Raw genomic sequence first — 144,179 nt, 5'->3', positions numbered from 1 at the left:
TCACTTGTTTTAAGTCGGCACTGATGAAAGAAGAGGTACTGGCCTACCCTGAATATGACCAACCGTTTGTGCTGTACACAGATGCCAGCAATGTGGGATTGGGAGCTGTGCTGTCCCAGGTCCAGAAGGGTAAGGAGAGGGTGATCACTTACGCCAGCAGGAAGCTCCATCCCACGGAAAGGAACCCTGACAATTACAGTTCCTTTAAACTGGAGTTCATTGCCATTGTCTGGGCAGTGACAGAGGTTCAAACACTACCTGGCCTCGGCGAAATTCACTGTCTTCACTGATAATAATCCGCTGACGCACTTGGATACAGCCAAACTCGGGGCCTTGGAGCAGCGTTGGATGGCCCGGCTGTCCAACTACGACTTCTGTTATGATCTCGAGGCCTAGGAGCGGCATGGGACGTACTCTGGAGAAGGTGGTATCTGTACTGACCGCAGACCCTGAACTTAACACCGCAAATAGAAGTAGCCGTGGGATGTACCTACCAATCCTAGACACCTCGACACAGCCGGAGGACTAGTTAACCCTATAGATAGAAAAGGGAAAACTATCTTGCCCACAAATATTGACTGGTAGAGGAGAGGACAAAACATACAGACTGAAAACAGGATTTAGCAAAGGAGGCCAATCTAGCTAAATAGGAAGGATAGGACAGAGAACTATGCGGTCAGTATTAAAATACTAGAAAATATCCACCACAGAAAATACAAAAACTCCACATCTAACTAAAGACATGGAGGGTATATCTGCCTCTTCAGAAATTCGAGCTTGGCTGCATAAATCCTTACACAGATTAAGCTGGACAAGAAAAAACATGAAATGCACTGAACAATAAGGCCCACAAAATGTGGGCTGCAAAAACAAGCAGAACTTATCTTTGTTGAAATGAACAGCAAGCAGGAGAGACCAGGAAGGGATGTGAATCCTCCAGAAACAATGAACAACTGGCACTGACTAAAGGGTGAAGCCAGACTAAATAGTCCAGTCCGAAGTGGACACACCTGATGACTGCTGTGAAGGACAGACAGCAGCGCTACCACTTATAACCACCGGAGGGAGCCCAAGAGCAGAATTCACAACAGTACCACCCCCTTGAGAAGGGGTCACCGAACCCTCACCAGAGCCCCCAGGCCGATCAGGACGAGCCAAATAGAAGGCAGGAACCAAATCGTCAGCATGAACATCGGAGGCAACAACCCAAGAATTATCCTCCTGGCCATAACCCTTCCACTTGACAAGATACTGAAGCCTCCGCCTTGAAAAACGAGAATACAAGATCTTCTCAGCAACATACTCCAACTCCCCATCAATCAACACCGGGGCAGGAGGATCAACAGTGGAAACAAAGGGCACCACATATTTCCGCAACAAAGATCTATGAAAAACTTTATGGATGGAAAAATAGGCTGGAAGGGCCAAACGAAAAGACAATGGATTGATAATCTCAGAAATCCTATAAGGACCAAGAAACCGAGGCTTGAACTTAGGGGAAGAAACCTTCATAGGAACATGATGGGAAGACAACCAGACCAAATCCCCAACCCGAAGCCGGGGAGCAACGCACCGACGGCGGTTAGCAAAACGTTGAGCCTTTTCCTGAGACAATGTTAAATTGTCCACCACATGAGTCTAAATCCGCTGCAACCTGTCCACCACAGAATCTACCCCAGGACAGTCCGAAGGCTTAACCTGCAATGAGGAAAAACGAGGATGAAAACCGAAGTTACAAAAAAAAGGCGAAACCAAAGTAGCCGAACTAGCCCGATTATTAAGGGCAAACTCGGCCAACAGCAAAAAATCAGCAGACACAAAGCATCTCAAATAGGTTTCCAAGGTCTTATTGGTTCGCTCCGTCTGTCCATTTGTCTGTGGGTGAAATGCCAAAGAAAAAGACAAATTAATGCCCATTCTAGGACAAAAGGACCGCCAAAACCTAGAAACAAATTGGGTACCTCTGTCAGACACAATATTCTCCGGAATACCATGCAAACGAACCACATGCTGAAAAAATAAAGGAACCAAATCAGAGGAGGAAGGCAACTTAGGCAAAGGTACCAAGTGGACCATTTTAGAAAACCGGTCACAAACCACCCAGATGACAGACATCTTCTGAGAGACAGGAAGATCAGAAATAAAATCCATGGAAATATGCGTCCAGGGCCTCTCAGGGATAGGCAAAGGCAAAAGCAACCCACTGGCATGAGAACAGCAGGGCTTAGCCCGGGCACAAATCCCACAGGACTGCACGAAGGAACGCACATCCCGTGACAAAGAAGGCCACCAAAAGGACCTGGCAACCAAATCTCTGGTACCAAAGATCCCAGGATGACCAGCCAATACAGAACAATGAATCTCAGAAATCACCTTACCAGTCCATCCATCAGGAACAAACAATTTCCCCGCAGGACAGCGGTCGGGTCTATCAGCCTGAAACTCCTGAAGCACCCGCCGCAAATCAGGGGAGATGGCAGAAAGAATCACCCCCTCCTTGAGAATACCAGCCGGCTCAAGGACTCCCGGAGTATCAGGCAAAAAGCTCCTAGACAGGGCATCAGCCTTAACATTCTTAGATTCCGGAAGATACGAGACCACAAAATCGAAACGGGAGAAAAACCACCGAGTCTGTCTAGGATTCAACCGCTTGGCAGACTCAAGGTAAATCAGATTCTTGTGATCGGTCAAGACCACAACACGATGCTTAGCTCCCTCAAGCCAATGTCGCCACTCCTCAAATGCCCACTTCATAGCCAACAACTCCCGATTGCCAACATCATAATTACGCTCAGCAGGCGAAAACTTTCTAGAAAAGAAAGCACACGGTTTCAATACAGAGCCATAAGAACTTCTCTGAGACAAAACAGCTCCTGCCCCAATCTCAGAAGCGTCAACCTCAACCTGAAAAGGGAGAGAGACATCTGGCTGACACAAGACAGGGGCAGAAGTAAAATGATGCTTAAGCTCCTGAAAGGCCTCCACAGCAGCAGAGGACCAATTCACCACATCAGCATCCTTCTTGGTCAAATCGGTCAGGGGTTTAACCACAGTAGAAAAATTAGCAATGAAGCGGCGATAAAAATTAGCAAAGCCCAAAAATTTCTGAAGGCTCTTCACAGATGTGGGCTGAGTCCAATCATAAATAGCCTGGACCTTAACAGGGTCCATTTCAATAGCCGAAGGGGAAAAAATGAACCCCAGAAAAGAAACCTTCTGAACTCCAAAAAGGCACTTAGACCCCTTCACAAACAGTGCATTAGCACGAAGAATCTGAAAAACCATCCTGACCTGCTTCACATGAGACTCCCAATCATCGGAAAAAAAACAAAATATCATCCAAATATACAATCATGAATTTATCCAGATACTCCCGGAAAATATCATGCATAAAGGACTGAAACACAGATGGAGCATTAGATAGCCCGAAAGACATCACAAGATATTCAAAATTGCCTTCGGGCGTATTAAATGCTGTTTTCTATTCATCACCCTGTTTGATGCGGACAAGATTATATGCCCCTCGAAGGTCAATCTTGGTAAACCAGCTAGCCCCTTTAATCCGAGCAAACAAATCAGAGAGGAAAGGCAAAGGGTACTGGAATTTGACCGTGATCTTATTGAGAAGGCGATAATCTATACAGGGCCTCAAGGAGCCATCCTTCTTGGCAACAAAAAAGAACCCCGCTCCCAACGGTGATGAAGACGGGCGAATATGCCCCTTCTCCAAGGACTCCTTTACATAACTCCGCATAGCGGCATGCTCTGGCACAGACAGATTGAAGAGTCGGCCCTTAGGGAACTTACAGCCAGGAATCAAATTAATGGCGCAATCACAGTCCCTATGAGGATGCAGGGGACTGGATTTGGGCTCTTCAAATATATCCTGGAAATCCGACAAAAACTCAGGAACTTCAGAAGGAGGGGACAAAGAAATTGACATCAGAGGAATATCACTATGTATCCCCTGGCAACCCCAACTAGTCACAGACATAGATTTCCAATCCAGCACAGGATTATGTACCTGTAACCATGAAAACCCCAGCACAACCACATCATGCAAATTATGCAACACCAAAAAGTGAAAGTTTTCCTGATGTGCCGGAGCCATGTTCATGGCTAACTGTGTCCAGTACTGAGGTTTATTCTTGGCCAATGGCGTAGCATCAATCCCCCTCAAGGGAATAGGGCTCTGCAAAGGCTCCAAGGAAAAACCACAGCACCTGGCAAACTTAAGGTCCATTAAGTTCAGGGCAGCGCCAGAATCCCCAAATGCCATTACAGAAAAGGATGACAATGAGCAAATCAGGGTAATAGACAAGAGAAATTTAGGCTGTACAGTACTGATGGCAACCGACCTAGCAGCCCTCCTAGTACGCTTCGGGCAGTCAGAGACAGCATGAGTAGCGTCACCCCAGTAAAAACACAGCCCATTCTGACGTCTGAACTCCTGTCGTTCTGCTCTCGTCAAAGTCCTATCACATTGCATAGGCTTAGGCCTCTGCTCAGCGGACACCGCCATATGGTGCACCACCTTACGTTCACGTAGACGCCGATCAATCTGAATGGCCAGAGACATTGATTCGTTCAAACCAGCAGGTGTGGGGAACCCCACCATAACATCTTTAAGGGCTTCAGAAAGACCCTTTCTGAAAATAGCCGCCAGAGCATCCTCATTCCATTTTGAAAGCACAGACCACTTTCTAAATTTCTGACAATATATCTCTACTGCTTCCTGCCCCTGACACAGGGCCAGCAAGATTTTTTCTGCCTGATCCACAGAATTAGGTTCATCATAAAGCAGTCCGAGTGCTTGAAAAAATGCATCTACATTGAGCAATGCAGGATTCCCTGGCTCAATGGAGAATGCCCAGTCTTGCGGGTCTCCCCGGAGCAGAGAAATAACAATCTTCACCTGCTGAATGGAGTCACCAGAGGAACGGGGTCTCAGAGCAAAAAACAATCTACAATTATTTTTGAAATTCAAAAATTTAGATCTATCCCCAGAAAACAAATCAGGAATAGGAATTCTTGGCTCAGAAACCGGAGTCTGGACAACATAATCTTGGATACTCTGTACCCTAGCAGCGAGATGATCAACACGCGCAGACAGACCCTGAACCTCCATCTCAGCACCCAAATTCTAAACCATCCAAAGATCAAGGGGAAAAAAAAAAGACAAAACAAGCAACACAAAAAAAAAAAACACTGACTCAGAACCTTTTTTTTTTTTTCTCTCTTTTGAGAAACATTCAACACATTGTGGGCCAGCTGTACTGTTATGACCTGATGGGTATGAAGCAGTGCTTGCTGAGATGACCTGGTGGGTAAAACCAATCATGTACAAGCTCTGAGGAGGTGGTAACTTTTACTGACCGCAAGCCCTACACCTAACACCAACACTAGAAATAGCCGTGGAGCGTTCCTATCTCTGCCTAGATGCCTCTTCACAGCCTAAGAGCTAACTACCCCTGAAGATGGAAATGGAAAACTATCTCGCCTCAGAGAAACCCCCCAAAGGAAATATAGCCCCCCACAAATATTGACGGTGAGTGGAGAGGGAAATGACAAACTCAGAAATGAAACTAGTTTTTAGCAAAGGAGGCCAAAACTATCTAAATAGACAGAGATAGAAAAGGCTACTGTGCGGTCAGTATTAAAAAACTAAATATCCACGCAGAGTTTACAAAAAATAACCTCCACACCGACTCACGGTGTGGAGGGGCAAACCTGCTACCCCAGAGCTGCCAACTAGCCGCAATAATTCATACTGGCAAGGCTGGACAAAAAGACATAACATTAACTTGAACTGAAGGTCATAAGCAGGGAAATACCCCAAAAACTAGCAGACTTATCTTAAGCTGAAATGAACTGGCCAACAGAGCACTTCCAGGAAAGGACTGAGTCCACAGGAGGAACATTGACAGCTGGCATTGACTACAGACAAGAGCCCAGTTAAATAACAAGACCAGGGAACCGATTAGTGAATGCAGCTGCTAAGTTCCACCAGAAACCACCAGAGGGAGCCCAAGAACGGAATTCACAACAATACCCCTAGAGTGTGCGTTGTATTAAATTTATTTTTAAAACCTAGAAACAAACTGGGAACCTCTATCGGACACAATATTCTCCGGAATGCCATGCAAACGAACCACATGCTGAAAAAACAACGGAACCAAATCAGAAGAGGACGGCAATTTAGACAAAGGTACCAAATGAACCATCTTAGAAAACCGGTCACAAATCACCCGGATAACCGACATCCTCTGGGAAACAGGAAGATCTGAAATAAAATCCATAGAAATATGCGTCCAAGGCCTCTCAGGGACTGGCAAAGGCAAGAGCAACCCACTAGCGTGGGAACAGCAAGGATTGGCCCGCGCACAAGTCCCACAGGACTGCACAAAAGAACGCACATCCCGTGACAAAGAAGGCCACCAAAAGGACCTACTAACCAAATCTCTGGTACCAAAAATCCCAGGATGGCCAGCCAACACAGAACAATGAACCTCAGAAATCACTTTGCTAGTCCATCTGTCAGGAACAAACAGTTTCCCCACTGGACAGCAGTCAGGTTTATCAGCCTGAAATTCCTGAAGAACCCGTCGTAAATCAGGGGAGATGGCAGAAAGAATCACCCCCTCCTTCAGAATGCCGACCGGCTCAAGGACCCCAGGGGAATCAGGCAAAAAGCTCCTAGAGAGGGCATCAGCCTTAACATTCTTAGAACCCGGAAGATACGAGACAACAAAATCAAAATGGGAGAAAAACAGGGACCATCGGGCCTGTCTAGGATTCAGCCGTTTGGCAGACTCGGGGTAAATCAGATTCTTATGATCGGTCAAGACCACAATACGGTGCTTGGCCCCCTCAAGCCAATGTCGCCACTCCTCAAATGCCCACTTCATAGCCAAAAACTCACGATTGCCGACATCATAATTGCGTTCCACAGGCGAAAACTTTCGAGAAAAGAAGGCACACGGTTTCATCAAGGAACCATCAGAATTCCTCTGAGACAAAATGGCCGCTGCCCCAATCTCAGAAGCATCAACCTCAACCTGAAAAGGAAGAGAAACATCCGGCTGATGTAACACAGGGGCAGAAGTAAATCGGCGTTTAAGCTCCTGAAAGGCAGAAACAGCCGCAGAGGACCAATTCGTCACATCAGCGCCTTTCTTCGTCAAATCGGTCAGGGGTTTAACCACACTGGAGAAGTTGGCAATGAAACGGCGATAAAAATTAGCAAAGCCCAAAAATTTCTGAAGGCTCTTCATGGATGTGGGATGGATCCAATCATGAATGGCCTGAACCTTAACCGGATCCATTTCTATAGATGAGGGAGAAAAAATGAAGCCCAAAAAAGAAACCTTCTGTACTCCAAAGAGGCACTTAGACCCCTTCACAAACAAGGCATTATCACGAAGGATCTGAAATACCATCCTGACTTGTTTCACATGAGACTCCCAATCATCTGAAAAAATCAAAATATCATCCAAATATACAATCATGAGTTTATCAAGATAATTCCTAAATATATCATGCATGAAGGACTGAAACACAGATGGAGCATTAGAGAGTACGAATGTCATCACAAGATATTCAAAATGGCCCTCGGGCGTATTAAACGCAGTTTTCCATTCATCACCCTGCTTAATACGAACAAGATTATATGCCCCTCGAAGGTCAATCTTAGTAAACCAACTAGCCCCCTTAATCCTGGCAAACAAATCAGAAAGCAAAGGCAAAGGGTATTGGAATTTGACCGTGATCTTATTCAAGAGGTGATAATCAATACAGGGTCTCAAGGAGCCATCGTTCTTGGCAACAAAAAAAAAACCTGCTCCCAATGGAGAAGAAGATGGCCGAATATGCCCCTTCTCCAAAGACTCCTTAACATACCTCCGCATGGTGGCATGTTCTGGCACAGACAGGTTGAAAAGTCGGCCCTTAGGGAACTTACAGCCTGGAATCAAGTCAATAGCACAATCACAGTCCCTATGCGGTGGAAGGGAACTGGATTTGGGCTCATCGAAAGCATCCTGGAAATCTGACAAAAACTCAGGAATTTCAGAAGAGGGGGAGGAGGAAATTTACATCAAAGAAAAGTCATCATGAACCCCCTGACAACCCCAACTAGTCACAGACATAGATTTCCAATCCAACACTGGATTATGCACCTGTAACCATGGAAACCCCAGCACAATAGCATCATGCAAATTATGCAACACCAGAAAACGACAATCTTCCTGATGAGTTGGCGCCATGCACATGGTTAGCTGTGTCCAAAACTGAGGTTTATTTTTAGCCAATTGTGTAGCATCAATGCCCCTCAAAGGGATAGGACTCTGCAAAGGCTGTAAGGGAAAACCACAATGTCTGGCAAATTCTAAGTCCATTCAATTTAAAGCGGCGCCTGAATCCACAAATGCCATGACAGAAAATGACGATAATGAGCAGATCAGGGTCACAGATAACAGAAATTTAGGTTGTACAGTACTGATGGTAACGGAATTAGCGATTCTCTTGGCACGCTTAGGGCAATCAGAAATAACATGAGCAGAATCGCCGCAGTAAAAACACAACCTTTTCTGACGTCTGAATCCTTGTCGTTCAGCTCTAGACACAATCCTATCACACTGCATAGGCTCAGGACTCCGCTCAGAAGACAACACCATAGTGTGCACAACTCTGCGCTCACGCAAGCGCCGATCAATTTGAATGGCCAGAGACATAGAATCACTCAGACCAGCAGGCGTGGGGAACCCCACCATAACATCTTTAACGGATTCAGAAAGACCCTTTCTGAAAATTGGCGCCAAAGCATCCTCATTCCATTTAGTCAGCACAGACCATTTTCTAAATTTCTGGCAATACGATTCTGCCACTTCTTGACCCTGACACAGGGCCAACAAGGTTTTCTCAGCATGATCCACAGAATTAGGTTCATCATACAATAACCCAAGCACCTGAAAAAAGGTGTCTACATTAAGCAAGGCCGGATTCCAAGATTCCAGGGAAAACGCCCAATCCTGAGGATCGCCACGCAACAGAGATATGACAATTTTAACCTGCTAGATGGAATCACCAGAGGAACGGGGTTTCAGAGCAAAAAACAATTTACAGTTATTTTTAAAGCTCAAAAATTTGGACCTGTCCCCAAAAAACAGATCAGGAGTTGGAATTCTAGGCTCTAAAACCGGAGTCTGAACGATATAATCAGAAATACCCTGTACTCTAGCAGCAAGTTGATCCACATGAGAAGCAAGTCCTTGAACATCCATGTCAGCACCAAACTCCTGAGCCACCTAGAGGTAAAGAGGGAAAAAAAAACACAACAGAGTACAGAAAAAAAAATGGCTCAGCACTTTCTTTCCCTTTTTCTGAGATGCGGTTAACTCATTGTTGGCCAGTTGTACTGTTATGATCTGGTGGCCTAGGAGCGGCATGGGACGTACTCTTGAGAAGGTGGTATCTGTACTGACCGCAGACCCTGAACTTAACACCACAGCTAGAAGTATCCGTGGGATGTACCTACCAGTCCTAGACACCTCGACACAGCCGGAGGACTAATTAACCCTATAGATAGAAAAGGGAAAACTATCTTGCCTCAGAGAAAATCCCCAAAGGATAGACAGCCCCCCACAAATACTGACTGTGAGAGGAGAGGAAAAAACATACAGACTGAAAACAGGATTTAGCAAAGGAGGCCAATCTAGCTAAATAGGAAGGATAGGACAGAGAACTATGCGGTCAGTATTAAAATACTAGAAAATATCCACCACAGAAAATACAAAAACTCCACATCTAACTAAAGACATGGAGGGTATATCTGCCTCTTCAGAGATTCGAGCTTGGCTGCATAAATCCTTACACAGATTAAGCTGGACAGGAAAAAACATGAAATGCACTGAACAATAAGGCCCACAAAATGTGGGCTGCAAAAACAAGCAGAACTTATCTTTGTTGAAATGAACAGCAAGCAGGAGAGACCAGGAAGGGATGTGAATCCTCCAGAAACAATGAACAACTGGCACTGACTAAAGGGTGAAGCCAGACTAAATAGTCCAGTCCGAAGTGGACACACCTGATGACTGCTGTGAAGGACAGACAGCAGCGCTACCACTTATAACCACCGGAGAGAGCCCAAGAGCAGAATTCACAACAGACTTCACCATCAAGTACCGGGCAGGACGCAAGAATGCGAACGCCGATGCCTTGCCCCGGATGCCCAACTTGCCAGAAACGGGGGAGTGCCCGGAGGCACTTGAAGAGGTAGAGTTGCCTGCGTTCCATCGCCCCAAAGCCGCTCAGTAATCCAATCATGTGAAGAACCGGTACAAGAATCAACAGGATGCCACGCTGAATCCCCTGCCCCATCATGGATGGGCGGAGACCCAGGATGGTGACCCCGCGGTCCGTCGGGTAAAAGAGCTCCTGACGCAGGCAGGGTTGCATCCCGGCCCATATGATCCACAGGAGACACGACAGCTGTGGAAGGGGAGAAGCAAACTGTTTATCCATGATGGCAAGCTGTGCCGGAGGAGCATCGACCCGCGTACTCATGAATTGGTATGGCAGATAATCGTGCCGAGGCGAGATGCGCCCATGGTTCTGGGAGCCTACCAAGATGGAGCCAGACACTTCGGATGGAAGAAGCTGGAGAGGCTACTCTGAGGGAGGTTCTATTGGATTGGCATGAAGAGAGCCATTGAGAAGTGGTGTCGGGAGTGCGGTCCATGTAGCAGAAGCAGGAAGGACCGTGACAGCCAACGGGCTCCCTTGCAGCCCATCATCACCAAACGGCCACTCGAACTGGTCGCGCTGGATCATGTGAAGCTGACACCTAGCCGGTCAGGCTATATCTACGCTCTTACCATCGTGGATCACTACTCCAGATTTTTGGTGGTTGTACCTGTCAAGGATCTAACAGCCAGGACGGCTGCCAAGGCCTTCCAGCAGTACTTTTGTAGGCCCCATTGGTACCCGGAGAAGGTACTGACCGATCAGGGACCAGCATTCGAAGCAGAGGTGTTCCAAGAGTTCTGCCATCTGTACGGGTGTAAGAAGATCAGAACCACACCGTACCATCCCCAAACCAACGGGATGTGTGAAAAGATGAACCAAGTGGTGATCGACTTACTGAAGACCTTGCTCGTAGAGGAGCGGAACCTGTGGCCAACAAAGTTGCCTGACTTGGTGGACATATACAATCATATCCCAGTAAATTCCACCAACTGCACTCCAGCGTACCTGATGCGAGGAAGATCTAGAAAGTTACCCGTTGACCTGGACATGGGGGTCCTAGTCCCCGAAGATACCTCGCCGGATGCAGATTGGGATGCAGAAAGGCAGCAAAGGTACCGCAAAGTACAGTAATGCATGGAAAGAAGTCTCGCCCAGGCTAGACAAAAACAAGAAAGAGACTACAACCAGCATGCTCCTCCGATTCCCTTGTCACCCGGTGAGCATGTACTCAAATGAAAGAGGAGGCTACACAAACTCGACGACCAATGGGAAGCGGAACCGTATACCATCCTGCCATCCGATTTCGACAACACGAAGGTTTGTCTCATCAGCAAGGATGGAGGGGAGACCTCAACGGCGATATCCAGGGACCACCTTAAAGTCTGCCCTGATAAGTTGAGAGAAAGGGAAACGGATCCAGGAACCTCCCCACCTGTAGAAAAGGAGAAGATGATACACACTGTTCTTGGTGATTTTCCCCAGTCCTGGACTCAGATAAATCAGGCCATCATGGTACCTGTTCTAGCGTTCCACCATCCGTACCCACCAGAACTAATTGTGGTGCCAGATCATCCAGGCCCGCAATCTCAGCAAGCCCTACCTGAAGATGCCATGCCAACCATTGAACCGGCAAATCCTCCCTCTGCTCTCGGCGAATCTGCCGTATCCACTGTTGGTAGCAGCAGCCCTGAGAGCTCCAGCCTGCCAGTGCTACCCAGACTCACTAGAAGCGTAGCTAGAAGACAGTGAACTACACCAGCGGTAGCAAGCATAGCATGCACTGTTAGGCCAATAGCAACCCCTGCACTGTGAAGGTCTACATGCAGCACCAAGAATCAAACTCCCCTCCGCTACAAAACTTGGAGGTATTAGTGAGGGCTGCTATTTAGTTGAAAATGTTTGTGTGCATATCTTTTGTTACAGGTTTTAAAATGGACAACTGAGTAATGGACAGTGAATTGCTCCAAAAACTTCTAAAAGGGGACCCCTTTGTTTACCCGGGGTCCCCGCTGTTTCAACCACTGAACTGAGAGTCATAAACTGTGCATGACCTAACTTTCGCAACGTTCAAGAGTCCTCACCTCCCATAAAGGGAAGCACTGTTATGTTTAATTGTTTATAATATTTCAAAATGTTGTGTGTTTTCTGTTAACATGTATTGTTGTTCTTACTTTCCCAGTCAGGGAGTACTGGATTTAACTGGGGGGGAGTGCAGCGCCCCAGAGTCCTGGTCGTTGCAGTACTGATGCTCCGCCGCTAAGGGGGGTGTTGGTACATCTGATTGCACTAAAGGAGTTCACCTGATCAGGTATCACGCACACTACACTTCACACTCCGGCCACCAGGGGGAGTGGTTCTATCTAGTAGGCCACTGCTCACACTTTGGTAAAACTGGGGGTTGGACAAGAAGAGGGAGAGAAGTAACTGGGAAGAGTTAGAGAGAGGACCTGTCAGGGATGGGATCCTGACAGATTCCTAAGAAAGGACAAAAAGTGAGGAAACGGGAATACAGCAAAGAGGCGAAAGGACCAGAAGGAGTCGTGCTGTAAGATCGAGGCAACATCCTTCTGAGGTGCAAACAGTCGGTGGCCGGAACACCGAGCAAGTAAGAGACTCTAAGCATTACTTCAAACCACGGCAGGACAGCCAATTATAGGTTGGCTGTCTCACCCAATTCATCTAAGCAGACAACGGAGGCAGCTGTGAGAGAGGGCCGACTCTAGGGTCCCGGAAGAACGCCAGGCCTACCCCATCATACGGGTGCGTCCTAACCATATCATCTGGGGGACGGAGAGAACGAACATCAGAGACAGACAGAATCAGTTGTGAGGACTATCCCGGGGTGCTCAGCAGGGAAGGACTACAACACACAGGCGCTAGAAGGTAGACACTGATTCCCACCTGTTAAGGGGACTCCTGATGTGCCTTCGGACCGGCCAGTCTCAGACAGCCCTGTTAACAGTGCTCTGGATTGAGTACCTCGAGACCTTCAGTAAGGAGGTAAAGAGACTGCAACTCTGTGTCCTCGTTATTCATCGCACCCCACACCCCAACATCATCACATTCTCTACTTTCACTGGACGCCCCTCAGCAGGGTCACGGACCGGGTCTAGCCACCGTGACAACCCCAGAACTGAGAAAAAGAGGCCCGGTACCGGGTACCCCTCGGCCCTGCGGCAGTGGGGGCGCTCCAAAATTATCTCCGCCCAGGGATTGGCTATGGATCCTGCCAAACTACAGGCTGTGATGGACTGGCAGGAACCCCATTCTCTTAAAGCAGTGCAGCGCTTTATGGTCTTCATGAATTACTATCGCCAGTTCATTCCACACTTCTCAACTTTGGTAGCCCCCTTGGTTGCCCTCACCAAGAAGGGAGCAAATCCCAAATTGTGGTCTGAGGAGGTCTCCAAGGCCTTTCACTCCATTAAGTCACACTTCGCTAGCGCTCCCATCCTACATCGCCCCGATGTGTATAAGCTATTTATAATGGAGGTGGATGCCTCATCCGTTGGTGCTGGAGCAGTCCTTTTCCAAAAGGATGCTCAAGGTCGAAAGCATCCTTGCTTCTTCTTTTTTAAGACCTTCTCACCAGCAGAGAGGAATTATTCAATCGGGGACAGGGAGTTGCTAGCCATGAAGTTGGCCTTCTCAGAGTGGAGACATCTCTTGGAGGGGGCTCGTTTTCCCTTCCAAGTCTTCACAGACCACAATAATTTGGTGTACCTGCAGACAGCCCAGCGGTTACATTCTCGCCAGGCCAGATGGTCCTTGTTCTTCTCCCGGTTTCATTTCACCCTCCATTTTCTTTCCGGGGAGAAGAACATTCGTGCCGATGCTCTCCCTCGCCCCGTTGTATCATCTGAGGAGGAGGAAGAGGAGCCTCGGCTTATTGTCCCCACCAAGAGCCTGAGAACTGTGGCCCCGGTTTCGCTAGAGTCTGTGCCTCCAGGCAAGACTTTTGTACCATCCAGCCTGCGTCCGGAGGTTCTCTCTTGTGCTCACTTGTCCAGGGTGGGTGGACATTTCAGGTCCAAAAGGACATCTGAGCTACTGGTGAGGACATACTGGTGGCCGCATATGGCTTGTGATGTTGCAGACTATGTTCGGGCGTGTGTCTCTTGCGCAAAGAACAAGTCTCCTCGGCAGCGGCCAGCTGGGTTGCTTTACCCACTGCCAGTGGCGGACAGGCCCTGGGAGATGGTGGGGATGGATTTTTTGCTGGCTTACCCAAGTCTCGTAGCTGCACCATTATCTGGGTGATCACCGACCATTTTTCCAAAATGGTGCACTTGGTGCCTCTTCCACTGCTACCTTCTGCACGGACTCTGGCAGCGTTGTTCATCAATCATATCTTTCGCCTCCACGGTATGCCGGACAAAATTGTCAGTGACCGGGGTCCCTAGTTTGCGTCTCGATTCTGGAGAGAGCTTTGTCGTCTACTCAGTATTGAGCTGAATCTCTCCTCGGCATATCATCCCGAGACAAATGGGTTGGTTGAGAGGACCAACCAGAACCTGGTCATATATTTACGACATTTTCTTTCTGCCAGGCAGGATGACTGGGCATCCTTGTGCAGCACCCCAGAGTCCTGGTCGTTGCAGTACTGATGCTCCGCCGCTAAGGGGAGTGAAGGTACGTCTGATGGCACTGAAGGAGTTCACCTGACCAGGTATCACAGACACCAATACACTTCATAGTCTGGCCTCCAGGGGGAGCTAAGGGCACTATGTATTAGGCCACTCCTCACAATCTGGTAAAACTGGGGGTTAGATAGAAAGTTAGTGAGAAAGCTGAATGGGTTGGAACCAGGCAACATCCTGTGGCAGAGGGTGTTGTGGGGGAAGATTCATGGGGGTCCCTGTCAGGGGTGGGATCCTGACAGAGGCCTAGCAAACAGGAAAGAACGTTAAGGAACCACGCCTGCACTACATCACGGCGGTATCTCAAGAAAGGACAAGAAGCGAGGTTTATTGTGAAGAGTGAGAAACGAGATCAAAGCAAAAAGGAGATAATAGCCAGTAGGAGTTGTGCTGTAAGATCGAGGCAACATCCTACTGAGGCACGTAGCCGGTGGCCGGGAACGCCGAGGAAGTATTGGGCTCCAAGCATTACTTCAAACCAATGGCAGGACAGTTAATTATAGGTTGGCTGTCTCACCTAAATCACCTAAGCAGACATAGGGGGCAACTGTGGGAGAGGGGCGTCACTAGGGTCCCGGAAGAACTCCAGGCCTACCCGTCATACGGGTGCATCCTATCCATATCATCTGGGGGACGGAGAAGAACATCAGAATAGACATAAGTTGTGAGGAAGAACATCAGGAACAGACACAACAGTTGTGAGGACTATCCCGTGGTGCTCTGCAGGGAAGTACTACAACACACAGGCGCTAGAAGGAAGGCACAGATTTCCACCTGCAAAGGGAACTCTGGAGGTGCCATCGGACCGGCCGGTCTCAGACAGCCCTGTTAATCGTACTCTGGATTGAGGATCTTGAAACCATCAGTAAAGAGGTAAAGAGACTGCAACCCTGTGTCCTTGTCATTTATTGCTACCTGCACCGCACACCACCATCTACATCTTTCATTGGATGCCCCTTAGCAGGGTCACGGACCGGGTCTAGCCACCGTGACAACCCCAGAACTGAGACAGAGAGGCCCGGTACTGAGTACCCCGCGGCCCTGCGTCTGGGGGCGCTCCAAACTTGGCGTCACGAACAGGATCTACTTAAGCCTGAAGAATCAGGTCATGTGTGCCCTGGAACTGTGATTTACTGAGCTTGAACTGTGACTTATTGCAAAGACTGTGTATTGCCACTTGGCGCCAAAAGTTCCCACCAAAACCGCTGCCATTGCATCGCCACGGGGAGCACAGAGGAAGAAAAAGGGCGTGCCATGGGAGGAGACTACCAAAGCGGCGCCAAAAGCGGCGACCGACCCATCCAACTACTGCTGCGAGATGATGACCTGCCCAGAAGCAGAGGAGAACCACCCCCTGATTTGCAGCTGCGGGAACGAGGTGAAGAGGGAGCTCCACCCCGGAGAAATGGCGAAGCCAGGTGCATGTGCAGCCATCGAATGCGGGACAACGAAGATGATCAGCGAGTGCCCGAGCGACGGTGAAGTGATCCCGGCCTGTCCTCGTCCACTGGAGACGGACACGAATCCACTGCAGCTGGAGGATCCGGACCTCTTGACGCCACAGGCGGCGGAGCCGAGCCAGCCCATCCCGAACATGGAGCCAGCCGATGCGAAGCAATGGGGGTCAGAGCTGCATCAGGAGACGGCCCTGGAGGAACCGCAGTCCGGGCTGCAGCCGATTCCAGTGTCCTTGTCAACGGAACAGATCGACATCGGTGGAATCACATCAGACGCAGGTATGGAAAGCGTCCTTGTTTCCCCGACTGATCCTGCTCTCCTAACCAACCCTGCTCCCGTGACCGCTCCCCAGCCCGACAATAACCGAGTGTTCACCGCTGAGCTAGTGATACTGACCCCAGGCACCATGGAGAAGCTGGTGCCTGCGCTACCAACCATGATGGGGGAACCGCTAGATGTGAGCTCAGAGGGGGTTACCTTCCAATGGGACACTCCACGGGTCGGGCCAGACGGGGCCAGGCAGGAGGGCCTCAGCATTGCTGCGCTCACCTGGGAACAGTATAAACAATGCTTAATTCGACAATGGCAAAACCGAAGGGAGACAGAACCAAATGACCCACCGAGAGTACAGAGATCAAAGACTGAACACAACAGGAGGAACTCGGTCAGGCAGGGGACTGTACTAGCCTTCCACCCGAAGCGGGGTTGGGGCTCTATACGGGAACCGGGACTGCCGACTGACATCTTCTTTACCAGCTACAATGTGGAAACTCCATCCCGCAATCGATATGACAATCAGCTACCATGTAAAGGGGACCAGGTGACCTACACCCGCCACTGGAGCGCGCAGGGGTGGTGCGCTCGAGACGTCCAATGGTGTGAGCTGGTAGTAGCGCCACCTGCTGTCCCGCTGACGACCAACCCTGATTTGACCAACACCACTACTATTGCTACGGTGGGTATTTTTGCTGCCACTGAACTTGCAACCACAGCCGATATTCGAATCCAGACACCGGGTGATCTGGCCGTGTCTGGGAGACCAACTAATCATACTGATACTGCATCTGCCGAGGACAGAGGACCACAACCTCCCCGGCCGGTGAGTGTCCGCCACCAATTGATGCAGTGTAATCTTCTATGAGGATAAACCTCGGAACCACGAGTATGTATATAGTTAACTGTTCATCTTTTTGTGTTTTCCTGCTGCTATAACCCGACCAGGGTTATCTCTTAAAGGGATCCCTTAGTTGACCCGGGATCCCTATTTTGGCTTTTGGTTTTGTTTACTACTGTTTTAAAGACTACCGAATCATGGACGGTGAATGATTCACAAACTGCTTTGTAAATAGTTTGCACCCTCTTAAGGGTGCCCTCTACTGGTTTTACAAAAAAGAGAACTCTTTGCAAAGAAACTGTTCCTGGAAACAGCATTGGAGTTCCTGCCTACATGGACTTGCAGCATGAGTAGCTGCACTACCTCAAAGAGACTTGGCTCCCTCTTAAAGGGAATGTTCGTTAGTTGTATTTACGATACAATGTCGCCTTGAAAGAGAATAAATAGAGATAAAGTTTTACATAGAAAAGTTATATGTAGTTAGTTAGTTAATTATAGAAAATGTTTAATAATGTGTTAGAGAATGAGGACAGGAAAGTGAACCCGTAGGGGTTAGTGAGTGAATCCTCCTACGAGCCATAAAGAGATGGCTCAGTGATCCTGTACTAAGAAAAGGGGCAGTAGGCCTGGGCAGACAGACAGGCAGTCCTGCATGAGACAATCAGAGAGTAAGAAGAGAATATTGCACTTAGGAAAGAAAGATGAAGAAATGTTAATTTATATTTTAGAAGTTTTATCATAGGCCTTTAGTGGATCCAGCTTATACGTCCTTAAAGGCAACATTAAATTATTGTTCAGAATTTGCACTCAGTAGAATACCCGGCTGGGTAATAGAAGTTATTTATAGACTGTTATTTAAAATATTAAACCATGTTTGCAACATTCAAGAGTCCTCACCTCCCATAAAGGGAAGCATTGTTACTTTTACTTGTTACAAATTTTGAAGTGCAGTAAACAAGTATGTCTTTTGCTGACATGTATTGTTGTTTTCTTCCCAGTCCGGGAGTACTGGATTTAACCGGGGGGAGTGCAGCGCCCCAGAGTCCTGGTTGTTGCAGTACTGATGCTCCGCCGCTAAGGGGCGTGATGGTACGTCTGATGGCACTGAAGGAGTTCACCTGACCAGGTATCACAGACACCAATACACTTCATAGTCTGGCCTCCAGGGGGAGCTAAGGGCGCTATGTATTAGGCCACTCCTCACAATCTGGTAAAACTGGGGGTTAGATAGAAAGTTAGTGAGAAAGCTGAATGGGTTGGAACCAGGCAACATCCTGTGGCAGAGGGTGTTGCGGGGGAAGATTCAGGGGGGTCCCTTTCAGGGGTGGGATCCTGACAGAGGCCTAGCAAACAGGAAAGAACGTTAAGGAACCGCGCCTGCACTACATCGCGGCGGTATCTCAAGAAAGGACAAGAAGCGAGGTTTATTGTGAAGAGTGAGAAACGAGATCAAAGCAAAAAGGAGATAAAAGCCAGTAGGAGTTGTGCTGTAAGATCGAGGCAACATCCTACTGAGGCGCGTAGCCGGTGGCCGGGAACGCCAAGGAAGTATTGGGCTCCAAGCATTACTTCAAACCAATGGCAGGCAGTTAATTATAGGTTGGCTGTCTCACCTAAATCACCTAAGCCTTCATAGGGGGCAACTGTGGGAGAGGGGCGTCACTAGGGTCCCAGAAGAACTCCAGGCCTACCCGTCATACGGGTGCGTCCTATCCATATCATCTGGGGGACGGAGAAGAACATCAGAATAGACATAAGTTGTGAGGAAGAACATCAGGAACAGACACAACAGTTGTGAGGACTATCCCGTGGTGCTCTGCAGGGAAGTACTACAACACACAGGCGCTAGAAGGAAGGCACAGATTTCCACCTGCAAAGGGAACTCTGGAGGTGCCATCGGACCGGCCGGTCTCAGACAGCCCTGTTAATCGTACTCTGGATTGAGGATCTTGAAGCCTTCAGTAAAGAGGTAAAGAGACTGCAACCCTGTCTCCTCGTCATTTAATGCTACCTGCACCGCACACCACCATCTACATCTTTCATTGGACGCCCCTTAGCAGGGTCACGGACCGGGTCTAGTCACCGTGACAACCCTAGAACTGAGACAGAGAGGCCCGGTACTGAATACCCCGCGGCCCTGCGTCTGGGGTCGCTCCACTTGCTATCGTTGTCGCAGTTTGCGCTTAACAATGCCGTAGCCGACTCCACCCGTCAGACTCCATCCCTCCTTAAATTACGGCCAGCATCCATGTGTCCCTGTGCCCATGCCCATGTCTTCAGTCGACTCCAGGGTGGCAGACTGGGCTGTGGAGCCACGGGACATTTGGGACCACACTCACGATGCCATTCGGGCCTCCTAGGAGAGAATGAGGACCTCCGCCGATGCACATTGGCGCCCCACTCCGATCTTTGCTCCTGGCGACTTGGTGTGGCTCTCCGCCCATAACATCAGGCTGCGTGTTGAGTCCACTAAGTTTGCACCTCGGTACTTTGGTCCCTTCAAGGTCCTCAAACAGGTTAACCCTGTAGTCTACCGTCTGGCCCTTCCTCCACGCCTAGGTTTCACCGACACCTTTCATGTGTCCCCCTTGAAGCTCGTATACATGTCCCGGTGTTCCGAGTCATCTGCCGGGACATCGGGTTTGTCTACGGACCATTACGAGGTGAACGCTATTTTGGGGTGCAAGGTGGTACGTGACAAAAAATTCTAATTGGTGGATTGGAAGGGTTATGGTCCAGAGGACAGGTCATGGGAGCCTGCTGCGCACATTTGAGCTCCACAGCTCATTGCTGCCTTTGACAGTAGCAAAGTCCAGGGAGGGGGGCCATGTTAGGTGTCAAGTTCCCGCCTCTGCACGGGGGAAATATTGAACCATCTCTGCTGTGGTCTCCCATTCTTCTCCAGCCGCAGTGGAGTCTGCTTGGCAGTGACGTTGGTCCCTACATCTTGCTCAGTCTGACTCTGTGCAAAGGGTTACTGCTGCCTTTCCAGCTTCTGCCATTGTAGCCAGTACTGGGCAGCGGCGAGCAGACATTTTTGGGACTAAGTCCTGCTTTTCCCCTTCTGAGCATGCCCAGGGCAAGATCTCTCGCTGGAGATCAAGGGTCACATGCTTATATACTGCAGCAAATCCCATTGGTCCTCTAGGAAGGTCCTGAAGGTGCTCAACTTCTGTGGCAGCCTCCCATTGGTCCTTCTGGGAAGGTCCTGTCCTTTCTGCAGCTATAAAAGGTTTGCATGGCCGCACGGACATGCGCTAGTGTACACTTGTAAACGTGTGTGTTGATGTGTGAATGTCGTTTATTAATTATCCCCTCCCTTGTGTATGACTGCTCGTGTAAGGTGGATGATTGCTATCTAGCACCCGACTTAGCCATCAGCACGTGACACACAATACAGCGTCAGATTGCTGTGACCGCCAGTGCGGCGCCATGCGCTTTCACAGCGTTTTCCTTACCCAAGCCTGGGTGGTTAGTGGCGTCTGCCAGAGTGGCACCGCACGTACTCCCGTGCATCTAAATTATCATTTTGGTTATGCTGACACCCCAGTTGTGGTGTCGAGCACAAGAGGTCTAGTTGTACTCTAATCCCGAGTCTAGGGGTAGAGTTCTGTGACTCCTTGCTTGCGCTCTTTGTGCTGTACCGTGGCCCTGAGACGCAACAGGGTTCGCTTTCTTCATACTGGGTGAAGTTAACCCGTGTGTGAATCCATATTGTACCACAATATAGTCTGTCATTACTCAGCAGCAGGTTCCATTTCTGCACGGTGGACCCCGGGCTGCGAGCGCACCTTACTCTATCCTTCTAATTATTTGGTGCGTTCCGCTAGCCCTAACATCAGGTTAATCCTTTTTTTATTGATAGATCAGGTGATTCTGAAAGCGGAGAAACTAAATATGTGTAGATTTGATTTTTTTTTATTTGTTTTTTTTGAATGGGGTGAAAGGGGGGTGATTTAAACTATTATATTTTTTATATCTTTTTAATACTTTTTAAACTTTTTTTTAACTTTTGCCATGCTTCAATAGCCTCCATGGGAGGCTAGAAGCTGGCACAACTCGATCGACTCAGCTACAGAGGAGCGATGCTCAGATCGCTCCTATGTAGCTGAATTATAGGCTTGCTATGAGCACCAACCACAGGGTGGGATGCCACATATGCCATCCGGACCCAGAGATTTATCTATTTTAATCTTATTAAGCCGGTTTCGCACCTCTTCTCGGGTTAGATTGGTGACCCTTAATATAGGGTTTTCTTTGTCTCTCGGCATTTTGCCTACCACTTTTCTTTCCACTGTGAATACCGTGGAGAAGAAGGTGTTTAATATATTAGCTTTTTCCTCATCATCTACAACCATTCTTTCCTCACAATTATTTAAGCATCCTACACTTTCACTTATGATTCTTTTACTATTGATATAGTTGAAGAACAGTTTAGGATTAGGTTTACTCTCCTTAGCAATGTGGTTCTCTGTTTCCTTTTTGGCAGCTTTAATTAGTTTTTAGATAAAGTATTTTTCTCCCTATAGTTTTTTAGAGCTTCATCGGTGCCTTTCTGCTTTAGTAATTTAAATGCTTTCTTTTTACTGATAATTGCCCCTCTTACTTCTTTGGTTAGCCACATTAGGTTTTTCCTATTTCTTATGCTTTTACTCCCACAATGTATTAAACGGCTTACAGTGCCTATTTAGGATGTTCTTAAACATTTCTCATTTATTATCTGTATTCTTATTTCTGAGGATATTGTCCCAGTCTACCAGATTAAGGCCATCTCTAAGCTGGTCAAACTTTGCCTTCTTAAAGTTCAGTGCTTTTGTGACTTCCTGGCAAGTCCCCCTAGCGAAAGACAAGTGAAACTGTACAATATTGTGGTCACCATTTCCTAGATGCCCGACCACCTGCAGATTTGTTATTCTGTCAGGTCTATTAGATGGTATTAGATCTAAAAGTGCTGCTCCTCTGGTTGGATTCTGCACTTGTGAAAGATAATGTTTCTTGGTTATTAACAGAACCCGTTGCCTTTATGGGTTTCGCATTTCTCTGTTTCCAGTTAATATCCAGGTAGTTAAAGTCCCCCATAACAAGGACCTCATTAAAGGTTTCAGCTTCATCTATCTGCCTTAGTAGTAGACTTTCCATGATTTCCGTTATATTTGGGGGTTTGCAACAGACCCCCATGAGCATTTTGTTACTATTTTTCTCTCCATGTATTTTGAGATGACCCATATGGACTAGACATCCTCATTCCCTTCGCTAATACCTCCCTTAAATTGGACTTTAGACAAGACTTTACATAAAGACAAACCCCTCCTCCTCTCCAATTTTTACAATCCTTTCTAAACAGACTGTAACCCTGTAAGTTAACTGCCCAGTCATAGCTTTCATCTAACCATGTCTCGGCAATTCCCACTATGTCATAGTTACCTGAAGATATTTCTGCTTCTAGTTCTTCCATCTTGTTTGTCAGACTTCTGGCATTTGCGAGCATGCAGTTTAGAGGATTTTGTTTTGCTCCAATCTCCTCTCTGTGGATTGTTTTAGAAATTTTCTTACCTACATTCTGAGTATGTTGTCTTGGGTCTTCTTTGTCGTACCTCATATCCTTCAACAGTATATTGTATCCTTCATCAGTATACTATAGTATATGGATTATTGAAGCTGTAGAAAATAATATTGAGCTGCACATACTGATCTCAAGTTTGCGAACAATAGATTGACAATAATTTGTATTACTTCAGGAAATTGGACAATGTATGCTTGAACTATGACATTCTTAAAGGGCCACTGTCACCCCCTCCAGCCGTTATAAACTAAAAGAGCCACCTTGTGCAGCAGTAATGCTGCAGTCTAACAAGGTGGCTCTTTTAGTTTTTGCTTCTGTTATTCCCTCAATAAAGCGTTTTATAATTTCCCCTAAATATCTGTCTTTGTACCTGGAGGCAGGTCTGAAGCCTCCTCTGTGAAGCGCCCAACTGCCGTCACTCATCTCTTCTGGGGCGATGGTCGCCGCCCCCTGCGCGCTGTTCTTCTTAAATCCGGTGCCTGCGCTGTGCGTGCCTGCCTGGGGCAGGCGCAGTGTTCATTGGCCGTCATAGCAACTGATGCCGGGTGCCTGACTGCGCCTGTGCGGGCAGTGCGACCACCCTGTTGCTGAATCCCCGCACTGTGTTATGCATTATGCACAGTGCGGGGCTGGGATTCCTGGGCATGCGCACTGCGCTGTCAAGACGCTCCCTGTTATGATCCCAGTGGTAGAGGATCTCTGGTATTCCGGCAAGGTCAACAAAAAACATAGGAACTGCTCTAGGGAGGTGGAAACTGGGCTAACCACATAACTGATCCTAACACAACAACTAGAAGTAGCCGGTGAACGTGCCTACGTTGATTCTAGACGTCTCGAGCCAGCCGGAGAACTGACTACCCCTAGAGGGAAAATAAGACCTCACTTGCCTCCAGAGAAATTGAACCCCAAAGATATAGAAAGCCCCCAACAAATAATAACGGTGAGGCAAGAGGAAAACACAAACGTAGAGATGAACTAGATTCAGCAAAGTGAGGCCCACTAGTCTAGATAGGCAGAAAATAGAAAGTGGACTATGCGGTCAGCAGAAAACCCTGCAAAAACATCCACGCTGAATATTACAAGAACCCCCACACCGACTGACGGTGCGGAGGGGGAATATCAGCACCCTAGAACTTCCAGCGAGCCAGAAAATCACATATCAAGCAAGCTGGACAAAATCACAGAAAAATGCAAATGATCCAAAGTATTCAAAACGGACTTAGCTTTTCTTGCATGAGACAGACGGAAAGGAATCAGGAGGAAACCTTATAGGACTGGATACAACAATGCTAGGTAAGAGACTGAGTCCAGAGGAGACCTAAATAGGGAACACCCGCTGCTTAATGACCCAGCTGGAGCCCAGGCCTGCAACAAGACATGCCTAACACAGTACCGTTAGTGACCACCAGAGGGAGTCCAGAAACACAGTTCACAACAGTACCCCCCCCTTGAGGAGGGGTCACCGAACCCTCACCAAGACCCCCAGGGCGATCAGGATGAGCAGCGTGAAAGGCGCGAACCAAATCAGTCGCATGAACATCAGAGGCGACAACCCAGGAATTATCCTCCTGACCATAGCCTTTCCACTTAACTAAATACTGAAGTCTCCATCTAGAGATACGAGAATCCAAAATCTTCTCCACCACGTACTCCAACTCGCCCTCAACCAAAACCAGGGCAGGAGGCTCAACAGCAGGAACCATAGGCACCACGTACCATCGCAACAAGGACCTATGGAACCCATTATGAATAGAAAATGACGCTGGAAGGTCCAAGCGAAAAGACACCGGGTTAAGGATTTCCAAAATCTTATAAGGACCGATAAAGCGAGGCTTAAACTTAGGAGAGGAGACCTTCAAAGGAACATGCCGAGAAGACAACCAAACCAAATCCCCAACACGAAGTCGGGGACCCACACCGCGGCGGCGGTTGGCAAAACGCTGGGCCTTCTCCTGTGACAATTTCAAATTGTCCACCACATGGTTCCAAATCCGCTGCAACCTATCCACCACAGAATCAACCCCAGGACAGTCAGAAGGTTCAACCTGACCCGAGGAGAAACGAGGATGAAAACCAGAGTTGCAGAAAAAGGGTGAAACCAAAGTGGCAGAACTAGCCCGATTATTAAGGGCAAACTCGGCCAGTGGCAAAAAGGTAACCCAGTCGTCCTGATCAGCAGAAACAAAACATCTTAAATAAGTCTCCAACGTCTGATTAGTTCGCTCGGTCTGGCCATTAGTCTGAGGATGAAAAGCCGACAAAAAAGACAAATCAACACCCATCCTAGCACAAAAGGATCGCCAGAATCTGGACACAAACTGGGATCCTCTGTCAGACACAATATTCTCAGGGATGCCGTGCAAACGAACCACATTCTGAAAGAACAAAGGCACCAAATCAGAGGAGAAAGGCAACTTAGGCAAGGGCACCAAATGGACCATTTTAGAAAAACGATTGCACACCACCCAGATGACAGACATCTTCCGAGATACCGGAAGATCCGAAATGAAATCCATGGAAATGTGCGTCCAAGGCCTCTTCGGCATAGGTAAGGGCAAAAGCAACCCGCTGGCACGAGAACAGCAAGGCTTAGCCCGAGCACAAATCCCACAGGACTGCACAAACGAACGCACATCTCGCGACAAGGAAGGCCACCAAAAGGACCTAGCCACCAAATCTCTGGTACCGAAAATCCCAGGATGCCCCACCAACACCGAGCAATGAACCTCAGAAATAACTCTGCTGGTCCATCTGTCAGGGACAAACAGTCTCTCCGGTGGGCAACGATCAGGCCTATCAGCCTGAAATTTCTGCAGCACTCGTCGCAAATCTGGGGAAATGCAGACAAAATCACTCCCTCTCTGAGAACACCAACCGGCTCCGAGACTCCAGGAGAGTCAGGCACAAAACTCCTAGAAAGTGCATCAGCCTTCACGTTCTTCGAACCAGGCAGGTACGAGACCACAAAGTCAAAACGGGAGAAAAACAATGACCAACGAGCCTGTCTAGGATTCAGGCGCTTGGCAGACTCGAGATAAATAAGATTTTTATGATCAGTCAAGACCACCACACGATGTTTAGCTCCCTCGAGCCAATGTCGCCACTCCTCAAATGCCCACTTCATAGCCAACAACTCCCGATTACCAACATCATAGTTCCGCTCAGCAGGCGAAAATTTTCTTGAAAAGAAGGCGCATGGCTTCATCACGGAGCCATCAGAACTTCTTTGCGACAAAACGGCCCCTGCACCAATCTCCGAAGCATCAACTTCAACCTGGAAGGGAAGAGAGACATCCGGCTGGCACAGGACTGGCGCTGAAGTAAACCGACGCTTCAGCTCCCGAAAGGCCTCCACGGCCGCAGGAGACCAATTAGCAACATCAGAACCCTTCTTGGTCATATCCGTCAAAGGTTTAACCACGCTAGAAAAATTAGCGATAAAACGACGGTAAAAATTTGCAAAGCCCAAGAACTTCTGCAGGCTCTTAACAGACGTGGGCTGAGTCAAGTCATGAATGGCACGGACCTTGATTGGGTCCATCTCCACAGTAGAAGGGGAAAAAATAAAACCCAAAAAAGAAACCTTCTGTACCCCAAAGATACATTTTGAACCCTTCACAAATAAAGCATTCTCACGCAGAACCTGAAACACCATCCTGACCTGGTTCACATGGGACTCCCAATCATCAGAAAAAACCAAAATATCATCCAGATAAATAATCATAAATTTATCCAGATATTTCCGGAAGATGTCATGCATGAAGGACTGAAACACAGAAGGAGCATTAGAGAGTCCAAAAGGCATCACCAGGTACTCAAAATGACCCTCGGGCGTATTAAATGCTGTTTTCCATTCATCTCCCTGCTTTATGCGCACAAGGTTATACGCACCGCGAAGATCTATCTTGGTGAACCAACTGGCACCCTTAATCCGAGCAAACAAATCAGACAACAATGGCAAAGGATACTGAAATTTCACCGTGATCTTATTCAGAAGACGATAATCTATACAAGGTCTCAAAGACCCGTCTTTCTTGCCCACAAAAAAGAATCCTGCACCAAGAGGAGAAGAGGATGGGCGAATATGTCCCTTCTCCAAAGACTCCTTTATATAACTCCGCATCGCGGCATGCTCTGGCACAGATAAATTAAAGAGTCGTCCCTTAGGAAATTTACTACCAGGAATCAAATCTATAGCACAATCACAGTCCCTATGAGGAGGAAGGGCACTGGACCTGGGTTCATCAAATACATCCTGATAGTGCGACAAAAACTCAGGGATCTCAGAAGGAGTAGAAGAAGCAATAGACACCAATGAAGAATCGCCATGAATCCCCTGACAACCCCAACTTGACACAGTCATGGCTTTCCAATCTAAAACTGGATTATGGGCCTGTAACCATGGCAGACCCAAAACAACAACATCATGCATTTTATGCAATACCAGAAAACGAATCACCTCCTGATGTACAGGAGTCATGCACATGGTCACTTGCATCCAATACTGAGGTTTATTCTCTGCCAATGGCGTAGCATCAATTCCTCTAAGAGGAATAGGATTTTCCAAAGGCTCCAGGACAAAACCACAGCGCCTGGCAAACGACAAATCCATCAGACTCAGAGCAGCACCAGAATCTACAAAAGCCATAGCTGAGTAAGAAGATAATGAACAAATTAAAGTCACAGACAAAATAAACTTAGGCTGAAAAGTACTAATGGCGACAGGATTAACAACAATTTTTTTTAAGCGCTTAGTGCATGCTGAGATAACATGTGTTGAATCACCACAGTAAAAACACAACCCATTTTGATGTCTATGATTTTGCTGCTCGGCACTGGTCAGAATTCTGTCACATTGCATAGAATCAGGTGACCGTTCAGACAGTACTGCCAAAGGATTAGCAGATTTGCGCTCCCGCAAACGTCGATCAATTTGAATGGCCAGAGCCATTGAATCATTCAGACCTGTAGGGATAGGAAACCCCACCATCACATTCTTAATGGCTTCAGAAAGACCATTTCTGAAATTTGCGGCCAGGGCACACTCATTCCATTGAGTAAGCACGGACAATTTCCGAAATTTTTGACAAAACACCTCAGCTTCGTCCTGGCCTTGAGAGATAGCCAGCAACATCTTTTCAGCCTGACTTTCAAGATTAGGCTCCTCATAAAGCAAACCAAGTGCTAGAAAAAACGCATCAACATTCACCAATGCAGGATCTCCTGGCGCCAGAGAGAAAGCCCAATCCTGAGGGTCGCCGCGCAAGAAGGAGATAACAATCTTAACTTGCTGAGCGGAATCACCAGAGGAACGAGGTTTCAGAGACAGAAACAATTTGCAATTATTCCTAAAATTCAGGAACTTAGATCTATCTCCAAAAAACGGCTCAGGAATAGGTATTTTTGGTTCAGACATAGGGCTATGGATAACAAAATCCTGAATGCTTTGCACCCTAGCAGCAAGCTGATCCACACTAGAAGTCAGAGTCTGGACATTCATATCTGCAGCAGAGCTCAAGCCACTCAGAGAAAAAGGGGATGGAAGAAGCTAGGCGAACTGCAGCAACACAAAAAAAAAAAAAACTCAGAACTTCTTTTTAATCCCGCTTCTGCGATGCAATAAACATTTTCTTTTGGCCTGGCATTCTGTTATGATCCCAGTGGTAGAGGATCTCTGGTATTCCGGCAAGGTCAACAAAAAACATAGGAACTGCTCTAGGGAGGTGGAAACTGGGCTAACCGCATAACTGATCCTAACACAACAACTAAAAGTAGCCGGTGAACGTGCCTACGTTGATTCTAGACGTCTCGAGCCAGCCGGAGAACTGACTACCCCTAGAGGGAAAATAAGACCTCACTTGCCTCCAGAGAAATTGAACCCCAAAGATATAGAAAGCCCCCAACAAATAATAACAGTGAGGCAAGAGGAAAACACAAATGTAGAGATGAACTAGATTCAGCAAAATGAGGCCCACTAGTCTAGATAGGCAGAAAATAGAAAGTGGACTATGCGGTCAGCAGAAAACCCTGCAAAAACATCCACGCTGAATATTACAAGAACCCCCACACCGACTGACGGTGCGGAGGGGGAATATCAGCACCCTAGAGCTTCCAGCGAGCCAGAAAATCACATATCAAGCAAGCTGGACAAAATCACAGAAAAATGCAAATGATCCAAAGTATTCAAAACGGACTTAGCTTTTCTTGCATGAGACAGACGGAAAGGAATCAGGAGGAAACCTTATAGGACTGGATACAACAATGCTAGGTAAGAGACTGAGTCCAGAGGAGACCTAAATAGGGAACACCCGCTGCTTAATGACCCAGCTGGAGCCCAGGCCTGCAACAAGACATGCCTAACACAGTACCGTTAGTGACCACCAGAGGGAGTCCAGAAACACAGTTCACAACAGTACCCCCCCCTTGAGGAGGGGTCACCGAACCCTCACCAAGACCCCCAGGGCGATCAGGATGAGCAGCGTGAAAGGCGCGAACCAAATCAGTCGCATGAACATCAGAGGCGACAACCCAGGAATTATCCTCCTGACCATAGCCTTTCCACTTAACTAAATACTGAAGTCTCCATCTAGAGATACGAGAATCCAAAATCTTCTCCACCACGTACTCCAACTCGCCCTCAACCAAAACCGGGGCAGGAGGCTCAACAGCAGGAACCATAGGCACCACGTACCATCGCAACAAGGACCTATGGAACCCATTATGAATAGAAAATGACGCTGGAAGGTCCAAGCGAAAAGACACCGGGTTAAGGATTTCCAAAATCTTATAAGGACCGATAAAGCGAGGCTTAAACTTAGGAGAGGAGACCTTCAAAGGAACATGCCGAGAAGACAACCAAACCAAATCCCCAACACGAAGTCGGGGACCCACACCGCGGCGGCGGTTGGCAAAACGCTGGGCCTTCTCCTGTGACAATTTCAAATTGTCCACCACATGGTTCCAAATCCGCTGCAACCTATCCACCACAGAATCAACCCCAGGACAGTCAGAAGGTTCAACCTGACCCGAGGAGAAACGAGGATGAAAACCAGAGTTGCAGAAAAAGGGTGAAACCAAAGTGGCAGAACTAGCCCGATTATTAAGGGCAAACTCGGCCAGTGGCAAAAAGGTAACCCAGTCGTCCTGATCAGCAGAAACAAAACATCTTAAATAAGTCTCCAACGTCTGATTAGTTCGCTCGGTCTGGCCATTAGTCTGAGGATGAAAAGCCGACAAAAAAGACAAATCAACACCCATCCTAGCACAAAAGGATCGCCAGAATCTGGACACAAACTGGGATCCTCTGTCAGACACAATATTCTCAGGGATGCCGTGCAAACGAACCACATTCTGAAAGAACAAAGGCACCAAATCAGAGGAGAAAGGCAACTTAGGCAAGGGCACCAAATGGACCATTTTAGAAAAACGATTGCACACCACCCAGATGACAGACATCTTCCGAGATACCGGAAGATCCGAAATGAAATCCATGGAAATGTGCGTCCAAGGCCTCTTCGGCATAGGTAAGGGCAAAAGCAACCCGCTGGCACGAGAACAGCAAGGCTTAGCCCGAGCACAAATCCCACAGGACTGCACAAACGAACGCACATCTCGCGACAAGGAAGGCCACCAAAAGGACCTAGCCACCAAATCTCTGGTACCGAAAATCCCAGGATGCCCCACCAACACCGAGCAATGAACCTCAGAAATAACTCTGCTGGTCCATCTGTCAGGGACAAACAGTCTCTCCGGTGGGCAACGATCAGGCCTATCAGCCTGAAATTTCTGCAGCACTCGTCGCAAATCTGGGGAAATGCAGACAAAATCACTCCCTCTCTGAGAACACCAACCGGCTCCGAGACTCCAGGAGAGTCAGGCACAAAACTCCTAGAAAGTGCATCAGCCTTCACGTTCTTCGAACCAGGCAGGTACGAGACCACAAAGTCAAAACGGGAGAAAAACAATGACCAACGAGCCTGTCTAGGATTCAGGCGCTTGGCAGACTCGAGATAAATAAGATTTTTATGATCAGTCAAGACCACCACACGATGTTTAGCTCCCTCGAGCCAATGTCGCCACTCCTCAAATGCCCACTTCATAGCCAACAACTCCCGATTACCAACATCATAGTTCCGCTCAGCAGGCGAAAATTTTCTTGAAAAGAAGGCGCATGGCTTCATCACGGAGCCATCAGAACTTCTTTGCGACAAAACGGCCCCTGCACCAATCTCCGAAGCATCAACTTCAACCTGGAAGGGAAGAGAGACATCCGGCTGGCACAGGACTGGCGCTGAAGTAAACCGATGCTTCAGCTCCCGAAAGGCCTCCACGGCCGCAGGAGACCAATTAGCAACATCAGAACCCTTCTTGGTCATATCCGTCAAAGGTTTAACCACGCTAGAAAAATTAGCGATAAAACGACGGTAAAAATTTGCAAAGCCCAAGAACTTCTGCAGGCTCTTAACAGACGTGGGCTGAGTCAAGTCATGAATGGCACGGACCTTGATTGGGTCCATCTCCACAGTAGAAGGGGAAAAAATAAAACCCAAAAAAGAAACCTTCTGTACCCCAAAGATACATTTTGAACCCTTCACAAATAAAGCATTCTCACGCAGAACCTGAAACACCATCCTGACCTGGTTCACATGGGACTCCCAATCATCAGAAAAAACCAAAATATCATCCAGATAAATAATCATAAATTTATCCAGATATTTCCGGAAGATGTCATGCATGAAGGACTGAAACACAGAAGGAGCATTAGAGAGTCCAAAAGGCATCACCAGGTACTCAAAATGACCCTCGGGCGTATTAAATGCTGTTTTCCATTCATCTCCCTGCTTTATGCGCACAAGGTTATACGCACCGCGAAGATCTATCTTGGTGAACCAACTGGCACCCTTAATCCGAGCAAACAAATCAGACAACAATGGCAAAGGATACTGAAATTTCACCGTGATCTTATTCAGAAGACGATAATCTATACAAGGTCTCAAAGACCCGTCTTTCTTGCCCACAAAAAAGAATCCTGCACCAAGAGGAGAAGAGGATGGGCGAATATGTCCCTTCTCCAAAGACTCCTTTATATAACTCCGCATCGCGGCATGCTCTGGCACAGATAAATTAAAGAGTCGTCCCTTAGGAAATTTACTACCAGGAATCAAATCTATAGCACAATCACAGTCCCTATGAGGAGGAAGGGCACTGGACCTGGGTTCATCAAATACATCCTGATAGTGCGACAAAAACTCAGGGATCTCAGAAGGAGTAGAAGAAGCAATAGACACCAATGAAGAATCGCCATGAATCCCCTGACAACCCCAACTTGACACAGTCATGGCTTTCCAATCTAAAACTGGATTATGGGCCTGTAACCATGGCAGACCCAAAACAACAACATCATGCATTTTATGCAATACCAGAAAACGAATCACCTCCTGATGTACAGGAGTCATGCACATGGTCACTTGCATCCAATACTGAGGTTTATTCTCTGCCAATGGCGTAGCATCAATTCCTCTAAGAGGAATAGGATTTTCCAAAGGCTCCAGGACAAAACCACAGCGCCTGGCAAACGACAAATCCATCAGACTCAGAGCAGCACCAGAATCTACAAAAGCCATAGCTGAGTAAGAAGATAATGAACAAATTAAAGTCACAGACAAAATAAACTTAGGCTGAAAAGTACTAATGGCGACAGGATTAACAACAATTTTTTTTAAGCGCTTAGTGCATGCTGAGATAACATGTGTTGAATCACCACAGTAAAAACACAACCCATTTTGATGTCTATGATTTTGCTGCTCGGCACTGGTCAGAATTCTGTCACATTGCATAGAATCAGGTGACCGTTCAGACAGTACTGCCAAAGGATTAGCAGATTTGCGCTCCCGCAAACGTCGATCAATTTGAATGGCCAGAGCCATTGAATCATTCAGACCTGTAGGGATAGGAAACCCCACCATCACATTCTTAATGGCTTCAGAAAGACCATTTCTGAAATTTGCGGCCAGGGCACACTCATTCCATTGAGTAAGCACGGACAATTTCCGAAATTTTTGACAAAACACCTCAGCTTCGTCCTGGCCTTGAGAGATAGCCAGCAACATCTTTTCAGCCTGACTTTCAAGATTAGGCTCCTCATAAAGCAAACCAAGTGCTAGAAAAAACGCATCAACATTCACCAATGCAGGATCTCCTGGCGCCAGAGAGAAAGCCCAATCCTGAGGGTCGCCGCGCAAGAAGGAGATAACAATCTTAACTTGCTGAGCGGAATCACCAGAGGAACGAGGTTTCAGAGACAGAAACAATTTGCAATTATTCCTAAAATTCAGGAACTTAGATCTATCTCCAAAAAACGGCTCAGGAATAGGTATTTTTGGTTCAGACATAGGGCTATGGATAACAAAATCCTGAATGCTTTGCACCCTAGCAGCAAGCTGATCCACACTAGAAGTCAGAGTCTGGACATTCATATCTGCAGCAGAGCTCAAGCCACTCAGAGAAAAAGGGGATGGAAGAAGCTAGGCGAACTGCAGCAACACAAAAAAAAAAAAAACTCAGAACTTCTTTTTAATCCCGCTTCTGCGATGCAATAAACATTTTCTTTTGGCCTGGCATTCTGTTATGATCCCAGTGGTAGAGGATCTCTGGTATTCCGGCAAGGTCAACAAAAAACATAGGAACTGCTCTAGGGAGGTGGAAACTGGGCTAACCGCATAACTGATCCTAACACAACAACTAAAAGTAGCCGGTGAACGTGCCTACGTTGATTCTAGACGTCTCGAGCCAGCCGGAGAACTGACTACCCCTAGAGGGAAAATAAGACCTCACTTGCCTCCAGAGAAATTGAACCCCAAAGATATAGAAAACCCCCAACAAATAATAACAGTGAGGCAAGAGGAAAACACAAATGTAGAGATGAACTAGATTCAGCAAAATGAGGCCCACTAGTCTAGATAGGCAGAAAATAGAAAGTGGACTATGCGGTCAGCAGAAAACCCTGCAAAAACATCCACGCTGAATATTACAAGAACCCCCACACCGACTGACGGTGCGGAGGGGGAATATCAGCACCCTAGAGCTTCCAGCGAGCCAGAAAATCACATATCAAGCAAGCTGGACAAAAACACAGAAAAATGCAAATGATCCAAAGTATTCAAAACGGACTTAGCTTTTCTTGCATGAGACAGACGGAAAGGAATCAGGAGGAAACCTTATAGGACTGGATACAACAATGCCAGGCAAGAGACTGAGTCCAGAGGAGACCTAAATAGGGAACACCCCCTGCTTAATGACCCAGCTGGAGCCCAGGCCTGCAACAAGACATGCCTAACACAGTACCGTTAGTGACCACCAGAGGGAGCCCAGAAACACAGTTCACAACAGCTCCCCAGGTCCCCCGCCTTCCAGCGTTGCCCGAATATACAGGTTTCCTTGCCGACATTTGGAACAGCCACAAAGAACAACGCTGAAAGATGTGGGAGCTGGGGAGCGTCTGAACAGCACAGTGCGCATGCCCAGGAATCCCAGCCCCGCACTGTGCATAATGCATAACACAATGCGGGGCGGGGATTCAGCAACAGGGCAGGGGGCAGGCGCAGTGTTCATTGGCCGTCATAGCAACTGATGCCCCAGGCAGGCACGCACAGCGCAGGCGCCGGATTTAAGAAGAACAGTGCGCAGGGGGCGGCGACCATCGCCCAAGAAGAGATGAGTGACGGCAGTTGGGCGCTTCACAAAGGATGCTTCGGACCTGCCTCCAGGTACAAAGATAAGTATTTAGGGAAAATTATAAAACACTTTATTGAGGGAATAACAGAAGCAAAAACTAAAAGAGCCACCTTGTTAGACTGCAGCATTACTGCTGCACAAGGTGGCTCTTTTAGTTTATAACGGCTGGAGGGGGTGACAGTGGCCCTTTAACAACTGATGTTTACATGTAGTCATACATTCTCGGAAACCTGTAGCTGTAATGTAACATGTAACTCGTGTTACATAATTTTATGTTACAACAATGTTCTTGTAAGTTTGATTGCAAAAAAGGTCAAACAGGAAGTCTTCCCGCTTCTCGCCTTATATATACACCTTGTAGATCTTCTTAATTTACATTACCTGAGGCTCTCCGCTCTAACATAGAAACCTCTGAGAAGCATCCACTATCAAATTCAGGTAATTGAATGAATATATGATGACACTATACATACTTTTATTGGCTATTTTACATTTTAACGTTTATGAATTTGCAGCTTTGTACAATATGTCAGTACAATTTGAGAATTATTATTTTGAAAATCACCAGATGTTTCTAAAACAAGATGGCGTTTACTTTTATAACTAGATTATAAAACAGCGAACCAAGTGGCGGGGCATGGTATTACAGAACAATGCTCCAACCCTACTTGAATTGTAAATTTAGTATAAATTTTGCATGATGGCAACAAAATAAATTGACCATAATTATACAAGTGTCTACTAGTATAGACTTGTTGGCTGATTGCTACCATTTGTAATATTTTGGGGACTATTATTATAAGAATGGATATGCTCAGGCAGTTGTAATTATATAAATATGGCACTCTATTACAGCTCAGATCCCCAAGTCTTGGCAAGGAGACAGAATCTGAAAAGCTGTTAGATGAACAGGTTTTACTTATTGTAGCACTGTGCTAATTGAGATGTTTTCACTAAACCCCAAAACTATAATTAACTGCAGGATAATCACAGGCTGGGCAACAAATTATAGATTTAAGTTACTGCATACCTTTTTTTTAACCCCACAGAGAATATGAGCTTTAACAAGATCAGGAGTGGGCGATTATCCACCATTTCTGACCAGGCACATTTTCAGGTTTTATCAATTGTGTTTTCACCAGCTTTAAAAAATGTTTTCTGTATATTGGTAAAAAATTTTTTTTAAAGAAAAATAGCAAATATGTGATTATTTTTCACATATTTCTATTTTTCATTATAGCCATAAATTTACAAACAAATATTTTAAATTGTGTTCCCCTCTCCACAGAAATATACAGCTCTGGTAAAAATTAAGAGACTACTGCAAAGTGTTCAGTTTGTCTGATTTTTCTCTTTATAGGTATATTTTTGAGTGAAATGTAAATTGTTCTTTTGTTCTATAAACTTCTGACAAAATGTCTCCGAAGTTCCAAACAATACATTTTGTATTTTTTTTTCAGAAAAGGAGAAAAGGTTAAAATGAAAAAAAAAAAACCTAAAAAAAAAAAAACAGTGCTTTCGGGCCTCAAATAATGCAAAGAAAACAAGTTCATAATCATTTAGAAATAACAATACTAATGTTCTAACTCAGAAAGAGTTCAGAAATCAATATTTTGTGGAATAACCATGAGTTTTAATCACAGCTTTCATGCGTCTTGGCATGCTTTCCACCTTTCTATCACACTGCTCCTGGTGCAAAAATGTAAGCCGTTCTTCTTTTTTGATGGCTTGTGACTATCCATCATCCTCTTGATTACATTACAGAGGTTTTCAATGGGGTTCAGGTCTGAAGATCGGGCTGTCCATGTCAGGATTTTGATGTGGTGGCCTCTTAATTTCTGCCAGGGCAATACATCTATATACATAATTGTCTAAGGGTTTTTCTGTCTGTCTGTCTGTCTGTCTGTCTGTCTGTCTGTCCTGGAAATCCCGCGTCTCTGATTGGTCGAGGCCGCCAGGCGATGGGCACAGCATGGCGACGATGATGTCATAAAGGTTGCCTCGACCAATTAGCGACGGGCACAGTCTGCCGCGAATTCTGGAATCATCATTGTCCATATACTACGGGGACATGCATATTCTAGAATACCCGATGCGTTAGAATCGGGCCACAATCTAGTACATATATATATATGTATATATATATATACATATATATATATATATATATATATATATACACTGCTCAAAAAATAAAGGGAACACTTAACCAACAGAATATAGCTCCAAGTAAATCAAACTTCAGTGAAATCAAACTAACTGTCCACTTAGGAAGCAGCACTGATTGACAATCAATTTCACATGCTGTTGTGCAAATGGAATAGAAAACAGATGGAAATTATTGGCAATTATCAAGACACCCTTAATAAAGGAGTGGTTCTGCAGGTGAAGACCACAGACCACATCTCAGTACCAATGCTTTCTGGCTGATGTTTTGGTCACTTTCGAATGTTGGTTGTGTTTTCACACTCCTGGTAGCATGAGATGGACTCTACAACCCGCAAAAGTGGCTCAGGTAGTGCAGCTCATCCAGGATAGCACATCAGTGCAAGCTATGGCAAGAAGATTTGCTGTGTCTGTCAGCATAGTGTCCAGAGGCTGGAGGTGCTACCAGAAGACAGGCCAGCACTCCAGGAGACATGGAGGGGGCCATAGGAGGGCAACAACCCAGCAGCAGGACCACTACCTCAGATTTTGTGCAAGGAGGAACAGAAGGAGCACTACTAGAGCCCTGCAAAATGACCTCCAGCAGGCCACAAATGTGCATGTGTCTGCACAAATGGTTAGAAACCGACTCCATGAAGATGGTCTGAGTGCCCGACGTTGACAGATGGGGGTTGTGCTGACAGCTCAACATCGTGCAGGACGGTTGGCATTTGCCACAGAACACCAGGATTGGCAAATTCACCACTGGCGCCCTGTGCTCTACACAGATGAAAGCAGGTTCACACTGAGCACAGGTAACAAACCTGATAGAGTCTGGAGATGCCATGGAGAGCTATCTGCTACCTGCAACATCCTTCAGCATGACCGTTTTTGTAAGTGGGTCAGTAATGGTGTGGGGTGGAATTTCTTTAGATGGCCACACAGCTCTCCATGTGCTGGCGAGAGGTAGCCTGAATGCCATTAGGTACCGAGATAAGATCCTCAGACCCCTTGTGAGACCATATGCTGGTGCGGTTGGCCCTGGGTTCCTCCTAATGCAGGACAATGCCAGACCTCATGTGGCTGGAATGTGTCAGCAGTTCCTGCAAGATGAAGGCATTGAAGCTATGGACTGGCCCGCCCGTTCCCCAAACCTGAGTCCGATTGAACACATCTGGGACATCATATCTCGCTCCATCCACCAACGTCACGTTGCACCACAGACTGTCCATGAGTTGGCAGATGCTTTAGTCCAGGTCTGGGAGATCCCTCAGGAGACCATCCACAGCCAGATCATACAGGCACCTGGAGGCGAAACACACTACAGTGCATCATTTCCCTGTCTTGAGGCATTTCCACTGAAGTTGGATCAGCCTGCAATTTTATTTTCCTCTTTGATTTTGAGCTTCATTCCAACTCCAGACCTCCATGGGATATAAGTTGTGATTTACATTGATAATTTTTAGGTTTTACTGTTCTCAATACATTCCACTATATAATGAATAAAGATTTACAACTGCAATATTTCATTCAGTGATATCTAGGATGTGGGATTTTAGTGTTCCCTTTATTTATTTGAGCAGTGTATACATATAAAAAAATTTAAAAAAATGTAAATTGTAAGCAGGTAAACTTTTTTTTAAGTGGAATTTTTTTTGCTAGTTTCACAAAATCTTCCCTGATTTGTATTCCAGTCCAAGAAGGGGATTTGAACATGGGATTTTCTGGTCTGTACCCTTTTGTATTGCTATGTATTGTCAGAAAACAAGAGTGGAACCAAGAAAACTCATGTACTGTACATGGCAGACCTTCAGGGCTTTGTTAGGCCCCAAGTGACATGTTAACTTAGGGGCATACAGTATGAATATATGGGGGCTATAGGGTGACAGAAGAAACCGATTCTCCATGTCTAACCAGTCTAACCACGTAGATGCTGCACCAGTATTAACTGTAGCATCTGAGGGGTAAGATTGACAGGATCAAGATCAGTCTGTTCTATCTAGCGTCCATTTTTCTATCTAAAGTCTCGTTATACATTCTAAAGTGGAGTCTATTTTGCTCGTACAACTAAATCTAATGTTGAGTTTCTTGGTCTTACAGAGCGATGGAGCAGCGTCTTGCTAATCTGCTGATGCTGATACTATTACAGGTGTGTGTAGTACGAAAATCTGCTTCTTGAATGAGCAACTGTTTAGATCCTGAAACATTGTAACAAATTGTGTAATGTGTTCATAGGGGGAGATCTCTTCTGTTTTTTCCATCCCTGACAATGAAAACAGTGCTGTGATTTCCAACTCTGAAGACATTGATGAAGGACTGCCTGTTCTCTCACATCCAGTGAGTATTTCTTGAAGCTACACTAAATGGAGAACTAAAGATAACAGTAAATGGAAGAAAAGTAGTCAAGTAAAGGATTTACATTATTTTTCAGCTGGAAAGTGACAACAACTATATGTATATATATTTTTTTCTGGGTGGCCTTTTGTGCCTCATTTCCTATTGGAAACAATAGTGAGGTTCACCTTCTGCTTCAGCCAGATGTTTTACAGCTAAACATGAGTTTGACTTCAAAACAAGAAAAAAGATAGAAATGGATATGGGCAGCACGATGGCTCAGTGGTTAGCACTGCAGCGCTGGGGCCCTGGGTTCAAATCCAACCAAGGAAAACATCTGCGAGGAGTTTGTATGTTTTCCCTGTGCTTGCATGTGTTTCCTCCAGGTGCTCCAACTTCCTCCCACATTCCAAAGTCATACTGATAGGGAATCTAAATTGTGAGTCTCAATGGGGACAGTGTCAATAATGTTTGTAAAATGCTTTGGAACTAATGGCACTATTTAAGTGAGTAAAATAAATGAATGAAAGCACACAGTACTCCTTTATATATCAGATGTAAAGGGGTTCTCAAGGACTTTTATCCCTTTTGAATACAGGTCCAAGAGCTAACAGACATGTAATTACTACTTGTCTGTCTCTTCTGCCCAACGCCGATCTCTGCCGGTTCAGAGTGGTCACCGTTATGGTGCCCTTAAAATGCTTTTATTTCCCTCACACTTAATTTGTCCAATGTCGTGGTTACTCATGCTCAACCGCTCAGTCCCACCTCATGCATCCTCGTACACATGTGTAGTGGAGTCATCCTTGCTTTTGTGGTGGCAAAATAACTGCCTTTGAAATGTCTTCTTCTCACCAGCGCTAAGGTAGACATCCTTAAAACCAATGAAAATAATGGCAGGGTGCACCATTACAACATATAGCTGCAATATCTACACATCAGCTTTTTCTATTATTATTATTAGTAGTAGTAGTAAAAATAGTGTCCTCATAAAATAATGTTATGTTTTGCCTTATCCAGAACAGAAATGTAAATGTTAATCTTGGATTAATGGAGATAGGAGGTTCAGCACTTATGGTAGATGAGGAGAACCCTTCAAAGGGTTTTTACACCTTAGAAAGTGATAGTATATTTCTACGATATTCAAGTTCTGTACTCTGGGGCCCACACGATCCACAGAACAAAAGCGTCCCAGCTCTGATTTGGCACTGTGTCCCCTTGCCTGGTATCCTTTCAAAGAGATGTTTCCTTGACCCCCACCTCCCGACTGCATGAAGAAAGGCAGTGCAGCTCTAATCACTGCAAGGAGTTGTTAGGGCTTGGGGTGTAAGTCTGCATTTACTCTGTGTACGCAAGCTGAGATGTTTCTCGAGTTGGCGCATGACCGCAAGTATGTGATTTGCTTACACGTGGTCATGTGCTGGCTAGACATGCACAGCATGCAAGTGCATTGAGCGAGGTCAGAAACGTCTAGTTGGAATATGGATGGAAATACTCAAATCGCATACTTGGGAGTCACACAAACACGCGATCCTGGCACCAGCAGTGTGCGCTGTGAGCCAAGGTATTTAGATACTTGGTGAAAGAAATATACTAGACCATTTGCCGCTGATGAAGGGATGTCACGCTACTGTTCTGACATTGCATTATGGAAATTATGATTGTCACGTTTCTACCTGGCAGTAGTTTTATGACTTACACATGCCCTTGTGTTACAGAATAAAGCTTACCTGCCTCCTTGCGATGATAATGGCAATGTTAGGCGCAGAAAATCCTTACGAAAACGATCATTAGGAAGAGCTGTGAATATCCCAGCCGAGGCTGTTGAAAGTGTGGTGAGTATAGCATCATTAAAAGAAAAGTGGTAAAAATAATGTCCTACCTATTTTTTTGGAATCCGAGAAGGATATCTCTGTGGGTCACTCCCATCAGAAAGCTTTTAGCTATGGTGTATTCCCGTGCTATCAGTCTTACCCAGAAATACCCCCAGTATTTTGCAGTCATGTACTGTAGTTTTCCACCTGCCATGTGTAGATACAAAAAGGTGGCAAATGTTTAATAACCAGTATTGACAATGTCTATATACTAATGATGAGGCAATCTGATGAAATTTGACAGATCTGCTTGAGCTTTGGTCAATAAGTTTGACTCCATGAAATTTATTCTTTGCGAATCACATCCGCCTTAATATGTCTGGAATAAAAAATACTCACCTCACCCCGGTCATCTTCTAGCCAACGACACAGCCCCTCTGCTGTTTTGTCTGCACTTCAGACTTCTTCTCCTGTTGCATACCGACATCTATTGGTCCCTCTATGTTGGCTAGGCCTCAAAACAGCGTGAAGAGGATCCCCCTTATATCAAGTCACGTGAGACCTGGTCAAAGTAGGAGACTGAAAATTCCTAGCATGATATGTCCAGGCCTCACATGATGTCATGACATCAGGGCAACATCATAGTGTTTTGGGGCCTAGAAAGCACCAAGGTGGCTTAAGATGCCGGGACATGGAAGAAGATGACTGAAGACCAGACTGAAGCATATAGGGGTTTGTATGCTTTGACAGGTGCAGTGTGGGACTAGATGAGTTTAATATATATATATATATATATATATATATATATATATATATATATATATATATAAACCTTTTGCCTAAATTTCACCAAAAATTGGACCTGAATTTATCAATTTTTGGAGAAAGCAAATGAATATGAACTGTTTAGAATCGATTAATTCACTTCTAGAACAAACTGTTTAATTTAATTAATAAAGCAAAAAAAAAATGATTGTGTGCGTTATCAATTTTCCAGGCTAATACCCCGATTTCAGCTTTGTCATGCCAAGTCCCGGCCATACAGAAAGAGATTCTTGATGTTCATAATAAATATAGAAGCCAGGCTGCTCCAGGTGCGAGAAATATGCTGAAGATGGTAAGTCAAAAGCAGGTGAAATTAGATGGTTTATATTTGTCGCTGTACCCATTCTGTACCCATCAGGATCCAATAGCAAAACTCATGATCAATGATGGCCCGTAGTGGTAAGTCATCCTAGTGGTAAGTCTAGTGAATTGTGGCAACTTTCTGACATCAGTCTTGTGTCAAAAAATATACTTATGTGTGTTAGGACTAGCGGAACGCACCAAATAATAGTAATAGGGAATATGAGGTGCGTTCGCAGCCCGGGGTCCACCGTGCAGAGATGACAACTGCTGCAGAGTAATGGCGGACGGACGCTTGCTCACCCGCGGGTTAGACCTCACCCAGTGTGAATAGAAGCGAACTCTGTTGCTTCACAGAGTCACCACAAATACGCTGCTCCCTGTTAGCCGTCACAGGGAGCAGCTGAAAGACACTAGGGGGATCCCTATGAATCATCCCCACTAAGCTGGTGATTGGACCCGCTCTGACCCTCGGTGGCTTTTGAGCCCGCGCCTGAGGACGCCCTGAGTCAGATGCTGAGTCCAAGCGGGAATTCCCACCCTACACTGACAGGCTGTCAGGAAAGCGCACGTTGCCGTATAAGCGGGCACTGCAAAGGCACTGTAACGTGTGCTTGATGTGCAGATGGCACTGTCGGGTGCTAGAGAGCAAACATCCACCACACGCGAGCAGACAACAACACTAGAAAAGGGATGATTAAAGAGTGACTTTTGCACATCTACACACACATGTTTTCAAGTATACACTAGCGCATGACCGAGCGGCCATGCAAACCTTTTATGGCAGCAGTGCTACGGTACCTTCCAGATTGGTCCAATAGGAGCTGCAACAGGACCTGAGCATGTGACCCCCGACTTCCAATGGGAGGTCATCCCAGTATGGGAAAAGCAGGACTTAGTCCCAGAAAGACCTGCTCGCTGCTGATCAGTGCTGGCCACAAAGGCAGAGCCTGGAAGGGCAGCAGTAACCAGTCGCATAGTATCAGCTTGAGCCAGACGCTGGGACTGACGTCTCTGCTGAGCAGGCTCCACTGCGGCTGGAGAAGAATGGGAGACTGCAGCGGAGATGGTTCAAGATTCCCCCTGTGCAGAGGCGTGAACTTGACACCCAACATTGTGTCAGGACTGCAAGAAAATATAACTTTTAATAAGTGAAAATGTAAGTTACATTTTCCCCGACTGAGTATTGAGAGCATTTGCTGAACATACATTTCAGTAGGTGAACATTTCGGATGTTAAAATCATTTTTCAAGCTGGTGTTATAAAGTATTTTAATTTACTGAGTTAATGACTTTTGTGTTTTCATTGGCTGTAAGCCATAATCATCAACATTAACAGAAATAAACACTTGAAATAGATCACTCTGTAATGACTCTATATAATATATGAGTTTTACTTTTTGTATTGAAGAACTGAAATAAATTACCGGTAACTTTTTGATGATATTTTAATTTTGTGAGAAGCCCTTGTACATGTTTTTCACTTTTTTTTGTAGGTTTGGAACTCAGAAGCTGCTAAAACAGCTGGAGATTGGGCCAGGCAATGTAAAGTAGGACACAGTCCTCAAAATTCAAGAGCAATAACCAGTAAGCTTCAACAATGATTGGACTTGTCAGGGAAACACGTTCTTTTCATTGCTGCTAGGTTTTCACTTTGCATAGAAGCTTTACACAGTTATTTTTACTATTTAGGGAACTTTGTACACCATAAACCAGAGTCTGACTGCATCTGAGATGTTCTGCCATTTCTGAGAAAGTTTAGCTAGATGAACCATATGGAGATCATAGCGTCAGACTAGACTAGTCTGGTGCGTACACCCTCCAGCTTCTTCCAAACCTTCTGGAGGTGACTGTCAGACCTCTCTCTAAAGAAGAGACCTGTCAATCATCCCTGGCAGCATTATAGAACCAGGGTCAAACGTTTTTTCTAACTATACTTTCTCTGAAACATTGGATCATTGCAGAGAGATATATTCTTGGCTGCAATTGTGCACCCAGGCTCTGATTCTTGCTGCCTGTGGTTTGTACAGCATGAATCAGCTAACAAGGTCCTTTTAACTTCATATTTGTTTCAGAACTACAATTTTTAACGAAACAAATTCACAAAATGCTATTAAAACCATGAACATTACAATCACTGGGTGGCCATATGTAGACTTTAATAGTATAAATATTTATGTTTAATTTATTTGCTTGTATAACACCATTAATTCCATCCAGAGCAACCTGACGACACTCATGCAAACCAATGGAGAACGTACAAACTCGTTACAGATGTTGTCCTTGGTGGGATTTAAAACTAGGACCCAAATACTGCTAAGCAACAGTGCTAGCCACTGAGCCATTGTGCTGCCCATCTCCCAATAAAGTATTTTTTCAGTGCTGCCCATCTTGTGCCTCTTATATCAGGCTATGTTGAGTCAAGAGAAAGCGTTTGCCTCTTTACTAAAGCACAGAGACGTAGAGTCCTTCAGCTTCAGTACATCAGTTGCTTTCTATTCCACGGTTTGCCTCAGAGCAAAGAGTGAGGGCTTCAGCTGAAGCCAGTTGCCTTACAATCTGAGACAAATCTCATTAAGGAAAGATGTGGTCAATCTCCTTAGATTCATATAATATACTAAATGGACAAAACTATTGAGCACCCTCTACATTATATCTACAGGAGCTTTTCTGACCTCCCCTTCTACATCCATAGATATTAATATGAAGTCGATCCATCTGCAGATATAACGGCTCCTGCTCTAGGAAAAATTTCTACATGATTGTGGAGGTGTTTGTGGGAATTTTCGCTCCTTCACCCAGAAGAGCATTTGTGAGGTCAGACCCTCATGTTGCTGGAGAGGCCGGTCACATAATCTCCATTCCAGTTCATCCCAAAGTCTTTGGATTGGACTGAGGTCCGGGCTTTGTGGTTCCGATCATGTACTTCCACAAATCTCCCCCAACCATGTTGTTATTGAGCTTAGGCATTGGGCACAGTCATGAGCTACAGAAAAGGGCCTTCCCCAAACTACTCCCACAAAGCTGGAAGCTATAATTGTCATAATATCTTAAGATTTATCATCAATGGTGGTAAAGGGCCGAGGCAGAACACTGATAACAAGCCCAATATGTATACAGAGAAAAACACTGGAGTACATGTCCATACATAATTTAGTACAAGTTTATTAAAGCAGAAAATTCACAAAATACAATTACATACAAAAAAATTCAAGACAAAATGTCAATGATTCAGATTAAGAGGAAACCAAGTAGCACAGATCAAAAGCTAGTGTGGGTCTCTAAAAATCGCCATATACCGCCATAAAGTGCATAGTGCAAGTGTACATGGGTATTACAACAGGAGGGAAAAGTATCACATTGAGGGCAGTGCAAGAGCCCTGTACACAGGCTCAAGGAGTATCATGGAAGTAGCCCAATACCCCCCAGTTCTTACCCATATGTTGGCGTCAGACAGAGGACCACACCGTAACCCATACGCGCGTTTCGCGTTCGCTTCTTCCGGGGACCGCCCCCGGAAGAAGCGAACGCGAAACGCGCGTAGGGGTTACGGTGTGGTCCTCTGTCTGACGCCAACATATGGGTAAGAACTGGGGGGTATTGGGCTACTTCCATGATACTCCTTGAGCCTGTGTACAGGGCTCTTGCACTGCCCTCAATGTGATACTTTTCCCTCCTGTTGTAATACCCATGTACACTTGCACTATGCACTTTATGGCGGTATATGGCGATTTTTAGAGACCCACACTAGCTTTTGATCTGTGCTACTTGGTTTCCTCTTAATCTGAATCATTGACATTTTGTCTTGAATTTTTTTGTATGTAATTGTATTTTGTGATTTTTCTGCTTTAATAAACTTGTACTAAATTATGTATGGACATGTACTCCAGTGTTTTTCTCTGTATACATCCGGTTTTTTTGGAGTGTCCTAAAGTACCGTGTCAGGTATATTTCTCCACTGGAAACTCTCCCCATAGTGGTGTCGGGCATGGTGGAGAATAGCCAGATTGTACCCTCCTTTTTGGGCTTCTGTCTCTAACAAGCCCAATAGCATTATCCTTCCTCCACCAAACCGTACAGCGGGCAAAATGCAGTCAGGGGGTAACATTCTCATAGCATTCACCAAACCCAGACTCCTCCACCAGACACCAGATAGAGTAGTGTGATCCGTCTTTGCATAGGACACATTTTTTCCAGAGTCTAGTAGTGGTGACTTTATTAGTGATGAGCGAGTATACTCGTTGCTCGGGTTTTCCCGAGCATGCTCGGCAACCCCCACATGTATTCAGACTGTCTAGCAGCCGCAAATCATGCAGCTGAGGCTACGAAAACTAAATCTTTGAGCACGCCCTAAATACTCGGAGGACACCTGAGCATGCTCGGGAAAACCCGAGCAACGAGTATACTCGCTCATCACTAGACTTTATTCCACCCCATCCAAAGCTCGACTTTGTGCATGGTGATGTGCAGATGCATGCAGCTGCTCGTCCATGGAGCTCCCTGCTGGGGGCAGTATTTTTACTGATGTTAATACCAGGACTAGACTCTGCAGTTATGGAATCAGCGGAACGTTAGTGAAGTTTGAATCCTCTGCTCTTCAGCATTCGGCCCCCCGCTCTGTAACATTATGAGGTCTCCACTTTGTGGCTGAATTGCTGTGCTTCCTTCTACTTCTCTATAACATCACTCACAGGGGATGGGGGAAGATTCAGGAAGAATAGCGGTCATGAAAGGACTTGTTACAGCGGTAGCTTCTATTACAGGACCACGCTGTTATCAGAGACCTCTTCACCACCAGTTATTCTGTCACACATTAGTAAAAGCAGATGACATGGTGGGGAGCCCGATGTTATACGCTATAGGTGAGGAGCTAGATGTTTTACACTGGAAGTGACAGGACTTTATTTTATGCACCGGGGACAATGAGGCCAAATGTTATACATCAATCTTAGTGGAGCCAGAAGTTATACACCGGGGACAATAGGGCATGATGTTATATGGCAGAGGTGAGTAGCTGTTGTTTAACATTTGGGGGGTGCACATCTTATACATCGGGGGACAATGGGGTCAGATGTTATAGACTGGGCAAATTGGGCTGAATGTTATACACTGGGGAGTAATGGAGGTAAATGAAAAAAACATGAATATAAAGGGGTCTCCCAATACTTTTGTCCATTTGTGTATATCATTCATTATATATTTTTCACAGGTTGCTCTTTTTGCTTTTTCAATTTAATGGATTATAAAATCTGGGAAGAGGGAATTTGTTATAAATATCTATTATTATTTGTGTATTTTCTCAATGTTTTGTACCTTTATTTGTAACATTCATCTTTTCAGATTTCAAGTGTGGAGAAAACGTATTTCTGTCTAACTTCAAGGCCCCCTGGTATGCGGTTATTGATTCTTGGTACAGTGAATATGTGGACTATAAATATGGATTTGGGGCCTTATCTGATCTAGAAACCGGCCATTACACACAGGTAAGTGGCATCCATTGGGACTTTTTATGAGTGGAAAAATCTCTGGACACAATATATTATATATATATATATATATATATATATATATATATATATATATATATATATATATATATATATATATATAGTGTCTCTAGCTCTGTTGGGAAGGGTCCTGGCTAAACGAGTCCTAGAGAGGGTGAGATAGAAATGGGTTATGTCTGGTGTTTCATCTCGGCCCAATTGCTGTGAAAGGAGTGTTTGGATTTGGATTTCCTTAATCTGACAAAATGTTTTCTTTGCTGCTATTTTTATATATATTTTATATCTTGTAGCATGTTTTATGCTAATGAGACAGGACTAGTATCTTCTCGTGGGCTAGTTTTGCCTTGGATGTAACAGCATGAAACCAATAGAGATTATAGTAGCTCTATAGTGCAAGTTGCCAATCATGCCCAGAGACGGGCGATTAGGAAAGCTGAGGCAGGACTAGTCTGGGAGAAGGGAAGCCCTCCTGACTAGTCCTACTTCACCAGTATATGCAATATTTCAGTATTAGAGATGGGCGGACCCATGGACGCTCATGTCTGGCGGGTTCGTCAGAACAGTTAAAAAAAGTTTGGGTACCAGAACAGTACACAATCCCAAACCCAGCCTGGACCCCATTCACTTGAATGGGGGGCCGGAACATCCAGTGTTTGCTACACTGTAATGTGCGGTCACTGAGGCTGCGTTACCAGCTGGGCCCCTGAACTACGGTAATCTCAGTGAGATCACGGCTAACACAGTGACAAAAAGTCTCACGGTGCCACGGTAAGTTCACCGGGAGAAATTTCTCATTTTTTCTCACTGTGCTAATCGTGATCTAACCGAACCCATACAGTAACACGGATTTCCTGATGAAGTCAATATTCAGGTCCTTGCCCAAACAGTATGGACCCCAAGCTTTACTGTTTGGGTTCACAGATTTCTATTCAGAATAAAAGTTAATTCTTCAAACATAGCAGCGTTAGTATAGCAAACAAAATACATTGTCCAATTAAATAAATCTTCACCAATACTGCTATAATAGCAAATGGTGACAGTCAGGGGACCAGAATAGTTTACCTTTTAAGTAGCATTCCAAAAATGATAAATTAACTTGTCTAATAAAATAATCTCTTCATTATTTGCAATGCTGGTTTTAATCCAATGCTAAATAAGTTCATGCATTTTTTTAAATATTTTTAGGTGATGTGGGCAACTTCCTATTTAATGGGATGTGAAGTAAACGAGTGCTCAACCGGCCCTAACAAATATGTTTACGTTTGTCACGTTTGTCCAGCGTAAGTATTAATTGTGGAATGATTTCTACATCACAGGCTCCTGGTTCAGGTTCATACTTGACATAACAAACATAGTTACCGTATATACTCGAGTATAAGCCGACCCGAGTATAAGCCGACCCCCCTAATTTTGCCACAAAAAACTGGGAAAACTTATTGACTCGAGTATAAGCCTAGGGTGGAAAATGAAGCAGGTACCGGTGAATTTCAAAATTAAAAATAGATACTCCATACCATTCATTATGGCCCCATAGATGCTCCACATAAAGCTGTGCCACATATAATGCTCTGCACCATTCATTATGGCCCCATAGATGCTCCACATAAAGCTGTGCCATATATACAATGCTCTGCACCGTTGCCCCATAGGTGTGCCATATATATAATGCTCTGCACCGTTGCCCCAGAGCTGTGCTATATATATATAATGCTCTGCACCGTTGCCTCATAGCTGTGCCACATATATAATGCTCTGCACCGTTGCCCCATAGCTGTGCCATATAGTGCTCTGCACCGTTGCCCCATAGCTGTGCCATATAGTGCTCTGCACTGTTGCCCCATAGCTGTGCCATATAGTGCTCTGCACCGTTGCCCCATAGCTGTGCCATATAATGCTCTGCACCGTTGCTCCATAGCTCTGCCATATAGTGCTCTGCACCGTTGCCCCATAGCTCTGCCATATAGTGCTCTGCACCGTTGCCCCATAGCTCTGCCATATAGTGCTCTGCACCGCTGCCCCATAGCTGTGCCATATAGGGCTCTGCACCGTTGCCCCATAGCTGTGCCATATAGTGCTCTGCACTGTTGCCCCATAGCTGTGCCATATAGTGCTCTGCACCGTTGCCCCAAAGCTGTGCCATATATATAATGCTCTGCACCGTTGCCCCATAGCTGTGCCATATAGTGCTCTGCACCGTTGCCCCATAGCTGTGCCATATAGTGCTCTGCACCGTTGCCCCATAGCTGTGCCATATAATGCTCTGCACCGTTGCCCCATAGCTGTGCCATATAATGCTCTGCACCGTTGCCCCATAGCTGTGCCATATAGTGCTCTGCACCGTTGCCCCATAGCTGTGCCATATAGTGCTCTGCACCGTTGCCCCATAGCTCTGCCATATAGTGCTCTGCACCGTTGCCCCATAGCTCTGCCATATAGTGCTCTGCACCGCTGCCCCATAGCTGTGCCATATAGTGCTCTGCACCGTTGCCCCATAGATACTCCACATAAAGCTGTGCCATTGCTGCTGCTGCAATAAAAAAAAAAAAACACATACTCACCTCTCTTGCTTGCAGCTCCTCAACGTCCCGTCCCGGTGTCTCTCCGCACTGACTGATCAGGCAGAGGGCGGCGCGTAAATTATATGCGTCATCGCGCCCTCTGACCTGCACAGTCAGTGCATACTTACCTGCTCCCGGCGTCCCGCTCCTTCCCCCAGACAGCTGGTCTTCGGTGCCGCAGCCTCTTCCTCTGTCAGCGGTCACCGGCACCGCTGATTAGAGAAATGAATTATGCGGCTCCACCCCTATGGGAGGTGGAGCAGCCTATTCATTTCTCTAATGAGCGGTCCCACGTGACCGCTCAGGGGAAGAGGCTGTGGCACCCGGAGACCGTGGGATGGGCAGGGGGAGCGTCAGGATCGCCGGGACTAGGTGAGTATATGACAGTCCTCACCCGCCGACCCCACCACCGATCATGACTTGAGTATAAGCCGAGAGGGGCACTTTCAGCCCAAAAATTTGGGCTGAAAATCTCGGCTTATACTCGAGTATATACGGTAAGTTGATATTCGGACATTTGGTGATTTATAGTAACATGGTTAGCAAGTCCAAAAAAATACATTTGTCCATCCAGTTCAGCCTATATTCCATCAGAATAAATCCCCAGATCTACATCCTTCTAAAGAACCTAACAGCTGTTAGATACAATATTGCTACCCTCCAGGAAGACGTCCAGGCCTCTCTTGAACCCCTCGACTGAGTTCACCATCACCACCTCCTCAGACAGGGAATTCCAGATTCTCACTGCCCTAACAGTAAAGAATCTTCTTCTATGTTGGTGGAAAAACCTTCTCTCCACCAGACGCAGAGAATGCCCTCTTGTGACATCACCTTCCTTGGTATAAACAGATCCTCGGAGAGCTATTTGTATTGTCCCCTTAAATATTTAGACATGGTTATTACATCACCACTCAGTCATCTTTTTTTATATACCAAATAATCTTAATTTTGCTAATCTCTGTGTATTGTAGTTCCCCATCCCCTTTATTAATTTTGTGGCCCTCCTTTGTACCCGCTTTAGTTCCATTATATACTTCCTGAGCACCGGTGCCCAAAACTGTACACAGTATTCCATGTGCGGTCTAACCAGAGATTTGTACAGAGGCAGTATAATGCTCTCATCATGTGTATCCAAACCTCTTTTAATGCACCCCATGATCCTGTTTCCCTCGGCAGCTACTGCCTGGCACTGGCTGCTCCAGGTAAGTTTATCATTAACTAGGATCCCCAAGTCCTTCTCCATGTCAGGTTTACCCAGTGGTTTCCCATTCAGTGGGTAATGGTGAAATTGATTCCTTCTTCCCATGTGTATAACCTTACATTTATTTATCATTGTTAAACCGCATCTGCCACCTTTTGTCCCAAGTTTCCAAGTTATGCAGATCCATATGTAACAGAATACTATCTTCTCTTGTATTGACTGCTTTACATAGTTTTGTATCATCTGCAAATATCGATATTTTACTGTGTAGACCTTCTACCAGATCGTAATAAATATGTTGAAGAGAACAGATCCCAACACTGACCCCTGCGGTACCCCACTAGTCACAGCAACCCAGTTAGAGAGTATACCATTTATAACCACCCTCTGCTTTCTATCACTAAGCCAGGTACTTACCCATTTACACACATTTTGTATACCAACCTCTCGTGTGGCTCGGTATCAAAGGCTTTGGAAAAATTAAGATATACCATGTCCAATGACTCACCTTGTGTAGTGACACTGACAGTGTCATTATGGAAAGCCTAGATGGTACAAGCAGGGGTCAGGGACCGAGGGATGGAAGTATAAAGAGCAGGGCACGCAGTGTGCACAGGACCTGAGACTAGGGCACTCAGTAAGTACAGGACCTGAGAATAGACAGTCACGTGATCGCAGAGGGGCGGAGCTACCACTTTAGAGGATGGGGAGACAGCTGAGAGAGCCAAGCACAGGACAGAGAACAATGACGTAGTCAGTGGGGAGCTGAGGGTCAAAAGCCAGACGAGAGCGAGGTACCAGGGACAAAACCAAAGAGTAAACCCAGACGAGCCAAGGGTTCAGAGAACCAGGAATGTTATAAAAGTACCGAGCAGAAAACAGAGGCAGGAGTCAGGTGACAGAACCGGGTCATACACAGCAAAGCTCACACACTGAGGCAAAGTGATTGCAGATGAGTAACCTGGGTCAGCAACCACAAACCGAGTAAACAGAAGTATCACCAACACATTGCACCACTTCTCTCTCACGCATCCTGCGGTCCATGAGGATGGCGTGGGTCATGGCCTCCTCCAGTGAATCGAGCAGAGGATGCAGGGAAAAGGCATCCTTTAAATGTTCGAGACCCCTTCGGAATAGTCCCCTGAGAGCCGAGTCATTCCAGTATACTTCAGGTACTCACCGCCTGAACTCAGAACAGTACCACTCCTCAGAAAACTTTCCTTGGGTGAGATCCATAATAGTGTCCGCAGCCAATCTCACTCGATCAGGTTCAACATAAATCAGACCCAATGCCTCAAAGAACCGATCAACAGACAATCTCTCAGGGGAGGTACGAAGTAGGGAGAAAGCCCAGGACTGTGGCCTCTCATGTAATAGGGAAATAACTATCGCCACCCTTTGACTCTCATCACCCAAGGACCAAGGACGCCGGGAAAAAAGTAATTTGCAACTCTCCCTAAACACTTGGAATTTTCTATTATCCCCAGAAAAGGTATCCGGAAGGTTGAGAGTGGGTTCAGGCGAGGACAAGAAGACATCAGACTCAGCACCATCCACATTGCCAGACGGGGAGGAGGCACCCCAAACAGTGTTAACAGTATCCGCCAACTCCCTTTATACATGTTGGTGTGAAGCAACCAACGCTCTTTGCTCAACAGACAGGTTCTGCATTATCTTGGCCAGGTTAGCCACCTGATCAGACAATGCATTTAGCGGGTCCGTAATACACAATGAGTCACAAGGTCCCCCAAAAATATAAGGGTCGGTGATAATGTAGTGACACTGAGAGTGTCACTATGGAAAGCCTAGATGGCGCAAGCAGGGGTAAGGGACCGAGGGACGGAAGTATAAGGAGCAGGGCATGCAGTGCGCACAGGACCTAAGACTAAGGCATGCAGTAAGCACAGGGCCTGAGACTAGACAGTCACATGATCGCAGAGGGGCGGAGCTACCGCATGAGAGGACGGGGAGACAGCTGAGAGCGCGGAGCACAGGACAGAGAACAATGGCATAGTAAATTGGGAGCCAAGGGTCAAAAGCCAGATGAGAGCGAGGTACCAAGGACAAAACCAAAGAGTAAACCGAGACAAGACAAGGGGACAGAGAATCAGGAAGGACAGAACAGTACTGAGCAGAAAACAGAGGCAGGAGTCAGGTGACAGAACCGGGTCATACACAACAAAGCTCACACACACTGAGGCACAGCGATTACATATGAGTAATGTGGGTCAGCAGCCACAAACTAAGTAAATGGAAGTACCACCGACACCTGACCCAGGAACCAGCAGCATTAAATAGCCGCCCCAGAACCAGAGAGAGGCAATCCTAGTTAACCCTGATGTGACCAGGATGGAGGCTAGATAATCCCATCTAGATTCATGACATCTTGGTCCAGTCTATAGCTTACCTGTTCATAAAAACAGATTAGATTGGTTTGACAGGAGCAATTCCTAATAAACCCATGCGGAGTTAAACACTTATTCTCATTGAGATAATCCAGAATAACATCCCTCAGAAACCCTTCAAATATTTCACCAACAATAGAGGTTAGACTTACTGGCCTAAAATTTAAAGGTTCACTTTTAGAGCCCTTTTTTGAATATTGTTACCACCTGTCCTGTGGAACAGACCCCGTCGCTATAAAGTCCCTAAATATAAGAAATGATGGTTTGTCTATTGCATTATTGCATTACTTAGTTCTCTTAGTACTCGTGGGTGTATGCCATCTGGACCCCGAGAATTATCTACTTTAATCTTATTTAGTTGGTTTCGCACCTCTTCTTGGGTTAGATTGGTAACCCTTAAAATAGGGTTTTCTTTGTCTATCGGCATTTCACCTAGCATTTCATTTTCCACCGTGAATACCATGGAGAAGAAGGCGTTTAATGTATTAGCTGTTTCCTCGTCATCTACAACCATTCTTTCCACACAATTTTTTAAGGAGACTACACTTTCACTTTTGATTTTATTTACTATTGATATAGTTGAAGAACAGTTTGGGATTACTTTTACTCTCTTTAGCAATGTGCAATACTTCTAATTAAGTGAAGGATATAGATTTACAGTTTAAAGGAAAAAAGTTTTAGTTTGTAGCTAGGCTTCCCTTTACCCCAGGCAATGAATCGGTTCATTGCCTGACCCTGTATCTAAATAATTCTGGTCAAGGCAGCAAAGCTTGTCATTGGTATCCCTCCAGGCACCCAGCATCTGGAGTAAATGCTCCACCCACTCCCTCATTTAAAGTGATGGTCTGACACCTAAAATGTCCTTCCTAAATATCTATCTTTACATCCTTACCACTTTTGTAATAAGCTTTATTATAAAATGCCCTACATTTCTCCCTATATATCACCGAATAAATCAAGCACTAAAGTGTCCATATACAGATGTATGCAAAAGAAGGAATATGTAATGGCAAAGCAGGAGAAGAATTGTCATAGAGACATCATGACATCTAACCTATGTAAGACACCGGTAGCAGTGAAAAGGCAGTGACCCACAAAGTTCAAACATAAAATTCTCTTTAATGTGTTATCTTCACACAGAAAAGCCGGATTACTCACCGGTAATGCTCTTTTAATGAGTCCACGACAGCACCCCACATGAGAGAGAGGGATCCGCCCATAGGAACAGGAAACCTACAGAATAAAAGGAGGCGGTCCCCTCTCCTCCTCAGTTTAGTTTACAGAGTATAAAAAGGGAACCGCAAAAGCTTTAGTATTAATTCTTATACAGCAAAATATCTTAAAAACTCTATACAACCATTATTTGTGAATTAAAGAAAGGGCTGTGCATAATCAGGGAGGGTTGTAAATGGGTGCTGTCGTGGACTCATTAAAAGAGCATTACCGGTGAGTAATCCGGCTTTTTACCCTTCGCCACGACAGCACCCCACATGAGAGACTTTCAGAGAGTTATTACTCGGGTGGGATGACTGTACTAAGCACAGCTCTACCAAAGGTCAAATCAGACGATGAAGATAGATCAAGTCTATAATGGTTGTAAAAGGTAGAAGGTGTAGACCAAGTTGCGGCCTTACATATTAGATGGATCGGGACATCCGCTTGTTCCGCCCAGGAGGAAGCCATGGCTCGTGTTGAGTGCGCTTTAATACCCACTGGAGGAATCTCGCCTTTCGATGTATAGGCCAAGCAGATAGCATCTCTGATCCACCGAGATATGGTAGCTCTCGTGACCCCATGTCCTTTCTTGTGGCCCTGAAAGGAGATAAACAGAGCCCTACTCTCCCTCCATGCTTGACACCTTTCTATATAAGTCAGGATGGCTCTTCTGACATCTAAGGTGTGGAACTTCTGTTGTTCAGGGGTTACAGGAGAATCAAAGAAGGAAGGGAGAAATATTTCCTGTGACCTGTGGTAGGTGGATGCTACCTTAGGGAGGTATGAGGGGTCTGGTTTTAGGACTATTCGGTCATGGAATATCAGTAAGAATGGTGGGTCTACTGATAGGGCCTGGATGTCACTAACACATCTGGCTGAGGTCAGAGCTACCAAGAGGGCTACCTTATATGTGAGGACATTTAGAGGTATAGAATCTAGAGGCTCAAATGGGGAGCTGGTTAAGGCTTCTAGCACTAGATTTAAATCCCACGGAGGTAGACGGGGAATATGTACTGGGTTACTGCGTTCACAAGACTTAATGAATCTGGAGACCCATCTATCAGCGGCTATATTATATCCATATAAGGCTCCTAACGCTGATATCTGGACTCTTAAGGTGTTCACTGATAGTCCTAATTCTCTACCTTTTTGTAGGAATTCTAGAATAGGTGTTATCGGAACCTGTTTAGTGAATGGTACTGTATGAAAGTCTAAGAATTTTTTCCATACCCTGCTATATATCAGGGTTGTAGATCTTTTCCTACTTAGTAGCAGGGTGTTTACTAGTTGTTCTGAGAAACCCCTTGAAGTTAATAATTGCCGCTCAAGTTCCACGCCGTCAAGTGAAGCCCTTTCACTTGCGGGTGGAAAAACGGCCCTTGGAACAGTAGTTCCTTGTCCAATGGAAGAATCCATGGATCGGATAGACACATGGTCTGGAGGCAGGAGAACCACGGTCTTTTTGGCCAGAAGGGTGCAATGAGGATTACCCTTGCTTGCTCCCTCCTGATCTTCCTGATCACTAGCGGAATTAGAGACATCGGAGGAAAGGCGTATGCCAGTTTGAAGTTCCAAGGATGGTGTAGAGAGTCCAGCATGTCTGGATGATCCATGGAGTTCAGAGAAGCGAATCTTTCTACCTGTCTGTTGCCTCTTGTGGCAAATAGATCTATCTGAGGCACTCCCCATGCTTTCGTTATTAGTCTGAACACGGCTCTGTTTAAGGACCATTCTCCCTGGCATAGCCTGTTTCGGCTGAGGTAGTCCGCTTTGGTATTCTCTATTCCTCTGATGTGTAGGGCTGTTAGGGATGCAAGATGAGTCTCTGCAAATTGGAAGATATCCCCTGCGATGGTCATCAGACTTCCTGACCGTGTACCGCCCTGGCGGTTTACATAGGCCACTGTGGTGGAGTTGTCTGAGAAAACTCTTACATCTGCTCCTTGGATCTGTGGAAGAAAATAATTTAAGGCTTTCCCTACTGCTGTTAACTCTTTCCAATTTGATGAACATGATGATTCTGACTGATTCCAGGTATCCTGGACTATATCATCCTCCATATGTGCACCCCATCCCGTAGGGCTGGCGTCTGTAGTAATTATTTTGGATGGATCTATTATCCATGGTACACCCCCTGAAAGGTGTCCCATATCTAGCCACCAAGATAGAGATTCTATGACATCTCTAGAGAGAGTTAGTTTACTCTCTAGGTGTCCTTCCCGTCCCTGGGCTGACAGTACTTCGTACTGTAATTGGCGGGTATGGAATTGAGCCCATGGTACAGCCGGGATACATGAGGACAATGATCCCAGTAAGGACATAGCCTTCCTTAGTGTCATGTAGGGGTTTTTTATCGCTTCTGACACCTTTGACGGGATAGTCCTTTTCTTTGAATGCGGGAGGAAGCTTTTTTGACTTACTGAGTCTAGCTGGATCCCTAGAAACATTTGAGTAGTGTCTGGATTCAGCCTGGACTTTTCGAAGTTGATAATCCAGCCCAACTCCTGCAGGGATGAGATTGTGTTAGACAACCGCAATTTACATTGAGCCACAGAATTCCCTATTACTAGAAAGTCATCCAGGTAGGGTATTATTAAAGTGTCCCGTTGGCGTAGATGAGCCATTACCTCTAACATCACCTTTGTAAAAATGCGGGGGGCCATAGAAAGCCCAAATGGCATTGCTACATATTGGAAGTGACGAACCTGTCCCTCCAGGATGACCGCTACTCTTAGATACTGCTGGTGTTCGGCATGTATAGGAAGGTGATAGTAAGCATCTTTTAGGTCTATCCCGGCCATGACACACCTAGGGAACAAAAGCTTGATGGTAGAACTAATGGATTCCATTTTGAAAGTGTGGTTACGTAAAAAGGAATTTAGTTTTTTGAGGTTTATGATGGTTCTGAATGAACCATCTGGTTTATTGATCAAGAATAAAGGGGAATAGAACCCCCTCCCTTCTTGATCCCGGGGAACTTCTATCAATACTTTTTTAGATAGAAGCGATAGGATCTCTGATTCCAGAGCTTCTTGTTGTTGTTGACCTCTCGGAGATGTTACAATAAAAGAATCCCAAGGGATTCTATCAAATTCTAATTTTAATCCATTCCCAATAATGTCCAGAATCCAAGGACTAGATGTTATTAATTTCCATTTAGCAGCGAAATATTTCAATCTACCGCCCACTTCATAATTAACGGTACTTGTTACATCTTGGGTTATAGGATCCGGAAAACAGAGCACCTTTTTGTTTTGGATCCTTTGCCTCCCAGCGCTCCCTTTGCTCAGTGGGTTTATTCCTGGTGAAGGGGCGTCTCCTGAAAGCTCTCCTGTAAGAGGGAAGGTACTGGTTAGGGAAGCCTTTCTTCCGCTCTCCTGCTTTATTTAAGAGCTCGTCCAGAGCTTTCCCGAATAGGAACTCACCCTGGCAGGGGATCGCACAAAGTTTTGCTTTGGCCTGTGCGTCCCCTTTCCAATTCTTCAACCAGAGTGCTCGCCGGGCTGTGTTTACTAGGCCGGCTGACCTGGCTGTTAGGCGTAGCGAATCCACCGAGGCATCGGCTAGAAATGTTACTGCATCTTTCATTAGAGGGATTTTCGACAGAATTGTATTTCTGGAAGCTCCACTTCTAATTTGTTCCTCCAGCTGCTCCGTCCATACTAGCAGTGACCTTGCAGTACAGGTGCTAGAGATGGCTGGTCTGAATGCCCCCGTATTAGCCTCCCATGACCTTTTAAGCAAGGCTTCTGCTTTCCGGTCTAACGGATCAGTTAGCGTCCCTGAGTCCTCCACAGGCAAGACCGACTGTTTAGAAGTTGAAGCCACTGCAGCATCAACTTTTGGTACCTTTTGCCAGGAATTAAGTTCTTCATCACTGAAGGGGTAGCGTCTTTTAGCAGAGGATGGTAAAAAACCTCTTGTATGTTGTTTCTCCCACTCTTTTTTAACCAGCTCCTTAATTGTGGGTATGGCGGGGAAGGACCTTCGTTTTCTTTGTCCTAACCCCGCGAACATGATGTCCTGCGCTGACTTCTTTCCCTTCTCATCTGGGCACCCCATCGTGCTCCTGACGGCTTTAATTAAACTGTCTACACTGCTATTTGGTAGACAAAGCCCTCCTTCATATTCCGATGAACTTGGCTGGGACTCCTCTTCATCAGAGGATTTTTGCACTACCTCTGACTCCGAGCTTACTGGAGATCGGGACCTGCTGGGCTGGCGGGTACTGGTGCTACTTGTATGGGCCAGACCTTGCATCTCTTCCCGAATTATGGCTCTAACGTCAGATGGAGTCATTACGTTTTCTTGCCGTAATGTCAGTACGATGCACTCTGCACATAACCTCTTAGTATATGAGTCCGGGAGGGGTTGCAAGCATAAGGCACATTCTCTGTGTTTGGTTTTATGTGTCCTTTTCTTAGTCTAGAGGAAGGGGATATAGGAGGAACATATATCAGCATATGGGAAGAGACTCTTTTAAAACTCACCCAGTGAAGCTGACAGGTACCGGTTCTGGAGGCGGATTCTTAGCTGAAAGACCTTTCTGTTTGGTGGCAGATCGCTTTTCCTGGGATCGATCTCCACTTTTAGTGCTGCTCCTGGCGCTTGTCTCCTTACTGGGAGACTGCTCTGTTGCAGACAAGTGCGCTACATCGGGCGGTGAAGCCATACTTACACACACCGGCCGACGCTAGCGCTGCACTTTTGAATCTGGCGCCGAATCTCCTGCCTCCCCGGACCCAACCCGGAAGTGCTCCAGCGACTTCCGGGTTAGACGCGCCGCTCCTCCTTACCATGCGGCGGCTGCTGGATAAGAAGCCGGCCGCTGAGCGCGCGCGTCCTCATGGATCCGGGCGGCCCAGCGGCACCGAACCCGGACCATGGCGATGAACAGACGAGGGGGAGGCTGCAAACAGTGGCTCCCCCGCCGCTGCCTCTGGTACCGCAGCCCCTGCCGTTCCACCAGAGACTGACGCAGGCGGGTGCATGGCCCAGGAATAGTGTTGAGCGATACCGTCCGATACTTGAAAGTATCGGTATCGGAAAGTATCGGCCGATACCGGCAAAGTATCGGATCCAATCCGATACCGATACCCGATACCAATACAAGTCAATGGGACTCAGGTATCGGACGGTATTCCTGATGGTTCCCAGGGTCTGAAGGAGAGGAAACTTTCCTTCAGGCCCTGGGAACCATATTAATGTGTAAAAGAAAGAATTAAAATAAAAAATATTGCTATACTCACCTGTCCGACGCAGCCGGGACCTCAGCGAGGGAACCGGCAGCGTTGTTTGTTTAAAATTCGTGCTTTTACTTGGTTACGTGAGGTCCCGGCTTGTGATTGGTCAGGGCGGCCATGTTGCCGGGACGCGGACCAATCACAGCAAGCCGTGACGAAATTACGTCACTGCTTGCTGTGATTGGTCCGCGTCCCGGCAACATGGCCGCCATTAACCAATCACAAGCCGTGACGTCACGGGAGGCTGGACATGCGCGTATTTTGAAAAGCGCGCGTGTCCAGCCTCCAGTGACGTCCCGGCGCCATGTTGCCGGGACGCGGACCAATCACAGCAAGCCGTGACGAAATTACGTCACGGCTTGCTGTGATTGGTCCGCGTCCCGGCAACATGGCCGCCATTAACCAATCACAAGCCGTGACGTCACGGGAGGCTGGACACGCGCGCTTTTCAAAATACGCGCATGTCCAGCCTCCCGTGACGTCCCGGCTTGTGATTGGTTAATGGCGGCCATGTTGCCGGGACGTCACTGGAGGCTGGACACGCGCGCTTTTCAAAATATGCGCATGTCCAGCCTCCCGTGACGTCACGGCTTGTGATTGGTTAATGGCGGCCATGTTGCCGGGACGCGGACCAATCACAGCAAGCCGTGACGTAATTTCGTCACGGCTTGCTGTGATTGGTCCGCGTCCCGGCAACATGGCCGCCCTGACCAATCACAAGCCGGGACTTCACGTAACCAAGTAAAAGCGCGAAATTTAAACAAACAACGCTGCCGGTTCCCTCGCTGAGGTCCCGGCTGCGTCGGACAGGTGAGTATAGCGATATTTTTTATTTTAATTCTCTTTTTTACACATTATTACATTAATGTTGTTGCGATACCCGATACCCGATACCACAAAAGTATCGGATCTCGGTATCGGAAATTCCGATACAGCAAGTATCGGCCGATACCCGATACTTGCAGTATCGGAATGCTCAACACTACCCAGGAATCCTTTTTGGACTGCAGGTACTTCGGGGTTCCCATAGAAACAGGAAACCTAAACTGAGGAGGAGAGGGGACCGCCTCCTTTTATTCTGTAGGTTTCCTGTTCCTATGGGCGGATCCCTCTCTCTCATGTGGGGTGCTGTCGTGGCGAAGGGTAAAAAGGTTCCAAGCATATAACTTCAATGCATATAACTTCAGCGTTCAATTCACACCAGTTCATAACAGCATCCTTTAGATTACAGTCACTACACACACTAGTCCTCCTCTGACTTGTTTTGTGGGTGTCCTGCACCGCTGTATCAGTCTCTACTCACAGCCGTACACAGACCTTGACATCCTCCTGTCTGCAACTGTGGCACACGCCAGTCCTTACTCTGGTCACAGGACTGTCTACCTCCAGTTCACCTCCGGGCACAAGACCTGTCCACATCCGTGATCAGTCGTCGTGGACAGCAGCACCACTGTGTATGCTGTGGGTTGTCAGACCTCACTCTGGCCTTAACACACCTGAGACTCCTCAGACTCAACTCTCCATACTACAGGACTTTTAACAATTGTAATCACAGCTACACCTGCGATTAGAACGCCCCCTTATGGCCTCACTACGCCTCTGTGCGCATCCTGAGGAGAACAAACAGCACCCCCTAGTTGTAACAAGGGTCAGTGCCTCAAACCTGACATGTAATGGGCATATGACATACATAAATTAAGAGTAGAAGAGTCCATATTACTTATCTGGAATAAGTACACTATTCATTGTACGTATTTCCCCTATTAAAGATTCATCAGGAGTGGATTTCGGGGTCCTAGAAGAATGAACGTTATGTTAGAACATCCTTGTGCTCAGTGTCCCATGTTCAGCGAGTGCAGTGCAGCGGAACACTCCGATCTCCATCAGAGAACAGTCTCTCCGTATATTATCCGGGAGTATAAGGAGGCTGGGGCTGCACTCACTCCCCACAGCGTTCCTCGCCCTCCTGGAACAGAACATCTCACAGCTTCTAGTACTGCCTGTAAATGAATTATTAGCAGAGAGCAGCTGGAGAAGCAGACATTGACACCAGCACCTCTTCACAGCTTATAGCACTGTCCTCAAATGAATTGGGCGATGGCGTTGGTGTCACTCATTGCTTCGATCATCGCCACTTGCTGATGACTTGTTTGAGAGCGCTGCTAGAAGCTGTGGGGCAGCGATGAAGTCACTCACTGCTTCTATCTCTGCTCCCTGATGACATCTTATGTCATAGAAGCTGCAGGAGAGGAAATAGAAGCAAAGTGCTGGCGCTGCACTTACATCTCCCACAGCATCTATCGCCTTGGATCTAGGACATCAGAAGGCGGCCATGCAAGAAACTAGTAAGTAACTGCAGAGCCGCACCCTGATAATATCCTGTACGAGGAAGGGTGGCAGATAGTGTTGAGCATTCCGATACCGCAAGTATCGGGTATCGGCCAATATTTGCGGTATCGGAATTCCGATACCGAGATCTGATACTTTTGTTGTATCGGGAATCGGTATCGGGATCGATATAATGTGTAAAATAAAGAATTAAAATAAAAAATATTGATATACTCACCTCTCCGACGCAGCCTGCACCTTACCGAGGGAACCGGCAGCCTTGTTTGCTTAAAATGCGCGCGTTTATTGCCTTCCGTGACGTCACGGCTTCTGATTGGTCGCGTGCCGCCCATGTGACCGCGACGCGACCAATCACAAGCCATGACGTAATTCTCAGGTCCTAAATACCTAAAATTAGGCATTAGGCTTGTGATTGGTCGCGTCGCCTTCATCATGGGCGGCACGCGACCAATCAGAAGCCGTGACGTCACGAAAGGCAATAAACGCGCGCATTTTAAGCAAACAAGGCTGCCGGTTCCCTCGGTAAGGTGCAGGCTACGTCGGAGAGGTGAGTATATCAATATTTTTTATTTTAATTCTTTATTTTACACATTAATATGGATCCCAGGGCCTGAAGGAGAGTTTCCTCTCCTTCAGACCCTGGGAACCATCAGGGATACCTTCCAATACTTGAGTCCATTGACTTGTATTGGTATCGGGTATCGGTATCGGATTAGATCCGATACTTTGCCGGTATCGGACGACACTTTCCGATACCGATACTTTCAAGTATCGGACAGTATCGCTCAACACTAGTGGCAGACGCTGAAGTGAAGTGGCCCCAAACTTCATTCAAGCGTAAATGTAGTAAAAAAAAACATATTTAGGGATTATCAGGATAAGAGGAAAGTGTACGGCATTTTATAATAAAGCTGATTCGGTGGTTAGTGTGTAAAGATAGATATTTAGAAAGGACCTTTTTAGTGCTAGGCCGCCATTTAATTACTCTGTTAACATATATGTATTAATAATTATGCTACCGTTTATATTTCCAATTAAAGAGGAAACAAAGGGTCCACACTTTATCCCTGGAAGGAAGGGAAGCCGTGTGAGGACTGCCCCAATTCATGTGAAAACAATCTCTGCAGTAAGTTCTTATAGGAAAAATATTACATTTTATTTCATTTTTTCCCATTTGGTCATTTGTCAGTTTCTGATTATAATCCAGATACTGGGGATGTGTAGAGAATTAAATAACATCAGTTCTAGTGAGGTTCACAAGCTGACATTGAAGTATCACAGGTACTAGTCATCCATAACCTTTATTGTACAATGATTTACATTAGGCGGTTTTCACCCTTTAATGCAGGGTGCCCCCCAACACACTAGCCTCCACATTGCCCCCTATTTAAGCAGCAAAACATAGGAAGCCATATTGCCCTATAACATTAGAATTCACATCCCATTGTTACATATCATGCTACCATAAACAGTGGATTTTTGAAAAAAGTCACAGACAAAAAAGCAGAGATGTTTCCTGCTCAGGCCTCCAAAGCAAACACACTGGCAGGTGTGAATAATGGCCTGTGTGAATAATGCCACATACAGACTAGTATCTTTTATCTTTTTAGGAACTAAAATACCAAGCAGCCAACACTAGATTGAAAGTGGTTGTTTCATCGGTATTGTTGCACCTGTGTTTCAGCCATCATTAATCGGGTCCGCTGCACCCTGCCAGTGCATTTGCTTTGGAGGCCTCAGCAGGCAATCATCTCTGCTTTTTTCTCTGTAACTTTTTTCATAGACAGTGAAATCTACAATGCCACGCAAACTTTACCCTCAACAGCCCCCACATACTATTGCCAGGAAAGTACCCTCTTAAGCACAGGAAGCCATGCTCTTTTCCCCCCCCCCAAACATTATCTTCCTCAGTGCCCACATAATTCAGCCAGATAATGTACCCTCATAAGCACAAGAAGCCACATTGCCACATAGAATTAGTTTGAACTGTATCCACCTCATATTGCCAGGTAATGTATCTCATAAAGACAGTAAGCTACCCTGGCCTCATGACATCAGCTGTATTTTACATTGCCAAGTAATGTACCTTAATAACAACTAGTAGGTATATTACCTACACGACATTATCTTTCACATTGCTCACCTTAATAATGTAACGCTTCAAACACAAGAACCTACTTTTTGTTACAGCACTCCGTTTGTTACTGCACTCCTTTCTTTACAGCAGGACGTTCATTACAGCACGACGTACATTACAGCACAACGTACATTACAGCACGACGTACATTACAGCACGACGTACATTACAGCACGACGTACATTACAGCACAACGTACCTTACAGCACGACGTACATTACAGCACGATGTACATTACAGCACGACGTACATTACAGCACAACGTACATTACAGCGCGACATACATTACAGCACGATGTACATTACAGCACGACGTACATTACAGCACAACGTACATTACAGCGCGACATACATTACAGCACAACATACATTACAGCACAATGTACATTGCAGCACAATGTACATTACAGCACGGCATACATTACAGCACAACGTACATTATAGCACGACATACATTACAGCACAACGTACATTACAGCACAACATACATTACAGCACAAGGTACATTACAGCACGACGTTCATTACAGCACGACGTTCATTACAGCACGACGTACATTACAGCACGACAAACGTTACAGCACAACATACATTACAGCACAACATACATTACAGTACGACAAACATTACAGCACAATGTACATTACAGCACGACGTACATTACAGCACGACATACAGTACAGCACGACTGTTGTGAACTCTGTTCTTGGGCTCCCTCTTGTGGTCACGAGTGGTACTGAGTGAGTGCTGTCTTTGGGCTCCCTCTGGTGGCTCTTTTTGTCATTCTGCGGGTCTGTGGCTAGATCAGCTGTCTCGTCATCTGCTAGTTGGTTCCCTATTTAGCTCACCTGGACTTTCAGTTGTTGCCTGCTGTCAATGTATTCAGTGCTATTCTGATTTCCTCTGACTACATTCATTATCAGTCTCTCCAAGAGAAGCTAAGTTTCTGTTTGTTCATTTTTTGCTCATCTGTGTTTAATGTGTTTCTTGTTTATGATGAGTTCTGTCCAGCTTGCTAATATGTGATTTCCTCGCTTGCTGGTAGCTCTAGGGGGCTGAGTTTCTCCCCTCACACCGTTAGTTGGTGCGGGGGTTCTTGAACTCTCAGCGTGGATATTTTGGATAGGGTTTTTTACTGACCGCACAGTTTCCTATCTATCTTCTGCTATCTAGTGATTAGCGGACCTCATTTGCTAAATCTGTTTCATTTCTACGTTTGTATTTTCCGCTTAACTCACCGTTATTATTTGTGGGGGGCTTTCTATATCTTTGGGGTATTTTCTCTGAGGCAAGTGAGGTCTTTGCTTTCTCTCTTTAGGGGTAGTTAGTTTCTCAGGCCGTGAAGAGATGTCTAGGATTTCAGGTAACGTTCCACGGCTACTTTTAGTGTGTATTGGATAGGATCAGGATTGTGGTCAGTCCAGTTACCACCTCCCTAGAGCTCGTCCTATGTTCAGTTACTTAGCTGATCAGATCTGTGATCCTCAGCCACTAAGGATCATAACACACGACGTACATTACAGCAGGTTGTTCGTTACAGCACGATGTACATTACAGCACTCTTTTCGTTACTGCACTCGTTTCATTGCAGCATATCTTTCATTACAGTACTCCTTTCAATACAGCATTCCTTTCATTACAGCACGACGTACATTACAGCACACCTTTCATTACAGCACTCCTTTCATTAAAGCACAATGTACAATACAGCACAACATACATTACAGCACAACATACATTACAGCACTCCTTTCATTACAGCACTCCTTTCATTAAAGCACAATGTACAATACAGCACAACATACATTACAGCACAACATACATTACAGCACTCCTTTCATTACAGCACGGCGTACATTACAGTACTCCTTTCATTAGAGCTTTTGTTTCATTCCAGCACTCCTTTCACTACAACACTCATTTTATTACAGCACGCCTTTCATTACAGCATACCCTTCATTACAGAACTCCTTTCATTAGCGCACTCTTCATTACAGCACTCTATTCATAACAGCACACCTTTCATTCGAGCACTCCTTACATTACAGCACTCTATTCATGACAGCACTCTATTCATTAGAGTACTCTGTTTTGTATGTATCCTACTAGTCATTAACAATTCATAAAGGGGAAGCCTCATGTGGCTACACATTTGTCTACCAATAAACTTCAGAAGAAATGTGGCATAACATGAAACCCCAGTAATCCACAGTCACAATTGATTCTATAAACTGGGATCACTCCCAATAGGCTATCAGAGGGGGTCTGTGAGGAGTATGTATCTTACTAGTCATTAACAATTCATAATGGGGAAGCCTCATATGGCTACACATTTGTCTACCAGTAAACCAGAAGAAATGTAGCATAACATGAAGCTCTAGTAATTCACAGTCACAATTAATTCTATAACCTGGGATCACTCCCAAGAGGCTATCAGAGGGGGTCTGTGAGGAGCATGTTTTCTTTTTGGAGACCACATCTTTATTGTTGGGTTTTGCAAAATACTGTAAACTATTTTTGTTTCTTTTTCAGCAAATGCTTGTGGATATCAAGACTTCTTTAATAACTGTGCAGACTTCAAAAATAATTGTGTCACTGACAAATCTTTGATTGGCAGCTGCCCTGCTACCTGTCAGTGCACAAAAGGAGAGATAAAATAAGTGAATAAGTGCCCTTCTGCTCTTCAGTATCTCCATGCCAACAGATTGTGTCCCTACGAGTTCAGATGATTTATCTTTTATTTTACTATTACATATTTTGCATATTTTAATAGCGGTTATTTAAAACACCACTCCAGCGTTTTTTAGTTTTTTTTCACCACTGAAGTGGTGCTTTTTATGTAAGCTACCTTCCCCCACTCTTATATTCACCCTCTGGTACCCTCCGGCATCTTCACCATTTTTCGGCACTGCTCAGGTCTTGCGGCCCCATCTTGTGTGCTCAGCGTCAGACTGGCCGGAAGTCAGAAGTTCGTCACAAGCTCTCAATGCAAGTCTGTGGGAGGCAGAATGAGGTTCTCCTAAATTTACATTGAATAGTGACCTCTGGCACTCCCCATGAAACACTGGAGCAGCCGGGCATGTCACAAACTGCAGGGGACGGAGCAGCGGCAAAAACAGATGAAAATGCTGGAAAGTGAGTATTAGACAGGGGACAGGGACTAGGATTTTAAGCACCACTGCCGCAATGAAATAAATAATAAAAAAAAGCAATGCTTGAGTGGTGCTTTAGCATTTTACCCTAAGGACAACTATTTTATGATTCCCATATGATTTTCATGATCTGTGTAACCAAAATGGAGAAATAAAACCAATATTTTAGTCAATCTCTGCTGTTTTTTTATCTCATTTTTTGTGATGTATGGCCTCATTCAAGGATGCACCCTAGATATTGTATAAAGGACGCCCACGTACTTACACAAATATGGACGCAATTGCTAGAAAATGTTCAGTTACCATATGAGAACTTAGGCTGACCCCATAGACAATGCTAAAAATGTCAATAATGTGCAGAAATTAAAACAGCCTGGAGTACAGGAGAGGTTGTGCAGATCTTTATGTATTCTATACGTAATATACCATGTTAATGTACTGTGGCATCATCAAAAATTGCCACTATATTATTGTACTTGAATGTAATACATATAAAAAAACAGAAGGTATAAGGCTAAAGTTTTTCCTTGTGGAGAATGCCAAGTCAGTGAAAGGAGACTTATGGGCCATGAAATATTCGTCTGGCAATTATGCAAGTAGACACTTCAGTGTGAAAAAGTATTGGAACTCTAGTGCCACATATTGGAAGTAGTAATTTCTTAGAACCTCTATCAGAGTTTTCTCACTCAGCGAAATGAGTTCTCTCCCGCATTGCGCTAATGAGGGGAAAGGGAAAGAGGTAATGATACACATATAAGATACCTTATATATAAAACATTTAAGAGGAAGGAGGGAAAGAAAAGGAAAGGGAAAGGCAAGGAAAGAAAAGGGAAAGAAAGAACTTCCGTAAAGCAGGAGGAGAGAGAAGCATATAGATAAATACTCATTTTTTTAATAATGTAAAATAATGTTTCTTGATTTCTGATATTAGGTGCAGATTTCATGATGTTACGTTTTTAAGCGCAGAATCAAAGCTTTTTCGTTCTAATAAAAAGAGTTAAAACTCTGCTTCATATCTGCCAAAAAATAGCATAAAATAAGGAGGAAAACGATTAAAAGAAACGCAGCGAACACGAAATAATCAAGGAAGATTGCAATTGCGTTGTGTGTTGTGGAAACCTGCAGAAAAAAAGCAGCAGAAGGAATGCAGCATTTATGCAACTTTTGAACAGTTTTAATGCATTTTTTTTATCAATTTAAGGGCAGTCTCACACGTCCAGATAATTCCGGTACCGGAAAAAATCGGTACCGGAGTTATCCGTGTCCGTGTGCCCGTGAGCTCATGTAGGCCATATGTGCGGCACACGTGTGCCGCCCGTGTGCCGAGTGGGTACCACACGGAGCGTGTGGTACCCACGCGTGTGGTACACTGCATCGTGCTGAAGCCGCGATTCATATCTTCTGTGCAGCAGCGTTTGCTGCATAGAAGATATGAATAATAGTGTTTAAAAGAAAGATCTATGTGTCCCCCACCCTCCCACCCCCTGTGCGCCCCCCCGCTGTTCTGAAAATACTCACCCGCTCCTTCGTTGGCTGTCGATGCTTCCTGTCCTGCCTTCCTGCCTTCTACTGTATGCGGTCACGTGGGGCCGCCGATTAGAGTCATGAATAGGCGGCTCCGCCTCCCATAGGGGTGGAGCCGCCTATTCATGACTGTAAATGAGCGGCCCCACGTGACCGCATACTGGAGAAGATGGGGCCAGACCAGGAAGCAGCGGCAGCCAACGAGGGAGCGGGTGAGTATTTTCAGAACAGCGGGGGGCGCACAGGGGGTGGGAGGGCGGCGGACAGATAGATCTTTATTTTAAACACTATTATTCATATTTTCTCTGCAGCAAACGCTGCTGCAGGGAACATATGAATCGCGGTTTCAGCACCAGTGGGGGGGGACAGCGCTTACTGTAGCGCTGTCCTCTGCACGGCACACGGACTGCAAACGGAGAAGGTCCGTGTGCGGTCCGTGTTTTACACGGACCCATTCACTTTAATGGGTCCGTGTAATACGTGCGCTCCCACGAACACTGACATGTCTCCGTGTTTGGCACACGGAGACACGGTCCACAAAAAATCAATGACATCTGAACAGATGCATTGATTTTAATGGGTCCACGTGTGTCAGTGTCTCCGGTACGTGAGGAAACTGTCACCTCACGTACCGGAGCCACTGACGTGTGAAACCGGCCTAAGACAGAGAAAATATCAATCACGTCATTTACAGATTCCCTTAAAGGGACACCAAATAGGTTCATGTTATTTGCTGATTTGTTATGTTTATTTTTTAAACAAAACACAATAAAAAATTACATTATTTTTTAAATTTTAAAGTGGGTTTTTTTCATTATAATTTTTTAAGAAATTTTATAGGATGAAAAAATCTTGTTTTTCCCCTCTATAATTCAAATACATAGATTGTACATAGCAGTACATTTCTATCATTATAATCAGCCTGTAGTCAGAACCTGTAATACAGATCAAGTGCACAAAATTCTGCCAGTGACATCACTAGAGCTTGTGCCTCAGCAGCTTATGATTTTTAATGCTTTTAATTTTCTACCTTCCTATCCAAAAGAAAAGGTTTTTACACCTCATACTGAAGTATAGCAATGTCTCAGGTAATTTACCCTTCATCAGTCCTCCAAATGGCCTTCTTTCAACATATTTTTAGCAGCCAATATCCACATACTTCTTCATACTTGACCATTTACCCCTCATTTAAACCTTGCACTGCTGACACACAGCAGATTCAGGTGAAGGGATTTCAGCTCATAATGAGCTGCTGATCTGCTGCTGGGATCATTTTTTATTTGTGATTACCTATGAATTCTCCTAATTTTCTCCTGGGTGTCTGCAGCAACAGTGGATATTAGTGATGAGCGAGCATACTCTCCACTGCTTGATACTCATTCGAGAATTGCAGATGTTCGAGCCCCACAAATCCCTGCCTTGTATCCTCCATCTCCAAATTTTCATCTAGGAGCACATCGTCCATACCTGTCACATGGAAGCACTGCAGCACTGCCTTGGTGATGCGGTAACAGGCTTTGCTGAAACTCAAACAGCACACTGCCGCATAATTGTTGAAAGGTATAACAGACCAAACAGATCTGTGACTTTTGCAACTGAACCTACAACCAGGCATGATCGTGTTTGATAATGGCCGTAACCTGGAGGTGGCTTTGAAAGTTGGCAAACTCGCACAGGTACCATGCCTGGCCCACATGCTAAATTTAGTGGTTCTGTCAGGGAGAGACTTGGTGAGCGAGAGCTAATAACCCGGGCTCCTGCAATTTCCCTAAAACTAGGGAAATCCTGACTGACACTCTACCTGAAGTTTAGACTGATGGTGTGCATGTTCAGGCCTCGAACCTCACCCTAACTCCTGAGCTCAGCCCTAGGCTGAAACCTCCACCCACCACCCAGTGAAGAGGTAATACTTAAATACCCACAGTTAGCACAGACAAGGATAAAGGAAAATATACACCACGCCGCAGACACTCAGGAATACACTATAAATGTGCAGGGCAAAATAAACACAAATATAGGATGGAGTAAATAAGACGAAGGAACATACACCACCAGCAACGAATCTCCAACCACCAGCTGTCCACTACAGACGGAGATAACAACGCAAGACAGAAGCTATAATTGGCGACGCCCAATGATCAGGAGAACTATTTAAAGGCCATGGAAATGGCCCAGCTTCCAATCCGAGGATCAGGTAAATTAACCCCGGAACAGCTAGATAAAATCTAGCAGACGCCAATGAGTAAATAGTGGTCAAAAGCGGAATTACCGCTGTCTTTCGGACGACCTGGTCTGAACAGCGTCCGACATGACAGTACCCCGCCTTCTACGAGGGAACCCAGGGCCCTCACGGCTTATAGGACCCGGCTTGTCTGGATGACGGCGGTGAAACAACCTGACCAGCCGGTCAGCATGAACGTCCAAGGCTGGTACCCAGGACCTCTCCTCAGGCCCATAACCACGCCAGTGTACCACGTACTGTAAAGTGCGACGCACTACACGAGAGTCAACCACCTTGGAGACTTCAAATTCCAAATTACCATCCACCAAGACTGGAGGTGGCATAGGCGCCGCGTCCACAGAACCCACCACCTTCTTTTGAAGAGACCTGTGGAACACGTTGTCTATCTTATACACCGTAGGGAGCTCCAATCGGTACGCAACTAGGTTAATTTATTTGAAAAAACTGACCGTCACATCCATACATAGACTAAGTGTGAACAGGTGCTGAACCTAGAGTAACCAACTCATATACAGTCAAGTAAAAAAAGGCAGCACACTGCAGCGCTAAGACATGCAAACATGAAACATGAAAACTGAACTGCAATACTGCACTAGAAATACGAAAAATGAGAGCGTTTAGCGCATAAAAATGGCCAATTTTATGTGTACCTGACAGCCCCTCTACGGCACCTCTCTTATATCAGGTCCTACGCTTGCCTACCTCGCTGAGAATAAACGTCTCCATGTGAATGGGTACCTGTGAAAAACCTCTTCCTAGACTCACATTCTCTCTCTCTGTGGAGGGGTACTGGACCAGCTGTAATTAAAACACCTGAGGCTAGGAGGCGGAGTGCTCAGTCAGAAGGCTAAATAATAAATTTGAAAAAACTGACCGTCACATCCATACATAGACTAAGTGTGAACAGGTGCTGAACCTAGAGTAACCAACTCATATACAGTCAAGTAAAAAAGGCAGCACACTGCAGCGCTAAGACATGCAAACATGAAACATGAAAACTGAACTGCAATACTGCACTAGAAATACGAAAAATGAGAGCGTTTAGCGCATAAAAATGGCCAATTTTATGTGTACCTGACAGCCCCTCTACGGCACCTCTCTTATATCAGGTCCTACGCTTGCCTACCTCGCTGAGAATAAACGTCTCCATGTGAATGGGTACCTGTGAAAAACCTCTTCCTAGACTCACATTCTCTCTCTCTGTGGAGGGGTACTGGACCAGCTGTAATTAAAACACCTGAGGCTAGGAGGCGGAGTGCTCAGTCAGAAGGCTAAATAATAAATTTGAAAAAACTGACCGTCACATCCATACATAGACTAAGTGTGAACAGGTGCTGAACCTAGAGTAACCAACTCATATACAGTCAAGTAAAAAAGGCAGCACACTGCAGCGCTAAGACATGCAAACATGAAACATGAAAACTGAACTGCAATACTGCACTAGAAATACGAAAAATGAGAGCGTTTAGCGCATAAAAATGGCCAATTTTATGTGTACCTGACAGCCCCTCTACGGCACCTCTCTTATATCAGGTCCTACGCTTGCCTACCTCGCTGAGAATAAACGTCTCCATGTGAATGGGTACCTGTGAAAAACCTCTTCCTAGACTCACATTCTCTCTCTCTGTGGAGGGGTACTGGACCTGCTGTAATTAAAACACCTGAGGCTAGGAGGCGGAGTGCTCAGTCAGAAGGCTAAATAATATATTTGAAAAAACTGACCGTCACATCCATACATAGACTAAGTGTGAACAGGTGCTGAACCTAGAGTAACCAACTCATATACAGTCAAGTAAAAAAGGCAGCACACTGCAGCGCTAAGACATGCAAACATGAAACATGAAAACTGAACTGCAATACTGCACTAGAAATACGAAAAATGAGAGCGTTTAGCGCATAAAAATGGCCAATTTTATGTGTACCTGACAGCCCCTCTACGGCACCTCTCTTATATCAGGTCCTACGCTTGCCTACCTCGCTGAGAATAAACGTCTCCATGTGAATGGGTACCTGTGAAAAACCTCTTCCTAGACTCATATTCTCTCTCTCTGTGGAGGGGTACTGGACCTGCTGTAATTAAAACACCTGAGGCTAGGAGGCGGAGTGCTCAGTCAGAAGGCTAAATAATATATTTGAAAAAACTGACCGTCACATCCATACATAGACTAAGTGTGAACAGGTGCTGAACCTAGAGTAACCAACTCATATACAGTCAAGTAAAAAAGGCAGCACACTGCAGCGCTAAGACATGCAAACATGAAAACTGAACTGCAATACTGCACTAGAAATACGAAAAATGAGAGCGTTTAGCGCATAAAAATGGCCAATTTTATGTGTACCTGACAGCCCCTCTACGGCACCTCTCTTATATCAGGTCCTACGCTTGCCTACCTCGCTGAGAATAAACGTCTCCATGTGAATGGGTACCTGTGAAAAACCTCTTCCTAGACTCACATTCTCTCTCTCTGTGGAGGGGTACTGGACCTGCTGTAATTAAAACACCTGAGGCTAGGAGGCGGAGTGCTCAGTCAGAAGGCTAAATAATATATTTGAAAAAACTGACCGTCACATCCATACATAGACTAAGTGTGAACAGGTGCTGAACCTAGAGTAACCAACTCATATACAGTCAAGTAAAAAAGGCAGCACACTGCAGCGCTAAGACATGCAAACATGAAACATGAAAACTGAACTGCAATACTGCACTAGAAATACGAAAAATGAGAGCGTTTAGCGCATAAAAATGGCCAATTTTATGTGTACCTGACAGCCTCTCTACGGCACCTCTCTTATATCAGGTCCTACGCTTGCCTACCTCGCTGAGAATAAACGTCTCCATGTGAATGGGTACCTGTGAAAAACCTCTTCCTAGACAGCATGTCCAGTACCCCTCCACAGAGAGAGAGAATGTGAGTCTAGGAAGAGGTTTTTCACAGGTACCCATTCACATGGAGACGTTTATTCTCAGCGAGGTAGGCAAGCGTAGGACCTGATATAAGAGAGGTGCCGTAGAGGGGCTGTCAGGTACACATAAAATTGGCCATTTTTATGCGCTAAACGCTCTCATTTTTCGTATTTCTAGTGCAGTATTGCAGTTCAGTTTTCATGTTTCATGTTTGCATGTCTTAGCGCTGCAGTGTGCTGCCTTTTTTACTTGACTGTATATGAGTTGGTTACTCTAGGTTCAGCACCTGTTCACACTTAGTCTATGTATGGATGTGACGGTCAGTTTTTTCAAATATATTATTTAGCCTTCTGACTGAGCACTCCGCCTCCTAGCCTCAGGTGTTTTAATTACAGCAGGTCCAGTACCCCTCCACAGAGAGAGAGAATGTGAGTCTAGGAAGAGGTTTTTCACAGGTACCCATTCACATGGAGACGTTTATTCTCAGCGAGGTAGGCAAGCGTAGGACCTGATATAAGAGAGGTGCCGTAGAGGGGCTATCAGGTACACATAAAATTGGCCATTTTTATGCGCTAAACGCTCTCATTTTTCGTATTTCTAGTGCAGTATTGCAGTTCAGTTTTCATGTTTCATGTTTGCATGTCTTAGCGCTGCAGTGTGCTGCCTTTTTTACTTGACCGCAACTAGGTTAATGACGGCGGTGACCCTAAATGGACCAATAAACCGTGGACCCAATTTAAGGGACGGTATCTTGAGTCTTATGTTTTTTGTGGATAACCACACCCAGTCATCCACACTCAGGTCCGGACCTGGCACACGCCTACTGTCAGCCACACGTTTGTACCTAGCACCCACACTCAACAGGCGCTGTTTAACTCTCCTCCAGACTGATGACAATTGTGTTCCTAACTGGTCCTCCTCCGGAATGCCGGAAGAGCCCCTCTGACTCAAGGTACAAAATTGAGTGTGTAGCCCGTAAACACAAAAAAACGGAGACTCCCCAGACGACTCCTGGTGGTGATTATTGATGGCAAACTCAGCCAAAGGAAGAAAGGTAGACCACTCCTCCTGGTTATCAGAGACAAAGCAGCGTAAGTACTGTTCCAAATTTTGGTTCATATGCTCAGTCTGACAATTTGACTGAGGATGAAATGCCGAAGAATGAGATAACTTGATTCCCAGCCATGAGCAAAATGCTCTCCAAAATTTTGCCACAAACTGAGACCCCCTATCAGACACGATGTCAGACGAAACCCCATGAAGTCTGACCACCTCCTGCACAAATACCTGAGCCAGAGTCTTAGCGTTAGGCAAGGCAGGCAAAGACACAAAGTGCGACATTTTAGAAAAACGATCAACAATCAACAAAATGACCGTGTTTCCAGCTGATGAGGGCAAATCAGTGATGAAATCCATAGAGATTTCCGTCCATGGCTTACTAGGTACCTCAAGAGGAAGTAGTGAGCCAACAGGACGGGAGCGGGGCGTCTTAGCCCTTGCGCACGTGGTACAAGCTGACACGTATGAGACCACATCCTGTCGGATCTTGGGCCACCAAAACCGACGTGACACCAACTCCAAGGTACCTCTAACCCCTGGGTGACCAGCCAGGACGGCATCATGATGCTCCGCCAAAACCTTTAGGTGGAGATGAAGCGGAACAAAAGATTTGTTGACGGGAAGCTCAGATGGTACCTCCTCCTGAGCCTCGGCAATCTCAGCCTCAACCTCGGTAGTGAGAGCCGAAACCACAACACCCTTTTGGAGGATGGGTACTGGATACTCCCGAGGTTCTCCCCCCGGAAAACACCTGGACAGAGCATCTGCCTTAGTGTTTTTAGACCCCGGTCTGTAAGTGACCACAAAATTGAACCACGTGAAAAACAATGCCCAGCGAGCCTGCCTGGGGAACAGACGCTTGGCTGACTCCAAATACAGCAGATTCTTATGATCGGTAATAACAGTTACCTGATGGACCGACCCCTCCAAGAAGAAGTGTCGCCATTCCTCAAAGGCCAACTTAATTGCCAACAACTCCCTGTTGCCGATATCGTAGTTACGTTCGGCGGATGACAGTTTCTTGGAGAAATAGGCGCACGGACGTAAACCACTCAAAGATGAGCCTTGAGATAGTACCGCCCCCACACCAACCTCAGACGCATCAACTTCCACAACAAATGGTTTAGATACGTCTGGCTGCACAAGAATGGGGGCTGAAACAAAACTGTTCTTAAGAAATTCAAATGCAAGCATAGCAGCCTCAGGCCAAACAGAGAAATTGGTACCCTTTTTAGTCATGTCAGTTAGTGGTTTAGCAATGATGGAAAAATCCTTGATACATTTCCTATAGTAGTTAGAAAACCCAAGGAACCGCTGAAGTGCTTTCAGGTTATCAGGACGTTCCCAATGCAGTACCGCCTGCACCTTAGCGGCGTCCACTTTAAAACCAGAAGCAGACACAATATAACCCAAGAAAGGCAACTCTTGAACAGAAAATACACATTTCTCAAGTTTAGCATACAGCTTATTCTCTCTGAGAAGCTGTAACACCTGCCTGACATGATCTAAATGAGCCTCACGGTCGCAAGAATATATGAGCATGTCATCAAGGTACACGATAACGAATTTCCCCAAAACATGCGAGAACACATCATTGATGAAATGTTGGAACACTGCAGGTGCGTTAGTCAACCCAAACGGCATCACCAAATTTTCAAAATGACCCTCAGGGGTATTAAAAGCCATCTTCCACTCATCACCTTGACGGACTCTTATGAGGTTGTACGCCCTCCTGAGGTCAAGCTTGGTGAACCACTTAGCACCTGCCACCTGGTTGAACAAATCGGGTATCAGAGGCATAGGGTATGGATCACGAACCGTAATCTGGCTCAACTCCCTGAAATCTAAACACGGGCGTAATCCGCCATCATTCTTCTTCATTCTTCATTCTTCTTCACAAAAAAGAACCCTGCTGCCACCGGCGAGGATGACGGCCTGATGTGCCCTTTGCTCAAGCTTTCCGCAATGTAATCTTTTAACGCTTGTCTCTCCGGACCGGAGATGTTAAACATCCTTGCTTTAGGTAATTTGGCCCCTGGTTTAAACCTGATAGAACAGTCATAAGGATGATGTGGCGGCAACTCTGAACAACCCTTCTCAGAGAACACATCCACAAAATCCTGAAGTGACTCCGGAACGCTTGAAGTCACCGCAGCCACACATGTGGCCAGGCAATTCTCCTGGCAGAACTCGCTCCACCGAATTATGTCCTGAGTTTTCCAGTCAATTACTGGGTTGTAATAGACAACCAAGGAAAACCCAAAACCACCTGAGCAGGAAGATTCCTGAGCACCTTACATGTAACCCGCTCAGAATGTAGAACTCCAATGTAGAGTTTCACCTCAGCCACAAATTCAGTAATCTCCCCCTGAGAGAGAGGAGCAGCATTGATGGTGACCACGCGGATAGGATGAGACAGTTTTTCAATCCTAAAACCTGCTGTGCGCGCAAACCCCTCATCAATGAGATTTGTGGCTGAACCACTATCCACAAAAACAGTAATTGGCAGCTCACTGCCAGCAACAAAAACCTTAGCAGGGAGCATGCACTGAGAAACCACCATGGAGGACATACATAAGCTCAGACTGGTCTCCTCCACACCCTCTGAGCTCAGAAGTTTTCCGCCGTTGCATTTTTCTTAGGCAGCAGAGGACAGATGTTAATAAAATGACCAGTTTTACCGCAGTAAAAACAGGCTCCCTGCTTCCTGAGCTCAGGGGCTCGATGCTTGACATGTGACACCCGTGCGATTTGCATAGGCTCCGTGGGCTCACCTGTAGCAACCTCACGTGAACCTAAACCCTCTCCCATAGGCGGTGTCTCATGCTCCCCCTGACGCAAACGGCGATCAGAAGTAGGAGTCTCGTACATCAGAAGGGCTTTTTTAACCCTTCCAGAAATTCCATGTATAAACTGACTCCGCAATGCTGCATCATTCCATTGGGTATCGATCGCCCAGCGATGAAATTCAGAACAGTAATCCTCTGCAACTCGCTCCCCCTGGCGAATAGAGCGTATCTTAGAATCTGCCAGAGCCATTCTGTCAGGTTCATCGTAGATTTTCCCAAGAGAAGAAAAAAAACTCTCCACAGAGACAAATGCCGCAGAATCAGATGGCAAAGAAAATGCCCATGCTTGGGGATCCCCACTTAACAATGACAACACCAGGCCCACACGCTGAGCCTCATTACCCGAAGATATCGGGCGCATACGGAAATATAGTTTGCAAGCTTCACGAAAAGAAACAAATTTACTGCGTTCCCCAGCAAATTTTTCAGGCAACGGAAATTTAGGCTCAGTAACTCTTCCTGTCGCTCCAGCTTGCACATTGGACACTGCTAATCCCTGTTGCTGCACTGCGGGTTATGGAAGTCATGGGATCCATGACAAAACAAACAAACAAAAAAAGAAACCCCTTTTTTTTGTTGTTGTTGTTGTTGGGCCGATTATAATGTCAGGGAGAGACTTGGTGAGCGAGAGCTAATAACTCTGGCTCCTGCAATTTCCCTAAAACTAGGGAAATCCTGACTGACCCTCTACCTGAAGTTTACACTGATGGTGTGCATGTTCAGGCCTCGAACCTCACCCTAACTCCTGAGCTCAGCCCTAGGCTGAAACCTCCACCCACCACCCAGTGAAGAGGTAATACTTAAATACCCACAGTTAGCACAGACAAGGATAAAGGAAAATATACACCACGCGCCGCAGACACTCAGGAATACACTATAAATGTGCAGGGCAAAATAAACACAAATATAGGAAGGAGTAAATAAGACGAAGGAATATACACCACCAGCAACAAATCTCCAACCACCAGCTCTCCACTCCAGACCGAGATAACAACGCAAGACAGAAGCTATAATCGGCGACGCCCAATGATCAGGAGAACTATTTAAATCCCATGGAAATGGCCCAGCTTCCAATCCGAGGATCAGGTAAATTAACCCCGGAACAGCTAGACAAAATCTAGCAGACGCCAATGAGTAAATAGTGGTCAAAAGCGGAATTACCGCTGTCTGTCGGACGACCTGGTCTAAACAGCGTCCAACATGACAGGTTCAGCTGTTTCTGAAAAACTACCCAAATTTACCTGAGCCATTTCTGAATTTATGCTGCATGTGTGCTTATTTCCACTAGTCAGCTACAGCTGTGCCAGTCTGTCAGTGCTGCAGCAGAGCTTGCAAGTGCCAGTTGGCTGACTGGTGTACATCTACACCACGTGCTGAAACTCTACTGTTGGCAAAGCTTTGTGAGCAGCACATCATAGTAATTGAATGTCACCTACATCATCCCGCCGGTATTCCTTTCAGCCTCTGCACATTATGACCAACAAGTGGGTATGGATGTCTGACATCTATGAGGTTCTCCAAAACTCTGCGGAAACTACCAAGATGGTGAGCACTGAGCAGCACTGATGCAAAAATCAGCATAGCCATCCCGCTTCTGTGTCTACTCAAACGCTTGCTGCTCACAATTAAAGAGGAAGTTTTACATGTAGAAATAGTGGAGATGGAGGAAGAAAGTACATAGAGTGATAATATCCAACCCAGCCTCATCCTATTTTCTCAGCATGCATTGAGTGATAATGAGGTGGAGGCTGAGGATGAACATAAAATGGTTGCCTGTGCTACAGAAGGTAGTACTCACAAAAGCTTCATCCCGTTTTTTCATAATAGATGGGCTAAAGAGGAGGAGAGAGAGGGAAGAGGAGGAAGATATTGAGAGTCATCCACCTGGTGTGGACGGAGAAGTCTTGCACACATTGCTGACTTTATGAATTGCTGCCTTTTCTATGACCCTCGCATTATACGCATTCTGGTCAGCACTGATTACTGGTTGTTCCCATTCTTGACCCATTCTATGCTTCCTGTGTTGGAGAGGGGTATTAAAATAGTGCAATAACAGAAGAACAAAGTAGAACAGCTACAGTATTTCAAAAATTCCATCTGAGAACTCTGACGGCAGAAATCCTTGGCAACTAAGGAAGGGACATGAGGGAGACACTTACCAGGTCCAACAGAGGCATGGGAACACTATGAAAGGTCTGGGTTTCATTAGACCCTCCCAGCACCAGGCCCTGATGTGCTAGTAGGTAGTCTTACAAGGAAGGAACAATTTTTGAAGATGATGGAGTACCTAGCTGACTATAAAGCATCCTCCATGATTCCTCTGTGAGTTACAACTATTGGGTATCCAAGTTGGACACGTGATATGAATTGCCCCTCTATGCCTTGGAGATGCTGGCCTGCCTTGCTGCTAGTGTTTTGTCAGAGCGGGTTTTTAGTGCCTCCAGGGGCACAATAACTGATAGGCACATCAGCCCATCAACTGAAAATGCTGACAGGCTGAATCTTATCAAAATGAACTTGGTCTGGATTGTTCCAGATTTCTCAACCCCACTGGACGACAGCAGTGTGACATAAAGCAAACTCAGATGTTCCTTTTTTTCTTGTGCATTTCAATGCTCCTCTTCAATCCCAAAAAATGGTATATGGTTCATGTTTTCTTTTTTTTCTCCTCCTCCTCCTCCTTCTCCACCATTTAAACAGGGTCATCAGGTGGCTCTTACTCAAAATCTTTATAGGGCCATCATGCGGCCCTCAATTAAAATCTTTACAGGATCATCATGCTATCCTGACATAAGATATTTATAGGGTCATCAGGCGAACCTCCCTCAAAATTTTTATAGGGTCATCAGGCGGCACTCACTCAAAATCTTTATATGGTCATCAGGCGGCCCTTACTCAAAATATTTATAGTGCTATCAGGCATCTCTAGCTCAAAATCTTTCTTGTCAATAGGTGGCCCTCCCTCAAAATCTTTACATGGTCATGAGGCAGCCCAAACTCATCATTTTCATAGGGTCTACAGCCAGCCCTCACTCAAAATCTGTATAGGTTCATCAGCCAGCCATCACTCACAATGTTTACAAGGTAATCAGGTGGCCCTAACTCAAAATCTATATAGGTTCATCATGCGGCATTCACTCTAAATTTTTACAGGTTCATCATGCGGCCCTCACTCTAAATCTTTATAAGGTCATCATGTGGCCCTAACTGCAAATTTTTACACGGGCATTAGGCAGCCCTCACTCATAATTTTTCCAGGGTGTATATGATGACGTCCTTCACAATTTGTATAGGATGTGTATGAGGCCTACCTCTACAATTCTCATATATATTGCATGTGTAATTGTTTTCCAGCCCTTGCATTTAGTGCGTTGACTTTACCAGTCTAGGAGTCCAGCTCCTTAAAAATGGGAAAAAAATGTTTTCTGAGGCCCTCGTCTATGTGTCTTCCAGGTTATATTGCAGATCCTTCTTCAAGTTTTCATCAGCCTTTGCACTTAGTACATAGGCTTTATGAGTAAAGGAGTCCCACTACTTAACAATTTTAATAGAATGTGTATGAGGCCCTCCTTTTTTGTCTAATACAGGGTGCATCGGAATCCCTCAACTTTTTGTCAGTTCCTGCATTGACAGTAAAGGCTTTGTGAGTTTCAGAGTCCCGCCTTCGTAAATTGAACATGATGTTTCTGACCATGTCACACACATCACATGCGTAGATAAAGTAGAAAAATGTTAATATTACATTTACCGGTCACTACCAGTGGGTATAGTTTATTTCACCCTCTACTATGTCATCTACTTAAAAAACAAAACAAAAGCAAGATTGAAAAAATCCAGATTAAAAAAATGTAGTGTATATATCTGAAGTAAAATAGACAATATTTTATTAGTAAATTAAAACAAAACAGTAAAGAAATAAATTAAAATAGATGCCTTGTGTCAAAAAAGAAATGCAGCGGAAAAATCTATATTTTAGAAAGAAAGCAATTTATTATGAAAATATACTCAGGATATTCATAAGTATAAAAGCTAAACTGGTCCTGTGAAAACAAACCTTCATAACTGCAGGGAAAAGAATTACTTCAGTCACAATTTTTTACCAAAATTTTAAACTGTTCCGCAAAGTGCTTTTTACTGCAGGAATTGTTAGTGTGCAAATCCACAGGAACATGGGTGGCTAAGCCTGTATGTAAAAATAGATCCGGGTAAGAGTCAGGATAATATTATAATAACGCGCCTCAGTGCATGTGTTTTAAAATGATAATATGATGGAATCATTAAATGGCACATTTCAATAAGAGGAAAAATGGAAAGTCAAACCCAGATCGTGAGTAAATGATGCACAAAAAGTTGCAATAACAGCAATAGCAATATCACTGGATAAAGAATTGGTGCATGTATTTTTACCTGATAAAAGGCGAGTGCTGAGTGACCGCTGCGTCTCCCGCCCCAAGAGTCTTTTACTCACTTTATTATAATATTATTTTGAATCTTACACTGATCTATATGTACTGAGACAGAGTCACTGGCTTTGTAGAGGAAGGGAGGTACGTGACACTGCGCATGCAACGGTCAGCGATGTGAAACCGGAGTGTTTGTGTGCTTCCAGCACACTAGGTGCTGAGAGGCCGTGCACAGAGTTTAATGGGTTTTTCAAACGTTTGTTTTTCATGGGGATTTGTGTGTGTTTTTGTAAGCTCAATAAAGATATACAAAAAAAAAGAATGGTGATGTCATTTCTTGTCCAACCTCTTTATTTATATACTCCATTGAAGAATAATGTTTACACACACAGACAGACAGATGATAGATAACAGATAGATAATAGATAGATAGATAGATAGATAGATAGATAGATAGATAGATAGATCGATCGTAGCTATAGAATCTATCGAATCTACCGTATCTATCGTATCTACCTATAAATATATATATATAGATAGAGATATCGATAGATAGATAATAGATAGATACGGGAGATAGATGATAGAAAATAGATAGATAGACAGATAGATAATACCAAGCCCAATGTTTAGTATATCTATGTATCTATAGATATATCTATCTATAAATATATCTATAGATAGACAATTATATAGTAGATAGATGGATAATCTAAGGGGTACTTCCATCTTTCTGTTTGTCTGTCTGTCACGGATATTCATTGGTCGCGGCCTCTGTCTGTCATGGAATCCAAGTCGCTGATTGGTCGTGGCAAAATGCCCACGACTAATCAGCGATGTGGCCAATCTGGAAGAAAATGGCCGCTCCTTACTCCCCGCACTCAGTGCCCAGCACCCGTATACTCCCCTCCGGTCACCGCTCACACAGGGTTAATGCCGGCGGTAACGGACCGCGTTATGCTGCTGGTAACGCACTTCGTAATCGCTGCTATTAACCCTGTGTGTCCCCAATTTTTTACTATTAATTCTGCCTATGCGGCATCAATAGTAAAAAAATGTAGTGTAAAAAATAAAAAATAAAAAAAACCTGCTATACTCACCCTTCGTAGTCCGCCGAGCTGCTCTCGCCGGCCGCCATCTTCCGTTCCCGGCGATGCATTGCGAAATTACCCAGAAGACTTAGCGGTCTCGCGAGACTGCTAAGTCATCTGGGTAATTTCGCAATGCATCCTGGGAACGGAAGATGGCGGCCGGCGCGAGAGGCTCGGCGGAGCTTCGGTGGATCCCAAGCATCGATAACCGCTTCCTGGATCCAGGCGCCAACAGAAGGTGAGTATATAACTATTTTTTATTTTAATTCTTTTTTTTTTTTTTAACAGGGATATCATGCCCACATTGCTATATACGTGGGCTGCGCAATATACAACGTGGGCTGCGCAATATACTACGTGGGCTGTGCAATATACAACGTGGGCTGCGCAATATAGTACGTGGGCTGTGCAATATACACTGTGTTCCAAATTATTCTGCACAAAGAGTTTAGGAGTGATAAGGTTAGAATTTTTTTGTTTGTCATTTAAACTCATTGATGGTGATGTGTGTCAGGGCTCTTGATATCACTGAAAGCAATTGCAGATACCTGTGCACATTAGTTTGGCCGGTGTGTCCAAATAAAGGCAAGACTACTTAAGAAGGCTGTTCCACATTATTAAGCAGCCTACATTTTTTGCCAAAATGGGAAAGAAAAAGGATGTGTCGGCTGCTGAGAAGCAACAAATTGTGGAGTATTTAGGTCAAGGCATGACTACAATCAACATTGCCAAGACACTTCATGGTGATCATCGCACAATCAAGAAATATGTAGCTGATTCCCAGCACACACGTGTGCGTGCTGATAAGGAAAAATTGAGGACTCTTTCCAACAGGCAATTGCATAAGGTTAAAAGAGCAGCTGCAAAAATGCCTTGTCATAGCAGCAGACAAGTTTTTGAAGCTGCTGGTGCCTCCAACATCCCCAGAACAACAAGATGCAGGGTCCTTCAGAGGTTTGCAGCTGTGCGTAAGCCATCCTGTCGACCACCTCTATCCACTGCACACAAGCAGAAACGGCTCCAGTGGGCCAAACGATACATGAAGACTGACTTCTAAACTGTTTTGTTCACCGATGAGTGCCGTGCAACGCTCGATGGTCCAGATGGATGGGGGGAGGATGGCTGGTTGATGGACACCCCATGAAAACACGGCTAAGGCACCAACAAGAAGGAGGTGGAGTAATGTTTTGGGCTGGAATCATGGGGAGAGAGATTGTCGGCCCCTTTATGATCCCTGACAGGGTAAAGATGAACTCCATAATCTATGTGGAGTTTCTAAAACAACACTTCCTGCCATGGTTTAAGAGGAAGAACCGTGCAAGATAATTTTCATGCATGATAATGTACCGTCTCATGCTGCAAAAAACACATCTGCATCTCTGGCTGCTATGGGCATAAAAGAGGACAAACTTATGATGTGGCCACCATCTTCCCCTGACCTCAACCCCATTGAGAACCTCTGGAGCATCATCAAAAGGAGTGTCTATGATGGCGGGAGGCAGTTCACACCTAAGCAACAGCTCTGGGAGGGTATTCTGTCCACATGCAATACAATTGATGCAGAAACCATCCAAAAACTGACAAATTCAATGGACGAGAGAGTTCAGAAGCTTTTTTCCAACAAGGGGTCCTATGTGCAAATGTAACATCACCTAGAATAAAGTTTTCACTTGAAAGCTGTTTGATTTCATTTTTTAATAAGCTGATAATGCTTATAACTTACAATTGACCATTTTGTTGTTCAAAATTAAAAAAAAGGTTAAAAACTCTGCTGTGCATAATAATTTGGAACATGCATTTTGAGTGTTTATTTTTTTTTAAAAGATACTGTTTTCATAGGCAGTTTGTTCCAAAACATTGCAATTATACTAGAATAGTAGATGACTGGAAAATAACAATGACTGCAATTCAGATAGGTAATTTAGAGAAAATAGGAGGAAATATTATTTGCATAATAATTTGGAACACAGTGTACAGTACAATGTGGGCTGCACAGTATACATTGTGGGCTGCGCAATATACAACGTGGGCTGCGCAATGTACTACGTGGGCTGCGCAATGTACTACGTGGGCTGCGAAATGTGCTGCGTGGGCTGCGCAATATACAACGTGGGCTGCGCAATATACAACATGGGCTGCGCAATATACAACGTGGGCTGCAATACACTACGTGGCCTGTGCTATACACAACGCATACATATTCTAGAATACCCGATGCGTTCGAATCGGGCCACCATCTAGTATATATATAATCGTCTAAAGGTCTGTTTGTCTGTAACGGAAATCCCTCATCGCTGACCAATCAGCGACAGGCGCAGTCCGGCCACGAATTGGCGCGGGATTTAAACCACGCTTCGCTGATTGGTCGCGGCCGGGCGCGACCAATCAGCAATATTGCAGTGGGATTTAAACACTGCTTCGTAAATAAACTACATACATATTCTAGAATACCTGATGCATTAGAATCGGGCCACCATCTAGTAGATATGTAATAGCAATACCGATGTTTATTAATGAACGTTTAATTTAAAAAAATGGGAAAAAAATGGCGTGGGCTCCCGCGCAATTTTCTGCGCCAGAGGGAGGGGAGGGGGGAAGTCGAAGGCCGGGGGCCAATATTTGTAGCCTGGGAATGGGGTAATACCTATGGCCCCTCTCTAGGCTATGAATATCAGCCCGCAGCTGTCTGCGTAGCCTTTAATGGCTACTAAACTAGGGAGACCCCCCTAAAAAAAATGATGTGGGCTCCCGCTATATTTTATAGCCAGAAAGGCTACACAAACAGCTGCGGGCTGATATTCATAGCGTAGAGAGGGGCCTTGGTTATTGCCCCCCCGGCTACAAACACCAGCCCCCAGCCACCCCAGAAATGGCGCATCTGTAAGATGGGACACAAATGGGACACAAATATCGGAATGAAAACAAACCCTTTCTTTCCTTGTAGGTTAATTCTAGATGAAGGAAAACAACTAAGAATAATGTAGGATGTATTGGGGGAGGTGGAGGAGACATTAAAGGCATAGAGGTTTAGCCCAATCAAATGGAATAGCAGGATTTTTTTTTTTTTTTTAAGACGTTCGGAGTTCCAAAGATATTTTGTCAGATATTTATGTTTCACTACTTCAGTTCTCTTCACCTTCTTTTTTACTTCTCCCACACTTTCTCCTTCATCATCCTCAGCAGCAGCATCTTTTTCATCAACTTATTCTTCACATTATTCATCTTCTTCTTCACCTTCTTCCTATTATTATTTTTTTTATATTCTTCATATTCTTCTTATTCAACTATTATTCTTCTTCATATTCTTCATCTTCTTCATATTCTTCTTCTTCATCATATTCTTATTTGTGACAGGCATTCCTGTAGTTGTTATCTACAAAAGTTTCAAGATTAAACCTTCCGTTCTGCCTTTCACAAAAGATTTAGAACAGGGTTTGTCCGCGTTCAGTTTGGCCTGCAGCAGCAGGTATTTTCCAGGGGCACCAAGAGGAGGAATGGACTCACCCCCATACAAGGCTTAGTCTTCTTCTGCTTATAATTTAGATAACATCTTTTGTTCTGATTTTTAGTCTTATGCTTAATGTTCTTCTGCTTTTTGTTCTGCAGCTTCTTGTTCTTCTGCTTCTTGGCCTTCTGTCTCTTGTTCTTCTGCATCTTGGTGGTTGTCTTCTTGTTCTTTGTCCTCTTGGTCATCTTCTTCAGGGTCATCTTCTTGGTCTTCTTTGGGGTGGCCTTCAGGGTCGTTGTATTCGGGGTCGTCGTCTTCTTTGGGGTGGTCTTCAGGGTCATTGCATTCAGGGTCACCGTCTTCAGGGTCGTCGTCTTTGGGGTGATCTTCAGGGTCGTCGTCTACAGGGTCATTGTCTTCGGGGTCGTCGTCTTCTTCGGGGTGGTCTTCAGGGTCGTCGTCTTCAGGGTCATCGTCAGGGAGATCCAGAGTGATTACCAAAAACCATTTAGAAAAGCTTGAACTTGGAAATGTAGCATAAGGTACAAGAAGGCTGAGGAATTGCCGAGAACCAGCTGACAGTACTGAAACCCGGATGGGTAGCAGAAGGTACAAGAGCCAATGGAACTACCGAGGACCAGCTGATGGTACTGGAACCCGGTTACTAAGCAGGAGGTACCTGTGCCAGACAGCACTACCAAGGACCAGCAGACGTTGGTGGAACTCGGATACCGAGAAAAAGGCACCTAAGCCAAAGGCACTGCCTGGAACCAGCTGATGTTACTGGAGCCCAGGGGGACATATTCAAGATTGACTTCCAAAGAACCAGCTAATGGTACTGGAACTCAGATAGGCAGCAGAAGGTTCACTTGGAAAAAAAAGTAGCAAGGCCGCGAGCCGACCGGAGTTACCGAAACCCACAGTCCTACAGGGGGTGCTTGTCCTATTGGCACTATGGAACCAGCCTTCATTGCCAGATCCCACAGTCGACATAGGAAGCACCTAAACTGCAGGCACCATAGAGTTGGCTAACCCAACCGCAACCTGACAGGACAACATATTGGAGGCAAAGTGACGTTGACACTACCTGGAAACAGCTGGCGTGCTGGAACCAGGCTGGGCAGGAGGGAATACACGTGCCAAAGACACTTCTGAGCAGCAACTGGCGGTGATGGAGCCCAGGGTAAATACTAGAAAGAGAGTGCAGCCAGAGGCCTAATTGGAGCAAGTTTAAAATCATTAGTAGTGTGAATGTGGACAGAGCAGGAGAAAATTGCCGGACACACAGCAGGGGATCAGCTGATGTTACTGAACCCCAATAACACTGGAGCATGGGTTGACTGTGCAGATGGCACTTCTGAGCAGCAAATGGCAGTGTTGGAGCCCAGTGATTACAGTTCAGGTGGTAGAAACATGAACACAACAGGAGACCTGGATACTGTTGCCAACCATTTATTTAATCTGGAAGAGGACAGGCAAATTCCTGCAAGATCCAGGCCTTGTTCATTTTCAGAAAAGTAAGCCAGTCAATGATATCGGAGGATAGTCGCATGCGACAGTCAGTTAGTACACCACCTGCGGCACTAAAGACACGTTCCGATAATACACTAGCAGCAGGGCAAGCCAGCACCTCCAATGCATGCTGGCTAAGCTCTGGCCATGTATCCAGCTTAGATACCCAAAACTTGAAGGGGAAGAGCAGTCTGGGTGAACACTCAGAAGGCAAGACATGTAGTCTGTCACCATCTGACGGAAATGTTGCCTTCTGCTGACTGGAGCCGTCTGTGATGGTGTAAACATTTGTGGCGGGGACACAAAACTTTGCCACATTTGGGCCATACTGGTCTTGCCTTGTGCTGAGGTGCTGCTTCTGCTCACTCTTTGTGCAGAGCTTCCTCCTCTGCCTCGACGCACTGAGCTGCTTTGTAAAGCACTAGCAGCACTGCTCTCGGGTGGAATGGAGAATATGATGGAATGCACCAGTCTGTCTTGGTACTCCCGCATTTTGCGCTCCCGGTTCAACAGTGTTATGAGGCTTTGTAAGTTGTCCCTGTAGCGAGGATCTAGGAGGGTGGACACCCAATATTCAGCCGTGTTGAGAATGTGGGCGATGCGGTGGTCATTTCTCAGGCACTGCAGCATGAAATCAACCATGTGCTGCAGACTGCCAACTGGCCAAGAAACGCTGTCCCCTGCTTGATGCATCATCTCTGCCTGCTCTGCATCACCCCACCCTCACTCTACATACTGACTACTAGAGCATTGTGAACCTCCCTGCTCTGCACAGATGTCTTCCTCTTCCATTGACTCCTCCTCATCCTCCTCACAATGTGTCCCCTGCCTAGGCCTTTGTGAGGATCCACATTGCGCAGACTGTCCAGAAGCAGATGGCATTTCTGACTCCTCATCCTCCACCTCTTCCAAAACTTCCTCCCTTAGTGCTTACAGTGTTTTATAAAGCAGGCAGATAAGGGGAATAGTCATGCTGACTAGTGCATCAACTGCACTCGACATCCGCATGGAATCATGGAAGGCACGCAAAACATGGCAGAAGTCCTTCATAGAGGCCGACTCAGTGGTGGTGAAGTGTGAACGGCGCGCAGTGTGACTTGTTTGCGCCTGATGCAGCTGGTACTCCATTACTGCTGCCTGTTGCTCACTCAACCTCTCCAACATATGTAATGTTGAATTCCACCTGGTGGGTAGGTTACATATGATGCGATGTTCCGGAAGGCGGAATCGGCGCTACAGAGCTGCAATGCGCGATCTTGCCATGCTGGAATGACGCAAGTGAGCGCACTCTATGCGGACCTTGTGCAGCAGTGCATCAAGATCCGGATAGTCCCTTAAAAAACTCAGCACAAACAAGTTGAGCACATGTGCCAGACATGGGATGTGAGTGAGGTTGCCTAGGCCCAGAGCTGCCACCAGATTTCAGCCATTGTCACACACTACCATGCCTGGCTGGAGATTCGCTGGCACAAACCACACGTTGCTCTGCTGCTTGATGGCATTCCAGAACTCCTGCGCTGTGTGGCTTCGATTCCCCAAAGAAATTAATTTCAATACGGCCTGTTGATGTTTGGCCACGGCTGTGCTCATATCTTTCGTAACAGGTAAGCATTCACGGGTCCGTGTGGAGGTAGACTGTGACGGCTCCTGCAGCGATGATTCAGAGGAACTGGAGTATGAGGAGGAGTCAATGTGAACAGGCTTGTTTTTTTGCAATCCTTGGAGTTGGCAGAACATGTACAGCGCCACTCTCAAGATCTGTACCCGGCTCCACAACATTTACCCAATGGGCAGTGATGGAAAGGTATCGTCCCTATCCATGGTTACTGGTCCACGCATCGGTGGTCAGGTGGACCTTGCTACTGACGGCGTTTAGGAGCACATGTTTAATTTTTCCCTCCACATGCTTTTGCAGGGGAGGGATGGCTTGCCTGCTGAAATAAAAGTGGCTGGGCACATTGTACTGTAGGACTGCCAATGCCATGAATTTAAGGAAGGTGTCAGTCTCCACCAGCCTGAATGGGAGCATTTCAAGGGACAGTAGTTTTGCAATGCTAGCATTCAGAGCCTGTGCTCGAGGGTGGTTTGCCGAGTATGGGCAACTTTTCTCCCATGCCTGTGCTACTGATGGCTGTAGACTGACCTGAGAGTGTGAGGATGACAGGGAACGTGGTGTTGTGGGTGGAATGACACTGTGTCTCTGTACAACAGTGCCAGAGGTTCTTCTATGGTGATCCTGTAAGGAAGTCTAACCAGCTGTGTGTGAGCTGGAGGAAGAGGCTACAACACAAGCTGAAGAGGTGGTAGGTGGCGCTGTAGGTTGGCCTAGGTCTTCAATGTGTCTTTGTAGCTCCACCACGTGCTTGGTCTGCACATTTTTCCACATATTTGTGGTATTGAGGTTGCTGACATTTTTCCCTCTTTTCACTTTCTGATGACACAGCTTGCATTTGACAAAGCAAATGTCATCTGCAACTGTGTCAAAAAAGGACCAGGCACTGCAAGTCTTGGGAGCGCCCGTTTTGGGTTTTGGAAGATGCATGCTCCTAATGGGTGTCACATTGGAGGCTACAGGCAACCAAGTCTGCCCCCTCCCTCTCCCTCCTTTTTGGGCCGTTTGGGGAATCTCTTCCTCAGAGCTGCTCCCACCACCTTCCTGTACCTCAAACCATGATGGGTCAAGTACCTCATCATCTACACTACCCTCTTCAAACAACAGCTTAGCCTGGGTAGTCTCGACAGCACAGTACACACCAGAAAGTGGCACCTGAGTCTCATCATCAGATGCGTACTGAGGTGTTCTGACCATAGGCACTGGCCCACCCGCCTCTTCAGGTTCAGAGAGGCAAAGCTGTTGCGCATCACTGCATACTACCTCTTCTTCAAATTCTAGAATGCTGCTTGCCTGGCCCTCGCTTTCCAAGCCAAGAGATTCAGAGAACAGAAGAAGAGATGTGTTGTGAATTCCGTTCTCGAACTCCCTCCTGTGGTCATGAATGGTACTTCGGTGAGTTCTGTCCGTGGACTCCCTCTGGTGGCTGTGAGTGGAGCTGCTGGTTCTGGGATTCCTTCCTCAGCTGCCCTCGTTTATGGCTAGGCTGGCTTCTCTATTTAACTCCACTCAGATCGTTACTTCATGCCAGCTGTCAATGTCTTAGTACTGGTTCAGATCTCTCTTGGAACTTTCTGAAGACCTGTCTACTCCAGCAGAAGCTAAGTCCCTGCTAGTTAATTTGTTGTTCATTGTTTTCCATTCATCGCCCTGTTTTATACGCACAAGATTATACGCCCCTCGAAGATCTATCTTAGTGAACCAACTAGCCCCCTTAATCCGAGCAAACAAATCAGACAGTAGAGGCAAAGGGTACTGAAATTTGACCGTGATTTTATTAAGAAGGCGGTAATCTATACAAGGTCTCAGAGAACCATCCTTCTTGGCCACGAAAAAGAACCCTGCTTCCAACGGTGACGATGACGGGCGAATATGCCCTTTTTCCAAGGACTCCTTTATATAACTCCGCATAGCGGCGTGTTCTGGCACAGATAAATTGAACAGTCGGCCCTTAGGAAACTTACTACCAGGAATCAGATTAATAGCACAATCGCAATCCCTATGAGGAGGTAGGGCACTGGATTTGGGCTCATCAAATACATCCCGGTAATCCGACAAAAACTCAGGGACTTCAGAAGGAGTGGAAGAAGAAATTGACAACAATGGAACATCACCATGTTCCCCTTGACAACCCCAACTGGACACAGACATTGATTTCCAATCCAATACTGGATTATGGACCTGTAGCCATGGCAAACCCAACACGACCACATCATGCAGATTATGCAACACCAAAAAGCGAATATCCTCCTGATGCGCAGGAGCCATGCACATGGTCAACTGAGTCCAGTACTGAGGCTTATTCTTGGCCAAAGGCGTAGCATCAATTCCCCTCAATGGATTAGGATGCTGCAAGGGCTCCAAGAAAAAACCACAGCGCCTGGCAAACTCCAAGTCCAGCAAATTCAGGGCAGCGCCTGAATCCACAAATGCCATAACTAGTGTTGACTCGTGTTGAGCGATACCGTCCGATACTTGAAAGTATCGGTATCGGAAAGTATCGGCCGATACCGGCAAAGTATCGGATCCAATCCGATACCGATACCCGATACCAATACAAGTCAATGGGACTCATGTATCGGACGGTATTCCTGATGGTTCCCAGGGTCTGAAGGAGAGGAAACTCTCCTTCAGGCCCTGGGAACCATATAAATGTGTAAAAGAAAGAATTAAAATAAAAAATATCGCTATACTCACCTGTCCGACGCAGCCGGGACTTCAGCGAGGGAACCGGCAGCGTTGTTTGTTTAAAATTCGCGCTATTACTTGGTTACGTGAATTCCCGGCTTGTGATTGGTCAGGTCGGCCATGTTGCCGGGACGCGGACCAATCACAGCAAGCCGTGACGAAATTATGTCACGGCTTGCTGTGATTGGTCCGCGTCCCGGCAATATGGCCGCCCTGACCAATCACAAGCCGTGACGTCACGGGAGGCTGGACACGCGCTCATTTTAAAATGGGCGCGTGTCCAGCCTCCCGTGACGTCACGGCTTGTGATTGGTTGCGCCGCGGTCAACCAATCACAAGCCGGGAGGCTGGACGCGCTCATTTTAAAATTGGCGCGTGTCCAGCCTCCCGTGACGTCACGGCTTGTGATTGGTTGCGCCGCGGTCAACCAATCACAAGCCGGGAGGCTGGACGCGCTCATTTTAAGATTGGCGCGTGTCCAGCCTCCCGTGACGTCACGGCTTGTGATTGGTTGCGCCGCGGTCAACCAATCACAAGCCGGGAGGCTGGACGCGCTCATTTTAAAATGGGCGCGTGTCCAGCCTCCCGTGACGTCACGGCTTGTGATTGGTCAGGGCGGCCATATTGCCGGGACGTGGACCAATCACAGCAAGCCGTGACGTAATTTCGTCACGGCTTGCTGTGATTGGTCCGCGTCCCGGCAACATGGCCGACCTGACCAATCACAAGCCGGGAATTCACGTAACCAAGTAATAGCGCGAATTTTAAACAAACAACGCTGCCGGTTCCCTCGCTGAAGTCCCGGCTGCGTCGGACAGGTGAGTATAGCGATATTTTTTATTTTAATTCTCTCTTTTACACATTTTAACATTAATGTTGTTGCGATACCCGATACCCGATACCACAAGAGTATCGGAATCCCGGTATCGGAATTCCGATACAGCAAGTATCGGCCGATACCCGATACTTGCAGCATCGGAATGCTCAACACTAGTGTTGAGCGATACCGTCCGATACTTGAAAGTATCGGTATCGGAAAGTATCGGCTGATACCGGCAAAATATCGGATCCAATCCGATACCGATACCCGATACCAATACAAGTCAATGGGACTCATGTATCGGACGGTATCCTGTATGGTTCCCAGGGTCTGAAGGAGAGGAAACTCTCCTTCAGGCCCTGGGAACCATATAAATGTGTAAAAGAAAGAATTAAAATAAAAAATATCGCTATACTCACCTGTCCGACGCAGCCGGGACTTCAGCGAGGGAACCGGCAGCGTTGTTTGTTTAAAATTCGCGCTATTACTTGGTTACGTGAATTCCCGGCTTGTGATTGGTCAGGTCGGCCATGTTGCCGGGACGCGGACCAATCACAGCAAGCCGTGACAAAATTACGTCACGGCTTGCTGTGATTGGTCCGCGTCCCGGCAATATGGCCGCCCTGACCAATCACAAGCCGTGACGTCACGGGAGGCTGGACACGCGCTCATTTTAAAATGGGCGCGTGTCCAGCCTCCCGTGACGTCACGGCTTGTGATTGGTTGCGCCGTGGTCAACCAATCACAAGCCGGGAGGCTGGACGCGCTCATTTTAAAATGGGCGCGTGTCCAGGTCCCGTGACGTCACGGCTTGTGATTGGTTGCGCCGCGGTCAACCAATCACAAGCCGGGAGGCTGGACGCGCTCATTTTAAAATGGGCGCGTGTCCAGCCTCCCGTGACGTCACGGCTTGTGATTGGTTGCGCCGCGGTCAACCAATCACAAGCCGGGAGGCTGGACGCGCTCATTTTAAAATGGGCGCGTGTCCAGCCTCCCGTGACGTCACGGCTTGTGATTGGTCAGGGCGGCCATGTTGCCGGGACGCGGACCAATCACAGCAAGCCGTGACGTAATTTCGTCACGGCTTGCTGTGATTGGTCCGCGTCCCGGCAACATGGCCGACCTGACCAATCACAAGCCGGGAATTCACGTAACCAAGTAATAGCGCGAATTTTAAACAAACAACGCTGCCGGTTCCCTCGCTGAAGTCCCGGCTGCGTCGGAGAGGTGAGTATAGCGATATTTTTTATTTTAATTCTCTCTTTTACACATTTTAACATTAATGTTGTTGCGATACCCGATACCCGATACCACAAGAGTATCGGAATCCCGGTATCGGAATTCCGATACAGCAAGTATCGGCCGATACCCGATACTTGCAGCATCGGAATGCTCAACACTAGCCATAACAGAATAGGACGACAAAGAGCAAATCAAAGTAACGGACAAAAGAAATTTAGGCTGTACAGTACCAATGGTGACAGACCTAGCGAACCGCTTAGTGCGCTTAGGACAATCAGAGATAGCATGAGTGGAGTCACCACAGTAAAAACACAGCCCATTCTGATGTCTATGTTCTTGCCGTTCAGCTCTGGTCAAAGTCCTATCACAATGTATAGGCTCAGGCCTCTGTTCAGAGGATACCGCCAAATGGTGCACAGCTTTGCGCTCACGCAAGCGCCGATCGATCTGATTCATTCAGACCAGCAGGCGTGGGGAACCCCACCATAACATCCTTAAGGGCTTCAGAAAGGCCCTTTCTGAAAATTGCCGCCAGGGCACCCTCATTCCACTGAGTAAGCACAGACCACTTTCTAAACTTCTGACAATATACCTCCGCTTCATCCTGACCCTGACACAAAGCCAGCAAGATTTTCTCTGCCTGATCCACTGAATTCGGTACATCATAAAGCAATCCAAGCGTCAGAAAAAATGCATCTACATTACGCAATGCAGGATCTCCTGGCGCAAGGGAGAATGCCCAGTCTTGAGGGTCGCCACGTAACAAAGAAATAATGATTTTTACTTGCTGAATGGGGTCACCAGAGGAGCGGGGTTTCAAAGCAAGAAATAGTCTACAATTATTTTTGAAATTCAGAAACTTAGATCTATCCCCAGAAAACAAATCAGGAATTGGAATTCTAGGCTCTAATATCGGATTCTGAACTACATAATCTTGAATGCGTTGTACCCTTGTAGTGAGTTGATCCACACAAGAGGACAGACCTTGAATGTCCATATCTACACCTGCGTCCTGAACCACCCAGAGGTTAAGGGGAAAAGAAAGACAAATCACACTGCAGAGAAAAAAATATGGTCTCAGAACTTCTCTTATCCCTCTATTGTGATGCATTAACACTTTGTTGGCCAGCTGTACTGTTATGGACCTGGTGGTTAGGAGCACACGGAATGACCTGATGGTTAAACTGAAAGACAGGACAAGCTCTGGGAAGTGGGAGCTCTGCTGACCGCAAACCCTAATCCTATCACACACTAGAAATAGCAGTGGAGCGTACCTAACTCTGCCTAGACGCCTCTTCACAGCCTAAGAGCTAACTACCCCTAAAGATAGAAAATAAAGCCTGACCTTGCCTCAGAGAAATTCCCCAAAGGAAAAGGCAGCCCCCACATATATTGACTGTGAGTTAAGATGGAAGTCACAAACACAGGAATGAAACAGGTTTTAGCAAAGGAGGCCAGACTTCACTAAACAGACAGAGGATAGAAAAGGTATCTTTGCGGTCAGCACAAAAAAACTACAAAAAACCACGCAGAGTGTGCAAAAAGACCCCCGCACCGACTCAGTGTGTGGATGTGCCACTCTGCATCCCAGAGCTTCCAGCTAGCAAGGCAATATCATGATAGCAAGCTGGACTAGAAAACAATGAACAACAAATTAACTAGCAGGGACTTAGCTTCTGCTGGAGTAGACAGGTCTTCAGAAAGATCCAAGAGAGATCTGAACCAGTACTAAGACATTGACAGCTGGCATGAAGTAACGATCTGAGTGGAGTTAAATAGAGAAGCCAGCCTAGCCATAAACGAGGGCAGCTGAGGAAGGAATCTCAGAACCACAGTCTGAAGAAGGCGGAAGGAGATGAGAGAGAGGTGATGGTATGCACTGCGCAAGGCCATGAATCCCAGTCCCGCAGTGGGATTAAATCAGAAGGCACTGCGAGACGGGTTCTCGGGCAGCGCGGCCGCACAGGACAGTCAGCCTGACACCAAATGATGTCAGAAGACGGACAGCGCAATCTGCGCATGGCCAAGGTTGAACATAACAGCGCAGGCTCCGGGACAGATTCAAACAACACTGAGGAGGCGACGCACGGCGACAAGGGGGTAGGAATGATGGCTGTGTTGCGTCTCATTACGAAGGAAAGTCCCACCTCCGGGACGGTTTCACGGTATGAGGGGACACATTTTGTAAGTGTTAAGTTCAGCATGTGCAAGGAGCATAACTTTCAGATACAAATGCCTGGGGGGAGGGGACTGGTTCTCTTTAATATCTGTTGCAGTGTCTGCGTGGCGTTCGCAGGACACATTGCTGGATACACAGCAGGGGATCAGCTGACGTTACTGAAACCCTATAACACTGGGTCATATGTTGACTGTGCAGACGGCACTTCTGGGCAGCAAATGGCGGTATTGGAGCCAAGGGATTGCAGTTCAGGTGGTAGAAACATGAACACAACAGGAGACCTGGATACTGTTGCCAACCAATTATTTAATCTGGAAGAGGACTGGCAAATTCCTGCGAGATCCAGCCCTTGTTCATTTTCAGAAAAGTAAGCCGGTCAACATTATCGGAGGATAGTCGCATGCGACAGTCTGTTAGTACACCACCTGCGGCACTAAAGACGCGTTCCGATAATACACTAGCAGCAGGGCAAGCCAGCACCTCCATAGTGGCTAAGCTCTGGCCATGTATCCAGCTTAGAGACCCAAAACTTGAAGGAGGAAGAGCCGTCTTGGTGTACACTGAGGTCCCAAGACATGTAGTCTGTCACTATTTAACGGAAATGTTGCCTCCTGCTGACTGGAGCCGCCTGTGATGGTGTAGACATTGGTGGCGGGCACACAAAACTGTGCCACAGTTGGGCCATACTAGTCTTGCCTTGTGCTAAGGCACTGCTTCTGCTCCCTCTTTGTGCAGAGCTTCCTCCACTGCCTCGACGCACTGAGCTGCTTTGTAAAGCACTAGCAGCACTGCTCTCAGTTGGACTGGAGAAGATGATGGAATTCACAAGTGTGTCTTGGTACTCCCGCATTTTACGCTCCCGGATCACCGGTGTTATAAGGCTTTGTAAGTTGTCCCAGTAGCGAGGATCTAGGAGGGTGCACACCCAATAATCAGCCGTGTTGAGAATGTGGGCGATGCGGAGGTCATTTCTCAGGCACTGCAGCATGTAATCAACCATGTGCTGCAGACTGCCAACTGGCCAAGAAACACTGTCCCCTGCTTGAGCCGTGATCTCTGCCTGCTCTGCATCACCCCACCCTCTCTCTACACACTGACTACTGGAGAATTGTGTAACTCCCTCCTCTGGACCGATGTCTTCCTCCTCCATTGACTCCTCCTCATCCTCCTCACAAAGTGTCCCCCGCCTAGGCCTTTGTGAGGAACCACGTAGCGCTGACTGTCCAGAAGCTGATGGAATTGGTGACTCCTCATCCTCCACCTCTTCCACAACATCATCCCTTAGCGCTTGCAGTGTTTGTTGAAGCAGGCAGATAAGGGGGACAGTCATGCTGACTAGTGCATCATCTGCACTCGCCATCCGCATGGAATCATCAAATGAACGCGGAAGGGCACAGAATCCCCACATCCTCTCCCTGCTCCACGCCCACGTGCCTTACTCCTTGCCTTCTTCATCTTGGTAGACTGATAAAGATAGGCAGAAAAATACTAAGGCTTAGTGTGCTTATTCCTGAACAGCTGCTAACAGGTATAAGGAACACAAATTTTATCAAGTGTGGACTAGACTTTAATATGAGCTAATGTGGCCTACACAACTCTAAAATGGAGTGTTTGGTGAACTTTATAAACTTCTTGTTTTTTCCGCAGAACAGAATACAGAGCGAGCTGCACTCACATACAGACCGTGCAGAGAGCCGTAAACGGCGCTGCAAGGCCAAAAAAAGCTCCTCTATGTAGTTTTATATAGTGTTTTTCCACAATCTAGCAGGAAACGGATGGAAAGCCACTAATAGGATAAATTTGAAAAAAAATGTGCAGCAGGCTGCACTAATTGCTAAAAAGGACAATGGAACGGTGTGAGGCAGTGACGCACCCTGAGCTGACTACAACTGGCTGTGGCAGCAGAACAGACTACAGAGTGAGCTACACTCACACGGAGACCGTGCAGACAGCCGTAAACAGCGCTGCAAGGCCAAAAAAACTCCTCAATGTAATCCTATATAGTTTTTTTCCACAATCTAGCAGGATACGGATGGAAAGCCACCAATAGGATAAATTTGAAAAAAATGTGCAGCAGGCTGCACTAATTGCAAAAAAAGGACAATGGATTGAACAGTATGAGGCAGTGACGCACCCTGAGCTGCCTACAACCGGCTGTGGCTGCGGACAGACTACAGAGTGAGCTGCACTCACACACAGAGTCCTTGCTGACAGCTGCAAACAGCGCTGCAAGGCAAAAGCAAGGTTCTCACACAGTGGTTGCTAAATTAGCCTGGGCGAAGCACAATGAAGCAAATCGCGATCTCTAAACTGGCCCTCAGTCAGAACACAGCGTCCTGTCCCTAACTGAATTCACAGCAGAGTGAGCCCAAAATGGCGGCGGCGACTTTTATAGTGCATCATGACATCATTTCAGCAGCCAATCACAGTCATGCCAGTAGTTACATGCCTACCATGCAGAACAAGATGTGCCCACACTTCTAATTAGTCCTCATTGGCTGAATTCTGGCTCTGTCAATTATGGGAACTTCCGATTCCAGTATCCGATATACTGAAAGTATCGGAACTCGGTATCGGCCGATACCCGATACTTGCGGTATCGGAATGCTCAACACTAATTATGACATATAAACCCACATGTAATGTGGATATCACATACATAAACCAAAAGTAAAAGAGTCCAGATTACTTATCTGGAATAAATACACTATTCACTCTATGTATTTCCCTATTAGAGATTCATCAGAAGTGGATTTCTGGGTCCTAGAAGAATGAACGTTATGTTAGAACATCCTTGTGCTCAGTGTCCCATGTTCAGCGAGTGCAGTGCAGCGGAACCCTCCAATCTCTATCAGAGAACAGTCTCTCCATGTGTTATCCGGGAGTATAAGGAGGCTGGGGCTGCACTCACTCCCCACAGCGTTCATCGCCCCTCCTGGAACAGGACATCTCACAGCTTCTAGTACTGCCTGTAAATGAATTATTAGCAGGGAGCAGATGGAGAAGCAGACATTGACACCAGCACCTCTCCACAGCTTATAGCACTGTCCTCAAATGAATTGGGCGATGGCGATGGTGTCACTCATTGCTTCGATCATCGCCACCTGCTGATGACTTGTTTGAGAGCGCTGCTAGAAGCTGTGGGGCAGCGATGAAGTCACTCACTGCTTCTATCTCTGCTCCCTGATGACATCTTGTGTCATAAATGCTACAGCAGAGGAGATAGAAGCAAAGTGCCAGTGCTGCACTTACATCTCCCACAGCATCTATCACTGTAGATTCCGAACATCTTCAGAAGGCAGCCATGCAAGAAACTGTAGTAAGTAACTGCAGCGCCGCATTCTGATAATATCCTGTACGAGGAAGGGCGGTAGACGCTGCAGTGAAGTGGCCCCAAACTCCTATGATGTTACGTTTTAGACTTAATTCAAGCGGAACGTCTCAGGAAATGTAGTAAAAAAAATGCATATTTAGGGATTATCAGGATAAGAGGAAAGTGTAGGGCATTTTAAAATAAAGCTGATTAGGTGGTTAGTGTGTAAAGATAGATATTTAGAAAGGACATTTTGGGTGTTAGGCCGCCATTTAATTACTCTGTTAACATATACGTATTAATAATTATGCTGCCGTTTATATTTCCAATTAAAGAGGAAACAAAGGCTCCAGACTTTATCCCTGGAAGGAAGGGAAGCCATGTGAGGACTGCCCCAATTCATGTGAAAACAATCTCTGCAGTAAATTCTTATTGGAAAAATATTACATTTTATTTAACTTTTTTCCCATTTGGCCATTTGTCAGTTTCTGATTATAATCCAGATATTGGGGATGTGTAGAGAATTAAATAACATCAGCTCTAGTGAGGTTCACAAGCTGACATTGAAGTATCACAGGTACTAGTCATCCATAACCTTTAAGGTACCGTCACATTAAGCGACGCTGCAGCGATATAGACAACGATGCCAATCGCTGCAGCGTCGCTGTTTCGTTGTTGTGTGGTCGCTGGAGAGCTGTCACACAGACAGCTCTCCAGCGACCAACGATGCCGAAGTCCCCGGGTAACCAGGGTAAACATCAGGTTACTAAGCGCAGGGCCGCGCTTAGTAACCCGATGTTTACCCTGGTTACCAGTGTAAATGTAAAAAAAACCAAACACTACAAACTTACATTCCGGTGTCTGACGCGTCCCCCGGCGTCCGCTTCCCTGTACTGTGTCAGCGCCGGCCCTAAAGCAGAGCAGTGACGTCACCGCTGTGCTCTGCTTTACGGCCGGCGCTCACACAGTGCAGGGAAGCGGACGCCGGGGGACCCGACAGACACCGGAATGTAAGTTTGTAGTGTTTGGTTTTTTTACATTTACAATGGTAACCAGTGGTCCTGCGCTTAGTAACCCGATGTTTACCCTGGTTACCAGTGAAGACATCGCTGAATCCGCGTCACACACACTGATTCAGCGATGTCAGCGGGTGATCCAGCGATGAAATAAGGTGCTGGCCTTCTAGCTCCGACCAACGATGTCACAGCAGGATCCTGATCGCTGCTGCGTGTCAAACACAACGATATCGCTATCCAGGACGCTGCAACGTCACGGATCGCTATCGTTATCATTGTAAAGTTGTTCAGTGTGAAGGTACGTTTATTGTACAATCATTTACATTAGGCGGTTTTCACCCTTAAAAACAGGGTGCACCCAGCACACTAGCCTCCACATTGCCCCATATTTAAACAGTAAAGCATAGCAAGCCATATTGCCCTATAACATTATAATCCACATCACATAGTTACATAACATTTTAATATATACTTACCTTGTAATGTCTTCACATCCTGTTCCGTCCAGATGTGTCCGGATCCCAGAATTCCAAGCGGCGGAAGTTCACTGACTGCCATATTGGGACACCCAAGTGATGGGTGTCTCAATATGGAAACTGCTGGTGGTACCAGCCTCTTGCACGGTACAAACAGCGGAACACCGTCGCACCACACACACTATACGCCATACGCATCCCACACAAACACACACACTGTATAAGCCATATGCAGCCTCTTGCGCGGTACCGCAAGCGGAACACCATCCTGAGCAAGCCGCCGTGGGGATCAGCCAAATGATTCACTGACCGCTGCCATATTTGTACAGGAGGAGCGCATGTGCAGTTTTAATGTGACCGCCGCTATCTGTCTGCACAAAGATGGCGGCGGTCTGATTTACCTGCGTGATTTCTGCGCAGGTGCAGTGAATCATTTGGCTGATCCTGACGGCGGATGTGCGACATGTCTACAGGCAGAGGACGCCAGTCACATGAAAGGGGTTTTTCCACAAATGATAGTTCATTTTAAAAAGTGTCTGTGTCAGACCGTGTACGGAGCATACCACATCTCCAGGGCAGGGGAGGAAGCAAAAGACAATACTGACATTACAGCAGGGTGTCACAGAGGATTCATTTTGTGAGGTAAAATACTTCACAGACTGTTTTTAAACAATATTTTACCTCACAAAATGTATCCTCTGAGATCTCCTGCTGTAATGTCAGTATTATCTTTTGCTTCCTCCCCTGCCCAGGAGCTGTGGTATGTTCTGTACACGGTCAGACACAGGCAATTCATACAATGAACTTTCGTTCGTAGGAAAACCCCTTTAAAAAGCAAATATCAACGCAAACATGGCTCCTCCTAAAAAGTACACCAATGACAATGAAAGAAAAGCAGCAAAGGCACAACGTCGAAGACAACAAAGGGCAAATAAGACTCTAGAAGAGGAACAGCATCGCTGGGTCAAAAACAATGCATATAAGCGTAGGCCTCAAGCACATGAGTCCCCTGATGCAAAAGTCATTAGATTATCTCAGGATGCCATTAGGGAGAACACAGCACAGGAACGAGAAAGGCAGCAGACGCAGACAAGGGGTTTAGCACAAGGGGTAGACAGGTCATAGAAGAGGGCACAGACGGGAGAACTCAGAACATGGGGAAAGAGAGAGTGGATAGGTGGGTGCGATGCGATAGCATCCGGCCTTCATCCAGTACTACCATAAACAATGGAATCTACAATGCCACCCAAACCATTAGCTTCCTCAGTGCCCACATAATTCAGCCAGGTAATGTACCCTCATAAGCACAAGAAGCCATATTGCCCCATAGAATTAGTTTGAGCTATATCCACCTCATATTGCCAGGTAATGTATCTCATAAAGACTGTAAGCTACCTTGCCCTCATAACATCAGCTGTATTTTACATTGCCAAGGAACGTACCTAAATAAAGATAGAAGGTACATTACCTACATAACATTACCTTTCACATTGTCCACTGTAATAATGTACCCCTATAAGCACAAGGACCTACTTTCACTCCATAACATTAGATTTCACAACACCCAAATTACATTCCCAGATAATGTACCCCAGTAAGCACAAAAAGCCCCAGTACACCCCCAAAAAATAAGCTTCCACAGTGTCAACATCACATAACGCGGCATAGAATTTGGAAGGCAAACAGCATGACTACTAGTAGTGGCCTACTCACCGTCATGCCATTTGCCTTCCAAGTTGTGTCCATAACCAAGTAATGTACTTGACTAGACACAAGAAGTTACCATTGCCCACACAGCACTAGATTCCATTGAGTCGACATTACATATTCATTAACTTTTTATTGTGCTTTGCTTATATAGGGCAATCTTATTCCACAGCACTTTACACACATTATCATCACTGTCCCGAATGGGGCCCACAATCTAAATTCCCTATCAGTAAGTCTTTGGAGTGTGGAAGGAAATCAGAGAACCCGGAGGAAACCTACACAAACACGGGGAAAACTCCTTGCAGATGTTGTCCTGTGGGATTTGAACCCAGGACTCCAGCGCTGCAAAACTGCAGTGTTAATTACTGAGCCTCCCAGCTGCCCTGCATAGCCATGTAACGTGCCCGAGTAGGCATAGCAAGCTATATTGCCCCATTACAGAAGTTTCCACAGTGCACACATTACATCACCAGGAAATTCATGTATTTCAAGATCTTCCTTTTATTTATTTTTTGGGGGATGGGTAGATGGGCTGGACCATTTTCCACTAAACTAAACTACTTGAGTTCTGTATTGGATCATTCCTTTAATTAGACCAATCTATTTATTAGTGCACGCCTTTCATTACAGCACTCCTGTCATGAGACTACTCTTTGCAATAGACCTTGTCTTTCATTAAAGCACTCCTTTCACTACAGCACTCTTTTCACTACAGCACACCCTACATTACAGCTCTCATTTCATTACAGCTCTCATTTCACTAGAGCACTCCTTTTATTAAAGCATTCAATTAGTTACAGCACACAGATTATTACAGCTCTCCTTTCATTACAGCACACCCTTCATTACTGCACACACTAAATTACAGCACTCCTTTCATTACAGCTATCCTATAATTATAGCACATCTTTTATTACAGCACTCCTTTCATTAAAGCATTCAATTCATTACAGCACCCTCTTCATTACAGCACACCTTTTATTAGAGCACTCCTTTAATTACAGCACTTATTTCATTAAAGCTTTCGATTCATTACAGCACACCCTTCCTTACAGCACTCCTTACATTACAGCACTCCTTTCACTACAGCATTTAATTCATTTCAGCACACCCTTCTTTACAGCACACCCTTCATTACAGCACTCCTTTCATTACAGCACTCCTTTAATTACAGCACTCCTTTAATTACAGCACTCCTTTCATTAGAAGACTTCTTTCATTACAGCACTCCATTCATTAAAGCACACCCTTCATTACAGGTCACCATTCATTACACCACACAATTATAGCACTCCTTTCAGGGCAGCACTCCTTTCATTACAGCTCACCTTTCATTACAGCACACCTTTTAATAGAGCACTCCTTTCATTACAGCACACCCTTCATTACAGCACTCCTTTCATTAGAGAACTCCTTTCATTAGAGCAATCCATTCATTATATAATTCAATTCATTACAGCACACCCTTCATTACAGCACTCCTTTCATTACAGCACAACCTTCATTACAACACTCCTTTCTTTACAGCACTCCTTTCTTTACAGCACTCCTTTCTTTACAGCACTCCTTTCATTAGAGAACTCCTTTCATTAGAGCACTCCATTCATTGTAGAATTCAATTCATTACAGCATACCCTTCATTACAGCATGCCTTTTATTACAGCACTCCTTTCATTAGACCACACCTTTCGTTAAAGCACTCCATTCATTACAGAATGTCTTTCATTACAGCACAACCTTCATTACAGCACACCTTTCATTACAGCACTCCTTTCATTCATTCCACAGCGCTTTACACACATTATCATCACTGTCCCGAATGGGGCTCACAATCTAAATTCCCTATCAGTAAGTCTTTGGAGTGTGGGAGGAAATCAGAGAACCCGGAGGAAACCCACACAAACACGGGGAGAACATACAAACTCCAGAGCTGCAAAACGCTGCAAAACTGCAGTGCTAATTACTGAGCCTCCCAGCTGCCCTGCATAGCCATGTAATGTGCCCGAGTAGGCATAGCAAGCTATATTGCCCCATTACAGAAGTTTCCACAGTGCACACATTACATCACCAGGAAATTCATGTATTTCAAGATCTTCCTTTTATTTATTTTTTGGGGGATGGGTAGATGGGCTGGACCATTTTCCACTAAACTAAACTACTTGATTTCTGTATTGGACCATTCCTTTAATTAGACCAATCTATTTATTAGTGCACGCCTTTCATTACAGCACACCTTTCATTACAGCACTCCTTTCATTACAGCACTCCTTTCATTACAGCACTCCTTTCATTACAGCACTCTTTTCATCACAGCACTCCTTTCATTAGAGTACTCCTTTAGTTAAAGCATTCAATTCATTACAGCACACCTTTTATTGCAGCACACACTTCATTACAGCTCTTGTTTCATTACAGCACTCCTTTCATTAAAGCATTCAATTAATTACAGCACACCGATTATTGCAGCTCTCATTTCATTACAGCACAACCCTTCATTACAGCACACACTACATTACAGCACTCCTTTCATTACAGCTATCATATCATTATAGCACATCTTTTATTAGAGCACTCATTTCATTAAAGTATTCAATTCATTACAGCACATCCTTCATTACAGCACTCCTTTCATTAGAGTACTCCTTTCATTAAAGCACTCCATTAATTACAGTACGTCTTTCACTACAGCACTCCTTTCGTTAAAGCATTCAATTCATTACAGCACACGCTTCATTACAGCACACCTTTTAATAGAGCACTCCTTTAATTACAGCACTTATTTCATTAAAGCTTTCAATTCATTACAGCACACTCTTCCTTACAGCATTCCTTTCATTATATCACTCCTTTCATTACAGCATTCAATTCATTGCAGCACACCCTTCATTACAGCACACCCTTCATTACAGCATACCCTTCATTACAGAACTCCTTTCATTTGAGCACACCCTTCAATACAGGTCACCATTCATTACAGCACACAATTATAGCATTCCTTTCAGGGCAGCACTCTTTTCATTACAGCACTCCCTTTCATTAGAATACTCCTTTCATTACAACACTCCATTCATTGCAACACACCCTTCATTACAGCTCACCATTCATTACAGCACTCCTTTCATTACAGCACTTCTTTCATTAAAGATTTCAATTCATTACAGCACATCCTTTCATTACAGCACAACCTTCATTACAGCACATCCTTTCATTACAGCACAACCTTCATTACAGCACTCCTTTCATTACAGCACGCCTTTCTTTACAGCACTCCTTTCATTAAAGCAATCCTTTCATTAGAGAACTCCTTTCATTAGAGCACTCCATTCATTGTAGAATTCTATTCATTACAGCACACCCTTCATTACAGCACTCCTGTTGTGAATTCTGTTCTTGGGCTCCCTCTGGTGGTTGTAAATGCATTTTTGTGAATTCTGCCCTTGGGCCCCCTCTGGTGGTTTCAAGTGGAACTGCTGCTCCTTGGGTTTTGCATTAGCAGCTGTCTCCACTTATCTTCTCTCCTGGCTTTGCTATTTAACCTGGCTCTGGTCTTCAGTTCGTGCCAACTGTCAATGTTTCTGGGATGGATTCAGATCTCTCCTTGGATTTCTATTATGGCCTGTCCATTTCAGCAAAAGATAAGTTCTTGCTAGTTCTTTTGTTGTCCATTAATCGCTCAGCTCATGTTATGTCTTTTCTTGTCCAGCTTGTCAATATGATTTATTCAGTCTAGCTGGAAGCTCTGGGGAAGCAGATTTGCCCCTCCACACCGTGAGTCGGTGTGGAGATTATTTTTGAAAACAAGGGGCCGACAATTTGGGCCACATAACCAATTTGTCCTGAATTTGCTGCACTTTTGTCTGACCACTAACTTTTTCCTATTTGACGGTCACTTTTACCACCAGCTCAGGGGCACCGCGATGGGCAGCCCTTGTGCGCCCTCGTATGCAAACTTGCTCCTGGGCTGGTGGGAGGAGAACTGCGTCTTTGGGGATGATTTTGTGGAAGAATCAGCTAAAATAGCGTTATGGGCACGCTATATAGATGATGTCCTGGTAATTTGGAATGGTGATCTGCTGAGCTTGAGAGGTTTTGTGGCAAAACTGAACAATAATCCCCTGGGTCTGTTTTTTACTTTTGAGTGCCATTCCACAGAGCTGGCTTTTTTGGATTTGTTTATCCAGAAAGATGTGAATGGCCTGCTTAACACCAAAGTATATCGAAAGCCTACCTCCACGAATGCCCTCCTCAGATGGGAGAGTCATCATCCAATACCTCTGAGGAAGGGCATTCCAAAAGGGCAATATCTCCGATTGAAACGGAATTGCACCCTGGAGACTGACTTCTTAGATCAGGCAGAGGACCTGCGTAAACGGTTCCATAATAGGGGATATCCACAGGGAGTCCTAAAGAAGGCATTCAATGAAACAAAAAAACTTGATAGGACACAGCTTTTAAGACCTGTGGTACCTCAGCTAGAGCCACAAAGTTGCAGGTTCATTACTACCTACAATAATGGAGCAGACCAGATACGATCAATTCTGAAGAGACATTGGCCAGTTCTGAGAATGGATGAGGATATTGGTGGTATGGTGGGACCTCAGCCAAAAATCACATTCCAAAAGGGGAGATCTTTGAAGGACAGATTAGTGTCTAGCCATTACGTTGCACCAAAAAAGGAAATGTGGCTGACACAGGAGATAAAGGGGTGCTACACTTGTAGTGGATGTGTGGCTTGTCCAGTGATAACCAAAGGAAAATTCTTTGAGAGTAATAATACTAAAAAGAAATTTGAAATAAGACATTTCATAAATTGTAGGACAAAGGGAGTGGTTTATAAGGCGGATTGCATTTGTGGTCTAGAATATGTAGGAAAGACGATCAGAGAATTACGTAGGAGAGTAGGTGAACATCTGAGAGACATTGAGCTCGAGAGAGACACTCCGCTTTCTAGACATATTAACACCGTGCATAATGGAAACTACTCCCATTTGAGATTCATGGGTATTGATAAAGTTGAAAAACCAAGAAGGGGGGGAGACTGGGATCAGAGGGTATTGCAATGTGAAGCAAGGTGGATACATCGTTTGAAAACACAGTCACCCACAGGCCTCAACGAGACCCTCACTTTTAGTTGTTTTTTATAAACATCTTCATAAACACCTTCAGTTAGGGAGATACAGGGCCTAGCCGCCGTTGAGTGGGGGCGCCACTATTGTCGTCTCTAGTAGGGTGCCAACCTCCACTGTATAGGCAGGGTAAAGTACAGTTCTGATAACAGGTACATATCCCTGGCCCCCATCATTCATGAATTTCCTGAGAAATGGAGTGTTAATCTCTGCTTCTGCATTTTATGAGAATATAATTTATTCATCTTTTCTATTTTTCATCACTATGAGATAGGGTGTTATAGGGTGAGTCTAGGGCTAGCCTCCGTGGAGCGGGGGCGCCATTTCGTTTATGTAGGGTGCCAACCTCCGCAGTTAGGTAGGGTATAGACAGTGAAGAGTAGGATGGTATTGTAGTATGTGCACCTTTTTGTACCTTTCTATCTTTCATATCCATGTAAACCGTGTATTATGGGTCTTAGCCGGAATTAGTACATGCCATTTTTTCTTCCTCCCTCATATATATATTTTTTGAGGTGGTAGGATAATGAAATTTGCGTTAAAAATTAATTCTGGAAAACATTTTCAGTTTAATCTATGAAGTTTATAAACACTGAACCTATTCTTCTATTTTTCCGTGTTTTGTTTAAAAAAATCCTTAGTTTGAAGCTCCGTGAGGAATTTCTAGGAGCGGGTAAAAATGTGCCGAGTATAGGTTCCGGGATATTCAAGTTGCAGCGGGAGGAGTAGCTACTGTTACCCCCGGTCTTGTGTACCGGAAGTGAGGCACATATGTTCCGCCTGGAACGCAGATTCATACAGGCGTTTGGGGATGACGCATAAAGTGGGCGTATATATGACGCTGCTAGTGAGGGGTTGATCCTCTATGGCGTCTCCCAGAAGAAACGCATGTGGAGCCTTTATTCCGGAAATGAAGAGGTGGGTTCTTTTGGATAAATGGTGGAGACAAGAGCGGCGGCAGACCGCAAGATGAATTCAAATAGGAAGGCTGTTTATTCCCTGTGAGGAAAACACCTTCTCCCCGAGTTGGCAGTTTATTTATTCCTCCCCTGATGATGAAAGGAAACGCGTCGGGAGGCCAGGGGGTTAACAATTACCTCGAGTTGAGGATCCAACTGGTGGGTTGAAATTTGGTGGTGTGCACGTCCATCCCCCATCTGTGGACCAACAGAGGAATTGTATGGAGCATTTCTCGAGACAAGGAGAGTCTGTTGAGCATGATAATCGGGTGAGACTGTTCCATTTTTTATAGATGCTTCTTTGTATGAAATTAATATCACCATGCGGCAATCTATTTAGCAATATGGTTCAGATTTAACATAAACAACATTTCTACATGGTGCCAATTGACAGTTGTAGACTATTGGAAATATCTGGTACAATCACATATGGTTCAGTAAGAATCAGCATGGTGAAAAAGAGCATCTGTCTTTATATTGCTTTGATATATTACATATGAGGTTATCTTCTGAGAGATAAAAAGTACTCAATTAAGCAATATTAGTGCCCACACCTACCATTAATGATTGGGCATAGTGGGTGTCTTCTATTTTTATGTTTGTTGGTTTGTTGTTCTTGTCCTAATTGGTTTTAAATAATATAATTAAAAGTTACTTTTTAGCCCAATTTATTACCACTACTACCTTGCTGGCAGCTAATTTTTGGATTGGTAGAAAATCATTTTAAATTGAGGGGGAGTTGGAATATGTGGTGGAGAAGATTTTGAATTCTCGTTTTTCGAGGCGGAAGCTTCAGTATCTGGTCAAGTGGAAGGGTTATGGCCAGGAGGATAATTCCTGGGTTGTTGCCTCCGATGTCCATGCTGCCGATTTGGTTCGTGCTTTTCACTTGGCTTGTCCTGATCGACCTGGGGGCTCTGGTGAGGGTTCGGTGACCCCTACTTAAGGGGGGGTACTGTTGTGAATTCCGTTCTTGGGCTCCCTCTGGTGGTTGTAAATGCACTTTTGTGAATTCTGCCCTTGGGCCCCCTCTGGTGGTTTCAAGTGGAAATGCTGCTCCTTGGGTTTTGCATTAGCAGCTGTCTCCACTTATCTTCTCTCCTGGCTTTGCTATTTAATCTGGCTCTGGTCTTCAGTTCGTGCCAGCTGTCAATGTTTCTGGGTTGGATTCAGATCTCTCCTTGGATTTCTCTTATGGCCTGTCCATTTCAGCAAAAGATAAGTTCTTGCTAGTTCTTTTGTTGTCCATTTGCTGTGGACTTAATCACTCAGCTCATGTTATGTCTTTTCTTGTCCAGCTTGTCAATATGATTTATTCAGTCCAGCTGGAAGCTCTGGGGAAGCAGATTTGCCCCTCCACACCGTGAGTCGGTGTGGAGATTATTTTTGTAAACTCTGCGTGGACTTTTAGTTTTTAATACTGACCGCACAGTATCCTTTTCTATTCTGTCTATCTAGATTAGTAGTGGCCTCCTTTGCTAAAATCTGTTTTCATTTCTGTGTATGTCATTTCCCTCTCCACTCACAGTCAATATTTGTGGGGGGCTATCTTTCCTTTTGGGATTTTCTCTGAGGCTAGATAGCTTTCTGTTTCCATCTTTAGGGGTAGTTAGTTCTCAGGCTGTGACGAGGTGTCTAGGGAGTGACAGAAACATCCCACGGCTACTGCTAGTGTTGGTGTTAGGATTAGGAACTGCGGTCAGTACAGATACCACCTCCTCAGAGCTTGTCCCATGTTGCCTTTTAACCACCAGGTCATAACACACTCCTTTCATTACAGCACTCATTTCATTAAAGCATTCAATTCATTACAGCACACCGATCATTGCAGCACTCCTTTCATTACATCACTCCTTTCATTACAGCACAGCATTACAGCAAGCCTTTCATTACAGCTCTCCTTTCATTAGAACACTGCTTTCATTAGAGAACTCCTTTCATTAGAGCACTCGTTTCATTAAAGAATTCAATTCATTACAGCACACCCTTCATTACAGCACACCATTACAGCACTTCTTTCATTTCAGCACTTCTTTCATTACCGCACTCCTTCATTACAGCACGACTTTCATTACAGGACTCCTTTCATTAGAGCACTCATTTCATTAAAGAATTTAATTCATTGCAGCACATCCTTTATTACAGCACTCCTTTCATTACAGCACACCTTTCATGAAAGCATTCAGTTCATTACAGGACACCATTCATTACAGCATACCCTTCATTACAGCACTCCTTTCATTACAGCACTCCTTTCATTACAGCACTCCTTTCATTAAGCACATCATTATATCACTCGTTTCAGTGCAGCACTCCTTTCATTACAGCACACCTTTCATGAAAGCAGTCAATTCATTACAGCACACCCTTCATTGCAACACTCCTTTCATTACAGCACACCCTTCATTACAGCACACCTTTCATTACAGCACACCCTTCATTACAGCACACCTTTCATTACAGCACATCATTACAACAAGCCTTTCATTACAGCTCTCCTTACATTAGAACACTGCTTTCATTAGAGAACTCCTTTCATTAGAGCACTCGTTTCATGAAAGCAGTCAATTCATTACAGCACACCCTTCATTGCAACACTGCTTTCATTACAGCACTCTTTTCATTACAGCACTCTTTTCATTACAGCACTATTTTCATTACAGCACTCCTTTCATTTGTGCACTCTTCATTACAGCACTCTATTCATAACAGCGCACCTTTCATTCGAGCACTCCTTACATGACAGCACTCCTTTCACTACAGCACTCTATTCATTAGAGTACTCCGTTTTGTATATATCCTACTAGTCATTAACAATTCATAATGGGGAAGCCTTATGTGGCTACACATTTTTCTACCAGTAAAGTTCAGAAGAAATGTGGCATAACATGAAGCCCTAGTAATTCATAGTCCCAAATTAATTCTATAACCTGGGATCACTCCCAAGAGGCTATCAGAGGGGGTCTGTGAGGAGTATGTTTTCTTTTTGGAGACCACATCTTTATTGTTGGGTTTTGCAAAATACTGTAAACTATTTTTGTTTCTTTTTCAGCAAATGCTTGTGGATATCAAGACTTCTTTAATAACTGTGCAGACTTCAAAAATAATTGTATCACTGACAAATCTTTGATTGGCAGCTGCCCTGCTACCTGTCAGTGCACAAAAGGAGAGATAAAATAAGTGCCCCTCTGCTCTTCAGTATCCCAATCCCAACAGATTGTGTCCCTACAAGTTCAGATGATTTATCTTTTATTTTACTATTACATATTTTGCATATTTTAATAGTGGTTATTTAAAACACCACTCCAGCGTGTTTAGGGGTTTTTTCACCACTGAAGTGGTGCTTTTTATGTAAGCTACCTTCCCCCTCTCTTATATTCACCCTCTGGTAACCTCTGGCATCTTCACCATTTTTCGGCACTGCTCAGGTCTTGCGACCCCATCTTGTGTGCTCAGCGTCAGACTGGCCGGAAGTCAGAAGCTTCGTCACAAGCTCTCAATGAAAGTCTATAGGAGACAGAACGAGGTTCTCCTAAATTTACATTGAATAGTGACCTCTGGCACTCTCCATGAAACACTGGAGCAGCCGGCATGTCACAAACTGCAGGGGACGGAGTGGAGCAGCGGCAAAAACAGATGAAAATATTGGAAAGTGAGTATTAGACAGGGGACAGGGACTAGGATTTTAAGCACCACTGACTGACGCAATGAAATAAATAAAAAAAAAAAAGCAATGCTTGAGTGGTGCTTTAGCATTTTACCCTAAGGACAACTATTTTATGATTCCCATATGATTTTCATGATCTGTGTAACCAAAATGGAGAAATAAAACCAATATTTTAGTCAATCTCTGCTGCTTTTTTATCTCATTTTTTTGGTAGTATGGCCTCATTCAAGGATGCACCCTAGATTTTGTATAAAGGACGCCCACGTACTTACACAGATATGGACGCAATTGCTAGAAAATATTCAGCTACCATATGATAATGGAGCGGCCCCCAAGCGCAGGGCAGCGGGGTACTCGGTACCGGGTCTCTCTCTCTCTGTTTTGGGGATGTCACGGTGGCCTGACCCGGTCCGTGGCCCTGCTAAGGGGCGCCCAATTAAAGGTGTAGTTTGTCAGGTATTTGTGACGCCACCTGTGGTGTTCGGTCAGGGTGACCGACGCTGCTTAGGGGTCCGCTGGGGTGATATTATGGCAGCTAGATGGTATACCTTCCCACAGGTGCAGTATGTCCCCAGGGCTTCCCAGTAAAGTTGATGGTGATGGTGTAGGTCGCACTAAATAACGAGGACACAGGGTTGCAGTCTCTTTACCTCTTTACTGAAGGCTTCGTCATCCGCAATCCAGAGCCCCTCTCCCACAATTGCGTCCGTTGTCTTCATTAGGTGTAAAAGGTGAGACAGCCAACCTAAAGTTAACTGTCCTGCCATTGGTTTGAAGTGATGCGTAGAGCCTATTACTTCCTCGGCGTTCCAGCCACCGGCTACGCGCCTCAGTAGGATGCTGCCGATCTCAGAGCATGACTCCTACTGGTTCTATCGCCTTTGTGCTGTGATCTCGTTTCTCACTTCTCCACAATATCCTTCACTTCGTGTCCTTTCTGCCGCCACAATGAGGTGCAGGCACGGATAAGTAAGAATCTGTCCTTTTTGCTAGGCCTCTGTCAGGATCCCACCCCTGACAGGGACCCCCCTGAATCTTCCCAAGCAACCTCTTCTCTCACTAGGTGCTACCTTGGCAAGACCCAGTCAGCTTCTATCTAATTTCCTATCCAACCCCCAGTTTTACCCAAGTGTGAGGAGTGGCCTAATACATAGGACCCTTTGCTCCCCCTGGTGGCCGGAGTGTGAAGTGTAATGTGTGACTGTTATACCTGGTCAGGTGAACTTTTTCAGTGCAATCAGACGTAACATCACCCCCCTTAGTGGCAGAGCGATGTTACTGCAACGACCAGGACTCTGGGGCGCTGCAATAACTTATGCTGACCACATAGACAATGCTAAAAATGTCAATAATGTGCAGAAATTAAAACAGCCTGGAGTACAGAAGAGGTTGTGCAGATCTTTATGTATTCCATACGTAATATACCATGTTAATGTACTGTGGCATCATCAAAAATTGCCACTATATTATTGTACTTGAATGTAATACATATAAAAAAACAGAAGGTATAAGGCTAAAGTTTCTCCTTGTGGAGAATGCCAAGTCAGTGAAAGGAGGCTCATAGGCCATGAAATATTCGTCTGGGAATTATACAAGTAGACACTTCAGTGTGAAAAAGGATTGGAACTCTAGTGCCACAAATTGGAAGTAGTAATTTCTTAGAACTTCTATCAGAGTTTTCTCACTCAGCCAAATGAGTTCTCTCCCACGTTGCACTAATGAGGGGAAAGGGAAAGAGGTAACGATACACATATATAAAACATTTAAGAGGAAGGAGGGAAAGAAAAGGGAAGGTAAAAGGGCAAGGAAAGAAAAGGGAAAGATAGAACATCCGTAAAGCAGGAGGAGACAGAAGCATATAGATAAATACTATTTTTTTAATAATGTAAAATAATGTTTGTTGATTTCTGATATTAGGCGCAGATTTCATGACGTTTCATTTTTAAGCGCAGAATCAAAGCTTTTTCGTTCTAATAAAAAAGAATTAAAACTCTGCTTCATATCTGCCAAAAAATAGCATAAAATAAGGAGGAAAAGGACTAAAAGAAACGCAGATTGTTATTGCGTTGTGTGTTGCGGAAACCTGCAGAAAAAAAGCAGCAGTAAGAATGCAGCATTTAGGCAACTTTTGAACAGTTTTAATGCATTTTTTATCAATTTAAGACTGAAGAAATATCAATCACGTCATTTACAGATTCCCTTGAAGGGACACCAAATAGGTTCATGTTATTTGCTGATTTGTTATGTTTATTTTTTAAACAAAACACATTAACAATTACATTATTTTTAAAATTATAAAGTGTTTTTTTTTCATTATTTTTTTTTTTATACATTTTTTAGGATGAAAACATCTCGTATTTCCCCACTAGAATTCAAATACATAGATTGTACATAGCAGTACATTTCTATCATTATAATCAGCCTGTAGTCAGAACCTGTAATACAGATCAAGTGCACAAAATTCTGCCAGTGATATCACTAGAGCTTGTGCCTCAGCAGCTTATGATTTTTAATGCTTTTAATTTTCTACCTTCCTATCCAAAAGAAAAGGTTTTTACACCTCATACTGAAGTAAAGCAAGGTCTTGGGTAATTAAGGCCACATTCACACGCTGCGGGTTCCTCTGCGGGTTAATCCCGCAGCGGAATTGAAAATCTGCAGGGCAAAACCGCTGCGGTTATCCCTGCAGATTTATCGCGGTTTGTTCCGCGGTTTCCGCTGCGGGATTACTGCTGTACTATTGATGCTGCATATGCAGCAATATGCAGCATCAATAGTAATGTAAAAAATAATAAAAATTGGCTATACTCACCCTCTGACGTCGCGATCTCCCCGGCGCTGCAAGCGGCTGTGCCGACAAGGACCTTCGTGACGTCACGGTCATGTGACCACGACGTCACCACAGGTCCTGTTCGGCACAGCAACTGAGACCGGACGCCGCGGGCAGCGCTGAGAGGTGAGTATAGCATGATTTTTTATTTTAATTCTTTTTTTTACACCCAAATATGGTTCCCAGGGGCTGGAGGAGAGTTTCCTCTCCTCCACCCCGGGTACCACCCGCACATTAACCGCTTACTTCCCGCAACGTGGGCACAGCCCATGCGGGAAGTAAGCGGTTCAATGCATTCCTATGGGTGCAGAATCGCAGCGATTCTGCACAAAGAAGTGACATGCTGCGGGTTGTAAACCGCTACGTTTCTGCGCGGTTTTTCCCGCAGCTTGTGCACAGCGGTTTGCGGTTTCCATAGGGTTTACATGTTAATGTAAACGCTATGGAAACTGCTGCGGACCCGCAGCATCAAAATCGCCGCGGTTCCGCGGTAAAAACCGCAAAGTGTGAACATGGCCTTACCCTTCATCAGTCCTCCAAATGGCCTTCTTTCAACATATTTTTAGCAGCCAATATCCACATACTTCTATTTACCCCCTTGACAATTCACCCCTCATTTAAACCTTGCACTGCTGACACACAGCAGATTCAGGTGAAGTGATTTCAGCTCATAATGAGCTGCTGTTCTGCTGATCTGCTGCTGCTGGGATCATTTTTTATTTGTGATTACCTATGAATTCTCCTAATTTTCTCCTGGGTGTCTGCAGCAACAGTGGATATTAGTGATGAGCGAGCATACTCTCCACTGCTTGATACTCATTTGAGAATTGCAGATGTTCGAGCCCCACAAATCCCTGCCTTGTATCCTCCATCTCCAAATTTTCATCTAGGAGCACATCGTCCATACCTGTCACATGGAAGCACTGCAGCACTGCCTTGGTGATGCGGTAACAGGCTTTGCTGAAACTCAAACAGCACACTGCCGCATAATTGTTGAAAGGTATAACAGACCAAACAGATCTGTGACTTTTGCAACTGAACCCACAACCAGGCATGATCGTGTTTGATAATGGCCGTAACCTGGTGGTGGCTTTGAAAGTTGGCAACCTCGCACACGTACCATGCCTGGCCCACGTGCTAAACTTAGTGGTTCAACTGTTTCTGAAAAACTACCCAGATTTGCCTGAGCCGTTTCTGAATTTATGTTGCATGTGTGCTTATTTCCACTAGTCAGCTACAGCTGTGCCAGTCTGTCAGTGCTGCAGTAGAGCTTGCAATTGCCAGCTCGCCGACTGGTGTACATCTCCACCACATGCTGAAACTCTATTGCTGGCAAGGCTTTGTGAGCAGCAGATCATAGTAATTGAATTTCGCCTACATCATTGCGCCGGTTGTTATGATGCCAGTGGCTGGGGATCACAGAACTACTAGCTAAGTACTAAGTATAGAACAAGCTCTAGGGAGGTGGTAACTGGACTGACCACAAACCTGATCCTAACCAAACACACTAAAGGTAGCCAGTGAACGTGCCTAAAATCCTGGACGTCTCGACGCAGCCTGAGGAACTAACTACCCCTAAAAAGAAAGCAAGACCTCACTTGCCTCAAGAGAAATAACCCCAAAGATATAGGAAGCCCCCAACAAATAATAACGGTGAGGTAAGGGGAAAAGACACACGTAGGAATGAAAACAGATTCAGCAAATGAGGCCCGCTAAAACTAGATAGCAGAAGACAGATAGAGGACTGTGCGGTCAGCAGAAAACCCTACAAAATATCCACGCTGAGAATTCAAGAACCCCCACACCAACTAACAGTGTGGGGGGAGAAACTCAGCCCCATAGAGCTACCAGCAAGCAAGGAATCACATATTAGCAAGCTGGACAAGAAACATATAGAACACTGATGATCAAAATATGCACAAACGGAAACTTAGCTTCTCCTGAAGAGACTGGGAGCAAGGTAGTCAGAAGGAATCAGAATAGCACTGAATACATTGACAGCAGGCATAGAACTGAGAGTTCCAGTGAGCTAAATAGGAAACCACCCACACATAACGAGACAGCTGATGCCAGCCACAAACCTGCAGAAAGACAGTACTACACAGTACCACCTGTGACCACAAGAGGGAGCCCAGAAATAGAGTTCACAACAGTACCCCCTCCTTGAGGAGGGAGCACCGAACCCTCATCAAGACCCCCAGGGCGATCAGGATGAGCAGCATGGAAGGCACAAACCAAATCAGCCGCATGAACATCAGAGGCGATAACCCAGGAATTATCCTCCTGACCATAGCCCTTCCACTTAACCAAATACTGAAGCCTCCGTCTAGAAATACGAGATTCCAAGATCTTCTCCACCACATACTCCAATTCGCCCTCAACCAGCACCGGAGCAGGAGGCTCAACAGAAGGAACCACAGGCACCACATACCTCCGCAACAAAGACCTATGGAACACATTATGAATGGTAAACGATGCTGGGAGGTCCAAACGAAAAGACACTGGATTAAGGATTTCCAAAATCTTATAAGGACCGATGAAGCGAGGCTTGAATTTAGGAGAGGAGACCTTCATCGGAACAAACCGAGAAGACAGCCATACCAAATCCTCAACACGAAGTCGGGGACCCACACCGCGACGGCGGTTGGCAAAGCGCTGAGCCTTCTCCTGTGACAACTTCAAATTGTCCACCACATGGTTCCAAATCTGATGCAACCTATCCACCACAGAATCCACCCCCGGACAGTCAGAAGGCTCAACAAGACCCGAGGAAAAACGAGGATGAAAACCAGAATTGCAGAAAAAAGGCGAAACCAAAGTAGCAAAACTAGCCCGATTATTAAGGGCAAACTCGGCAAAAGGCAAAAAAGTCACCCAATCATCCTGATCAGCAGAAACAAAACATCTTAAATAAGTTTCCAACGTCTGATTAGTTCGCTCGGTTTGGCCATTCGTCTGAGGATGGAAGGCCGACGAAAAAGACAAATCAATGCCCATCTAACACAAAAAATCCGCCAAAATCTGGACACAAACTGGGATCCTCTGTCAGACACAATATTTTCAGGGATGCCGTGCAAGCGAACCACATTCTGAAAAAATAAAGGAACCAAATCGGAGGAGGAAGGCAATTTAGGTAAGGGCACCAAATGGACCATTTTGGAAAAACGATCACACACCACCCAGATGACAGACATTCTCTGAGATACTGGAAGATCCAAAATAAAATCCATGGAAATGTGCGTCCAAGGCCTTTTCGGGACAGGCAAAGGCAAAAGCAAACCGCTGGCACGAGAACAGCAAGGCTTAGCCCGAGCACAAATCCCACAGGACTGCACAAAGGAACGCACATCCCGCGACAAGGAAGGCCACCAGAAGGACCTAGCAACCAAATCTCTGGTACCAAAAATCCCAGGATGACCCGCCAACACCGAAGAATGAACTTCGGAAATAACTCTGCTGGTCCATCTATCTGGGACAAACAGTCTCTCTGGTGGGCAACGGTCAGGTCTATCCGCCTGAAATTTCTGCAACGCACGTCGCAAATCTGGGGAAATGGCAGACAAAATCACTCCCTCTCTGAGAATACCAGCCGGCTCTGAAACTCCCGGAGAGTCAAGCACAAAACTCCTAGAAAGAGCATCGGCCTTTACGTTCTTTGAACCAGGCAGGTACGAGACCACAAAATCGAAACGGGAGAAAAACAACGACCAACGAGCCTGTCTAGGATTCAGGCGCTTGGCAGACTCGAGATAAATCAGATTTTTGTGATCAGTCAAGACCACCACACGATGCTTAGCTCCCTCGAGCAAATGTCGCCACTCCTCAAATGCCCACTTCATAGCCAACAACTCCCGATTACCAACATCATAATTCCGCTCGGCAGGCGAAAACTTTCTTGAAAAGAAGGCACAAGGCTTCATCACAGAGGAATCAGAGCTTCTCTGGGACAAAACAGCCCCTGCACCAATCTCAGAAGCATCCACCTTGACCTGGAAGGGAAGAGAGATATCAGGCTGACATAAGACTGGGGCTGAAGAAAACCGGCGCTTCAGCTCCTGAAAGGCTTCCACGGCCGCAGGAGACCAATTAGTCACATCAGAACCTTTCTTGGTCAAATCCGTCAAGGGCTTAACCACGCCAGAAAAATTAGCGATGAAGCGACGGTAAAAATTAGCAAAACCCAAGAACTTCTGAAGACTCTTAACAGATGTAGGCTGAGTCCAGTCATGAATAGCCTGGACCTTGACTTGGTCCATCTCAATAGTAGAAGGAGAAAAAATAAAACCCAAAAAGGAAACCTTCTGTATTCCGAAGAGACACTTTTAGCCCTTCACAAATAAAGCATTAGCACGCAGGACCTGAATCACCATCCTGACCTGCTTCACATGGGACTCCCAATCATCCGAAAAGACCAAAATGTCATCCAGATACACAATCATAAATTTATCCAGGTATTCTCGGAATATGTCATGCATGAAGAAGTGAAACACAGAAGGAGCATTAGAGAGTCCAAAAGGCATCACCAAGTACTCAAAATGGCCTTCGGGCGTATTAAATGATGTTTTCCATTCATCCCCCTGCTTAATACGCACAAGGTTATACACACCACGAAGATCTTTCTTGGTGAACCAACTGGAACCCTTAATCCGAGCAAACAAATCAGACAATAATGGCAAAGGATACTGAAACTTGACCGTGATTTTATTTAGAAGACGATAATCTATACAAGGTCTCAGAGGACCATCCTTCTTGGCCACAAAGAAAAAACCTGCACCAAGAGGGGAGGAGGATGGGCGAATATGTCCCTTCTCCAAAGACTCCTTTATATAACTCCGCATCGCGGCATGCTCTGGTATAGACAAATTAAAACGTAGTCCCTTAGGGAACTTACTACCAGTAGTCAAATTTATAGCACAATCACAATCCCTATGAGGAGGCAGGGCACTGGATCTGGGCTCATCAAATACATCCTGGTAGTCCGACAAAAACTCAGGGACCTCAGAAGGAGTAGAAGAAGCAATTGACACCAAAGGAGTATCGCCATGAATCCCCTGACAACCCCAACTTGACACAGACATAGCTTTCCAATCCAAAACTGGATTATGGGCCTGCAACCATGGCAGACCCAAAACAACAACATCATGCAGTTTATGCAGCACGAGAAAGCGAATCACCTCCTGATGTACAGGAGTCATGCACATGGTCACTTGAGTCCAATACTGAGGCTTATTCTCAGCCAATGGTGTAGCATCAATTCCCCTCAGTGGAATAGGAAATTCCAAAGGCTCCAGGACAAAACCACAGCGCCTGGCAAACGACAAATCCATCAGATTCAGGGCAGCACCTGAATCCACAAAAGCCATAACCGAGTAGGATGACAAAGAACAAATTAAAGTAACAGACAAAATGAACTTAGGCTGTATAGTACCAATGGTGACAGGTTTAGCGATTTTTTTTAAGTGCTTAGAGCATGCTGAGATAACATGAGTATAATCACCACAGTAAAAGCACAACCCATTTTGACATCTATGACTTTGCCGCTCATTTCTAGTCAGAATTCTGTCACATTGCATTGACTCAGGTCTCCGCTCAGAAAACACCGCCAGAGGATGCACAGATCTGCGCTCCCGCAAACGCCGATCAATCTGAATGGCCAAAGCTATTGAATCACTCAGACCTGTAGGCGAGGGGAACCCCACCATAACATTCTTAATGGCTTCAGAAAGACCTTCTCAGAAATTTGCAGCTAGGGCACACTCATTCCATTGAGTAAGCACCGACCATTTCCTGAATTTTTGACAATAAATCTCTACTTCATCCTGACCTTGAGAGAGGGTCAGCAAAGCCTTTTCTGCCTGACTCTCAAGATTAGGTTCCTCATAAAGCAGTCCAAGCGCCAGAAAAAACACATCCACATTCAGCAATGCAGGATCTCCTGGCGCCAGAGAGAAAGCCCAATCCTGAGGGTCGCCGCGTAACAAGGAGATAACAATTTTAACTTGCTGAGCGGAATCACCAGAGGAGCGAGGTCTCAAGGATAGAAATAATTTACAATTATTCTTAAAATTCAGAAACCTAGATCTATCTCCAGAAAACAACTCAGGAATAGGTATCTTTGGCTCAGACATATGGCTATGAACAACAAAATCCTGAATGTTTTGCACCCTTGCAGCAAGATGATCCACACTAGAAGTCAGACTCTGAATATCCATGTCTGCAGCTGACCTCAGAACCACCCAGAGATTAAGGGGATGAGAGAAGCTGGACAGACTGCAGCAAAGGGAGAGAAAAAAAAATAAAAATTGTACTCAGGACTTCTCTTATCCCACTTCTGCGAAGCATTTAACACTTTGTAGGTCTGCTGTACTGTTATGGTCCCAGTGGCTGGGGATCACAGAACTACTAGCTAAGTACTAAGTATAGAACAAGCTCTAGGGAGGTGGTAACTGGACTGACCGCAAACCTGATCCTAACCAAACACACTAAAGGTAGCCGGTGAACGTGCCTAAAATTCTGGACGTCTCGACGCAGCCTGAGGAACTATCTACCCCTAAAGAGAAAGCAAGACCTCACTTGCCTCAAGAGAAATAACCCCAAAGATATAGGAAGCCCCCAACAAATAATAACGGTGAGGTAAGGGGAAAAGACACACATAGGAATGAAAACAGATTCAGCAAATGAGGCCCGCTAAAACTAGATAGCAGAAGACAGATAGAGGACTGTGCGATCAGCAGAAAACCCTACAAAATATCCACGCTGAGAATTCAAGAACCCCCACACCAACTAACGGTGTGGGGGGAGAAACTCAGCCCCATAGAGCTACCAGCAAGCAAGGAATCACATATTAGCAAGCTGGACAAGAAACATATAGAACACTGATGATCAAAATATGCACAAACGGAAACTTAGCTTCTCCTGAAGAGACTGGGAGCAAGGTAGTCAGAAGGAATCAGAATAGCACTGAATACATTGACAGCAGGCATAGAACTGAGAGTTCCAGTGAGCTAAATAGGAAACCACCCACACATAACGAGACAGCTGATGCCAGCCACAAACCTGCAGAAAGACAGCACTACACAGTACCACCTGTGACCACAAGAGGGAGCCCAGAAATAGAGTTCACAACAGCCGGTATTCCTTTCAGCCTCTGCACATTATAACCAGCAAGTGGGTATGGATGTCTGACATCTGTGTGGTTCTCCAAAACTCTGAGGAAACAACCAAGATTGTGAGCAGCACTGTTGAAAAAATCAGCATAGCCATACTGATTCTGTGTCTACTCAAACGCTCGCTGCTCACAATTAAAGAGGAAAGTTTGCAAGTGCAGCGCCCCCGAGTCCTGGTCGTTGCAATACTGTCGCTCCGCCACTAAGGGGAGTGATGGTACGTCTGATGGCACTAAAGGAGTTAACCTGACCAGGTATCACAGTCACACATTACACTTCACACTCCGGCCACCAGGGGGAGCAAAGGGTTCTATGTATTAGGCCACTCCTCATACTTTGGTAAAACTGGGGGTTGGATAGGAAGTGAGGGAGAAGCTGACTGGGTTTTGCCCAGGTAACATCTAGTGAGATAAGAGCGTTGCTTGGGAAGATCCAGGGGGTCCCTGTCAGGGGTGGGATCCTGACAGAGGCCTAGCACAAGGACAGATCGTTACGGAGCCGCGCCTGCACTTCATTGCATCTTAAGAAAGGACATGAAGCGAAGCATATTGTGGAGAAATGAGAAACGAGATCACAGCACAAAGGCGATAGAACCAGTAGGAGTCTTTCCCCGAAATCGGCAACATCCTACTGAGGCGCGTAGCCAGTGGCCGGAACGCCGAGGAAGTATTGGGCTCTACGCATTACTTCAAACCAACGGCAGGGCAGTTAATTTTAGGTTGGCTGCCTCACCTAAATCAGCTAATGAAGACAACGGAGGCAATTGTGGGAGAGGGGCGTCTCTAGGGTCCCCATAAAGTAACTCCAGGCCTACCCCGTCATACGGGTGCGTCCTATCCATATCATCTGGGGGACAGAGAGAAAGAACAGTAACATACACGACAGTTATGAGGACTATCCCGTGGTGCTCAGCAGGGGAGTACTACAACACCCAGGCGCTAGTAGGTAGGCACTGATTTCCACCTGCAAAGGGAACTGTGGATGTGCCTTCGGACCGGCCGGTCTCAGCCAGCCCTGTTAACAGTGCTCTGGATTGCGGATGCCGAAGCCTACAGTAAAGAGGTAAAGAGACTGCAATCCTGTGTCCTCGTTATTTACTGCGACCTACACCACCATCTACACCTTTTATTGGGCGCCCCTTAGCAGGATCACGGACCGGGTCGGGCCACCGTGACATCTTCAGAACCGAGAGACCAGGATTCGAGTACCCCGTCGTCCTGCATCTGGGGGCCGCTCCAACTTGGCGTCACGAACAGGATCTCCTTAAGCCTGAAGAGTCAGGTCATGTGTGCCTTGGAACTGTGATTGAATTGTGCTTGAACCGTGATTTATTGCAAAGACTGTGTATTGCTATTTGCTGCCAAAAATTCCCGCCAAAATTGCCGCCATTACAGCACAACGCGGAGCGCAGGAGAAGAAGGGCGTGGATTTGTGGGCGTGAACAAGCTGAAGAGTAGAGTTGAGCGACTTTCATTTTTTTAAGATCGAGTCGGGTTTTGTGAAACCCGATTTTGTCCAGAGTCGAGTCGAGTGCAGTCGGCCGATTATCGCTAAAAGTCGGGGATCGACCGAAACACGAAACCCAATGCAAGTCAATGGGGAAGCATAGTCGGCAGTGAGTGGAGGCCAGGAAAACACCTACAGTGCCCATTTTAATGCCAAACACATCCATTCTTGTTTCTGAAGCTTGTCAATCTTAATTAACTTTATAATAATAGTTGGGCATAGGGAATTGGGGGTCATTTGGCAAAAGTTGTGGGGGGAGTAGGGCCGGCTCAAGTTTTTCGTGGGCCCAGGAAATGCGGACTACGTCACGGCGGTGTTGCAGGGAAAGGTAAGTATTTCAACGTTGCAAGTGCTGTGATCCTGAGCAAGCAGGGGGGGCCCACTCGTTCGCATTGGCACTGGCACAGGGCCCCTCAAAGTACAGCGATGTGTGTTTGCATGGCGGGGGCGCCTCCCACCAGCAGCGACACTTTTGCGTACTCTGAGGGGCCCTGTGCCAGTGACGTCGCCAACGAGTATGCCCCCCCACCTGATGAAGGAACCTGCACTTTCATCTGCACCTTCCTCTCTGTCCCTGTGTAAGGTGGTATAACATGCGGGAAGGGGAACCTTACTTTCAGCAGGGTCAGATTCTGGCTGTGTAGAGTATAAGGGGAATGTAGTGGTCTAGGTCAATGTACCAGCAGACTCATCTAGCAGTGGCTGGGCAATGGGCAGGATGAGGAGGAAACAGATATAGGGCCAAAGAATAAAGTAGGCTAAATGCAGTTCAAAATTGGTAACAGGACTAAACAGGCGGCATTGCTTTGTTCAGTGGAGTAGCAAACCCAAGAGCAGCAGACACTGTTTCAAGGGCATAACCACACTAGTAGGCCAAATGCAGTTTAATATCTGATAGTATAGAGCGAAAGCCAGAATGTGGAAGCTCAGCTTTGTTCAGTTGAGGACAACACCAGGCAGGGGCAGACAGACACCTTTAGTAGGCCGGAACAGCCAATTGCATTTTTAAAAATGGTAATTTGGAACTGAAGGTTGAAGCTCAGCTTTATTCAGTTGAGGACAACATCAGGCAGGGGCAGACAGACACCTTTAGTAGGCCGGAACAGCCAATGGCATTTTTAAAAATGGTAATTTGGAACTGAAGGTTGAAGCTCAGCTTTATTCAGTTGAGGACAACACCAGGCAGGGGCAGATATTCACCTTTAGTAGGCCGGAACAGCCAATTGCATTTTTAAAAATGGTAATTTGGAACAGAAGGTTGAAGCTCAGCTTTATTCAGTTGAGGACAACACCAGGCAGGGGCAGACAGACACCTTTAGTAGGCCGGAACAGCCAATTTTTTAAAAAAACAGCAGTTAGTAAGAGGCAGAAGGTAGAAGCTCAGCTTTATTCAGTTGAGGACAACACCAGGCAGGGGCAGACAGACACCTTTAGTAGGCCGGAACAGCCAATTGCATTTTTAAAAATGGTAATTTGGAACAGAAGGTTGAAGCTCAGCTTTATTCAGTTGAGGACAACACCAGGCAGGGGCAGACAGACACCTTTAGTAGGCCGGAACAGCCAATGGCATTTTTAAAAATGGTAATTTGGAACAGAAGGTTGAGGCTCAGCTTTATTCAGTTGAGGACAACACCAGGCAGGGGCAGACAGACACCTTTAGTAGGCCGGAACAGCCAATTGCATTTTTAAAAATGGTAATTTGGAACAGAAGGTTGAAGCTCAGCTTTATTCAGTTGAGGACAACACCAGGCAGGGGCAGACAGACACCTTTAGTAGGCCGGAACAGCCAATTTTTTAAAAAAACAGCAGTTAGTAAGAGGCAGAAGGTAGAAGCTCAGCTATATTCAGTTGAGGACAACACCAGGCAGGGGCAGACAGACACCTTTAGTAGGCCGGAACAGCCAATGGCATTTTTAAAAATGGTAATTTGGAACTGAAGGTTGAAGCTCTGCTTTATTCAGTTGAGGACAACACCAGGCAGGGGCAGACATTCACCTTTAGTAGGCCGGAACAGCCAATTGCATTTTTAAAAATGGTAATTTGGAACAGAAGGTTGAAGCTCAGCTTTATTCAGTTGAGGACAACACCAGGCAGGGGCAGACAGACACCTTTAGTAGGCCGGAACAGCCAATTTTTTAAAAAAACAGCAGTTAGTAAGAGGCAGAAGGTAGAAGCTCAGCTTTATTCAGTTGAGGACAACACCAGGCAGGGGCAGACAGACACCTTTAGTAGGCCGGAACAGCCAATTGCATTTTTAAAAATGGTAATTTGGAACAGAAGGTTGAAGCTCAGCTTTATTCAGTTGAGGACAACACCAGGCAGGGGCAGACAGACACCTTTAGTAGGCCGGAACAGCCAATGGCATTTTTAAAAATGGTAATTTGGAACTGAAGGTTGAAGCTCAGCTTTATTCAGTTGAGGACAACACCAGGCAGGGGCAGACATTCACCTTTAGTAGGCCGGAACAGCCAATTGCATTTTTAAAAATGGTAATTTGGAACAGAAGGTTGAGGCTCAGCTTTATTCAGTTGAGGACAACACCAGGCAGGGGCAGACAGACACCTTTAGTAGGCCGGAACAGCCAATTGCATTTTTAAAAATGGTAATTTGGAACAGAAGGTTGAAGCTCAGCTTTATTCAGTTGAGGACAACACCAGGCAGGGGCAGACAGACACCTTTAGTAGGCCGGAACAGCCAATGGCATTTTTAAAAATGGTAATTTGGAACTGAAGTTTGAAGCTCTGCTTTATTCAGTTGAGGACAACACCAGGCAGGGGCAGACATTCACCTTTAGTAGGCCGGAACAGCCAATTGCATTTTTAAAAATGGTAATTTGGAACAGAAGGTTGAAGCTCAGCTTTATTCAGTTGAGGACAACACCAGGCAGGGGCAGACAGACACCTTTAGTAGGCCGGAACAGCCAATTTTTTAAAAAAACAGCAGTTAGTAAGAGGCAGAAGGTAGAAGCTCAGCTTTATTCAGTTGAGGACAACACCAGGCAGGGGCAGACATTCACCTTTAGTAGGCCGGAACAGCCAATGGCATTTTTAAAAATGGTAATTTGGAACTGAAGGTTGAAGCTCAGCTTTATTCAGTTGAGGACAACACCAGGCAGGGGCAGACATTCACCTTTAGTAGGCCGGAACAGCCAATTGCATTTTTAAAAATGGTAATTTGGAACAGAAGGTTGAGGCTCAGCTTTATTCAGTTGAGGACAACACCAGGCAGGGGCAGACAGACACCTTTAGTAGGCCGGAACAGCCAATTGCATTTTTAAAAATGGTAATTTGGAACAGAAGGTTGAAGCTCAGCTTTATTCAGTTGAGGACAACACCAGGCAGGGGCAGACAGACACCTTTAGTAGGCCGGAACAGCCAATGGCATTTTTAAAAATGGTAATTTGGAACTGAAGGTTGAAGCTCAGCTTTATTCAGTTGAGGACAACACCAGGCAGGGGCAGACAGACACCTTTAGTAGGCCGGAACAGCCAATTTTTTAAAAAAACAGCAGTTAGTAAGAGGCAGAAGGTAGAAGCTCAGCTTTATTCAGTTGAGGACAACACCAGGCAGGGGCAGACAGACACCTTTAGTAGGCCGGAACAGCCAATTGCATTTTTAAAAATGGTAATTTGGAACAGAAGGTTGAAGCTCAGCTTTATTCAGTTGAGGACAACACCAGGCAGGGGCAGACAGACACCTTTAGTAGGCCGGAACAGCCAATGGCATTTTTAAAAATGGTAATTTGGAACAGAAGGTTGAAGCTCAGCTTTATTCAGTTGAGGACAACACCAGGCAGGGGCAGACAGACACCTTTAGTAGGCCGGAACAGCCAATTTTTTAAAAAAACAGCAGTTAGTAAGAGGCAGAAGGTAGAAGCTCAGCTTTATTCAGTTGAGGACAACACCAGGCAGGGGCAGACATTCACCTTTAGTAGGCCGGAACAGCCAATTGCATTTTTAAAGATGGTAATTTGGAACAGAAGGTTGAAGCTCAGCTTTATTCAGTTGAGGACAACACCAGGCAGGGGCAGACAGACACCTTTAGTAGGCCGGAACAGCCAATTTTTAAAAAAAACAGCAGTTAGTAAGAGGCAGAAGGTAGAAGCTCAGCTTTATTCAGTTGAGGACAACACCAGCCAGGGGCAGACAGACACCTTTAGTAGGCCGGAACAGCCAATGGCATTTTTAAAAATGGTAATTTGGAACTGAAGGTTGAAGCTCAGCTTTATTCAGTTGAGGACAACACCAGGCAGGGGCAGACATTCACCTTTAGTAGGCCGGAACAGCCAATTGCATTTTTAAAAATGGTAATTTGGAACAGAAGGTTGAGGCTCATTCAGTTGAGGACAACACCAGGCAGGGGCAGACAGACACCTTTAGTAGGCCGGAACAGCCAATGGCATTTTTAAAAATGGTAATTTGGAACTGAAGGTTGAAGCTCAGCTTTATTCAGTTGAGGACAACACCAGGCAGGGGCAGACATTCACCTTTAGTAGGCCGGAACAGCCAATTGCATTTTTAAAAATGGTAATTTGGAACAGAAGGTTGAGGCTCAGCTTTATTCAGTTGAGGACAACACCAGGCAGGGGCAGACAGACACCTTTAGTAGGCCGGAACAGCCAATTGCATTTTTAAAAATGGTAATTTGGAACAGAAGGTTGAAGCTCAGCTTTATTCAGTTGAGGACAACACCAGGCAGGGGCAGACAGACACCTTTAGTAGGCCGGAACAGCCAATTTAAAAAAAAAACAGCAGTTAGTAAGAGGCAGAAGGTAGAAGCTCAGCTTTATTCAGTTGAGGACAACACCAGGCAGGGGCAGACAGACACCTTTAGTAGGCCGGAACAGCCAATGGCATTTTTAAAAATGGTAATTTGGAACTGAAGGTTGAAGCTCTGCTTTATTCAGTTGAGGACAACACCAGGCAGGGGCAGACATTCACCTTTAGTAGGCCGGAACAGCCAATTGCATTTTTAAAAATGGTAATTTGGAACAGAAGGTTGAAGCTCAGCTTTATTCAGTTGAGGACAACACCAGGCAGGGGCAGACAGACACCTTTAGTAGGCCGGAACAGCCAATTTTTTAAAAAAACAGCAGTTAGTAAGAGGCAGAAGGTAGAAGCTCAGCTTTATTCAGTTGAGGACAACACCAGGCAGGGGCAGACAGACACCTTTAGTAGGCCGGAACAGCCAATGGCATTTTTAAAAATGGTAATTTGGAACTGAAGGTTGAAGCTCAGCTTTATTCAGTTGAGGACAACACCAGGCAGAGGCAGACAGACACCTTTAGTAGGCCGGAACAGCCAATGGCATTTTTAAAAATGGTAATTTGGAACAGAAGGTTGAAGCTCAGCTTTATTCAGTTGAGGACAACACCAGGCAGGGGCAGACAGACACCTTTAGTAGGCCGGAACAGCCAATTTTTTAAAAAAACAGCAGTTAGTAAGAGGCAGAAGGTAGAAGCTCAGCTTTATTCAGTTGAGGACAACACCAGGCAGGGGCAGACATTCACCTTTAGTAGGCCGGAACAGCCAATTGCATTTTTAAAAATGGTAATTTGGAACAGAAGGTTGAGGCTCAGCTTTATTCAGTTGAGGACAACACCAGGCAGGGGCAGACAGACACCTTTAGTAGGCCGGAACAGCCAATTGCATTTTTAAAAATGGTAATTTGGAACAGAAGGTTGAAGCTCAGCTTTATTCAGTTGAGGACAACACCAGGCAGGGGCAGACAGACACCTTTAGTAGGCCGGAACAGCCAATGGCATTTTTAAAAATGGTAATTTGGAACTGAAGGTTGAAGCTCAGCTTTATTCAGTTGAGGACAACACCAGGCAGGGGCAGACATTCATCTTTAGTAGGCCGGAACAGCCAATTGCATTTTTAAAAATGGTAATTTGGAACAGAAGGTTGAAGCTCAGCTTTATTCAGTTGAGGACAACACCAGGCAGGGGCAGACAGACACCTTTAGTAGGCCGGAACAGCCAATTGCATTTTTAAAAATGGTAATTTGGAACAGAAGGTTGAAGCTCAGCTTTATTCAGTTGAGGACAACACCAGGCAGGGGCAGACAGACACCTTTAGTAGGCCGGAACAGCCAATGGCATTTTTAAAAATGGTAATTTGGAACTGAAGGTTGAAGCTCAGCTTTATTCAGTTGAGGACAACACCAGGCAGGGGCAGACAGACACCTTTAGTAGGCCGGAACAGCCAATTTTTTAAAAAAACAGCAGTTAGTAAGAGGCAGAAGGTAGAAGCTCAGCTTTATTCAGTTGAGGACAACACCAGGCAGGGGCAGACAGACACCTTTAGTAGGCCGGAACAGCCAATTGCATTTTTAAAAATGGTAATTTGGAACAGAAGGTTGAAGCTCAGCTTTATTCAGTTGAGGACAACACCAGGCAGGGGCAGACAGACACCTTTAGTAGGCCGGAACAGCCAATGGCATTTTTAAAAATGGTAATTTGGAACAGAAGGTTGAAGCTCAGCTTTATTCAGTTGAGGACAACACCAGGCAGGGGCAGACAGACACCTTTAGTAGGCCGGAACAGCCAATTTTTTAAAAAAACAGCAGTTAGTAAGAGGCAGAAGGTAGAAGCTCAGCTTTATTCAGTTGAGGACAACACCAGGCAGGGGCAGACATTCACCTTTAGTAGGCCGGAACAGCCAATTGCATTTTTAAAGATGGTAATTTGGAACAGAAGGTTGAAGCTCAGCTTTATTCAGTTGAGGACAACACCAGGCAGGGGCAGACAGACACCTTTAGTAGGCCGGAACAGCCAATTTTTTAAAAAAACAGCAGTTAGTAAGAGGCAGAAGGTAGAAGCTCAGCTTTATTCAGTTGAGGACAACACCAGCCAGGGGCAGACAGACACCTTTAGTAGGCCGGAACAGCCAATGGCATTTTTAAAAATGGTAATTTGGAACTGAAGGTTGAAGCTCAGCTTTATTCAGTTGAGGACAACACCAGGCAGGGGCAGACATTCACCTTTAGTAGGCCGGAACAGCCAATTGCATTTTTAAAAATGGTAATTTGGAACAGAAGGTTGAGGCTCAGCTTTATTCAGTTGAGGACAACACCAGGCAGGGGCAGACAGACACCTTTAGTAGGCCGGAACAGCCAATTGCATTTTTAAAAATGGTAATTTGGAACAGAAGGTTGAAGCTCAGCTTTATTCAGTTGAGGACAACACCAGGCAGGGGCAGACAGACACCTTTAGTAGGCCGGAACAGCCAATTTAAAAAAAAAACAGCAGTTAGTAAGAGGCAGAAGGTAGAAGCTCAGCTTTATTCAGTTGAGGACAACACCAGGCAGGGGCAGACAGACACCTTTAGTAGGCCGGAACAGCCAATGGCATTTTTAAAAATGGTAATTTGGAACTGAAGGTTGAAGCTCTGCTTTATTCAGTTGAGGACAACACCAGGCAGGGGCAGACATTCACCTTTAGTAGGCCGGAACAGCCAATTGCATTTTTAAAAATGGTAATTTGGAACAGAAGGTTGAAGCTCAGCTTTATTCAGTTGAGGACAACACCAGGCAGGGGCAGACAGACACCTTTAGTAGGCCGGAACAGCCAATTTTTTAAAAAAACAGCAGTTAGTAAGAGGCAGAAGGTAGAAGCTCAGCTTTATTCAGTTGAGGACAACACCAGGCAGGGGCAGACAGACACCTTTAGTAGGCCGGAACAGCCAATGGCATTTTTAAAAATGGTAATTTGGAACTGAAGGTTGAAGCTCAGCTTTATTCAGTTGAGGACAACACCAGGCAGGGGCAGACAGACACCTTTAGTAGGCCGGAACAGCCAATGGCATTTTTAAAAATGGTAATTTGGAACAGAAGGTTGAAGCTCAGCTTTATTCAGTTGAGGACAACACCAGGCAGGGGCAGACAGACACCTTTAGTAGGCCGGAACAGCCAATTTTTTAAAAAAACAGCAGTTAGTAAGAGGCAGAAGGTAGAAGCTCAGCTTTATTCAGTTGAGGACAACACCAGGCAGGGGCAGACATTCACCTTTAGTAGGCCGGAACAGCCAATTGCATTTTTAAAAATGGTAATTTGGAACAGAAGGTTGAGGCTCAGCTTTATTCAGTTGAGGACAACACCAGGCAGGGGCAGACAGACACCTTTAGTAGGCCGGAACAGCCAATTGCATTTTTAAAAATGGTAATTTGGAACAGAAGGTTGAAGCTCAGCTTTATTCAGTTGAGGACAACACCAGGCAGGGGCAGACAGACACCTTTAGTAGGCCGGAACAGCCAATGGCATTTTTAAAAATGGTAATTTGGAACTGAAGGTTGAAGCTCAGCTTTATTCAGTTGAGGACAACACCAGGCAGGGGCAGACATTCATCTTTAGTAGGCCGGAACAGCCAATTGCATTTTTAAAAATGGTAATTTGGAACAGAAGGTTGAAGCTCAGCTTTATTCAGTTGAGGACAACACCAGGCAGGGGCAGACAGACACCTTTAGTAGGCCGGAACAGCCAATTGCATTTTTAAAAATGGTAATTTGGAACAGAAGGTTGAAGCTCAGCTTTATTCAGTTGAGGACAACACCAGGCAGGGGCAGACAGACACCTTTAGTAGGCCGGAACAGCCAATTGCTTTTTTAAAAATGGTAATTTGGAACTGAAGGTTGAAGCTCAGCTTTATTCAGTTGCAGCTTCTTGGCAATAATATAAAGAAGACGAGACAGGACAACACTCGTTGGATGCCATATCTGTGTTTTCACTGGAAAAAAAACTGTCAGTTAACTACTTGTAGGAGAAAGTTTTTGTAGCTGGAGGCCACTTTTTGTATTGTACCAGTTTTCTGTTGTATGTTTGGAACTGAAGGTTGAAGCTCAGCTTTATTCAGTTGAGGACAACACCAGGCAGGGGCAGACACCTTTAGAAGGACGGAACAGCCAATTTTTTTAAAAACAGCAGTTAATCAGAGCCAGAAGGTAGAAGCTCAGCTTTATTCAGTTGAGGACAACTTGAACTAGGGACTGCAGACAGACTTTGCAGGCTGTCCCCTGTGTGGACCATGCATCCAATACATTAACCCATTTAGCCACAAAGGACACGTAACCTTCCGTGGCCAGGCCTACAGGTCCATGTGTCTGTTGTCAGGTATACCTTTGGACTGACAAATTGACAGAATGCAAGGACAATGCGGTCTTTAACATGCAGGTGGAGGGGTGGGATGGCTTTTCTCGCAAAAGAATTGTCAACTGGGTAGCTCATAGCGTGGTATATCGTAGTTCATCCTGGCTTTATTAATAATAAATTAAATAAAAAAAATAGGCTCTAGGCACTTTATTATTGGTTCCAGGGGTACACGGGCAGCAGTGGTCAGGTGAGTGGAGGCCTAGTGGAAGGAGGGACCTTAGACAGGCTTCGAAGGCCTAACATAATAAAATGGGCTGGCGGTAGGCACTTTATTATTGGTTCCAGGGGTACACGGGCAGCAGTGGTCTGGTCAGTGGAGGCCTAGTGGAAGGAGGGACCGCAGACAGGCTTCAAAGGCCTAACATAATAAAATGGGCTGGCTGTAGGCACTTTATTATTGGTTCCAGGGGTACACGGGCAGCAGTGGTCAGGTGAGTGGAGGCCTAGTGGAAGGAGGGACCGCAGACAGGCTTCGAAGGCCTAACACAATAAAATGGGCTGGCTGTAGGCACTTTAAAATTGGTTCCAGGGGTACACGGGCAGCAGTGGTCTGGTCAGTGGAGGCCTAGTGGAAGGAGGGACCGCAGACAGGCTTCGAAGGCCTAACACAATAAAATGGGCTGGCTGTAGGCACTTTAAAATTGGTTCCAGGGGTACACGGGCAGCAGTGGTCTGGTCAGTGGAGGCCTAGTGGAAGGAGGGACCGCAGACAGGCTTCGAAGGCCTAAAATAACAAACAATAGGCTCATGGCAGTTTTACAGCGGTTACATGGATACACGGGCAGCTTGGTGGTGAGTGGAGGAGTATTTAAAGTAGGGACCGCAGACAGGCTATCAAAGGCCTAAAATAACAAACAATAGGCTCATGGCAGTTTTACAGCGGTTACATGGATACACGGGCAGCTTGGTGGTGAGTGGAGGAGTATTTAAAGTAGGGACCGCAGACAGGCTATCAAAGGCCTAAAATAACAAACAATAGGCTCATGGCAGTTTTACAGCGGTTACATGGATACACGGGCAGGCAGCTTGGTGGTGAGTGGAGGAGTATTTAAAGTAGGGACCGCAGACAGGCTATCAAAGGCCTAAAATAACAAACAATAGGCTCATGGCAGCTTTACAGCGGTTACATGGATACACAGGCAGCTTGGTGGTGAGTGGAGGAGTATTTAAAGTAGGGACCGCAGACAGGCTATCAAAGGCCTAAAATAACAAACAATAGGCTCATGGCAGCTTTACAGCGGTTACATGGATACACAGGCAGCTTGGTGGTGAGTGGAGGAGTATTTAAAGTAGGGACCGCAGACAGGCTATCAAAGGCCTAAAATAACAAACAATAGGCTCATGGCAGTTTTACAGCGGTTACATGGATACACGGGCAGGCAGCTTGGTGGTCAGTGGAGGAGTATTTAAAGTAGGGACCGCAGACAGGCTATCAAAGGCCTAAAATAACAAACAATAGGCTTATGGCAGTTTTACAGCGGTTACATGGATACACGGGCAGGCAGCTTGGTGGTGAGTGGAGGAGTATTTAAAGTAGGGACCGCAGACAGGCTATCAAAGGCCTAAAATAACAAACAATAGGCTCATGGCAGCTTTACAGCGGTTACATGGATACACAGGCAGCTTGGTGGTGAGTGGAGGAGTATTTAAAGTAGGGACCGCAGACAGGCTATCAAAGGCCTAAAATAACAAACAATAGGCTCATGGCAGCTGTACAGCGGTTACATGGATACACAGGCAGCTTGGTGGTGAGTGGAGGAGTATTTAAAGTAGGGACCGCAGACAGGCTATCAAAGGCCTAAAATAACAAACAATAGGCTCATGGCAGTTTTACAGCGGTTACATGGATACACGGGCAGGCAGCTTGGTGGTCAGTGGAGGAGTATTTAAAGTAGGGACCGCAGACAGGCTATCAAAGGCCTAAAATAACAAACAATAGGCTTATGGCAGTTTTACAGCGGTTACATGGATACACGGGCAGGCAGCTTGGTGGTGAGTGGAGGAGTATTTAAAGTAGGGACCGCAGACAGGCTATCAAAGGCCTAAAATAACAAACAATAGGCTCATGGCAGCTTTACAGCGGTTACATGGATACACAGGCAGCTTGGTGGTGAGTGGAGGAGTATTTAAAGTAGGGACCGCAGACAGGCTATCAAAGGCCTAAAATAACAAACAATAGGCTCATGGCAGCTTTACAGCGGTTACATGGATACACAGGCAGCTTGGTGGTGAGTGGAGGAGTATTTAAAGTAGGGACCGCAGACAGGCTATCAAAGGCCTAAAATAACAAACAATAGGCTCATGGCAGCTTTACAGCGGTTACATGGATACACGGGCAGGCAGCTTGGTGGTCAGTGGAGGAGTATTTAAAGTAGGGACCGCAGACAGGCTATCAAAGGCCTAAAATAACAAACAATAGGCTCATGGCAGCTTTACAGCGGTTACATGGATACACAGGCAGCTTGGTGGTGAGTGGAGGAGTATTTAAAGTAGGGACCGCAGACAGGCTATCAAAGGCCTAAAATAACAAACAATAGGCTCATGGCAGCTTTACAGCGGTTACATGGATACACAGGCAGCTTGGTGGTGAGTGGAGGATTATTTAAAGTAGGGACCGCAGACAGGCTATCAAAGGCCTAAAATAACAAACAATAGGCTCATGGCAGCTTTACAGCGGTTACATGGATACACAGGCAGCTTGGTGGTGAGTGGAGGAGTATTTAAAGTAGGGACCGCAGACAGGCTATCAAAGGCCTAAAATAACAAACAATAGGCTCATGGCAGCTTTACAGCGGTTACATGGATACACAGGCAGCTTGGTGGTGAGTGGAGGAGTATTTAAAGTAGGGACCGCAGACAGGCTATCAAAGGCCTAAAATAACAAACAATAGGCTCATGGCAGTTTTACAGCGGTTACATGGATACACGGGCAGGCAGCTTGGTGGTCAGTGGAGGAGTATTTAAAGTAGGGACCGCAGACAGGCTATCAAAGGCCTAAAATAACAAACAATAGGCTTATGGCAGTTTTACAGCGGTTACATGGATACACGGGCAGGCAGCTTGGTGGTGAGTGGAGGAGTATTTAAAGTAGGGACCGCAGACAGGCTATCAAAGGCCTAAAATAACAAACAATAGGCTCATGGCAGCTTTACAGCGGTTACATGGATACACAGGCAGCTTGGTGGTGAGTGGAGGAGTATTTAAAGTAGGGACCGCAGACAGGCTATCAAAGGCCTAAAATAACAAACAATAGGCTCATGGCAGTTTTACAGCGGTTACATGGATACACGGGCAGGCAGCTTGGTGGTCAGTGGAGGAGTGTTTAAAGTAGGGACCGCAGACAGGCTATCAAAGGCCTAAAATAACAAACAATAGGCTCATGGCAGCTTTACAGCGGTTACATGGATACACAGGCAGCTTGGTGGTGAGTGGAGGAGTATTTAAAGTAGGGACCGCAGACAGGCTATCAAAGGCCTAAAATAACAAACAATAGGCTCATGGCAGCTTTACAGCGGTTACATGGATACACAGGCAGCTTGGTGGTGAGTGGAGGAGTATTTAAAGTAGGGACCGCAGACAGGCTATCAAAGGCCTAAAATAACAAACAATAGGCTCATGGCAGCTTTACAGCGGTTACATGGATAAACAGGCAGCTTGGTGGTGAGTGGAGGAGTATTTAAAGTAGGGACCGCAGACAGGCTATCAAAGGCCTAAAATAACAAACAATAGGCTCATGGCAGTTTTACAGCGGTTACATGGATACACAGGCAGCTTGGTGGTGAGTGGAGGAGTATTTAAAGTAGGGACCGCAGACAGGCTATCAAAGGCCTAAAATAACAAACAATAGGCTCATGGCAGTTTTACAGCGGTTACATGGATACACGGGCAGGCAGCTTGGTGGTGAGTGGAGGAGTATTTAAAGTAGGGACCGCAGACAGGCTATCAAAGGCCTAAAATAACAAACAATAGGCTCATGGCAGCTTTACAGCGGTTACATGGATACACAGGCAGCTTGGTGGTGAGTGGAGGAGTATTTAAAGTAGGGACCGCAGACAGGCTATCAAAGGCCTAAAATAACAAACAATAGGCTCATGGCAGTTTTACAGCGGTTACATGGATACACGGGCAGGCAGCTTGGTGGTCAGTGGAGGAGTATTTAAAGTAGGGACCGCAGACAGGCTATCAAAGGCCTAAAATAACAAACAATAGGCTTATGGCAGTTTTACAGCGGTTACATGGATACACGGGCAGGCAGCTTGGTGGTGAGTGGAGGAGTATTTAAAGTAGGGACCGCAGACAGGCTATCAAAGGCCTAAAATAACAAACAATAGGCTCATGGCAGCTTTACAGCGGTTACATGGATACACAGGCAGCTTGGTGGTGAGTGGAGGAGTATTTAAAGTAGGGACCGCAGACAGGCTATCAAAGGCCTAAAATAACAAACAATAGGCTCATGGCAGCTTTACAGCGGTTACATGGATACACAGGCAGCTTGGTGGTGAGTGGAGGAGTATTTAAAGTAGGGACCGCAGACAGGCTATCAAAGGCCTAAAATAACAAACAATAGGCTCATGGCAGCTTTACAGCGGTTACATGGATACACAGGCAGCTTGGTGGTGAGTGGAGGAGTATTTAAAGTAGGGACCGCAGACAGGCTATCAAAGGCCTAAAATAACAAACAATAGGCTCATGGCAGCTTTACAGCGGTTACATGGATACACAGGCAGCTTGGTGGTGAGTGGAGGAGTATTTAAAGTAGGGACCGCAGACAGGCTATCAAAGGCCTAAAATAACAAACAATAGGCTCATGGCAGCTTTACAGCGGTTACATGGATACACAGGCAGCTTGGTGGTGAGTGGAGGAGTATTTAAAGTAGGGACCGCAGACAGGCTATCAAAGGCCTAAAATAACAAACAATAGGCTCATGGCAGCTTTACAGTGGTTACATGGATACACAGGCAGCTTGGTGGTGAGTGGAGGAGTATTTAAAGTAGGGACCGCAGACAGGCTATCAAAGGCCTAAAATAACAAACAATAGGCTCATGGCAGCTTTACAGCGGTTACATGGATACACAGGCAGCTTGGTGGTGAGTGGAGGAGTATTTAAAGTAGGGACCGCAGACAGGCTATCAAAGGCCTAAAATAACAAACAATAGGCTCATGGCAGTTTTACAGCGGTTACATGGATACACGGGCAGGCAGCTTGGTGGTGAGTGGAGGAGTATTTAAAGTAGGGACCGCAGACAGGCTATCAAAGGCCTAAAATAACAAACAATAGGCTCATGGCAGCTTTACAGCGGTTACATGGATACACAGGCAGCTTGGTGGTGAGTGGAGGAGTATTTAAAGTAGGGACCGCAGACAGGCTATCAAAGGCCTAAAATAACAAACAATAGGCTCATGGCAGCTTTACAGCGGTTACATGGATACACAGGCAGCTTGGTGGTGAGTGGAGGAGTATTTAAAGTAGGGACCGCAGACAGGCTATCAAAGGCCTAAAATAACAAACAATAGGCTCATGGCAGTTTTACAGCGGTTACATGGATACACGGGCAGGCAGCTTGGTGGTCAGTGGAGGAGTATTTAAAGTAGGGACCGCAGACAGGCTATCAAAGGCCTAAAATAACAAACAATAGGCTTATGGCAGTTTTACAGCGGTTACATGGATACACGAGCAGGCAGCTTGGTGGTGAGTGGAGGAGTATTTAAAGTAGGGACCGCAGACAGGCTATCAAAGGCCTAAAATAACAAACAATAGGCTCATGGCAGCTTTACAGCGGTTACATGGATACACAGGCAGCTTGGTGGTGAGTGGAGGAGTATTTAAAGTAGGGACCGCAGACAGGCTATCAAAGGCCTAAAATAACAAACAATAGGCTCATGGCAGCTTTACAGCGGTTACATGGATACACAGGCAGCTTGGTGGTGAGTGGAGGAGTATTTAAAGTAGGGACCGCAGACAGGCTATCAAAGGCCTAAAATAACAAACAATAGGCTCATGGCAGCTTTACAGCGGTTACATGGATACACGGGCAGGCAGTTGGTGATGAGTGGAGGAGTATTTAAAGTAGGGACCGCAGACAGGCTATCAAAGGCCTAAAATAACAAACAATAGGCTCATGGCAGCTTTACAGCGGTTACATGGATACACAGGCAGCTTGGTGGTGAGTGGAGGAGTATTTAAAGTAGGGACCGCAGACAGGCTATCAAAGGCCTAAAATAACAAACAATAGGCTCATGGCAGTTTTACAGCGGTTACATGGATACACGGGCAGGCAGCTTGGTGGTGAGTGGAGGAGTATTTAAAGTAGGGACCGCAGACAGGCTATCAAAGGCCTAAAATAACAAACAATAGGCTCATGGCAGCTTTACAGCGGTTACATGGATACACAGGCAGCTTGGTGGTGAGTGGAGGAGTATTTAAAGTAGGGACCGCAGACAGGCTATCAAAGGCCTAAAATAACAAACAATAGGCTCATGGCAGCTTTACAGCGGTTACATGGATACACAGGCAGCTTGGTGGTGAGTGGAGGAGTATTTAAAGTAGGGACCGCAGACAGGCTATCAAAGGCCTAAAATAACAAACAATAGGCTCATGGCAGCTTTACAGCGGTTACATGGATACACGGGCAGGCAGCTGGTGATGAGTGGAGGAGTATTTAAAGTAGGGACCGCAGACAGGCTATCAAAGGCCTAAAATAACAAACAATAGGCTCATGGCAGCTTTACAGCGGTTACATGGATACACAGGCAGCTTGGTGGTGAGTGGAGGAGTATTTAAAGTAGGGACCGCAGACAGGCTATCAAAGGCCTAAAATAACAAACAATAGGCTCATGGCAGCTTTACAGCGGTTACATGGATACACAGGCAGCTTGGTGGTAAGTGGAGGAGTATTTAAAGTAGGGACCGCAGACAGGCTATCAAAGGCCTAAAATAACAAACAATAGGCTCATGGCAGCTTTACAGCGGTTACATGGATACACAGGCAGCTTGGTGGTGAGTGGAGGAGTATTTAAAGTAGGGACCGCAGACAGGCTATCAAAGGCCTAAAATAACAAACAATAGGCTCATGGCAGTTTTACAGCGGTTACATGGATACACGGGCAGGCAGCTTGGTGGTCAGTGGAGGAGTATTGAAAGTAGGGACCGCAGACAGGCTATCAAAGGCCTAAAATAACAAACAATAGGCTCATGGCAGCTTTACAGCGGTTACATGGATACACAGGCAGCTTGGTGGTGAGTGGAGGAGTATTTAAAGTAGGGACCGCAGACAGGCTATCAAAGGCCTAAAATAACAAACAATAGGCTCATGGCAGCTTTACAGCGGTTACATGGATACACAGGCAGCTTGGTGGTAAGTGGAGGAGTATTTAAAGTAGGGACCGCAGACAGGCTATCAAAGGCCTAAAATAACAAACAATAGGCTCATGGCAGCTTTACAGCGGTTACATGGATACACAGGCAGCTTGGTGGTGAGTGGAGGAGTATTTAAAGTAGGGACCGCAGACAGGCTATCAAAGGCCTAAAATAACAAACAATAGGCTCATGGCAGTTTTACAGCGGTTACATGGATACACGGGCAGGCAGCTTGGTGGTCAGTGGAGGAGTATTTAAAGTAGGGACCGCAGACAGGCTGTCAAAGGCCTAAAATAACAAACAATAGGCTCATGGCAGCTTTACAGCGGTTACATGGATACACAGGCAGCTTGGTGGTGAGTGGAGGAGTATTTAAAGTAGGGACCGCAGACAGGCTATCAAAGGCCTAAAATAACAAACAATAGGCTCATGGCAGCTTTACAGCGGTTACATGGATACACAGGCAGCTTGGTGGTGAGTGGAGGAGTATTTAAAGTAGGGACCGCAGACAGGCTATCAAAGGCCTAAAATAACAAACAATAGGCTCATGGCAGTTTTACAGCGGTTACATGGATACACGGGCAGGCAGCTTGGTGGTCAGTGGAGGAGTATTTAAAGTAGGGACCGCAGACAGGCTATCAAAGGCCTAAAATAACAAACAATAGGCTTATGGCAGTTTTACAGCGGTTACATGGATACACGGGCAGGCAGCTTTGTGGTGAGTGGAGGAGTATTTAAAGTAGGGACCGCAGACAGGCTATCAAAGGCCTAAAATAACAAACAATAGGCTCATGGCAGCTTTACAGCGGTTACATGGATACACAGGCAGCTTGGTGGTGAGTGGAGGAGTATTTAAAGTAGGGACCGCAGACAGGCTATCAAAGGCCTAAAATAACAAACAATAGGCTCATGGCAGCTTTACAGCGGTTACATGGATACACGGGCAGGCAGCTGGTGATCAGTGGAGGAGTATTTAAAGTAGGGACCGCAGACAGGCTATCAAAGGCCTAAAATAACAAACAATAGGCTCATGGCAGCTTTACAGCGGTTACATGGATACACAGGCAGCTTGGTGGTGAGTGGAGGAGTATTTAAAGTAGGGACCGCAGACAGGCTATCAAAGGCCTAAAATAACAAACAATAGGCTCATGGCAGCTTTACAGCGGTTACATGGATACACGGGCAGGCAGCTTGGTGGTGAGTGGAGGAGTATTTAAAGTAGGGACCGCAGACAGGCTATCAAAGGCCTAAAATAACAAACAATAGGCTCATGGCAGTTTTACAGCGGTTACATGGATACACGAGCAGGCAGCTTGGTGGTCAGTGGAGGAGTATTTAAAGTAGGGACCGCAGACAGGCTATCAAAGGCCTAAAATAACAAACAATAGGCTCATGGCAGCTTTACAGCGGTTACATGGATACACAGGCAGCTTGGTGGTGAGTGGAGGAGTATTTAAAGTAGGGACCGCAGACAGGCTATCAAAGGCCTAAAATAACAAACAATAGGCTCATGGCAGCTTTACAGCGGTTACATGGATACACAGGCAGCTGGTGATGAGTGGAGGAGTATTTAAAGTAGGGACCGCAGACAGGCTATCAAAGGCCTAAAATAACAAACAATAGGCTCATGGCAGCTTTACAGCGGTTACATGGATACACGGGCAGGCAGCTTGGTGGTCAGTGGAGGAGTATTTAAAGTAGGGACCGCAGACAGGCTATCAAAGGCCTAAAATAACAAACAATAGGCTTATGGCAGTTTTACAGCGGTTACATGGATACACGGGCAGGCAGCCTGGTGGTCAGTGGAGGAGTATTTAAAGTAGGGACCGCAGACAGGCTATCAAAGGCCTAAAATAACAAACAATAGGCTCATGGCAGCTTTACAGCGGTTACATGGATACACAGGCAGCTTGGTGGTGAGTGGAGGAGTAGTGCAAGGAGTGTCTGTCCCAGTACTCCCAAAATATAAATAGATGTTAATGTCTCGCAAAACAACCAAAACAAAAAAAAAGGTGGCATACTTAGGTACAGGGGTGGGCTCATCTACTGAGTTTCTGACATAGTAATTTGGCAGTAACTATTTAATGGTGCCAATATAGGACACAGACACAGACTACTTTAAGTTGCATCATAGATGTCTACAAATTTGTATTGTCAGTGCCAGACATTGAATGATGTCAGCGAATAGACTAAAGATTGGTGGAGCTGTGCGACATAATTTTGCACGTGGTAGAGCACATTTTGAGCTGGGGTAGGGGGGAACTCTCTTGAGGCCGGCGGGACCGCCCCAGGGCCCCTCATGTTACAACGGTGTGTCTGACGTTGGGTGCGCACCACCACCGCCAGAGACACTACATTGTACTATGAGGGACCCAGTAGCAATGCCGTCAACCAAA

General features: G+C 45.7%; 1 protein-coding gene across 2 annotated transcripts; it reads left to right on the top strand.

Moving 5' to 3' along the window:
* Positions 1-35,099: 35,099 nt before the first annotated feature.
* Positions 35,100-113,415, top strand: LOC143808734 (cysteine-rich venom protein-like). Of its 2 annotated transcripts, none has more exons than XM_077291679.1 (10): positions 35,100-35,191; positions 38,999-39,047; positions 39,134-39,235; positions 40,951-41,067; positions 42,044-42,163; positions 43,667-43,757; positions 47,511-47,653; positions 48,863-48,957; positions 101,159-101,244; positions 113,163-113,415. In XM_077291679.1, the coding sequence occupies exons 2-10, from the start codon at positions 39,003-39,005 to the stop codon at positions 113,288-113,290; spliced, it is 927 nt and encodes a 308-aa protein (XP_077147794.1). In that variant the 5' UTR covers positions 35,100-35,191; positions 38,999-39,002; the 3' UTR covers positions 113,291-113,415. The 2 variants fall into 2 exon arrangements, with proteins under 2 accessions (XP_077147794.1, XP_077147793.1); XM_077291678.1 differs by lacking the exons at positions 101,159-101,244; positions 113,163-113,415 and adding exons at positions 63,689-63,774; positions 67,317-68,109.
* Positions 113,416-144,179: the final 30,764 nt, after the last annotated feature.

This window comes from Ranitomeya variabilis, chromosome 2, assembly GCF_051348905.1.
Source record: "Ranitomeya variabilis isolate aRanVar5 chromosome 2, aRanVar5.hap1, whole genome shotgun sequence".
Classification (NCBI taxonomy): Eukaryota; Metazoa; Chordata; class Amphibia; order Anura; family Dendrobatidae; genus Ranitomeya; species Ranitomeya variabilis.
This window is presented reverse-complemented; position numbering and strand designations above follow the sequence as displayed.

What these genes read in the sequence shown, in the direction of transcription:
- LOC143808734 (XM_077291679.1), top strand. Translation starts at nt 39,003, where the DNA reads ATGGAGCAGCGTCTTGCTAATCTGCTGATGCTGATACTATTACAG. An exon ending in TGATGCTGATACTATTACAG is followed by an intron (nt 39,048 to 39,133) that starts GTGTGTGTAGTA and finishes ATGTGTTCATAG; the next exon opens with GGGGAGATCTCTTCTGTTTT. An exon ending in GTTTGTCACGTTTGTCCAGC is followed by an intron (nt 48,958 to 101,158) that starts GTAAGTATTAAT and finishes TTCCAATTAAAG; the next exon opens with AGGAAACAAAGGCTCCAGAC.